This window comes from Triturus cristatus, chromosome 6 (assembly GCF_964204655.1).
Source record: "Triturus cristatus chromosome 6, aTriCri1.1, whole genome shotgun sequence".
Lineage (NCBI taxonomy): Eukaryota > Metazoa > Chordata > Amphibia > Caudata > Salamandridae > Triturus > Triturus cristatus.
This window is the reverse complement of record NC_140589.1, coordinates 524,464,858-524,609,036: the sequence shown is the minus strand read 5'-3', so window position 1 is coordinate 524,609,036 and position 144,179 is coordinate 524,464,858.

Below are 144,179 nucleotides of genomic sequence, written 5' to 3'. Positions count from 1 at the left end.
AGACAATGCATTTAATATGGTTGATCCAGAAATAATCATTTGATGAAATGAACAGAATCGTTTCTTCACGTTATAGTCCCTCATGATTAACACATGGTTTATGAAGTTTTTAAAACACGTGAAAAATTGTCTGTGTACCTTTTAGCATCATCATTTTTAGTTTTTATCCATTGTCACATGTGTAGCTTGTGATTTTAATAAAAACTAAATTAATTACTCAGTGTATGCATTTAAGTTACACGTAGGTACTTTAAAATGTAGTTCTTAGTTACATTTACAGTTGAGAAATGTATTATTCATTGTATGCCAATGCACTATGAATACAAATTTCTTTAGAAAATATAATTGTTTATGCTTAAATGTGTTGACATAATCTTCGATTAAATAGTTTAAATTGTCATAATTCTGTAGGCTTGTACTTTAATATTCTGTATTAAAAGTTAATTGTCTGCTGTTCTGCTCATTTGACAAATTCTTGCCAATGTTCTCATGCATTGCTAGCTTACAATAGATACCTTGATGGAAACCACAGGGGAACTGTAATTTCGATGAATACACAATGGAGCAACCTGGGATGGGAAGGAGACACTGTTCCCATGTCTAGTGTGGGACTTTCGGCAACTGTTGCGGCTTGCAACTTGTGACACTTTCAGACAATTGATTCCTTAGAATGTTGCAACTAAAGGGGTGTTGCTTACAGTTTTACGGACCATTTGCCTGGAATGAGGGGAGCAGACTTTACTTTCCCTGAATGAGAGCAGGTCTCTCGCCTTGGATTCTTGTGGACTTACTTGCTGAACCCCTTCTGCAGCCAGTTGCAGAGGTCCCCTTGAACCCTTTTACCGACCCCTTTTCACGATTCCTACCAGCCCCCTGCATGGAATTTGAGAGGTTTAGACCTCAATGACTCTTATGGACTTTACTTCAAGTATTGCTCAGGCTAACACTTACCTGATTCTGGGAAAGTGTTTCTTCAATGCAAATGCTTTTCCCTTCACACTTGCTGTGCCATGCTCTTCTTTCCCAAATGGAACTCTTTGAATACTGAGACTCTTTAAATAATTGAATCATCTTACCATTAAGGACTACACTTGGGATATTTCAATTTCTAATGTATAGTCCAAATAACTTTAGATTGCTTTCTGAGCATCAAGTATTAGTGCTGTTGTTCTGCATAGTGGCTGTTGAACTTACTGTTTGTTTAATCTGATTCCTCTAAATTTCCTCAGGAGACTTGGTCTGCCTGCTGCCATATTGTATCTCTACAGCATGGTGTTGAGAGTGATTTATCTGAACTTTATTAATACTTTGTAATAAAGCCTGTTAAACCTGGCTACTGAATCCTGGTCCTCATTGTGTAGGCAAATGGTTGCACTGTTCAATGCAAGTACACCATTAACTCTCTTCCCCCTCAGAAGGACTAAGAGTAAGTAGTGTAAAAAAGTGGGCCCAGAAAACGCTGGATTAAATCTGGTAGCATGTCGGATAGTTCGTCCATTGATGTGAAAGAGTTAGGCTGTCTACTCTAGAAATTGCTCAAGCCCAGTCCAAACCCCAAAACCCCATGGTTCGGTCGGAGGATTGATAAAGTATCGCCGGTGTGGAGACGACCTGTAGCAGCGAAGGAGTGTGATTATAAATAAGGTTGCTATCAGTTGCTATTGCTTAGGTTGCTGTGCTGTGCAGTGACTATGTTGTGTCATGTGAAGTCGATCTAAGTTGATGTGTGGATGTGGCGCTTAATGCAGAGAAGTTGAAGTGGTTATCAAGTCCTTCATGGTCTAAGACCCTGGGATATATACCTGTGTGGTAAGTCTCAGTGTAGAAGACACTGGATGTAGATGTCTGCTGTGTTGTGGTGCTTGTTGTGAGACATCAATAGCATCTTTGAGATAGGGACTAAAGGTATGTATGATTGTCAGATGTGTTGAGTACAGTTGATCTCAGTGCATAGGGAATAACTGTATCAATAGAGTGAGATCCTGCTGGTCAAGATTTCACTTGAAGTGAATGTTAGAAATAAGTTGGAAAGTATTTCATGAAATTTTCTTGTGTGCATTAATAATATTTACCTCTTTAGTGGAGCAGACAGACTTAGTGGTTGAAATTGCTTGCATCTGTTTTGCGTAAATTGCTTATAGAATGCGCATGAGAGAACATTTTAAAGGAGGGCGAGCTGCTGCAAGGAGCGAGGTTGACCTCAAAGTGTGTCGTGCTGGCATGGGTCAGTTGGTGTTGAGCCAAGCTGGGATTGATGGAATACGTCATAGAGAGCAGTGGCGGCTGGTGACATTTGAAAGTGGTGAGGCGTAAAAGTTGCGAATGAGTGATGCGTTGCGAGTGAGCGGAGCGAGTGTAAAAGTCATAAGGGGGTGGGGGAGATTCCCGCCTGAGAAACTTTGGGGGAAAAAGAGCGGAAATGTTGCATTTTAAATACAATTTGACAAAGCAACATGGTTTATAAAGCAATTGTAGACATACATACTATAGTTGACATCACCAACAGGGCACAGGCCAAATTCTAAAACCGTAGTTAAACACTGTTTATGGCATTCTGTCAGTCACCCTGGAACTCGTAATCTTTAGAGTTGAACTAAGGCTCCGATATTTATTAATTTTGTTATTCACCATCTCGGACTGCTACCTTTCGGCTGGGGTATGCAACATGAATGCACACATGCAGACAGAAAGACCACTTGTTAGTGGCACTGGTCGGGGCCATGTAAGGAAGATGCTAGCAAGCTCCAGTCTCTTAAAAATTAAAAGCTGGACAGACTAGAACAGACACATTGCCAGGTATTCATTCTTTGCAAGAAGCTGATATTTTTGGACAACAAGGAGACTCTGAGATAAAGGTTAACCTCTACGTTTGGCCTCAGTGTTTAACCTTTGATTACTTGTTTGTGCCGGCCGGGCTGTGCCATCATTTTGTAAGTTGTGTGACACAGTAAGCAATTTGTCAGGTGTACATTTGTTCTTTAACGGGTGTCCAAAAAACTTCAAGGATCATGTCACACAATCCACCGTAGCTCACATAAAAGCACAACATCATCACAATTAAATAAAATTCACTCAAACAAGCTACAATAGTAATTAGACAATGTTCATTTGCCACAACGTCACGCAGTCATCATCACTGTTGTGAGTCACAAAGCCTTGAAACCCATGATATTTATGCGTTCCTTGGCGTCAGCACGCAGACTGTTTGACTTGACTTAAGTTAAAGCTGTTTTCTGAAAATGTGCACAGACTCCAGGCAGTCATAAATAGTTTTACCTCTTTTATTTTTGTCTTACACAGTGGTGTCTGTCTCTGGCTCCGAGTGCAAACTGCTGCCTTTCGGCCAGCACGGTCAGCTCAGCAACTCCAAAATAGAAAGTTTTACAGATGATGGGGTGTCCAACAGGGGAGTCTCACATTCCCTGAACCGGTCCCCGAGAGAATTTGGTAAAACACCTGTTCTTTCACAAGCTTGCTAATTTGTAGTGTGCCCAGGAGCATCTTACTGCCATTGTAAAAATTTCATTGTGTTTGATCAAACGCGTGCAACAGTCACTACAGCACTAATGTAGTTATAGACACTGCAAAGTGCCAAAGTGTATGTTTGACAAGCAGATGGCTCGACTTCAGTTCCTAACTGTCCACTGTAAACACATATTTCTCACCTTGTATATTTGGATCAACTTCGCAAGGGAACAAGAACGAACCCTGCTCGTCATTTGGATCCATTTTGTAGTGGACCAAATGCTGCAACTCCACTTTTAACAGGGCCAGTGACGTGCAGTCAAGGCCTGGGGTGTCACAGTGGGGGAGGTTAGCATGATGAGGGGGTCTCAACACAATATTCATAACACAACTTTAGCTTGCAAACACTAACCACTACCGTGAACAAGGTACCAGATCAGCCGTGCTCATATCCACTCTCACGTATGACGAAAGGGTGAGATCTACACCTTTGAATGACAGACATCCGAAGTCATGAAGGGATGAAGTCTTGGATGCCCAAAACCATGACGCTAATTGCGTCACTGGCCCACAGAGTGCATGCAACCATAGACCCAATAGCAATAAAGTTTTTTTTTAAACAGATAGCCCTGCATACTGCATCACAGTTTCGAAATTTGATTTACTGCCTGGCTTCCGTCTCCTGCTTCAGAGCAAGTAGGGGCAGGCAGCATGAAACAGACAGCCCAACACAGACGTAAATACATCGATTTACTTAGAGATACAATTGTATCTCCAAATAAATCGATCTATTTAATAATAATGTTGTTTTGTAAAGGAGTAGGAATTTCAGAGGGGTGCAGCCCCACAGCCGTAATGGAGAAACCGCCCCTGATAGAGAGGTAGGCTAGTATTCGCTGTGAAACCGAACAAGAGAATTGTGGGTGAAATTCATTTCCTGGTTTCCACGGAAAGTCTTTTGCGAACATTGTGATAAATTGAGCGAACATTACATTCTTTAAAGCCATTTAAAATATAGTAAAGGGAGATTTTACCGTGCCTGTTAGAAAGGAATAAGGAACATCACCTGAAGGTATGCTAGGTCGCATCATGGTATCAGATATGCGGTTTTACACATGTCTTTGGCTCACACAGTGGCACAGGATCACTGAGAAGGATGGTGCCTTGTGATTTCCACATCATGGGACATTTAATTTGAAGAATTATTGAGAATTTAGGGAGGACATTGTATGAAATGAAACTGCCTCCTAGACCTGCACATTTGTAAGCACCTAAGGCTTAGGCATAGTATGCCTATTTTAGACATAGAGAGATATTTAAGGGAAGAATCAAGAATCCATACGCACTTGTGCAGATGTTAGATGGGATGCAGAACAGAAAACATGGAGGACTGACATTATTGAGGGAACCAGATTACATCCTTTATTGACAACTGAAGGAGAAGAAAAGGGCAAATGCAAAGAAAAGAAAAAGCATATAGAGACTGAAGCAACATAGAATAATCCTAAGAATAGTGACAGCGAATTAGATGAGGATTTTGTGACTGAATTATTGCTAAATCATCCACCTCCATATAATGAGACAGACTGGTGGACCAAGTACTGCACATATTGGTGGGACTTTTGTTGTGCCTTTAGCACCAATAGATATAAATCCAAGTTCAGTTGGAGATAATTCGGCAATGACAATTCCTTCCACTTCGCATGCTTTAAATTCCACAGATGCTTTGACAGTTCCTGTCAGTATTAGTCCAGTTATGTCTTTGGACAAGCCTGAAGCGGAAGGGAATACAACCCATACTTTGCTATTCCTACTGGGACTAATGTCCAAGCTGATAATTCAACGAGTTCAGTGGTGAGACAGGTTCCTCAGACTCCTATGGCTCAGACACAAGGAAATTCCACAAGTGTTTCGGGTGCAGCCTCTACTTCAAATTGGACTGGGATTGACTGGTCTAGTAGGTTTTCTTAGAGACTGTCACACATTTTCTCGGCCAACTCAAATGCCCCACTGATGATGAACAAGAATACCCTGAGAGCCAAAGTGTCTTTTTGAACGTCAACCTCTGACATCAACCTTTTGTATTTAACCTCTTCAGTGCCCATGACGAGCTGGACTCGTCATGGGCCGCGGTAGCCCTGTGCCCATGACGAGTCCAGCTCGTCATAGACCCCGCCCGCTAATGCAACGGCCGGCACAGGGCGGGGAAAGTGGCGGGCACTGAAGGGGTTATTGCCTTTTCCACAGAGTTGAACTTATAGTGGAGAGATAATTCTAAATACTCCAGCAGAAAAAACAAGGTTTTACTGCCCAAGATTTAAATGATTGGTTCAGAGACATAGATGATCCCACAAATAGTGAGAATCCGGGAATGAGTGGAGGAGCTATTGCTCAAACTCCTGTAATAGATAAAGTTATGGTTGGGACTAAGTTAAAAATAGCCATGGAATAGCTGATAGTTGGAACCCTTCGTCCATCCTGATTAGGGGTTAATGAGGATGATGAACTATTATTTCTATGTAAAGACATTACTAGACATTCAGGGCCGGCTTATGATAGACTTTCAGAACTAGCACAGGATGAAGGAATTGAAATTCAGAGATCTATAGACCTACAGTGAAGCTACAGGTTGTGCTTTAGCGAATAAGTCATTGCATACATTCACCCCCTGCAATGAAGTTACAGATTAGAGAATTAATACCCTATGTGCAGAAATTGAGTGAGCTGGAAAAGTGGGTAGGTAGATAGTTACTGAAAAAGGAGGCAAAGAAGGCCAGGATACAAATGCCTCATTCTGGAACAGAGCAGGATGATGAAAATGTACATCTGTTTTCAATGAGAGAGGTGTCTGGTGGAGGGTATGTACACGTACCATGGAGTAGGGCTGATCTTACATCCTTTACAAATGACTTCCCAGGTTGAGTGGTTTGTGAAGATCTCCAAGGTTCTATGTAAGGACTTGGATACCTTAAGTGAAATTGTGGACCCAAGTGACAGACTTATCGTTGGAATTCAAGGTTGCTTTGATTGGTCTGATGTGGAGCTGGTGAGATATCCTGAATCACATGCTCCATCCCCACTAGTAATGAAGAAATATTATCAGGTGAAATTGAAAATCTCTCATTAAGAGTTCAACTGGGTCAAAATTGACAGCACAACTCAAGAATCTAAAGACTCGATTAAAGCTATTATGAAAGATTGTTGCAGGCATGGGACAGAGAATATCTCAGCGACTAAGATGGGATTAGTTGTTTACAGATTTTCTCATGGATTGAGATTTGGGATTAGTTCAAAGATCTAACAGCCTCTAATTTGGTGGCAGAGTAAGCCCATTGATAAAATCCTGTAGTAGGCAAAGTACTCTAGCGACAAATTGAAAATGAAGCATAGAAGACTGAAAGAAAAGTTGATGATTGCACAAATAATGGCTGCACAGAGAGGTTAGAATCAGCTGTTTATTGATAATCTTTGTCACTTGAAGGGAGGATATCAACAGGTCCCTATGATGCAAGGTGTTAATGACTTCCAACAGCAATGTTTTCAGCTACAGGGTAGAAGACAAGGTGTTCCAATTGATCCTAGAACAGGTGTTGATGTGCAGTGGTTGAAGAAAACTAACCCCTGCCAATAAAGGAGGCAGGTTGGGGCATTGGAAATGCGAATGTCAATGTAATTCTAGTAACCTGGAAAATAAAAATCAGGTACAGGATGGTGGATTTGTGCAGTTCCAGGGAAATAATATGGTTCAGACACATTAGGTTCAGAGATAAAGAACTCAAAATCCCAATGTACAACAAGCTCAAGCAATGCAAGTTCCACAAGTCCCAATGCCACAACAAAATGCACAACACGAATTAATTTCCTCATGTATAAACTAATTCCTCGGTGAATCAGAATATGTCCCAACAATATCCCATGCTCCAAACAGATGGTTTTAGCTCAGACCTGTCACAATGATGGGACCTGAGAGTACTTTTCACAACCTTAGAAGTAGATCACAATGGTCCATTTGTGGATGTTGAGATAAATGGGAATCCTGCCACATTCCTCATTGATACTGGTGCTACCCGAAATACTGTGAGAACAGCAGTGGTTCCTAGCCTACCCCTCTTCAGAGAAAGAATCCAAATTGTAGGAGTTGCCATTAAATAAATGTCTAGTCCTGTTTCCGAAGTGATACCTGTCACAATAGAGTCTTTTGAGGATGATCACCGATTTGTGGTGTGTGATTCCATTCCTGTTAGTCTGCTTAGACAAGGCCTTTTATGTAAGCCAAATTGTTTCATTTACTGTACTCCAAATGGCATTGAGGTCCATGCTCATGATGAGGATATTGTTTTCAAACTTGCCAGACAAGGATCAGACATTTCAATGTATCACTTGTTAACTATAGCTTTCTTGCCCACGGAATTGAGAGAAGCAGTGTTACCCAAAGTCTGGGACTTCTCAGGCAAAGACATCGAACTTATCAAAGGTGTTGAACAGTCTGCATCACTGTGAATCCAAATTTTGAGGTCCCGAGAATACCACAATATCATCTGACACCCAAAACTATTCCTCAGATTACTCAAGGATTGAGCAAGTCATAGTGAAGAAGATTATGAGGAGTCCATGTAAGTCACCCATCATGGGTTTGTAGAAACTCAAAGGAATGTACAGCATTATGCAGGATCTGTGATGGGTAAATTCAATAGGGGTTCCTTGTTGTCCTGTGGTACTGAATCCAGATGTGATTTAATTCAGATTCCATGTGAGGCCAAGTGGTTCTCTGTCATTGATTTGTACCAAGACTTTTTTTCTATACCATTGCATGAGGATAGGCAGTTTCTTTTCCCTTTCCATTTTGGAAGCTGGATCTTGGCATGGTGCTCAGTTCCACAAGTGTATACAGAGAGTCCGTCTACCTTTAATCAGGTACTCAAGAAGAATCTAGAGTCCTTAGTGATGCCATATCACTCAGTCCTTGTCCAGTACATCAATGACCTGTTGGTGGAGTTGAATACACAGGAGGCTTGCAAGCGTGACACTAGCTTTGCTGAATCACTTAGTTGAGAATGGACATAAGGTGTCCCTTCCCAAATTACATTTCTGCAAGAAAGAAGTCCAATATCTAGGACATTACATTGAGAAAGGAGTAAGGAAGGGCCACAGGAGAGAATCTCAGCAATTCTAAAAATGAATCTGCCCATGACACAGAAATAAGTCTGAATGTTCTTTTGAATGGTGGGCTACTGTTGACAGTGGGTTCCCAACCTTTCCCCAATGGCCAAGCCTCTCCAGAGGTTGACACACAAAGACGTGTCAGATCCGGTAACATGGGATGACATCTGCATGTGTACCTTCTCACAGCTGTGAGATTGTCTCTGCCGTGCCCCAGCCCTGGGAATGTCTGATTACAGTAAATGTTTTGTTCTATTTTACACAGAAAGAGAAGGCTGCACTCTTTCAGTGCTTACTCAGATCCACAGCAATGCCTGCTGACCAGTGGCTTATTTTTCTGTCACACTTGACCCCATAGCTGCTGCCCTGCCTAGTTGCCTATAAGCAGTTGTGTCCACTAGTGTGTGTGGTTCAGTGACTTAATATCGAGAGACAAAATATCGACTACACAAAATATCGACGCCAAAATATAGAAAGACAGAATATCGACTCCCTATCTACAAACAGGTAAGTAATAAAATATCGATTCCAAAATATAGAATGTTAAAATATAGTTAGCTAAAATATCGAATTTTTTAAATGTATTAAAAATAATATAAAAGTAATTAAATATTAAAAACAATTGAATAAAACATACATAATATAATATAAAAAAGCTTAATATGTAAGCATAATAAAAGTAAAGTAAAAAAAAAATTAGAGATTTTGTTGGATAGTGAGAGCGTAAAAATTACTATTCCCACTCCAGTGAGTGCAAAATTAGGGAAAGCGTTGGATAGCGTAGGGGTAAAAATTACTATTCCCACTCCAGTGAGTGCAACAGTAGGGAAAACTGTGGATAGCGTAGGGGTAAAAATTACTATTCCCACTCCAAAGAGTGCAACAGTAGGGAAAGCGTTGGATAGCGGGAGGATAAAATGTACTATTCCCACTCCAGAGAGTGCAACAGTAGGGAAAGCGTTGGATAGCGTAGGGGTACAAATTACTATTCCCACTCCAGTGAGTGCAACAGTAGGGAAAGCGTTGGATAGCGTAGGGGTACAAATTACTATTCCCACTCCAGTGAATGCAACAGTAGGGAAAACGCTGGATAGTAGGGGTAAAACTTACTATTTCCACTCCAAAGAGTGTAACAGTAGGGAAAGCGTTGGATAGCAGGAGGGTAAAAATTACTATTCCCACTCCAGTGAGTGCAACAGTAGGGAAAGCGTTGGATAGCATAGGGGTAAAAATTACTATTCCCACTCCAGTGAGGGCAACAGTAAGGAAAACGTTGGATAGCGTAGGGGTAAAAATTACTATTCCCACTCCAAAGAGTGCAACAGTAGGGAAAGCGTTGGATAGCGGTAGGAAAAAATGTACTATTCCCGCTCCAGAGAGTGCAACAGTAGGGAAAGCGTTGGATAGCAAGAAGGGAAAAATTACTATTCCCACTCCAGTGAGTGCAACAGTAGGGAAAGCGTTGGATAGCGTAGGGGTACAAATTACTATTCCCATTCCAGTGAATGCAACAGTAAGGAAAACGCTGCATAGTGTAGGGGTAAAAATTACCATTCCCACTCCAAAGAGTGTAACAGTAGGGAAAGCGTTGGATAGCAGGAGGGTAAAATGTACTATTCCCACTCCAGTGAGTGCAACAGTAGAGAAAGCGTTGTATAGCGTAGGGGTAAAAATTACTATTCCCACTCCAGTGAGTGCAACAGTAGGGAAAGTAAAGATTTATTTTTAAAATAAGATTACATTAATTATCAATACCAATCAAAAGTTAATTAAAAATAATTACCAATTTATAACAATTAATTACCATTGAAAACAATTAATTAGCAATTAATAAAAATGAATTACCAATGAATACAAATTAATTACCAATTAATAATTAATCATCAATTATCAATACACATAAATAAAACAAATATTATTTACTTTATTACAATTAATGTACTTCCCACCCAATTCCCCTATAAACCCACAACCCACTCCCAATAATAAAAAATACAATTAACATTATTATCAATTAATCAATTAATAAAAATAATTTTGCAATTAATAAAAATTAATTAGCAATTCATACAAATTATTTACCCATTAATACAAATTAATTACCAATTAATAATTAATTATCAATTAATTATCAATACACATAAATAAAAAATAATTATTTACTTTATTACTATTAAATTACTTCCCACCCAATTCCCCTAGAAACCCACAACCCGCTCCTAATAATAAAAAATACAATTAACATAATTATCAATTAATCAATTAATATAAATTAATTACCAATTAATACAAATTAATTACCAATTAATAATTAATTATCAACCAATTAATTATCAAAACATATAAATATAATTAATATTTCCCACCCTATTCCCCTATAAACCCACAACCCGCTACGGAATTAAATTACGCAAAAATTAAATTACATAACATTCATTACTTTAAATAATTTAAACATATATTACAAAAATAATACATAATTTTAACACATATACTTCCATACATAACACTAAAAAAAAATTCGATATTATGGTAATCTATATTTTAAAATTCGATATTATGGAATTCTATATTTTTACATTCTATATTATGGAAATCGATATTTTGTACCCCAATTTCGATATTCTGACCTATCTATATTTTGATAATTCGATATTCTGTCCACTCTATATTTAAACTTCGATATTCTGGGCAGTCGATATTTTGGAATCGATATTTCGGGTGTTCACCGTGTGTGTCTGGAACAGTGTGAGAGCATTGTCATGGGTCACCCACTGACTGTGTTTTTTTCCCCATTCAGTTCAAGTGCTGTTGATTCATACTCATACACAACATCTTACCAATAGCAGGCTTACAAGGTATGAGTAAATCATCCTGGGTGCTGAGAACATCATCCTTTGGAGGTGTACTATAATGAACCCTGCCACCTTGTTGCCGCTTCCTGGAAATGAAACAGTGGGTGATTAAGCAGAGCATGACTGCCGAGATGTTACTGAAATATTCACAAAGCAGAGTCCTGACCTACAGGATGTGCCACTACCTGATTTACTTCACTTCACTTTGATAGCTTTATTTCGGTCGGTGACCATAAAAGCACAGATAAAATATATACATATACATAAAATGCTTAAATAATTCAATATTTTGGATAAAAAGTTATTAAACAGCAGTTATCAAAGTGGGAACAATAAAATTCCATTTATGTTAAAAGTTAGTAGTTGATTGATTTATCAGAGCTGACCTTCTTCTCCACATACCATATAAAAAACGGGAGACAGAAAACACAATTGGGGGGGAAGTGTCATAGCGTAAAATCCTACAAGCTTGCGCACAGTGCTTTAATCCCAAGTTTCTGCACAATGGCACGAGCCAGGCTTTTCGTATTTTGCTGTAAGCGGAGCAGAAAAATAAAACATGGGCAAGGTCTTCTTTGGTTTTGTTACAGACGGGACAAACCCCCACACCTCTTCCCATCCACTTGCAAGTCAATTCCCCAATCGGGAGACAGCCGTACCTTAATTGGGTATATAGCTTCTTTGCTCTGGGCGGCTGGATCAAATCTAGGTACTCCTCCTTACTGGGGGTCAGTTTTACTTGTAGGAATTCCGTTGTCAACCTACCCATAGATGACAGGCGGTATAGTTGGTCCAGATTATGCTGTCTAATTATAGCTAACAACTCCGTTCTTTTTACCGCCAGACAGCCTTGCTCTGGGGTCTCCCAAAGTTGGGGGAGGCCAATCTGGTATAATGTGGCCTTTATATGGGATAGCCAAGGTATGTTTCTACTCTTCAGCTGATCCCAAATTGCAAGAAACTCAGCTCTGTAATCGCCGAGCTCTGGCGCTGTCCACAGCCTTCTCCAGTACAAAAGGGGTCTGCTCGCCAGAAGTTCAAAGATAGGCTCTAGATCTAAATCTAGTCTCAGGGGTATCAACGGGGTGCTCTGAGGGAGCCCTATCAAATTTCTAATAAATGTATGTTCGACCTTGGAAAGGGATGATACACGGGTATGGCCCCAGAGTTCTGCACCGTACATTGCAGCAGGTCTAGCTTGGGCTTTATAAATTTCGAGACCAGGGGAGACTGGTTTAAATAGCGTTTTCCTTTGGAATTTGTTTATGCCCCCCGCTATCTGTGTGAGCCTCAGGGCAGATTTGACCACATGTGGGCCCCAGCCAAAATCTTCGGTCAGGGTGACACCCAGATAGACGAAGGTCCCAACCCTTTCCAGTGGGATGCCATTTAGGACTGGGCAGGGGCGAGTGCGCTTCGGGGGGCCGAAGATCATGAACTTTGTCTTTTCTAAGTTGATCTCAAGCCCCCTCGAAGCACAGAATATTACAAAGCCATCCAATACCCTCTGGATGCCTGTAGAGGTTCGAGACAGCAATAAGGTGTCGTCTGCGAACATCAATGCAGGCACCCGTCCAGATGCCAACCGGGGAACATCACCATTCTTAACCTTGTCCAACTCACCCACCAAACCATTGATGTAAAGGCTAAAGAGGGTGGGGGCCAGGGCGCAGCCCTGACGCACACCTCTGGTAACTGGAAAGCGTTCTGAGAGCTCTCCGTTTTTCCCGCAGCGTACCTGAGCATAGTTCTCTTTATGGAAATGCTTCAGAACTTCTAGGAGGTAAGACGGGAGGTTTAGATCTTTCAGGACCTTCCATAGGCTTTCTCTGGGCACGAGGTCAAAAGCAGCCCGTAAGTCTACGAAGACCAGGTAGAGACTACCCCCTCCCAGAATTACAATTTTCCAAAACAAGACCTGTAGTCTAAAGAGCTGATCCAGGGTCGAGATCCCTGCTCTGAACCCTGCCTGGTAGGTACTTAATATCTTGTTCTCCTCTGCCCACTCAAGTATTCTATCTAGTATGATCCGGCCCATAAGTTTCTGTGTAGTATCCAAGAGACTTATAGGCCTGTAATTCGAGGGAGCTAAAGGGCAACCTTTTTTGTAAATAGGAACAATTTCAGCACCTGCCCAGGTGTCTGGTAAATTGGCTCCTGTCAGGACTGCATTGAATAGTACAACTAGATAAGGTCCCCAGATTTTAGGTTGCGAACGAAAGAGATCGCCTGGCACTTTATCTAGCCCTGGGGCTTTATTAGAGGGTAGCCTGGTAATAGCAGATTCTACTTCTTTGATTGAGATAACCTCAGTACTTCCAGTAGTCATCTGCTTCCTAGGTCTTAGGTGGCCAGAGTAGTTTCCACGGTCTGACGGCTCCTGGGGACAATGCTCATGTGTAGGGTTTAAATCCAATGAAGCACCGAGTTGGTCTTTTGGTTGCATTATCCGAGCTCTATTCAGTGGCTCCGGGGTGACCGAGGGAGAAGAATACAATGCAGCAAAATGCGTTTCCCATACTGAGGGAGCAATGTTTGGCAGGAAAGATTCCCCACTGCCTCCTACAGAAGAACTCACTAGCTCCCAAAAGAGTTTGGCGTCCTTATTTACCAAGGCATCCCTCAGCGCTTCCCACCTCTCTTCTTCCCATTCCAACCTACTCCTAGACAGCTCCTTCTTATATGCTTGTCTAGCGTCTCGAGTGCTGGGTTTGTTTTTTGATTTAATTGCTGCGAGAAGGTTCTTTTTTAGTTCCCTGCACCTAGTATTAAACCAGGGAAACGCTTTGGGCACATACCTCTTTGCTCTAGCTATTGGGTAAAAAACATCCCTCAGTTCCAGTACTAGCTGTTTATGTATTTCCACTACCTGCGTAGGCCCAGTTTCAGCAGCCATCCGAGTTATCCAGGGTATCGCGGTTTGATAAATTTTCGCAAGTTGTAAAGGTGATGTTGCCAGACGAGGCCATTTCACCCTTCTACGGTTGTTAGATAGTACAAGAGGAGGAATTGCCACGTTTAGTGTAGTCTCAGGGTTTTTTAACCCGAAGGACCCTGGCTTCAGAATTAAAGTCAGAGCATTGTGGTCACTATCCTGCCTTTTTTCAACTTTAAAGTTCTTTATCTTGCTCCAATTTTTAGCTTCAATCATTATATAGTCAATGATGGAAACCCTGTCTGTCCGGTTAAACGTTCCTACTGCTGGGCGGTCAGAGTCCATTCTCCCATTACACGCCCGCAGAGACGTTGTAAGGCAGAAGGATTTTGCTTGTAATACCAAAGGTGTCCAAGCTCTGACTGGGGAAATATCCGGGTCTGGGATATGCCATAGCGCATCTACCTCATCCTGCTCACCCTGATCCACCCCACCCAATGGTTCAAACTGGCAGTTAAAGTCCCCGCCGAGGACTATAGAATTACAAGGATCTAGCCCTGAGATAAATGATGCCAGCTCATTCAGTGTGGTTGATTCTTTACCGTTTCTGATTGGCCTCGAATAAACATTGATTAGTGCTACTGGGGGGTTATTTGGCGGTTGTAATAAGACACATTGGAAATCCAGCGATTTTGTTGGTATTTGTACGGCCTGGGTTCCCAAATGTGTGGCTACCCATATCGATAATCCCCCAGACGGGCGGCCTTTACCTAGTGATGTTGCGAGGATATTATAGGTAGCAAAATTTGGGCTTCTACTATTCTCCAATGCCCAGGTCTCCTGCATTAGGCAAATGTCAAATTTATTCATAAACACAGTCCAATCTGGGGAGCCCAACTTGTTTTTTAGGCCAGCTATATTCCAAGAGACCAGTTTTATACAACCTTGTGTCGGATCATCAGGGCTCTCAGTGTCCGAGCTGTTTATGTTAGTTTCCCTGTTATGTGAGCTATTTATACAATCTGTTAACGGTGCTGCTCCCTCTATGGCCCTTATCCAGCTGGTAGTTTTACTGGTAAATTGTTGATTTAAACCATGTGCTATTTGTTGATGGCTCCTGTTTGAGAGACCAAAATGGAAATTTTGAAAGCTGCCTATGCTGTTTGTACATTTTCAAGTGTGGTTGAAGCCTCCTGGCTTCAACGAGTTGTTTCAGCACAAGTGGCTGAATTAATTACTCTTATTAGAACATGCTGAGTTTTAGACCGGCTGAGAGAGACAGTTTTCACTTATAGTCAGTATGGCTTTGGTGTTGTTCATGACTTTGGACAGTTGTGGTCCCAGAGTGGATTTATGATCTCTTCAGGGTCCCCATTCCGCAATGGGGAGTACATGAGCAATGTATACAGTCCCTACAGTTGCCTTCCCAAATTGCCATGGTAAAGTGTGCTGCTCATCGATAGGGCATAGACTACTTAACAGTAGGCAACAAATATGCTAATGAAACTGCATTCTATTGTGCTTCAAATTCTTGCACCTTTAATGGGAAATATGTCAATAACAGTTCATATGTCACTGACTGCAGTTTGTTGCTGTCTACAGTTGATTTTCGGAAGGAAGTTAAGAGATTATATGAAGAAGTGCCTGAAGCAGAACAGCAAGATTGGGGCAGAGCAGATTGTGTCATAAGAGATGAGGATGAGATTTGGGTTTCAACTGATGGAAGACCCGCGTAACCTGACAGCTTGTTATCTCCCATGAGAAGACATTTTCATGGTACTCCACATGTAGGGAGGGATGCCATGGTGTGCCTTTTTAGGCAAACCTGGTTTAACCCAAGATTCAGATTAATAGAAGAAAGGTTATGCCACAGTTGCATGGTGGGCTAACAGCAGAATGCAGGTATGAAAACACCAGTAACCATGAGTCTCATAGGGCGATTAGGAGGTCATTTTGACAGAGAGCAATTGGACTTCATAAAGATGCCTGTATGCAATGGACTGAGATATGTCCTAATGATAGTGTGCATCAGTTCACAGTGAGTGAAAACTTACCCGACTAGGGAAATGACAGTCTCACAGTAGTTGAGCTGTTGTAAAGGGAGTTAACGCAGAGTTTTGTTTTCTGACTTCTGTGGAGTCAGATCAAGGAACTAATTTTAACATTCTGAAAATAAACCCTAAAGATGTTATGTGCAGCACTACAAGTTGAGCAGAGACTTCATTGCAGTTACGGTCCAGAGGCTTCCAGAATTGTGGAGCAGGTGAATGACACATTCAAATCCAGACTGGCTAAAGAGTGTGCTTTTAAATCTCTGAATTGGCCTGATGCGTTGTCCCTTGTGTTGATGAGTTTGTGAAGCACTCTGAGCCGGAGGACAGGCTTATCGCCCCATGAAATCATCATAGGAAGAGCCAGGAGACAGCCAGCTCTATTTGCAAATTCACTTGTGAATATTACAGATGACATGATCCTTGATTACTGCAAGAGACTGGCTGACGTGGTACACTCTGTGTCTCACCGGGTTGGAGAGACTACAGCTTTGCCTCAACAGGAGCAGTGTCAAGACCTCAGTCCCGGTGAATGGGTTATGGTGAAGAAGCATGTGTGCAAATCGTGCTTGGAACCTCGGTAGTGTGGGCCAAACTAAGTCATACTGGTTACCACAACTGCTGTGAAGTGCGGAGGTCTTCATAATTGGGTACATGCTGCCCATACTCACTGAGTCCTGTGTCTCCTTGATGATATAAGAGCACCTGTTCCTGATGTGCCCTTGGTTAGAGTGAGACAGAGGGAGAAGTTTAGTCAAGCTATTGGGGATCAGCAAGCTGCTGGGACAGCACTCTTTTGGCCTGATGGAGGTCAGAGAGGGTCAACTGTTGTCAGTACAGAAGGGTCCAATTCAGTTGAGTTGACTGTTCGAAGTTCAGACCCTGGCGAAGGGCCTAGTGCAATAGCTATAAGAGTAGTACCCTGAAATTGTTGGCCCAGGAGACAGGAGAGAGAAAGGTGCCGTGTGACTGAAGTGCATGTACTATGTACCATACAAAAAGGTGCCTACAAATCTGGCCTGAGTGACAGTGAAGAAGAAGGGCCAGCAGTGAGGAGGGTGGAATAAGTAAGGGTACCCTGTCATAGGTATTCTTCACATTAATGGACTTATTTGGCAGCCATTGATTGGGAGATAGTGTTTCACACGTTTTGCTATAAAAATTCACCTCCACCTGAAACTTCTTGAAGTGAACTTTGTGGCAAAACTGAATTTTGAAATTGCATTGCCGCTAGACAGACTGACTGAACTTGATCTGGAAGTGATTATCATTGAGTGTGAACTATGCATTTATTAAAGACATGAAAAACAAAGATTCAAAAGAGACATTTGAACTGAGCTTTGCTGCTTGTGAAAACTAACTGAAACTGGACTATGCTGAAATCTTCAAAGGCTAAGTGGTCTGTCATTAGAGAACTCATGGAGTCTAGTGCAAGTGTTCTTAGCCGCAAACGCATATGTGCAGGAGTATTTGTGATTGTTACCTTAATGTTAGTTGTTTTGCTTATAATACTGAATTTACCACATCACTTACATGACACAGAACTTAACCATACACATTCCTCAAAATCGATTTTCTTTAGATGTCCTTCTCGTAAAGGAGGGTGGAGTCTGCCGGATGTTAAGGGTTCAGCAATGAAGTACTTATATTTCAGATAAGAATAAGAGCCTGAAGGAATACATTAGCAACATTACTCACCTGAAAAAAGATTTGAAATGGTTAACAGCAACATATGCTAAGGATGCAATAGGGAATGGATTTTCTGCTATAGGCAGATGGTTTGGATACTAAGGGAGTGGAATTTTTGGCAGCATCTTGAGAACTGTAGTGGTAATTGTTCTTTGTGCTATGTTACTCTTTGTGATTGTTAAGGTGTACAGACATGAACAGGTGAAGAAGGGAGTGAAGAAAAAGAGAGCAGATGTGAAACTGGAGGATAGAAAGAGTAGTTACTATGATGACATTAAAGTTCTTGAAGATTCCAGAAGGAAAATGATGAAGACAACAAAACTGTAATCTGAAACATCTGATAAGACATTGATGGACTGGCTTGATTCGCCATCACAGGTGGGAATTGGTGGAGGTCAACGTTTCCTGTTCTTTACACGTTAACAGATCATGAGAGAAAATTTAAACAGATACCTAATTTAAATGGGCACTTAGCACATGTGTCTCAAGTGACATAATTATGAATGAGACAATATAGCAGACATTGCTATGAAAGAGTGCCTTTATTTCAGAATGTGTGAATTTACTCATATAGTGTTTAACCATGTAAATTGAAACATTAATTTACTAACCGTCCTTAATTAATAGATGATGTATTTAATACGCTTGATTTGGAAATAATCATTTGATGCCATGACAAGAATCGTTTCTTCACATTATTGTGTGTCATGATTAACAAATGATTTATTAAGTCTAAAACATGTGCAAAACTGTCTTTGTAACGTTAAGTACCATAATTATTAGTTCTTAGCCATTGTCACAGTTGTAACTTGTGATTTTATTAAAAACTAAATTATTTATGTAACATGCAGGTACTTTCAAATGAACTTCTTAGTCACACTTACAATTGAGAAATGTGAACATTCATTGCATGCTAATGCACTATGAACTAACATCATTAAAGAAAGTATAATCATTTAGTGCTAAATGAGCACAGATATATTAAATGTGAAACCTTTAGTTTATTAGCTTAAATTTTCATGATTCTGTAGGCTTGTACTTTAATATGTTATATCTAAAACTTTCAGTCTGCTGTTTCTGCTGATCTGGAAATGTTTTGCTGATGTTCTTATACATTGCTAGTTCAGAATAATAGATACATTCTTGTATTAGCAATGGATACATGCACTGGAAAAAGAACTTTGCCACAGAGCACACTGGAACACAATGGGTCCCAAATCTGGGATGGGAAGTAGACGCTGTTTCCATGTCTAGTGTTAGACTTTCGACAGCTGTTGAGGCCTGCCCTGAGTAAACCTTACTGACAATTGAGACCTCAGAATGTTGCCACTAAAGGGGTGTTGCTTACAGTTTTATGGACTATACCCTACCATTTGCCTGGAATTAGGAGAGTAGACTTTCCATTCCCTGAACTAGAGCAGAAATCTCACCTTGGACTCTTGTGGACTTCCTTGCCAAACCCCATATGCATCCCACTGCAGAGGTCCCCTTGAACCCTTTTGCCGACCCCTTTTCATGATTCCTGACTGCCTCCTGAATGGACGTTGAGAGGTTTAGACCTCAATTACTCTTATGGACTTTACTTTAAGTGTGTCTTAGGCTGGCACTTTATCTATTGCATGAAAACTCTTGACAGTGCTTCTGGGATGCAAATGCTTGTCACTTCCCACTTGCTGTGCCATGCATTTCTTTCCCATATGGAACTCTTTGACTACTGAGACTCTTTAAACAAATGAATTATCTTACTTTTAAGGTCTGTGCTTGGGATATTTAGATTTCTAATGTATAGTTCAAATAGCTTTAGATAGATTTCTGAGCATCAGGTATTAGTGCTGTTCTTCTGCATAGTGTTGAAAATGATTCACGTGAACAGTATTACTAATTTATTATAAAGCCCATTATACTTGGCTACCTATTCCTGGTCCTCATTTTGCAGCCAAATGGCTGCACTGTTTAATGTAAGCAGACCACTAACTCTCTTTCCCATCAGTGCACAAATACAAGATCTATCAAAGGACCAAGCGTAAGTAGTGTAAAAGTGTGGGCCCAGAAAATGCGGGATCATTTTTTTGTCCTTATATTTTTAAAGAGAGCCTTAATAAAAGGCATCCAACCATCACAGACAACTTGGTTTGTAGTCCAGCTGTTTGGATTGTTAAAGACAGTTACGACTCCTCTATATGCTAGCAGACTGTGACTTTGATAGTGCTACATTTGTCTTTTTTCTTGCCCATAATGGCAATATTGTGGTAAGTAACAGCATTAAAGAGATTAGGCCAAGACCAGCCTTCTTTGGTCACTGATGGGTTGTGGTAGGGCCCACCCTTGGCAAACTATAATACAAACTATAATACATTTTATGTTTTCTCTTTTAACTTTGTTCCTTTGTTAACATAATACTAGTTTTAGGATGACTTTTTGAACATTTACAAACATGATCCTCAATTATGGTTTGATTTGTAGTAAGACTTTTTGTGTGTTTCTTTAAGACATGTTCTGCTGCAAAACATTGTCCGACCGACTGTTTCTAGGTCATTGGAAAAGGTGACTATCCAATGACTACTGCAGTTAGCATTATCTGGTGGCTTAGTGGACTAATGTGTCCACTGTCGGATTTGTGTTTGACCTTCTGGTCACAGCTTCAAATCCCGAAGGGTCCACTCAGCCTTTCATACTCCTGAGGTCGATAAAACGAGTACCATTGATTTTGGTAACAAGAAACGGGTGAACATGAGCTTTACAAATACTTATGTTATCACTGAATTTTAAGAACAGTGTGTTTTTTGCCGGGCTATGTTGCATGCTCTCGCTTTTTTCATTTGCCTAGTCATTGGCTAATTGACATCTGTTACATTTGAATAGTTTCTTTTTAGAAGGTTCTGGTTAGTTCATCTTTCCCTTGTTGGCCACACACATCAGATAGTTACTGGCAATTGAATGTCTGACGCACAGCTTCAATTAGTCTTGGGGTCACGGTGTCTTTGACAAAAGTCCTTTAAGGGCTGAAAAAGAAAAGAATAATTGAACAGAAACACTGCTCTTCTGATTTGGCTGATAGGAATATACTGGCCTATCCTAAATTGACATTCAAGCCATGTGCCAAGGTTTTTTTACCATGAGCTCTATTCCACAAGGGGCCAGATCTACAGACATTTTGCACGGGGTTAGTGTCACAAACATGGCACAAACCTGAGCAAAATGTCTTTGCTTTTTTCGATTTACTTTCCAGCGCAAACCTTGTTTTGCAATGGGATGTTGCCTAAATGGAATGCAAAGTAGTGTAAAGCACTACTTTGCATTACTCTGCATCAATGAAGTGTTTCATCAGTAGTACACGAGTGTTCCTGTGCAAAACCAATGGTGTCTCATGCAAAACCCCATCTACAAACAATAGTAAACAAGGTTTTGCTCCAAAAAATAGCACCACTTGCATACAGGCTTTAAAAAGTTAAAAAAACTTTTCTTTCTCAGAATTCTTTCCAATTTGTATAGGTGCGGCACTATACGTACAGAACACATCCAACAACCCAAAAATGTTAAAATTCGTCTAGGCATAGTATTTTGTATTGGAAAGGTATCCTTTCAGTTCAAAGCCTTTGCTAGACTAACACAGACACCTTTGCACTATGGCCCAAGGGTGAGTGTTTGGCGCTCGGCAGCCAAATTGTGCACAAGCACTAGGAAGACATCATATTAGTGATTATATCTTAGGAGCTAATCCTGCTCTCGCCCTGTCACACAATACAGCGCAGCAACATTGGGAGTCACCTTTATGATAATTCTTCTAATATGTATTTGTAACTGTGGAAATGTGCCATACAAATGCTTTTAACAATTTAAAAAAACATAACATACCATATGCTAAATGCAAATATTTCATTAGATGTCATAGTCCTCTAGTTTATAACAAATATCTTTCCTCCACTTTCTGCAGTATACTACTTGACCCCGTTAATGGTAAAAAGTAAAGGGTTTGAGGTTGCATTGTGCATCTTTCATTGAAGAATACATGCTTTCTCAGAAGCACATAGTCTTAACTTGTACATCCTAAACATCACCTTATTCCATTACCTCTGGCTCCTTATTAGAAATGTGCTTCCAACCAAGAGTAGCGCTAGAGTGTCAGAGTCCATTCTCATAACACCTTGAATTACTACATGTAAGGCATACAATCCCACATATAAGGGCATTGAAAACACAGAAATGGAAGGACCTAATTGTTATCTCAAAGGCAAGACTTTAGGGCAGTAAATCAGGCAAAGAGGAGATGGCAGGTTACATCCACTCTAGAGTCTATTAAGTCCTGAAGAAATGTGGCCTCCTCCAGATTGGGGTGTCATCTGAAGAAGAGGGGAACTTGATAATTTTATCTCAATGCTATCAGGATGACAATCAGAAATATGTTAAGCATCTACTCACTGCTGTCCTGAAGAAAATGAGAGTGCTATCTGTCAACATGATTCTTGACAATGGATATGTATTCTGCAGGGACAGATATCTAACTGTCCAGGCAGTACTGCCAAAAATCCTGTGACTGTGAGGTTCTTGGGAGAGTTAATTGCAAAGCAAGTCATATACCGATAGCTAAGTCCTTGTTCTCTGAAAGGGGATGCCGCTACCTACTAAAACTGAGGCGAGGCTCATGATGGTATCATAAAGCTCCAATGCATTGCTGTGTAGGGATCTCTCTTCAAAGATTAACCTTTCATCAATGGATAGGGGACAAAAAGTGGCCTTCTTCTCTGACATCTGCCTCAATAATGAGAAACTGAGAAGTGCCAAACATTTTACTACCATTCCAAGGTGATGCTTGGGCAGCCACCGGAATATTTTCTCACTGGCATTCTCTGGTCTATATGAGATCAACCACCATTTAGATAGACAGCTTTGACTGACTAAACAGCTGGATAGTGCATTTGATTGAATAGACTGGGTTGAGGATGACAAAGGTGTCGCAAAATAATTCAGATCCCGGAGGTAAAGAAGGGACATTGAGGAGCACCTTAAGTTTCTTGTTAAGCTTCAAAAGTTTACATATTTTTAGACTTAACTGACATATGGAAGTACGGCTTATGAAATCCACAAATTGCAGTGCCAGGGAAGTAACAGTAACCCACGTCTTGAATTTGACCACTAAACCCAACTATTGAAGGCTGAAGGGTGAGCGGACTAGCTTTAGTTGTCTGGCTCCCCTGGTGCCTATTTAATGGACACCGCACCGCTGACGCGCAGTGGACGCATGCAGCAGGCGTGCCAAAAGCATGTCTGGCTGCGCTCGTCCACGTCCCGATCACGGCCAGCGCCAGCCTTGCTGCTCGAATAGGTAGCTGTAAGTTCATTAACTGGCCTCATGATCCCCTCCTGGCCTTAATGGGGAACACGTGTTGCGGGGACCAGGGCACTAAACTAGTGAGTACTGATTTCCCATACCACTGCAAGGCTTACAATTTCACATTAGAGGCATTGGTAGGGACAACTCGGAGCAAGGGCACAACTCCCGGTGCTCAGAGGTTGTTGGCAGACAGAATTAGAGCCTGTCTGACCAATTGCAGATCACTCCCCAAACACACAGACGATATCTGGGTATCATTGTCGGACAATAACTGGGATGTGATGTTCCTGAGAGAAACATGGCTTGTGGAGGAATCCAAACCGACCCTGACCCAGGCTATCCCCCGGGCTTCCGAATCATCTGTGCCAACAGGGACTGCGACAAAAGAGGGGGTGGTGTTGCTATAATTTTGATGAAATCGTGGGAGTCTCTACAATGGAATTGAGAAATATGGGTATTATGGAGGGCCTACATTTCTGTATAAACATCAATCCAACTCACTCCTTCACTAGGTTATTGAGATACCGACCACCTGCTTTACCTCAGGACCTCACAGCTTTACCCCAGGACTATGCAATTTGAATATTGCTCAGAGATCATTGCAATACGCCAACTTTACCGCCTTAGGAGAGTTTAATCTTCACATAGATGATCTTAGCTGTCCCCAGGCCTCTCAGCTAGCTATGTCAGGTTCAGGTTTAATGTCTTTATTTCGATAATAAAATCATAAAAGACAGCAGAAATTACACAAACAGTTTGGGCCATGCTTTACAAACACCATATACTGTCCAGATTACAAATATTTTACACACGATAAAAACTATACATTAAAAATTATCCTTGTTAAACATCCCATTTATATTTAGACGATCCGTTTATGTATGTTTTTTTTAAAAACATAAAATCAATAGATAAAAACCATATTAAAATACTATACAATATCCATCTTTGGATAGGATGTTTTAAATACGAATCGAATAAGCAATCATTTCTAACTATTTATTGGCTCTAATGATCCAAACCCAGCCAAGGAATTTCGCTGTGCTCACCACAAACAACTCTGAGGTATTGGTCTTCAATGCCCGAATGGCCTCCGCGGACCTACTACAAGTAAGGCGTTGGAACAGAGGTTTTATCCATTTTCTACGTGGGTCTTGGTACATGGGGCAGGCAAATAAGAGGTGACCCTCAGTCTCCATATGACCAGGACACCATTGACAAAATTCAGTTACTCCAGTACCCCAATTTTTAGTGAATGTATTCAAGGGCAAAGATCCCACCCGAAACTGATGGTAGAGTTTCTTATCTAGCGGCTTGGTAATGATATCCCAGTAGTTCTCACGGGAAGGATCCAACTTGTTAGCCAGGAACCTTCCGGTTAGACTTGTGGAACTAGAAGCAGACACTAAGGTTTGTCGAACTGAGGCCCAGTACAATGCTTTAAATTCTTGTTTGGAGGGAAACACATTGGTTCCTGGAGACATCCACAGCTGTTCCAAACCCATTTCAACCAAGATGGTTCTAACCGTGCGTAGCCATGGAATTCTCCCGGATCCCTCAATGGACCTAACTTCGACAAGTTCATTAGCAAATATGGCAAGGTCAGGAGAAGACCAAATCCGTCTCCAAAAGGCAACCGATCTGAACCTCGCCATCTCATTTATTGGATTACATCCTAAGTCCAAACAAAGGGGTATAGATGGAGTTGATTGCGGTAGCCCCACTAGATTCCGCAAGAACTTACACTGTGCTTTAAACAGGCTAGAAAGATCCATATACGCCCAAAGATCCGCTCCATATAAAATAGCAGCGTTAATCTTTGCATCATAAATTTTTAGTGCTGGGTGCACCCGTTTAGTGATGGATCTCTTTTGTTCCTTAAGGAGACAGCCAGTTAAGCGGGCCAGTTTAAGCTGCTGTTCGACTACCTGCTCCTTCCATCGCAGGCGAAAGTCTAGGGTAACCCCTAGGTAGGACATATGATCTACTTGTTCCAATTTAGCCCCACCCATCCTTACCGAGCTCCGAACCGAAATGTTCTTAGTAAAAACCATAAACTTAGTTTTGCCCACGTTTACCTTCAAATCGTTGATGACACAAAACTCCTCAAAGCGGTTCAGAGCCCGCTGTAAACCGCTTCTGGTCTTAGAGAGGAGCAGAGTGTCGTCAGCGAAGATAAGCATGGGGAACTTCTTCCCAGCCAAGGAGGGAGCGTCAGTTGGGAAGGTCTTGAAAAAGTTTACTACCTGGTCAATAAATAACAGGAAGAGTGTGGGCGCCAGGACACAACCCTGACGAACCCCGCGTATTACTGGGAAGCTGTTCGTCACTTGTCCTTGGCCGCCCCACCGAACCCTAGCAAAATTGTCCTCATGCAGTTTAACAATTAAATCCAGTAGTTCCAAGGGTAAACCCAAGTCTCTCAAGACGCACCACAGTTTAGCCCTCGGAACCATGTCAAAAGCCGCTTTTAGATCAATAAAAGCGGCGAAAATTTTCCCCCCGCCTAACAGCACCACCTTCCAGTAAATGAGACAAAATCTAAACACCTGGTCGATGGTGCTGATACCAGATCTAAAGCCTGCTTGCATGGGAGACAAAATGCACTTGGAGACCATCCAACCCTGTACTCTACCTAAGATCATTCGTGCAATGACCTTTTGGAGAGAGTCAATAAGGCTGATCGGGCGATAATTGCCCGGATTGGACTGATCCCCTTTTTTATGGATTGGAAGGATCTCAGCCCCCTTCCAGCTCTTTGGGATTCTGGCTCCTTGGGCAATTGCATTAGCTAACCTGGTAATATACGGTACCCAAAGTTCTAGGTTGGATTTAAACAAATCAACAGGGATTAGGTCCATCCCTGGAGCCTTCCCCCGCTGAGTCAAACTCAGGGCTAATTCAGTTTCTTGTTCAGTGAAGATCAGGACCCCACCGTGATCAAACAGTGTATACTCATTACTTAGCATGGTGGAGGATTCCAAGATCTCAGACCTAAATTGGGCAGCATAGAAATCCACCCAAGTTCCGGGGGAGACGTGATTTGTAGGCGTTTGCGAATCTGGGTCCCTGCCCCACTTTACCAGTTCCCAGAATTTAGTCTGGTTATTGGATGTCGATGCATCCAGAAGATCGGACCAATGCCTGTCTTCCCACTCTCTTTTAGCATCCCACTGGGTTTTTTTATACAGTACCCTAGCTAACTTGACATCACTCATAACCCGAGACTTGACCGCCTTAACTAATTGGCTATGGGCCTCCCTACATTTCCCGTTGTACCATTTCTGACAGGAACCAAGTTTTTTTGATGGGCCCTCCAAGTATGGACTGGATAGAAGAGATTTAAGCTGTTCAAAACAACATTCGTGGGTCTTGGTTACATAATCGGGCCGACCCCCTCAAACACAGTGGGCATGAGTTCGTTCATCATGTTGGTGACCAAATTTTTAATGCTTTCAAGGAGGGTGGCATCACCCACTACCCTAGACCATTTCAGCCTTCTTCTGTCATTGGTCAAGGTGAGATCTCCTGTCCTAAGAGTATCTGGATTCCTCAATCTGTCAGAGCTCTGGAACCTTAAACTAAGCGACAAGGGATTGTGGTCGCTTTCTGGGCGGGATACCACTTCCATGTCGATCATATATTGCCAGAGTTCCAACTTTAGCAAAATATAATCTATGCGGCTTTTCCTGAAACCATTATCATAGGTATCGCAGGCACATTGATCTGATAAGGAGCGGCCATTAACTGCCCTTAGGCCCCTGTTCAGACATAGGGCCATCCAGTTCAAAGCTGCCTCAGTCCCTTTGGCGATTTTATCAATTTATAAGTCCGGAATATTCCAGACTGCATCCTCTGTGGACCCCCAACTGCCTGAAGCGGCTCAAAGGTGCAGTTCAAATCGCCCGCTAGGACAAGGAGATTATCACTTCCTAGACTATCAAGATACCTATCCACAACATCGACAATACCAGGGCAGCGGCCTCCAGGTAGGCCTCGTGCATAGATGTTAATAATAATCAGATCCCGATGGGCAGCTTTGCTCAACTTAATACCCAGGAGGTCTTGATGTTCTAGAGATATTTCGGATAGATGGACTCCCAAGGTTTGCTTCACCCAGATCAATAGGCCCCCTGAAGCACGCCCTTTGCTGCCACTGATTGCGGGTTTGGAAAAATTAATAAACCCAACCCTATGGATTGGGACCGTTGCCCATGTTTCCTGGAGTAGTATAATATCAAAAGTATCTATAAATTCCAGCCACTCCTCGGAGTGTAGCCGGCCCTTGATCCCAGCCACATTCCAGGAAGCTACCTTTAAAATATCGTGTGGAGTTGTTACATTACTTTTATATGATTGAATCGTTGGCACAGTAGGGGCTGAGATCTCCACTACCTTCACAGGTTCAGCCCGTATCTCGGGTCTAAAAGTCATACAAGCACCATCCACCCCCACAATTTCCTCTAAAATATCCTCAGTAGTTGCTTCAACCGTCCCCCCCATAAGATTTAACAATGGACCCCCCTCATCGACATACCCCATAGAAGATTCCACCCTTCCGGGCCTAGATATTACATTCCTGTAACTCTCCACAGTGCTGTACACCTTACTTGGTAAATGTAGTCAATCGACAGCCTCAAGGTCAGAAAGGGGGCCGTAACGATTGAAAAGTTGAGGATGTTGGGAGTGGTAAGGTGTTTTCACAATTGAACGCCTCCTGTCTAATAATCTCTTAGGATGGGGGCCTGGTGTAAGTTTAGAATGTCTTTCGGGATAAAAATAAGCAAGTTCCAGTGTTTGTACATCCCCCATTCTTGCAAACCTTGCTTCCCTTCGAATGGACTCTACCACCCAGGGATCCTTAAACGATACCAAAATGCAGTCACCCTCTAAATCTTTGGTCCCAAAACCCACCCAATCTACTCTCCTCACCAATAGGATTTCGGTTGAAGTAGATGGCGGGAGGGGGCGGTTTTTATTCAGCCAGAATACTACTTTATTGCGTAGGTCCCTGTCTGTCTCTTTAACACCCTCCTTAAAGGGTGCTGCCCCAGTTAACACAATGGTATATTGGTTTGCTTCTGGGGGTAGGTCAGTACGGAGGTGAGCACCCTTAACAATGTTTCCCCCGGTATGGATTGTGGAATTACAAATAGTAGTTGACTTTCCTAAAGGAGGCTGGGATGGGGTGCTATGTACAACATTTGCACTGTCAACCGCTCTACCAGTTTGAGCTCGTTGCGCTGTTATCATAGAGGTGGTTTTACTGGATTCCTGCACCAGGGTGCCTGCACCAACAGTGCTAACTATATCCCTGAAACCCACCTGTGCCGTGGACTTTGTTGCTACAACCCCCATTGCTTTACCAAGGCTCACATTAACTGTACTCTTAATTGGGTTTGCCTGAGAGGTAGAAGCCCCCACTACTATGGAGGGAGCGGTTAGCTTCTGAAGTAGGCGCATGTTCATATTCGCGACAGACTCCAAAGCATCAATTTTGATGGACATCAACCTAGTTTGCTCCAAGACGGGAAGCAGGAGGGTTTTAAACATGGCCTCCATTTTTACCAACAGGATTTCATCGCTGTTAAAACAAGTAGGGCAAGGATCTGATGAACCGATAGGAGTTAGAGTGGGGCACAATACGTTGGGAAGTACCGGGGGGGGGGTTGTGTAGCAGTGTGTAGCTGTAAAGCAGCTGCACCGGTACTATTAGAAACATTTGGTTTAGACGGCTTCTGTACTCTCCCCCCATGTTTGCTCTGAGTATTTTCCCTTTTACAGATTTTTTTCCTGAAGGGGTCAAACGCTTCCGGTTGATTCGACACCAAATTATTAATTGTGTCCACTCTGTCTATGCCACTAACATGGGCCCCACTATGCTGGGTGACATCTGAGCTCAAATCAAAATTGGCTGACGAGTGTAGAGAATCCACCCCTTCTCCCGCAACATGCATTAGTGCCTCTGTCGTTAGTAAATGTAGATGGTTAGACTGGACTTGAGCCGCAGGGCTAGAGATTGTAGCAAGGGCACCTATAGAGGAACGCTTACCACTGACTAAGTCTAGGGAGAGCCTTTTCTCGGTCATTGCTCTTTCTTTTTCTAGAATCCCAGTTGCTCGAGTTATAAAAGCATCAAGCGGACCAGAAACTATTCCCTTGGAAGTTTGCAGTGGGACTGTACGATCTTTGCCTGACCTTAGAGGCATGTTAGGGTGAGTAGAAACAAGCAATACCTATGACAAACCCCAATCTGTAGTAATAGGTGGATGCCTACAGTGATAAAAAACGAAATGAAATGTAGAAAAAGTCCAATAATTGTAGGCAAACTCTGCCTCGTCCAATCGCAGGCGGGCACAGACCAGACCCAGACTAGTCCCGGACTAATCCCAAGTACTCAAAGTTGACCTTATTAACAAGATAGACAGTAGACATTAGCTGCTCTGTCTTTATGTTCTTAAGATGGCATAACAAGAGTCAGGAAAAGCAAATTATCGTAGAGGGGCCGACTGCCACAGTACTCAACAGATAATCAGCAGGGGAAACTGGGTTAACAACCAGGAGTGGTACCAAAAATCCGTTAGGAAGCAAAGTCCACAATACCTTGAGGAGTCCGATGATGGTATGGCACAACTTAGAGGGGTAGCCCCGCCCCGTCCAACTCCGGTCAGTGACGGGCAAGGATGGGCCCGCCCTTGGCCCGGGCTTCGCCCAGGCACGGCCCGCGCGCGTCCCGCGCAGCGGCTCGTCATCCGAGCCTTTAACCCTCCCCGGCGCAGCCTGGTGACGCTGTAGGCGGGCGCCCGGGAGAGGGAATGCTGGGGGTGGTAGTTTTTGGAGTGAACCGCCGTTCCCCTCACGGCACTGTAGCAGGCTGGGCAGAGGTTCCGGTTTGGAGAGCCGTTCCCCTCACGGCTGGCAAGGTATGTAGTGCCTTTAGAGAAGTCCAAAAAAGCTAAGATTAGCGCGTCCCGCGCAGCGGCTCGTCCTCCGAGCCTTTAACCCTCCCCGGTGCAGCCTGGTGACGCTGTAGGCAGGCGCCCGGGAGAGGGAATGCTGGGGGTGGTAGTTTTTGGAGTGAACCGCCGTTCCCCTCACGGCACTGTAGCAGGCTGGGCAGAGGTTCCGGTTTGGAGAGCCATTCCCCTCACGGCTGGCAAGGTATGTAGTGCCTTTAGAGAAGTCCAAGAAAGCTAAGATTAGCGCTAGCTATGTCACTTAATGGTTCCAACCCTACATAGCATGTGAAGGCTCCCACTCACAGAGCAGGTCATATTTTAGATTACATTTTTTCGAACAGTCCATCCATGGCAGCAGAGGCCCCCCGGTGTTTGGTCTGGACTGACCACTGCCTGGTCCCCTTCTCTTTCAGCCTGGAGAATACAGAACCAAGTGGAGGTATACGCACTATGTTAAAAAGGAACTGGAAAACGTTAACAGCTGAGAACCTAGGTTCAGTGCTATCTGTGAGTTTGCCTCAGTTAACTAGTAATCCCAACGATGATTTGTATGCACTTAATACGTGGATTTCTACTGCCCTGGACACAGTGGCACCTGTGAAATCAGTTAGGACCCCAAGAGAATCCCCCTCTGCCCCATGGTTCTCGGCTGACCTCAGAGCGGAAAAGAGCAGGTATAAAAGGATGGAGCGCCTCTGGAGGAAAAAGATTAAAGTCCGGCGGCAAAACTGGCCTATAAGGAAGCCTTGAAAAAGCTCTGCAAACTGATGTGGGAAGCTAGAAGGGAATACTTTGTGAAGCGCATTCACAGCGCAGAAAGCTCTGGTAAAGAGATCTTTAGGATAGTCAGTTCCTTCACCAAGCCTCCTGCGATGGAGGGTAATATACAGTCTCCCCCCTCTCTGTCCATGAAGCTATCGAACTTCTTTGAGGACAAAATACAGAAGCTATATGCCACATTTTCGGCAGGGGATGAGATGGCAGAGCCACAGTCATAGGGAATCCTACATACTAAGAGCACCCTCTCAAATTTTCTCTCTATATCGCAGCAGGAAATACTGGCTGAAATCATGAAATGCAAGTCTGGTTCGCCTGAAGATCTATGTCCCCCGAAGTTGTTCAGGACAGTGGCTCATTTGAATAACCCTGTTTTGAATCACATTTGGAATACCTCACTTTCCACTTGCATTTTCCCTGGTATTTGGAAACATGCTTTGTTACTGCCCCTATTGAAAAAGCCGAACGCTCACCCAACAGAGCTTAGCAAATACCACCTGATCTCACTATCACCAGCAACCACGAAAATGCCGGAAAAACTGGTGCAACACCAATTTGCCAATTTTATAGAAGGTCATGACATCCTGCACAACACTCAGTATGGTTTCTGGTCAGGATTCAGCACCATGACTGCACCGATGGAGGTGGTGGATTCTGTAAGAATGACGGTAGACCTGGGGGCTTCAGCGATGCTTTTCCTTTTAGAACTGTTCGCTGCATTCGACACGGTTGCGCACCCAGTCCTACTGGAGAGACTCAAACGGCTGGGCTTACAGGGGGTAGTACTCTCCTGGATCCAGTCTTACCTTAAAGACCGCTCTCAAAGGGTCTTTCTCCACCCCCATCAATCGGAACCTAAGCCACTGTGGTGCGGAGTACCTCAGAGCTTGGCCCTGAGCCCATTGCTCTTCAACAACTATCTGGTGCCACTCTTCTATCTCATTGTTTCTTGGGAAGTGAAGGCAGTCTCCTATGCAGATGACACCCAGCTGGTGTTCTCTTTTAAGGATCACTCTGCTGATTCTTTTACTAGATTTAGGGGGTGTTTGAAGGACATTTCATGTTGGAGGAATAATAACAGCTTAAAACTTAACGCGGACAAGACAGAGGTCTTGTTCTTCGGCCAGATATCTCCTCCCCCTGCTGGACTTTGGTTGCCAGTAGAAATGGGATCGCCACCTTTACCGGCCAACACGGCGAACAACTTGGAAGTCAAATGGGAGATAGACCTCTCTTTCTCGGCCCAAGTCTGTCATATATCACCCTCATGCTTGGGAAATTGAGAAATTTGAGGACATTCTTGCATCTATTGCAGGAGGATTGTCACAGGATCATAGTCCACGCTACTGTGACATTTCAGCTGGACTACGCAAACTGTATTTACTGTGTGCTGCCTGCCTATCTGGTTAATAGATTACAGATGGTACAGAATGCGACAGCGAAATTAATTCATCGAGTCCCATTCTGTAACCACATCTCTCCACACATCAGACAACTTCACTGGCTACCTGTAGCTAAAAGGATAGCCTTTCGGGCTTTGCAGGATGGTGGCCCGGGCTATCTTAAGCATAGGCTCTGCCTATACCAACAAGAACGGATGCTGAGATCTAACTCCCAGCACCTGCTCTATGTACCTCGTTTTGCTAAGTCCCATATGGGAGGCAGGTCCTTCACTGTGGGGACATCCAGACTGTGGAACTCCCTGATTCGCATATGCGCCTGATCAAGTCCGAACGTAAGTTCGGAAAGACCTTGAAGACTTGGTTCGACAGCCAATGCCAGTACCTCAGTTGGACCTCCTTCACCTGCTGTTGACCGCGAAGCGCCGGGACACCTCTGCTTGTGGTAGCTGTTGTGCTCTACAAATGCTATTATTATTATTATTATTATTGAAGGACAGAGTCTCTCACATTGGTATGGTAGAGAGATTCCTGAAGGTCTTAAGCCATTATAAGATGTTGTCCATTCATACAAACCTGAGAGTTAGGATACATGGAATCAGGCAATGTAAAACAGCTAATGGTTAAAGAAAGGGCAGATGGGTCAACTATTACCATCTTGCACGGCAAAGGACCAGTATATGAAACTGTTCACGAGCCAAATGGAAATTATTAGGAAGATGCCTTTCAGGCCTTGCCTGGTAAGCTAATCCTTAAACAATAAGTTATTGGGAAAAATATGACTAGCTTCTGTTTCGAAGTAGAAATACTTGACCTATGGGGTCAGGGTTAACCCTGGGCATAGTTTGCGTAGTAGCGCTACACGTAGCTACGTGAAGTGCACTTCGCACTATGCGAGCAACGCGTAGCTACGCGAAATGCGTAGTGCACTGTGCAAAATGCTGTTCGCACTGATTGCACAGTGCCGGATGCATGTCCGCACTGTGCAATCATTGCAAACCGCATCTTCCACAATGGAAGCGGTCGTTTTCTGCCGCTCAAGTAGATTTGAACTCGAGCGGCAGATTTCTCAATGTGGACTGGTAGTTTCTCATCGCAAGCATACGCGACCACTCGCAATGAGAAACCTGACCTCCCCGCATTGAGAATCTCGCCGGAAGGTTTATTTTCCACGCTCGCGATCGGCAACTTGATGTTGCTGATCGCGAATGAGGAAAAAGTCTCGCCGGGATGTTATTTTGCTCGCTCGCGATCGCCAACTTGACGTTGAGGACAGCGAGCAAGCAAACAAAGCGTACTGTGCTACGTGAAATTTGTGTAGCGTATAGTTGCGCAAACTACGAGAGCATAGCGTAGTCCTACGCCTAGGGTTAGTCAGGGTTCTGGTGTATAATACAGGATAATACCTGGCATTAGTTATCTTTTCAAGGAGACAGACACTGTCGGGAATGGCCGTACATTGAACTACCAGTGTGCGGTTCCTTTAAATAGGTGGAGTATGTAGCCTTTAAAGCTGCATGCTGCACCACAGGAAGCTGCTCATTGTTGTCCTTTCTGCTGTGGATACTTACCCGACTTCCTGCTTCTCGGCGTCTGTCAAACTCTGGTAATCTCCTATCGCATTTGTCCTTTGTGGCATCAGGCAGTCTTGTTCTCCAGAGTATTGTTGCATTCTTTGTCAATTTCATCTCCTTGGTAACCTGCAAAACAAAAGTGTAAAGTTACTCATTAAGTCAGCAACTTATCACTCTGGGTTAAGATACTAGTCCCACTTAAAAGCTTACAATTATACTTATCTGATTATTACCTTTGAATTTTCTTCTAGGAAGGCTTGATATGACTGGAACTGAAAACCATTAATGTTATATTGAGAGTAATGCATTTATTTCTTGATTTATATAGTGACATATAACAATCAAGTCCAAGCATTTACACTATTATTTCAAAGCGGGGTATTTACTTTTGCTATAAGCCATGTTAAAGGGTCATGACTGATGAATACAGGCCCCAGCTAGGCCCGCAGGACACAAGGGTTCGCTCTCCTGTAATGGAATCTATAAGGAAGTTGGCACGGAAACTGCAAAGTACAAAGACAGCGTTTATTAACCCTTAAGGGTGGTCCTACAATCCATACAATACCCTTCAGTATTGCATAGAGTAGCACAAAGAACTTTCGTACACGGTCCCCTTTTATACACAACAGAGGGGCTCATAAGTGGGAGGATACAACATGAGGCGAAGAATGTTACCTTTTATGGACATTTTCAATACAAGATCAATATGTGGGCGGAGCTGACATACTCCTTAAGCCCGCGAAAACATGGTCAAGCAAGGACTAACTGATAACAGATGTGGTCAAGTCTGGGCATGCGCCAGACGGACAAAGGAACTATTTATAGACTGTTACTAGGCAGATTACAAGAGCAACTAACACAAAGATAGGACTCTCCTCGTGTTGCGCACGTGGAGACATGACAATACAAAATGGAGTCCAAACTTCAGTCAACATAACGAAAGAGACATGTGTAAGGCAGGAGAATTCATGTCTTTAGTAAATGCTTAATCACGTCGTAGTTGCAATTTACAACAGACGACCCTTTCAGCATTTACTGAAGACATCCGGTTTGTTAGGATAATCATCGTATATATCAATTATCATCATCTCTTCTACTTCCTTAGCTAAACGTTTCTGATAAGTGACATTGGCAATAGCTTTCTTATCGGGGATACAGAATGATACACATAAGGAACAGAGCAAGGGACCACATTGGACACAGATGCAACAAGAAAACAGAACTGCTATAATTATACAGAGACCAGTTAAAACCTTCCAACCCCAAGCAGTGATCAATGCCCAGAACCATCCAGAAAAGGACCAAGTGCCGTTTTCTGTATGGATTTCAGCTGCAATTTTATGCAACCTGTTGATTGCATTATAGACTGACGGTGTGTGGTCAGGAATAAACACACAGCAACTACTTCCGATAATTTTACAAGCTCCACCTCGATCAGCTAACATAACATCTAACACCATACGATTCTGCAATGCAACAATTCTGGTAATCTGTAATTCTTCCGTAAGATTCCCAAGAGCAGCAGCAGTTTGGTTTGTCACAGCCTCTACCACTCTTGTTAATCTTCGAACTTTCCTACTATTTAGGGCAGCTCCAACGAAGAAAAACAATCCTAAATTGAAATCAATATACTGCTGCAAACTGGTGTCAGTCTGGTCCACGTCATCAATTGATAGAGTACGTTTATACCTATTTACAGTCACATTATTTAACAACTTTAAATCCTTATGATAGGATGCAGGTGCCAGAAATACAGGAGGCAACAAAAATGCAACATAACATACTCCGGACCAACCGGCTGGCAAACGGTAATAACCTTTATTTCCGCATACAAAGTATGTATTATGGGATGCCAAGAAGGTACTGTTATTCAACCCATCGATGTTTAATATGGTAATACAATCGCTAACACCAACAGGAATATAACCCACACTTTGGACACACAGGTCCGCTTGAGCTTGTGCCACTTGAATCACAAATTTGTCTTTTCCCACAGTGTCTCTGGTGTTCGTGAAAACATAAGGAATCGATTCATTGTCTGGTCGATACTCTTCCCATTCCCAAATTGTCCCATTCGCTTGCGGATATCCATCTTTATCCTGATGACATTCTTTATTGAGTCTGAAGAGTAATCGTCCCACTGTGGGTTTCCGAGTGGCAAAAAGCAAAGTGTACCATGCTCTACAAGAGCCATTATGAGAGAAAGGAAGAGGTATGAATGGCGTTCCTCCTTTCTTCTGATGAGCTGGCATCATACCACATATCCAACAGTTCGTAACATTTGTAGCAACGTGGGTATGATGCAACATCTGGATGAAAGTGTTATTCAAATAAGACTGACGATGCTTCAATTCTTGATACGGAAGGGTATAGAAGTAGTGCTCCGCAGGCACTGGAGTGGTCAACACAAGCAACTCTCGAGCAGGAGTCACATCCTCCACAAACCATGTGGTTATCCCAACAATAGCTACTGTGAGCATAAAACCTGTTGCACAAAGGATCTTCTTTTTCTCCATGTCAGAATAGAGAATCAATATCTTCCTGAAACTAAAAGGTTTGTCAGAACTCTTCCCCTTGGGCAGCGGTCGATTTCTTCACCAACGGGCCAAGACGGGTGTCGCTACACTAATGCAGGGCTGATCCCCCCCCTTGCCTCATTGGCTCTCCGTTTCACTAACCCAAGGGCCGTTCTGACAACATGTCCCGATACTGAAGGATTCACTTTCTTGGCCTCAGATGATATCGCCTTCCTCCAGGAGCCGCGTGGTCCGGAAAGAGCTCCTCAGCGTCGTTCGATTCCACAGCACGGCCTTTCTCTGTGGTCAGAATCTCTCGTTGATCGGTCAATACAGCAGGCTCCACCAATCCGGGCGGTACTTTGCGGCAGTGCAGGGAATGGATCCAATTTTTTCTGTTGGAAACTCGCACAGCCGTCCTTGTTGCCAACAAGACTTGCTCAGGACCAACGCATCTCGGCTCCAGGCTGTTCGTCCTGTCAAAGATTTTCAGCATGACATAGTCTCCAGGCCGGAGACTATGTCCTTCGCCGGTGGACCGATCAGGGAGCGCCTCCCGGACCTGTTGATGAATAGAAACCAAGTTATCCGTTAACTGTGCCAGATAATCATTCATCATTACACAAGGTACATCATACACAGTCTTAGGTTTTGGTGGACCCCAAATATTCATTGGACGTCCAAAGACAATCTCGTACGGTGTAAGACCGATTCGAGAGTGCGGTACCGACCTAATTGACAACAACGCCAGCGGTAAAGCATCTGGCTAAGTCAAAGACGTCGAAGCTTGAATTTTAGCGATCTTGAGCTTCAGTGTACCATTATACTTCTCGACTAGTCCTGCAGATTGAGGGTGGAATACTGCGTGGAACTTCTGGGTGATGCCTAGACCCTTCAAAACATACTTTATAACATCCGCTATAAAGTGGGGTCCGTTATCACTCCACAGAAGTCTACAAACGCCATATCGAGGGAAGAACTCCTTCAACAGCATCTTAGCGGTAGTCATTGCAGTATTGTCCTTCGTAGGGTATGCCTCAACCCATTTGCTAAAGGCACACACCACTACTAGAACATACTTCAAATTGTTACAACGCTCAAGCTGGATGTAATCCATCTGCAAAACCTCAAAGGGTGCAGTAGGTGTTACAAACCCTCCTGCTGGGGTTCGAGTACCCTTTCCTGGGTTGTACCTCAGGCAGATCATACAGGTCTGCACCACCCTCTTTGCCGTGCTAGCAATCTCTGGATGCTCCCAGACTTGGGTAAGCAATTTTACAATTGCGGAAGCTCCAACATGTGCTAGCCCATGTGCCATCTGAACCATAGGTTGTACAAAAGCTGTGGGTAATTTCCATCTATCCATCTGCTTATTTCTCCAGCAGCCCTCATCATCCAATTCTCCCTCACTGGACCATTGCTCCCGTTCTTTGTCAGAAGCGGTCCTCTGTATTTCTCGCACTTCTTCCTTCGCATCATGCCATCTTTCTACTTGCGACTTCACTACATACATGGCAGTAGCACCGGGCTGCATCGCAGTCTCCCGCGCCACCCGGTCTGCTAACGCATTCCCTTCTCCAACTTTATCGACTACTTTCCTATGGGCGCTACATTTAACGATGGCAATTTTCTTCGGATATGTCAATGCAGTTAAAAGATTATGAACTAACTCCCCATGCATTATTTGTACTCCATGTGACGTTAAGAACCCTCTTTCCTTCCAGAGCAGGCCGAAATCGTGCGCTACTCCGAAGGCATAGCGGCTATCTGTATAAACATTCACACACAATCCTGTACTGAGCTCACATGCTTGTGTTAATGCTATCAGTTCCACTGCTTGAGCTGATTTCTGTGGTATGCGTGCTGTCTCCACTATTGTTTGTAATGTGGTAATCGCATACGCTGCTGAAGTCGTACCATCTGGTAGCTTCAGGCATGACCCGTCCACCCACAGTTCTCCATCTACATCTGAAAAGGGCGTATCCTGGAGATCAATACGACCCTTTGTTTGTTCCTCGGTCACAAGGATACAATCATGTGCTTTCCGTGCCTCAGACCGAGTCTCGGGGTATGGCAACAATGTGGCCGGATTTAACGTCACGCACCTCTTTAACGTAATGTGAGGAGCCAAAAGCGTCAGCTCATATCCCGTTAAACGGGCACTGGTCAAATGCTGCGTCTTTGTCTGATTAAGCAAGGCGTCAACAGCGTGGGGGACTAATACCAACAGCTTATGAGATAACACAATTCCCTCGCTTTGGCGTATTGACACAGCTGTTGCCGCAACCGAGCGAAAACAACCAGGCAATGCTCGGGCAACAGGATCAAGTACAGCCGAAAAATATGCACAAGGGCGCTGCTTGTCGCCGTGCATCTGCACTAAAACTGATAATGCACATCCATCTTTCTCATGCACATACAGCGAAAAAGGTTTGGTATAATCAGGAGTCCCTAACACTGGTGCTGAACAGAGGGCCTGTCGCAATTTCTGAAAGGCAGTGTCACACTCATTCGTCCAAGGAAGCGGGATAGGTGTGTCTTTTGTCAAAAGGGCTAACAATGGCTTGGCTATGTGTGAAAACCCTAGTATCCATTGCCTACAAAACGAAACAAGACCCAAAAATGCACGCACGTCCTTCTGCGTGGACGGCGTCGGCGTGTCCAGAATCACTTGGACACGATCTGGTGTAAGTGCACGCCCCTCCTTAGACAAAAGGTGACCCAGATAAGTCACCTTTGGTCTACAGAATTGCAACTTTTTCCGAGAGACTTTGTGATTGTGGGATGCCAAAAAGGAGAGCAAGGACAACGTACTCCTTTCGCACAACTCCGAAGTGTCGGCCGCCAACAAGATGTCATCGACATATTGAATGAGGGTGACACCCTCAGGCAGAACAAAGGAGTCCAATTGTCTTTTCAAAGCTTGACTGTAAATGCTAGGGCTTTCTGTGTAGCCCTGAGGGATTCTACAAAATCGGTAAGACCTAATATTTAGAGTGAAACCAAAAAGGTATCGACTATCGGGATGAATGGGAATTGAAAAGAAGGCATTTTTCAAATCAATAACTGAAAACGCGGTCGCCGTAGGCGGGACCAAAGTAAGCAACGTCGTGATATCAGAAACCACTGGGTACTGAGGTATCACGATCTTGTTTACTTCTCTGAAATCAATGATAAACCGATAGACTTTGGCATCCGTATCCTTTTTCAAAATGGGTAGAATTGGGCTATTACAAACGTTATAGGGAACTTCTTCCACTACTCCCACCTTAATCAAATCCTGCACAATCTGTATAAGAGCCTCTTCCCCCTCCTGCGAAATACGATACTGTGGAAGGCGTGGTAACACCGCCCCCTCCTGGACACTAATGTGAACAGGGGGAATCACCATCTGTCCCACATCAGTATCCGAGGTGGCCCACAGAGCACAAGGGAGGGTAGCTAACACAGCATCTTCTGTAACCACACACATCCGTTCAGACAGGGGGTAATTGTCATTTAATATCACCCGCACTCCAGCAGGGGAACAGCGGATCGTAGCTCTGAAGTGCTTCAGCATATCAAGGCCCATAATATTGTCCGGCGTGTTCGGGGCAAGCACAAACGGACAGGGTGCAGAAAAGGAATCAACCTGAAATGTGAGGGGCCGCGAAAGAGGGCTTCGGGAGAGTGTACCATCAAACCCTACCGATGTAACCATTAAGCCAGATGGGGGAGCCCTCGGAACCAATTGTTTAGACAGCGCACTACGAGTCGCTCCTGTATCCACTAGGAACTGATCAGTAGAACCCAAAACCTCAGCTGATACGTAAGGACCCTTCTGATCAACCGGCACCTCAACTGATTCTAACCCCCATCCAACGCATTCCTATGCATGCTGAGAATCATGGTACCCAGAACGGTCAATCCCCGACACATGATACTGGTTTTGTCGATCGAAAACATTAGACCTATCTCGTTGCTGCCCGGCAGGGTCAAAACGAGCGTGATCATTAGAATTCCCTCTAAAATTCGAGAAACCCCCTCTACCTCTCGGGCCACCCTGATTGTGTCCCTGACGCGAAGCATGCAACGCTGGGCAATCTCTGGCCCAGTGTCCCGATTGCTTACAATACGCACATTGATTCCTATTCAGATCAGATCGGCCCGAGGGAGGACCATAAAATCCTCCCCTACCTCTATTTACACCCCGTCGGGGCGGACCATATACTTGTGCTAACATCACCTTTGTTTTTAAATCCTTCGATTTCTTCTCCTCCTGCCCCTTCGCTTCTTGCTCCTGGCGCTCATAGTACTGAGCTATAGTCAGGAGGGCTGTCGGGGTCGCAGTGGACCAAGAACTTTCACTCGCTTTTAGGCGGGCTGCAATCGCCGGTAATAAATTCGCCACATATTTATCAGCAAAAAGGTGTCGACCCGTGTCATCCGTAAGAGACTGACCACTAAAATCATGAAACGTCTCCTCAAAGCGCGTAAAGAAATCTGCAACTGATTCATCGACTTTCTGCTTGCACGAGGCTAGCATATTCCAGTCAATCTTTTTAGGGGGAATGATTGTCTTCAACTTAGTCAGAATAGCAGCAGGGAGATCTAAGATAATCTGAGGTGGTTTCTGCGCGGGCTTTCTCTCCCTATCCTCATCCTCAAGCTCAGACCATCGAGCCTTAAAAGCGGCAGCATCATCCACCTTCCGCACAGATCGCCACATATCTGGTGGTAGAATAAGCCCAAAGAACAAATCTATATCTGCTAGGGTCATAATACAAGAATTCAAGGCCCCCTCAACTTCTTCGTAAAAGGCCGCTGGATTCTTGCGGGGATCAGGCAACGCATTCTTTAATGCCATGACGTCAGCCCTGTGCCAGGGAGTATAAACCCAATTATACACAAAATATCCCTTAGCATCGGCGGAGGTAATATCCGAGCTAGTCCCCGTTCCTTTAGGAGGAACATACAAAGGCGCCGCCTCTCGCATTGGTTTAGCATGCACTAGATCGCTCTTATCTGATTGAGAGGCGGATGAATGGCCGTCTCCGGTACGCGAATCCGACCGCTTCTCCTCCTCGAGTTGTTGGCGTGCTTTCTCTTTAAGGTCTTTCGCCGCATCCCGCAACGCAAACAGTCGCCGAACCGCCTCCGGCGCCTTAGAGGGAGAGAAAACACCATTACGCAATGCTTTAGCATCCAATACCACATCGTCAGGTTCAAAGACACTGGAATATTTCCGAAAGGCACCAATCACTTCATCAGAAAAGTGTCCCAAGAAATACAACCTTTCTCTATCCTGCCACGACTCCCAAGAATCCAACAACTCAGCAAGGGATAACTTGCCCTTACATGCACGATAGGAAACCTGCCGAAGCTCACCCATTCGCTCAGCCGATAACATGGACCGCGTGTCTACCTTACTCGAACCCGATCCAGAATCTTGTGGCCTCGGGGCAGACGCGCCGACATAAGGAGGCGGAGAACGATCTAATAAATAAAAATCATCGTCATGATTATTAAGGACAGGATAGAGTGGCTGACGAACAGCATATTGACCCGAGACTTGTAACCTGCATTCTTTCTCTTGCTTCTCCGTCTGTTCTCTTTCCTCCCGACGCTTTGCTTCCTGCGCTCTCACATGATCATTCTTTCGTTGCTCTTTATCAAACAGCGCTTTCTCACGTTTCTCTCGCTCACGCACTTCCTTCACCCATAATCGCACACATTCAAACATGTCTTGACGAGCACGCCGTTTACACATACACTGTTCCACATACTCAATCGTACGCATATCAAACGACCCATACAACGGCCACCGTAACTCAGGATCCTTTCTGGTATATTTCCTCCATACTGTGCTGTACATTATGGAGGAAAGACCATGCTTCACATACATATCCCTATTAGGAGTCCCCTCTGGGGGAGCTGGAGCAGATTCCTCGAGGTTTAACCGGTTTCCAAAGCAGCAGCACCACTTACGGAGTGCGCTAAAAGCAGGCATGCTCAAAAATAATGCAGAATATGCAGTATTATCAAAAAAAAATGGCACTTAAACATTGTGCCGTTCAAAGTTACACAGTTCCGGAGAAATATCTCCACATTACCTGCCTATATGTGTTGCAACGCATATATTCTCACAATAATCAATACAAGATATGACCGGTCATCACAAATCAAACTCAAATAGCCAACCCAGGCTTCAAAAACTCGGAGCAAGTACCGTACAACGGTTCTTACCAATCAAGAGTCCAGATTCCAACTGCCAAGCTCCAAAATTCGCCCAAACGGCTGTCACGGCAGGACCGACAGAAGAGGTCTCAGTCGAGGACCGGCGCCACCCAGATGGTCAGGTCGGAAGGGAAGGAAGAAAAACCTCGGGATGCCAGGACTAAAATGCCTCTGGCAGTGATCACATCCCCGGCCAAATTCCTCACCTTCGTCGCGACCAATCCTTCGAGCATCCGAGTCGCCGATGAGCCCCACGTGACGGGCGCCAGTTGATGAATACAGGCCCCAGCTAGGCCCGCAGGACACAAGGGTTCTCTCTCCTGTAATGGAATCTATAAGGAAGTTGGCACGGAAACTGCAAAGTACAAAGACAGCGTTTATTAACCCTTAAGGGTGGTCCTACAATCCATACAATACCCTTCAGTATTGCATAGAGTAGCACAAAGAACTTTCGTACACGGTCCCCTTTTATACACAACAGAGGGGCTCATAAGTGGGAGGATACAACATGAGGCGAAGAATGTTACCTTTTATGGACATTTTCAATACAAGATCAATATGTGGGCGGAGCTGACATACTCCTTAAGCCCGCGAAAACATGGTCAAGCAAGGACTAACTGATAACAGATGTGGTCAAGTCTGGGCATGCGCCAGACGGACAAAGGAACTATTTATAGACTGTTACTAGGCAGATTACAAGAGCAACTAACACAAAGATAGGACTCTCCTCGTGTTGCGCACGTGGAGACATGACAATACAAAATGGAGTCCAAACTTCAGTCAACATAACGAAAGAGACATGTGTAAGGCAGGAGAATTCATGTCTTTAGTAAATGCTTAATCACGTCGTAGTTGCAATTTACAACATGACGTGATTTAGGTTGAATATTTAGGAATTTTAGGTTAATGAAATTGCCTTCAGGCATGGGACTTGGATATATTTTCTTTTAGTTACTGTGGATATCTGTAAATTTACTAGAGCTCATTTTCCTATGCACAGAACAGAAACAGCAAAGGTCAGTTACAGATCATTTAATGGAATTTGCGCAATAAGGGGCACATGTATCAAAGTATTTTGCAAAATTCGCCCATTTATGAATGCAAAATGGCCTTACATAATCGATGAAAAGCATTCGCAGGAAACACACAGAAATTCAAAACTGCGAATCATTATTTCGCGATGACCTATTTGCGAAACTCAAATCGCAAATTCACAAATAGATAATCGCAGACATATGTATGGCCCATTTGCAATTTGTGAATGTGCCTGAAATCACTATTTTGGACGTGCAAATTTCCACCAAATCTATTCAGGTAGTGTTAGACCTGGCACCATTGGCATGGGTCTCCCTTCCATTTTTTGCTGTTGCCTCTTATGTTTTTGCTGGTTTTAGATGCTTTGGCCACTGTGCCACTGCTATTCAGTGCCACAGTGCAAGTGCTCCCTATGGTAAATTGATGTATGGGTTAGTGACTCCATGATTGGCTTATTTGGTTTACTTGTCAGACCCTAGTACAGTGCACTGCGTGTGCCCAGGGCTTGTAAATCATATGCTGCTGGTGGGCTCGCAGCACTGATTGCGCCACCCACCAGAGCAGCTTGTAAAGTGTGCCTCAGGCATGCCATTGCAGAGCCTGTGTGCAGTTTGGTACTGCCATGTCGACTTGGCAAGTGCACCCACTTACCAGTCCCCAAACCTTCCCTTTTCCACATATCAGACACCCCTAAAGAAGGCTCAAGGGCAGGGTGCATTGCAGGTAAAAGGTAGGACATGCCTTGATGTGTGGGGCATGTCCTAATAGTGAATTACAGCCATTTTCGTTTTTCACTATTGCAAGGCTACCTGCTCCCATAGGTCAGAATAGGCAGTTTGATTATAACACCCTACAATCATAACTGACCTAGGGAACATTGTAGAAAAATGAATTTAGTATGCCTGAACTCAGAATGATAAAATACATCTTTTACTGAAGTCGGTTTAAACATTCTGTGTTTGAAAATACAATTTTTTAGAATATAGGTATTTTCTTGCCTAACTACCCAAGCCTGGCTCTGCTAGGTTGTATATTCCATGTCTGGTTTCAGAGTGACAGGGGCTGGGGGGCTCCAGGAGACAGGGTGAGTCAGCACAAGGCGGAATAGACCTATCTGCATGAGGAGTGGTGGGAGGAGTAGCACCTGGGCCTGAATAGGGCTGTGCCTGCCTTCCACAATGCTGGTTCCACCTCCGGTGGTGTGTCTGAAGACCCTGGCCCACACTGACAAAGGAAGAGGGTGTATACTGGCAGGATGCACCCAGAACTAGTTTGGACTAGCTACAGACACTCTCTGCCTTCAGAGACAAAGGATTTTGGTGTATAAAAAGGGGGACCCAGGCCCCAGAATTTGAGATCACTTCTGGGAATCAAGACGAACCTTTGTTGAGGAGAAGAACCAGGAAGCTGAAGGAGGAGAGTAACCCTGTGCTGTATGCTTGGGGGTTGGCCTACAGTGATTGCTTCATTACCAAAGAAAGAAGAAGAGGACTGAGTGTGCTTTTCATCAACTTGAAGAAGAATCTCCAAGGGCTTGAACTTTGAGCTTGCCTCCTGCCTGAAGTCTCAGGGATACAAGACTTCACCAACCAGCTCCCCCCTAAATTCCCTTGCTGGGAATTGTAGTGCCTGCTGCTGTGCTGGGCCTTCTGAGAGACTGCGTGTCGCTGGGAGCTGGAAGCGTGACTCAATGATGAGAAGCGTGTCGCCACAACAGCAGTTGCCATCGCATTGCCAAGGAAGCGTGCAGCAGGAGCCGCTGTCGCTGTCGCCGAAGCTCGTCGCATCACCGGAGAAGCGTGCTGCCGCCGCAGAGGTCGCCGTCGCATCACTGGAGAAGCGTCTCACAGGGCCTGTTGCGGCTCCAAAGATCATCGAGCTGCCACACAGCCGTCAGGCGTGCACGCATCGCATCAACGTTGTCGCATCGTAACCAAGATGCCATTATGTTGCATCGCACCGGAGAGAAGTATCGCATCGAGGCGCCATCTTGCCACGTCGTACCGGAGAGCAGTAAGTCTTGACTGCCCCCACCATGCCGCTATTGGGGGACCGTTAGATGCTCGCCAGTCAGTGTGATGCTTCGCTTTGCAAGGAGTATGAATAGGATCGCAAATCAGGTCTCCTCCTTTCTCTGTTTGTGTCGCTTAAATATGCCTAGGGCGCTTGCCTTCCATGTATTGAGTCCCACCAGGCCCATGACCATCAGTAGTGTGGCATGTACTCTTGTCCAAACCGTTTGCAGTGTGGTGCAAGACCATAACATATGAAAGAATGAGGTATCGTGTGTGTGGCAGCGAGGGCAATCAAACTGCGAAGCGGGGAAGAAATGCTTAAGCCGTTCCGGTGTGAGATATGCGTGATGTAGTATGTTAAATTGGATATTTTTAAATTGCTGGTTTCGTGACACTGTTTTGTGATGTTCCAGTGCTGTGAGCCATTCTTTGTCGTGTAGTGCGCGACAAAATTCCTCCTCCCACTTGAGTCGAAGCCGCGCTAGTGGAGCATTTGTAAGTTCCATGACCGACTTGGTGTCTCCCTGTTCCCATGTTTAAAATCATCTGTAGTACCGTGTGTGTTTTGGGATCCCCAGTCGTAAGGTCCCATGTCTTTCTACAGTCAGCGATGAGTTGCCTGTGTAATAAGAACTGTCTGGTGGGGAGCTCGCTCTCTTCCGTCAATCCCTCAAACGATGTCAGTTGGCCATCAGTGAACAGAGCCGCTGTCTCAGTGAGCGCGTGATCTGTCCACACTCGTAATTCGCCAGCCGCGTATTACCCACTTCCCCTAGGGAGACCCGCCAGTGGTAGCAGTGGGGAGTACATGGGTGCTGCTTCAGAGAGGCGATGGATGCGCATCACACAGGATCTTGCCACTTTCACCAGCAACGGGTGGGTCGGGTTGGGCTTGGTCCCCAGAAGGAGCATCTGGGTTATCTCCGGAATTGTCAAAGTCCCTGCATGTGCTGTCGTTTCTTCCAGGTGTTGGCCAGCCGTCCACCGCGAAAGCCACTGTAGCTGCACTGCTAGGAAGTAGGCTTCAAATGACGGGGCCCCCAGCCCTCCCCCATCTCGTGGCAGCTGTAGTGTCATCAAGGCCACTCCACGGCGACCCTTCCCCCAGATCAGCGAGATCAGGAGGGAGTCAAGCTCGCGAAAGGAGGGTCACGGGGGAATCACAGGGACATTTGCAAAATAATAGAGGAGCCGGGGCACCATTATCATTTTAGATAGAGCTACCATTCCTGTTGGGGCCAGGGGCAACATTCTCCAGAAGTTGCTTTGGGTTTTCAGCCCACGGAAGGCCCTGTAATGATTCCCCTCCAGCAGGTCACCGGGTGTGCGATAGAGTCTAATTTCCAAGTATCTTGGGGCGTCCCCCATCCAGGACAGTGTGGCGTCTCCTACATTGATCTCCCAGTGGGGTGCATCGGGGTGAAGGGGGTAGATAGTGGATTTGGTACAGTTCACCTTCAAACCCAATGCCGCCCCTATCTCATTAAGAGTGGTCCAAAGAGGAGTGATGTCTGCTGTAATGTCCCAAACGTAAATGAGAAGGTCATCCGCGTACAGGGACATACTATGTTGAGCGCAGGGCCGGTCTGGCCGTAGTGGGCACCGGGCAATTCCCTGGTGCGCTGCATGGGTGGGGGCCGGTTTTGGGCCCCTGGGGGCTGTTTTTGTTACAGGGCGATTTTTGCAGCATAGCTGCAAAATCGGCCCTGTAACAAAATCGGACGAAAACCGACCCAGGCAAAGAGCTCGGCTGCACCCCCCAGGGAGGTGGCGGGGGGGGCAGCCGAGCACTTTGTGAGGGCCGGTTTTGGTTCCAAGACCGGCCCTGCTCGAGCAGTATCCCCATGCTTAGCCTTCCTCCCTCAGTCTGATCGCCAGTGGCTCCATTGCAAGAGCGAATAATAGTGGGGACCAAGGATATCCCTGGCACGTTCCACGCGTTATCGGGATGGGGGGTTGAAATATGCCTGCCTATTAGAATTTGAGTGGACAACCCGGTGTACAGCAATTTGATGTATGCTTTAAGTTGGGGCCCCATTCCCACCCGCTTCAGAACCGCAAATAAGTACTACCATGCTAGGGTATCAAAAGCCTTTGCAAGGTCCAATACAAGGCATGCTGTGCGTGGGAATCTCCCCCGTACACGTCTTGGACCTGGAACAGCCGACAAATATTTTAGGAGGTGCTCCTCCCGGGTACGAAACCACAGTGGTCGGGGTGTACAAGATGGGGGAGCACCTCTGTGATTCTGTCTGCTGTCAATAGGGTGATGGGCCGGTAGGAGAACCTGAGCAAGGGCTCTTTAGTATAGGTAAAACAGTACTCCTATTGTACTACTTCCCGTATGAATCTGTCCGAATATGTTTTATTTAAAAATCTAAATATGCATTGACGTTTTAATGTTTGATTCCACATGCACATACATTAAGAGTTTTGTGAATTAACCTTTTTTTGCATCAATTCTGCATTATAATATATTTATGATTGCGAATAATGCTATAAAAGATTCACTTAAGAAGCAGAATTATTATGAAATCCAAAAAGCAGATAAAGCTTAGATTGTTAAAAAGCACATGCATCATAAACCATGAATATTTTGCAATGCCATATTCCTTTGACTGGCATAACTGTCTTTATAAATAGCTTTTGCTCTAATGCAAAACAGATGCACAGCTATAACAGCTACTACTGAAACTGATCACTTATACTTTATTCCAGACAGGAGAAAAATGTCAGTAAATCCCAGTTTTTCTACGTGGCTTCTCCTCCTTGATGTGAAATAAAAATGTGGAATGTTAACATGTTTTTCCTTCAGATTGACCTGGTGAAATGTTTTGGGTCTTACTAAATAAGCACTTCAGTTTAGCAGTTTTCATCAACACATGATGATGAAATGGATGGATTAAAAATAAATTACACAATATGTATTGTAATCAGCACATACTGATACTTACCGCTACTGTTATTCATCGCCAATTGTCCTTGTTCAAGCCTGACTCTGAAAACTATTCATGCTCAATGCTTCCTAGTGTCAAAGATTTCAAATATTTCGTGGGACAAACAAAAGAGAACAACATGTAGAGGTTCAGACCATAAATGAATAGTAGAATCCTCTGACATCTTTGTTTATACAATAAAGCATCTCATATTCAGCAAACACCTTTGGTAATCAAACATATGTCTGTAACCCTCAACACATACAAAGTATATTTTGGCTCAACCTTTGAGTAGTTATCGATTCCATCTTTGCTCTAGGCATGATCTGGGAAGTTACTTTGGGATTTGCTTTTCTGCTAAACAAATGCTGTGAATACATTTTCACCTATTGGTGAGTTTGAGCTGGACATCCATGAAGTAGGGCAAAATACCATGCATTGAAAGACTGCTGTAACCTACACTGATGGATAGGCAGAAATGGAAGCGGATGAATTAAAAACTTACTAGGAGATGAGAGGAGATAGATTTTTAAATGCAAATTGAAAGTATGTCCGTTCTCATAAACTTGATGGTGTATTTTAGTCAATGAATAGCATTGTTCAAGCTTAGGGCTATTAAAACTGGTGAGAGTGCTTTTTTACTAACCAAATCCCATACACTCAAGGCACTTCTTTTCATAAGTCTAGCTAGTGCTATTTTTCATGCAAATTTGGGGTCCATAAATCGCTATCTGATAAATCAGGTCGCCAGCTGAGACAATCCATCAAATCAATACATTTAACCAATGTGAAGCACGTAAGGGTTCACAAAGAAGACAGAGTGGTCATATTGCAAACCATACAGATTTATTAAAAGATTAAAAAGGTTTCCAGATTTAAAACCATCAATTAGTGTCAATTAGTAATCCAAACATAAATGCATTTAGTAAATCCGAAGTTCAAATAAATTAAAGTCATATAAGCAAGAGGCTGAATTATCAAAAAATGATCTCAAAGGAAAAGGATAAGTAAATCAGTTCTCCCTTTAAGGGAGCACCATACCCGGCTTTCAGCTGTTTCGATTAGGGTTCTGCAAACATTCCCTGCAAAGTTCTGCTCTCTCATCTAGAGTGCACTAGCTTAAATTACACAATTCTAACATTTTCTACACCTACACATAGTCCCCACAAAATGCTCCACACAGGGTAAACCATAAAGTTACAATCTAGAACTCATTCATTTTTTCGGGATCCTTAGCAATACAGCTTTGTTATGTCCTTCGAACTTTTAGTTATCTGCAACAAAACAAGATATATTCGACCAGCCTGTACACTGTAGTTCTACTGTTGCAATTAATTAGGACATTCTACAGTTATCACCTAAGAGAAAACATTTACATGGGAAAGAAAGCAAAAACACATCACATTTGTAAATTTGGATTTCAGATTCTCCTAGAAATAAAAATACTGAGGTGACATGAAACAAGAAGTCTCCCAAATGTTACCCATATTAAATACAGACCTATATTAGCTATAGCCAATTTAAACATGATTAATACACAGTTATTAGCTTTTGCACCTTTACATATTAATATCGATAAACTGCAAAAACATTTAATATGAAAAAATCTTTTCAGTCTCAAGTTGTGTCTGTTGTGGAACGAAAGTATAAAACATACCCCTAAACATGCTTAAGAGCAGATTAATTATGAGATTTGTAATTTTCTGCCTAGTTTAATTAATGTGGTCGCTGTACCTAGCGAGGGGTCCCATTTTTTAAAATAAACTGTACAATTTTTTGCAAGTCTTAATATGTTTTGTTTATGCTGTTTGCACTTAGCACTCAATTGCATTTCTGGCTTTCACAGTTATGAGGTTCTTGCCATTAACGCATTGCTGGAATTCTTTTCTCTTTAATACACTAATATACGAGAAGCACAATGTGCACATTTAATCTACATAAATAAAGAGTGCAAATTAAGAATTCATTTTTCAAAACTTACATTAGATGATAAATATGAATTGTTCATGAACAACTCATTTGGTATCAAGCAAGCAGGCAATAATATCTTGGTGTAGTGCAAAATTGTCCAACTGTCCACATCACGAATACATTGCAGACAATTAACAGACACACAGTATCAATGTGCACTTAGCACATGTTTCTTGTGTGGTTTAATGAACCAATGTACATATTGCACTCAACATCATTAATAAAGTGTGCATTCACTGTAGGATTAGAAAACTTACTCAGATTACGTGTTTATCATAATTGATTGATTAATTAGTTGAAGACTTAATGAAGTAAACAATCCTCATTAAGTAGAAAATGTACTCACAATAACAATTACATTTGACTTTTATAATTGGTCCTTTGATGCCTTAAACAACACTTACTATTTAGATAACTGGATACAAATCATCCTCACCTATGTAGAATGTGATTTGCTGAAAACGATAAAGGAGTTTGTAATGTGTGCATTAATACTTCATATATTTGATTAAATTGTACTTCTTAGTCATACTAACAATGTGATTATTTCAAAGCCTTACTGAATGTTACATGTAATGTGAAATCAAATGCACTAGAAACTTATATTCACCTGTGTTTAAATGTGCACACGCGTATTAAATGTTAACCATTGAGTTAATGCTTTAACCTGTGCTAAATTGGCCTGTATTTCACCATGCTGCAGGAAGGTGTTTTTCACTTTCTGCTAATGTGACATCTTTTGCAGGCATTCACATGCATTGTAAGCTGTATAATAGATACACTACAGTACTAGAGAATAGAGGAGAGACCCTGAGAAGAAGACCTTGACGAAAGAACCTGGGGAACCGGTATGTCAACCGAAAAGCCTATTGAGAAAATGTAGCATACTGATGTGCACGTTTGAAGGAGATGTTGTTCCTATGTCCAGTGTGGGATAGCTTACTGATGTTGCAGTCTGCAGCCTGAGAAATGGACATGAACAAAGGACCCCTGATAATGCATACAAAGGGGTGGTTACCTAGTGGACTTTGAGTGTTATAATTTAGCGTTCACCCTGTTAGAGATTGAAATGCCCTTTTTGATTTGATCAAAGGTTCCCTTACTGCAGATACCCTGGACTTTGAAAGGATAAGACCCCTATGCCTACTTTGGTTTCTTCCTAAGTGTGGCTTAGGCTAACACTTAGTCCCTGATACATAGAAGATTCTTGACTTAGCTTTTGAGATGCTGAAACATTCCTCACTACATTTTCCCTAGCTATGTTCAATTACCTTCATGGAGATTTGTGATTGAGACTCCCTAAATCTTTGAGCCACCTGTTAGTAGGAACCCTGTCCTAGGTAGTCTAGATTCATTCATGCATACAAAACAGAACTTGTGAGTCTTTTACGAGTATCAAGTGTTGCTGTTGATCGTTTGTATTGGTGTGACTGAATTGCTTTTCTGCCTTATACTGGTCCGCTTTAATTTCTTTTGCAGGAACGGATTGCCTGTGGCTATTTTGTATTTCTATAGCATCTTTTAAGAGTTGTGTATTTGACGTTGATTTTGAATTTGTAATAGACCTTCTTAATCCCAGCTACCAATTCCTGGTCCTCATTGTGTAGCCACTGTTAGTTGAATTTGACTGATGGTAATGCTATCTCCTGTCACCTCTTAGTCAGATACAAAGGTCTGTCAGAGGACCAATGGTAAGCAAGAGTGCCCAGAAAAAGCTGTATCAAATCTGGCAGCATGTCGTGTGGTTCTCCACTGACGTAAGGGAGTTACGGTGTCCTATCCAGAAATTGCCCAAGCCCAGTTCAAACCCCAAAAGCCCATTGTTTGGTCGAAGGATTGATGAAGTTGTACCAGTTTGCAAACAACTTGTAGCAATGGAGGAGTGTGTGTATTAATAGGGCTGTGCAATGCAATTGCTTATGCTTAGATAGCAGTATTTTGAAATGGTTGTGTGCTGTTATGCAGAAACTATTTAAATTGATGTGAGTGTGGTGCTTAATGCAGAGAAGTTGAAGTTTTTATCGGGTCCGTCATAGCCTAAGATCCCGGAACAAGAGACGAAAAGTAAATTTTCAGTGTAGAAAACACTAGGTGTAGTTGCCTGCTGTGTTGTGATGCTGATCATGATACATTGTTGACAGCTTAATTAAGGAGATATGGACTTTATCTTTGTGTGATCGTGAGATGTTGTTGGTATAGTTGATCTCAGTGTATAGGGAATAACTGCATCAATCTGAGTGAGTTCCACTGGTTGAGGTTTCACTTGAAGTGGATGTTAGAATAGGTTCCAAAGTGTTGTTCGGAATTGCCTCTTGTGTGTATGGAAATTTGTAATTTCTTCATAGGAGCAGACAAAAGTGAATTGCTGAAACCGCTTGCATTGTTTTCCTTAAATTGATTAGAAGACGCACTTGTGAGAAATTGTAAAGGAAGGTGAGCTGCTGCAAGGAGTGAGATTGACATCAGTGTGCTGTGGTGGTATAGGTCAGTTGGTGTAGAGCCATGCTGGTATTGGTTGAATATGCCATAGAGAGCCACGCTGAGATTGGTTGCATTCACTGAACAAAGAATTGAGTGTGAAAAATCATTTCAGGTTTCAGCGAAAGTCGTTTGTGAATATCGCATACTGATTGAATATGAAATTCTTTAAAGCATTACAAAGCCTAGTGAAGGGAGATGTGACTGTGCCTTTTAATCAATCATGGTATTTGTAAAGCGCGCTACTTACCTGTGAGGGTCTCAAGGCGCAGAGAGGGGGGGAGGGGAGTTGCGCTACTGCTCGAAGAGCCAGGTCTTGAGGAGTCTTCTGCAGGCGAGTAAGTCTTTGGTCTGCCGTAGCTGGGTGGTTAGGGTGTTCCAGGTCTTGGCGGCGAGGTAGGAGAAGGATCTGCCGCCGCAGGTTGTTTGTTGGATGCGGGGGACGGTGGTGAGTGCGAGGCTGGCAGAGCGGAGCTGGCGGGTGGGGGTGTGGAAGCTGAGTCTGCTGTTCAGGTAGGCTGGTCCGGTGTCGTGGAGAGCTTTGTGTGCGTGGGTGAGGAGTTTGAAGGTGATCCTCTTGTCAATGGGGAGCCAGTGTAGGTTAGTTAGGTGGGGGATGATGTGGCTGCGGCGGGGGATGTTGACGATCAGTCGGGCATAGGCTTTTTGGATGTGCTGTAGTCGTCGTAGGTGTTTGGCTGGGATTACGGCGTAGAGTGCGTTGCCGTAGTCCAGCCTGCTGCTGATGAGGGCCTGTGTCACCATTCTTCTTGTTTCGGTCAGGATCCACTTGTAGATCCTGCGAAGCGTGCGGAGGGTGTTGAAGCAGGAGGAAGAGACGGCGTTGACCTGTTTGGACATGGAGAGGGAGGAGTCGAAGATAAATCCTAGATTGCGTGCGTGGTCGGTGGGTGTCGGTGCTGTCCCGAGGGTGGTAGGCCACCAGGAGTCGTCCCAGGCCGAGGGGTTGGGTCAGAGGATGTGGACCTCCGTCTTGTCCGAGTGCAGTTTCAGCTGGCTGCTCCTCATCCAGTCGGCGATGGCCTTCATTCCGTCGTGGATGTTGGTTTTGGTGGTGCGCGGGTCCTTGGTGAGGGAGAGGATTAGTTGAGTGTCGTTGCAGTAGGAGATGATGTTGAGGTTGTGGTGGCGGGCCATTTGTGCTAGGGCGGCCATGTAGATGTTGAACAGCATGGGGCTGAGGGAGGAGCCCTGGGGGACACCGCAGATGATGTTGGTGGCTGTGGATCGGAAGGGTGGGAGACGGATGCTCTGGGATCTGCCGGAGAGGAAGGATGTGGTCCAGTCGAGTGCCCTCTCTTGGATGCCGACTTCTTGGAGGCGTGTTTTTAGAGTGCGATGGCAGACCGTGTCGAAGGCGGCAGAGAGGTCCAGGAGGATGAGGGCTGATGTTTCGCCGTTGTCTAATTAGCGCCTGATGTCGTCTGTGGCGGTGATGAGGGCAGTCTCGGTGCTGTGGTTTCGTCTGAATCCGGATTGGGACGGGTCCAGGATGTTGTTGTCTTCGAGGTGGCGGGCCAGTTGCATGTTGACGATTTTCTCGATGACCTTCGCCGGGAAAGGGAGGAGGGAGATGGGCCGGAAGTTCTTGAGGTCTTTGGAGTCCGCCTTGGGCTTCTTGAGGAGGGCGTTGATTTCGGCATGCTTCCAGCTTTCCAGGAATGTCGCTGTTTCGAAGGAGATGTTGATGACCTTCTGTAGTTGGGGGGCGATGGCTGCGTCTTTCTTGTTGAATATGTGGTGTGGGCTAGGCCTAGGCTAAATTTCCGTTCTGCTCGTGGAAATTGCGATAATTTGACATTTTTGCGTTCCGCGGAGAGCGCGAAAATGTCAAAATTTCCGCTTTCCACAGCTTAGCAATAATTTGTTTCTTGCTCGCACTGTAAAATAATACACTCTCGCGCGCGCGCGATCGCCTTACCTGAATCCCCGCGTTAGCCGACGAGTTTTCCCGATCCGGTCGCGTTCTCCACGAGATGTTGGATTGTTGGTAGCCATTTGCGCTGTCTCGCGACAGTTCGCGCCCGCAGTAATGTCATTGGTCGCGCGATCACGTCTTTCTTCTCGCGATCATGCACCGCGAGAATTGTGAAAACAAGATGGCCGCAACCGCATGGGTAAGTTGGCGAGCCGCGACCACGCAGAAAATACCGCGAATGGGCGGAAAAAAAACTTCCGCATCTTTGCGATATTTCCGCGTTTTTGCGGAGATTTTTAACATTTTTGCGATAATTTGCGAAACTCACTTTCGCAAATTCCGCCCACCCTAGTGTGGGCACGGCTCTGTCGGCGATCCTGAGTGGATGAAGTTCATGACCTTGTGTGTCTCGTCGTCGCTAACGTTGGACCAGGAGGTGAGGCGGTTGGCGTTCTTGGTGTTCGGAGGAGGGGTGGAGTCTGGCGTCGTCGGGTCGGTCGTGGTGTTGAAACTGTTGTGGATGTCGGCGATCTTGCGGTGGAAGAAGATGGCCAGTGAGTCGCACAGTTCCTGTGAGGGCGGGATGTTGTTGGTGTTGGCGCTGTGGTTGGAAAGTTCTTTAACAATCTGGAAGAGCTCTTTGCTGTCGTGTGCGTTGTTATCCATGCGGTCTTTGAAGGAGGACCTCTTGGCTGATCTGATGAGGTGGTGGTGTCTGTGGGTGGTGTCCTTGTGGGCTGCAGGGTTGTCTGGTGTACGTTTGTGAAGCCATTTCTTCTCCAGTTTCCGGCATGCGCGCTTGGAGGCCAGGAGCTCGTCGGTGAACCAGGTGGCTCTCTTGCTGGCATTGCTGTTGGGGGGTTTCTTCAGTGGGACGAGGGTGTTGGCACAGTCGTCGATCCACTGTCTGAGGTTGCGGGCTGCGGTGTCTGGGTTGGTGGGGTCAGTGGGAGGGTTCTGGGAGAGGGTGGTGAGCAGCTGGTCTTCGGTGACTTTGCTCCAGCCGCGGCGAGGCAGCTGTTGGGTGCGGTGGTACGTGGTTGGTTTTTTGAAGGTGAAGTGAATGCAGCGGTGGTCGGTCCAGTGGGGTTCAGTGGTGTGGTTGAAGGTGATGTGGATGCTTGTGGAGAAGACGGCATCCAGCGTGTGGCTGGCGGCGTGGGTGGGTGCTGTGATGAGTTGTCTGAGGCCGAGGTTGGCGAGGTTGCCGATCAGTGTGGTGGAGTTGGCGTCGTTTTTGTTCTCGAGGTGGAAGTTCAGGTCCCCGAGGAGGATGTAGTCCATGGAGGTGATAGCATGGGTGCTGGCGAGGTCGGCGATGGAGTCGTTGAACTGGGCCCGGGGTCCAGGGGGTCTGTAGACGAGCGTTCCTCTGAGGGTGGTGTTGGGGTCAGTGTGAGGGTGGACTTGTGGATGATGGCAATTCCTCCTCCGATGCCGTTGGCGTGGTCCCTGCGGGAGATCTTGTAGCTGTCTGGGATGGCAGTGGCGATGTCTGGTGCTGAGGAGTCGTTCCACCACGTCTCAATCAGGAAGGCTACGTCCGGGGCAGTGGCGTCGAGCAGGTCCCAGAGCTCGATGGCCTGTCTGCGTGTGGAGCTGGTGTTGAGTAATATGCAGCGGAGGTGGTTGGGTCTGGTCATTGATGGTTTGGTGGTTCTGTCGCAGGTGAAACTGCAGCTGCGGCAGGAGAAGGGCCCGTGGGTGCGTTTCGGGGCAGCCTGGTTGCAGCGTTGGTCTCGGCCAGTGTTGAGAGCGCGGAGGGAGTCGGCGTCGTAGCTGAGGCGGGGTATGGTGCGGTGGGGTGCGCGGGGTCCAGGGGTTCTGGCACGGGGCGCGGTCCAGGCACGGACAGGCACAGACGGGCTTGCCTGCATTAAGAAGGGGTGGAGGGAGGGAGGAGCAGCTGGGGGGCGGGTGGCGGTGAGTGAATGGGAGAGGAGGGGGTGGAGCCGCAGGGGACGCAGCTTCGGGAAACTGGCAACAGGCAACAATTACAATGAAATTACGAAAAATAGTCAGTAGAGCAGCGCAAACAGAAAGCAGGCAATAAATGTAATACAGATAAGAAAACAGTCACTAAGGCAGTGCACAGAGAGAACAGGCAACAATTATGACGAAAATACGAAAAACAGTCAGTAGAGCAGTGCACAGAGAAAACAGGCAACAGATGCAATACAGATACGATATACAGACACTAAGGCAGCGCACAGATAAAGCAGGCAACAGATGCAATAGAGATACGATAGACAGACACTAAGGCAGCGCACAGAGAAAATGGGCAACAGATGTAATACAGATAAGGGAGGCAGGCAGCAGATCAGAGCGAATACTTACCGCCCACCACTGGGCCACCAGGAATGAGGCGCAGGCGGGACCCTGCGGGTGGAGGAGGGCCTCGAACTCCCAGCAGCAGCGAGGGGCAGCAGCCAGAGGACACAGCACCAACAGGGAGCGCTGGGGCAGTGGGGGAGCGTCCTGGCCTGAGAACAGGTCAAGGTTCACACCCTCGCCGCTCAGCATCCTGCATTAAGAAGGGGTGGAGGGAGGGAGGAGCAGCTGGGAGGCGGGGAGCGAATGGGAGAGGAGGGGGGCGGGGCCGCAGGGGACGCAGCGGTGGGAAACCGGCAACAGGCAACAATTACGATGAAATTACGAAAAATAGTCAGTAGAGCAGCGCAAAGAGAAAGCAGGCAATAAATGTAATACAGATAAGAAAACAGTCACAAAGGAAGCGCACAGAGAGAACAGGCAACAATTATGACGAAAATACGAAAAACAGTCAGTAGAGCAGCGCACAGAGAAAACAGGCAACAGATGCAATAGAGATACGATAGACAGACAATAAGGCAGCGCACAGAGAAAAGGGGCAACAGATGTAATACAGATACAGGAGACAGGCAGCAGATCAGAGCGAATACTTACCGCCCACCACTGGGCCAAAAGGGATGAGGCGCAGGCGGGAGCCTGCGGGTGTAGGAGGGCCTCGAACTCCCAGTAGCAGCGAGGGGCAGCAGCCAGAGGACACAGCACCAGCAGGGAGCACTGGGGCGGTGGGGGGAGCGTCCTGGCCTGAGAACAGGTCAAGGTTCGCACCCTCGCCGCGCAGCGATCTGCATTAAAAAGGGGTGGAGGGAGGGAGGAGCAGCTGGAAGGCGGGTGGCGGGGAGCGAATGGGAGAGGAGGGGGTGGGGCCGCAGGGGACGCAGAGGCGGGAAACCGGCAACAGGCAACAATTACGATGAAATTACGAAAAATTGTCAGTAGAGCAGCGCAAAGAGAAAGCAGGCAATAAATATAATACAGATAAGAAAACAGTCACTAAGGCAGCGCACAGAGAGAACAGGCAACAATTATGACGAAAATACAAAAAACAGTCAGTAGAGCAGCGCACAGAGAAAACAGGCAAGAGATGCAATAGAGATACGATAGACAGACACTAAGGCAGCGCACAGAGAAAGCACTCAACAGATGCAATAGAGATACGATAGACAGACACTAAGGCAGCGCACAGAGAAAACAGGCAACAGATGCAGTAGAGATACGATAGACAGATACTAAGGCAGCGCACAGAGAAAACGGGCAACAGATGTAATACAGATACGGGAGACAGGCAGCAGATCAGAGCGAATACTTACCGCCCACCACTGGGCCACCAGGGATGAGGTGCAGGCGGGAGCCTGCGGGTGGAGGAGGGCCTCGAACTCCCAGCAGCAGCGAGGGGCAGCAGCCAGAGGGCACAGCACCAGCAGGGAGCGCTGGGGCGGTGGGGGGAGCGTCCTGGCCTGAGAAAGGGAGAAGAGGCACCACCCGACGGTGCCTCTTCCCTGTTACTCAGTCCTAGTCCAGTACATTGACAACCTGTTGGTGGCATCAAATACGGAGGAGGCATGCAAATGAGACACAATTGTTCTCTTGAACCACTTAGCTGAATATAGACATAAAGTGTCCCCGACCAAGTTGCAGTACTGTAAGAAAGAGGTCCTGGCTCTAGGACATCACATTGAGAAAGGAGCACAGAAGGTGTCACAAGAGAGAACAACAGCAATTCTCAAAATGAATCCACCAACAACACAGAAAGAATTTAGGATGCTCTTGTGAGTGATGAGCTACTGTCAACAGTGGATTTCTAACTTTTCCCCTTCTGCTGAAGGGATTTTTGTGCCCTACTCCTTCAAAATCTGAATTGATGGAAAAAAGTTTCCTTCCCTTCCCTTAGAGGTATTGCTCATGAGGTGGCACATCAAACTACAAAGCAGAGGACAAAAACCTTTAGATGTACCTTGTATAATCCTTGTGAATTACATACAAATGGTAGTTGACATTGATTAAAGCGATCAAGTTAAACAATTCAGGAGCGACATCAATAGATTACTACTAGTTTGTATAGTAAAATAAATGAAACCATGGGTGACTTCTCTTTTCCAACCTAAAAACAGAGGTCATATGGGTACCTCTGGTGAAGGCCCTTCTAATGAGTATTACTCATCAGGACAAAGTGTACACCCTGCATTGGCCATATTTCTTTAGACAAAATTATTGGCAAAATCTTTTCGAAGCCAATCAGACAACACAACCGTTTCTCCTAAATCCTGTGTTTCAGCCTGCAATATTCCTATTTCCTGTCGTAAACATTGATTCATTGGGAAAAGCTATGCCCGATGCTATAGGTCCGTCCTGTTTGTTATGAAAGGTTACAACAAATGTAGTAGGCTCAATTCATGCCTTGTGGAATGTTATTATGCTGAGTTAAAGCCTGCAGGCAGGTATTTGATTACACAGAATCCCACAGATTACCACAACAGGCAAGGGTTGTGATGTTGGTTATCCCCTCTGATAATCCCTGAGCATAGAATATTGCATTGTGACAATCTCTCGTAGGCCCTATTAGAAAAACTTGCATATTGTTTCACCAGCTGTAATTGTGTACATGTTTGTAATTTATGACTATTGCTTTGTTGGAAAGACAATGTTCAATCCAGACACCCTGAGCTGGTTATTTTGACAAGCAAACCACAAAGTCTATAGGCCTGGCTGGCTAATTGGGGAGAAGTAAATCTGATTTCATGGGTTTGATCTGTTTACAATGAAACGTTATGACAAGGGCAGAAGGCGTGACTTATTTTTTGTCAAAGGCAATGTTAAATTCCATGGGGAACAGCCATTACAACGCGGTTTTTACCACGCGCAGCTTTTACATCGCATGCGTTACAACGCATGCGATGTTACAACGCAATGCCATTACAACGCAAGTCTTCACATCGACTTGCGCTAGATAGCGTGCTAACATTACAAATAGTGTAGTTTACTATCCCAACACCTTCCCTACTGTTACGTGGACTGGAGTTGGAATAGTAAATTACACTTTTCTAATGTTAGCACGCCATCTAGTGCAAGTCGATGTAAAGACTTGCGTTGTAACATCCCATGCGTTGTAACGCATGCGATGTAACTACACGCGTTGTAATAACACGCGTTGTAATGTCATACATCCAATTCCATAGGACTTAAAGAGATGATTTATTGCGTGAGTTAACATCTGCAGTTGTGTATTTTTTCACATGGCTGCTTAGATATTAGATGTATATAAGAGATAGGAAATAGGATAAAATGTGATTTATATTTAGGCACACGGGATATGGGTCACCATTGTGACATAGTAACCCGTCAGTCTAAATCAAGCCCTAAGTGTTGCTTTCCCTCTATGGCAATGCTGGGGATAGTATATTTTCACTGTTGCAATTCTTGTTAGGTTCTTTTAGAAGGGATTGTATGTTTTTTTGCAAATTATCATTTTGTACATATTTGTATTTTAGGATTGTATGCCCGATGGTTGCTTTGCAGGAAAGCTTAGACTCCATATAGTATACAACATGCTTTCATCGTGAGAGGCAAATGATAAAGGGTATAGGCCTGTTTAGTGCATTGGGAAATGTTAAGTCAAATACCATAGATCTGATCTGTATATTATGTACAGCTATGACTTAGGTTGTAGAGCTGACATATTTGTTGTGAGTTGCATGTCTCAAAGCTAATAGGTCATTAAGGATGGATTATTACTAGACTGTATTGAAGCCTGTAGACAGGTATTTTGTTACAGGGAATCTCACTGATCACTGTAGTAGGTAAGGGTTTTGGTATTAGTAACTCTCATTGACAAACCCCAGGGGCAAAAGATGTGGCTTTGAGTATTTATTGTTAGGCCTATTAGGAGGGGGCTGTATATATTTTTTGACAATTGTTTTTTTTTAGATTTGTAATTTTATGACTGTGTCCCTGATCACTGCCTTGTGGGAATATAGTAGAGTAGGCCTTAGTTCTTAATGATGACAAGTCAAGAATCGAGAATAAACACTAGATTGGGTCATTGGGAAAAATGTTGTCATATGCTATAGGTATGATCTGTCTTTAATAACATATTAACAATTATGACAAAGGAAGTAGCGTGATCATTTTTTTGAAAAGCATATAATAGGGTAAAGTAATATTTTACTTTAATGAAGCCTGTACAGGAATATTTTGTTACATGCAACCTCACATTTTACCTAAGGAGAGAAGGATCTTGGGGGTGGGCACCCCCTAACAAATCATCACAGTAGATTAGCACTGTGAGAATTCTTTCTAGGACAATTGTTTTGCCAATTGTTGCTTTGTACATGTTAATAATTGGATTTCTGGTTGGCAGAGTATGCACCCTGTCCAAGTTGGAACCACAATGCTAGACATGGTAGGTGTAATATATACTAGAAGTTTACTTGTGCTCACCTCTGGTGGCACAGAGCATCAGGCTAAACTAAAGAGGCAATTTGTAAGGTATTTGTGCACACACATAGTAACACAGTGACAAGAACACAAAAGAAATCCACACTAATTTAGTACAATTGCCAATATGTATCTGTGTAAAACAAGACCAGTAAATCAAAAACCCAACATACACAAGTCAAGCTATGAATTTTTAAAGTGTAAATCAAAATGCAGTACTTAAAAAACAATAGCTCCAACTGGGACTATCTAGTCGCACTTGACCGGGGCAAATCCACAGGTTTAGTTTGATCGAGATAGAGTGTGGGCCAAATACAGGAGTCATGCAGGTAACAGTACCTTGGATGCGTTGAAATGAAATATGATGCACGGTGCATAGGAGTTGAAGTGAGGCATCGTGGATATAGGTGAGACGTCAGTTCCTTAAGGCAGTGCAGGGTCATTGAGGCTTTAACGCACAGGGATAATGAGGTGCACAGAGGTGGTGATGCTTCGGTTGCTGACGCGAGACCCTGTTCTAGAAGGCGAAACGGTGTTGATGATGCGTCGATGTCGAGAGTGCGAGGCATCGATTCTTTGGTGTCAATGGCGAACCGCTGGGTTGCAGGCGCTGCAGTAGTTGGAAGCCACGCATGGCCAGGACTGCGTCGAGTCAGAACGTGCATTATAGACTTCAGTGAGGTGGTGTTCAAACTCACGCAGTGACGGCAAAATTGGGCTGTGTTGTAAGTCACGGTCAATGCGTCATGTACATAGCAAGTGGGGACCACAGCTTTAGTGCAGGCAGCAGCAATGCGGCATTTTCACAGGGATAGGCCAGTTCCAAACTGCCGCTTGGAGTTGATGTGTTGGTTTCTTGATTGCAGCACAAAACTTACTTCCAAGGGCCCAGGACAGGATTTGTCACTACTTGGCAGTGCATTACTCAGCGTAGGAGCCCAAGTCCGGGTAGTAAGATGCAGATTAAGTCTTTGTTGTCCCTGAAACGTCTGAGAACAGGTAAAAATGATGTGTGGGAAAAGATCCAACTGATTTTTTGTAGGAAAAATAATAAATTAGTCCACAATTGATTAAGCACTCACAAATATACCCCAAGTTGACTTTCAAAACAAAACTTTATATTTTCTTGATGATGGACAGAATGCAGAGCAAATCAAACATTCAACCCCAGTCATTAGATCTGGGTTAAATCCATTGTTCTTTTGATCACGATGACATCCCAGTTTAGACCCAGCCATGTGCAAATCAGTCTTGACCCTGTGACTCCTGGGAACACTCCAGACCGAACTGCCAAGCCAGGTCCTCCCTGGACCGGAAACAAGCATCCTGGGACTGGTTTCGGGGCATTACCCCTCATAAGCCAGGCTCGCTTGACTCCAGTCTGCTATGAACACAAAGGTCCCTCACAAGGACAATGAGAGAGAAGGAATAAATACAGAAATACAATTAGATCTATATCGTGCTGTCCTGCCAGACAGGAATCTCTTAAATGTAACAACATTTTAAGACAAACAATGAAATGGGAACAAAGTCTTGCGTCAAGTAAGACATGAACAAAACAGAAACAAAAAAGGCTCAGGCAAAACTTAGTGCTCGCAATAATTTCAACAATTCAGAAAGCACAAATGGAGTAAGACACCATTACACATAGAAAGAGTATCACTAATTTGATTATCAGAAAGACTTGTTCTCAGCACAAAAAAAAAGCAAATATAGTGGAGCACTACATGAAAAAAATCGAATTATATTTTTATGAAAGAAAATAATGTTTGTTTTGGAGATATAGTTAAAATCCGTATTACCAATAAAAAGCCAACATGTTGGTTAATGTGCTTTAAAAATGCATTCTAGAACTATTCAAATATCTTAACTATTCCTGAGTAATGCAGAGTATCATGTCACAGATTACTGGTGAGGATTCAGAATAAGGTAAGGAGTTTCTACATCGCTTTTCAAAAACACTCTAACCAACAAACTTCTCTGTGGGTGAGATATATTTTGTAATTGCTGTTGTCTACGCTTATTGTACCATGAATGCTGGCTGACAACCTTGGGCCCAATTCATGGAGAAAAAAAACTGCACCACATCCATATGTTTATGTCTACATGTGGATGCAGTTTTTCTACTTTTTGGAATTCACAATTATTTGTAGGACCACACTTAGAAGGTGCACCAAGTGCAGGTTTTCAGGTGAACTTCGGGGAATGTTGTCTTTCTATTCCCAGGGGAGTCCTATTCCTACTGTATTTACCGCTACATAGTGCACACGGGAGGGATGGAGACCCCTGTCCAAATGCAGAATTTCCCTTACTTTTCTCTGCAGTGAAAATATGTTTCCCTCATGAAGGAAGCCCTTTCCTAATACCCTCAGCAAATGTGGGAGTGATCATTTTCCCTTCCCATTCTGGAAGGGGAGTTACTCCCGCCTATTGCTTTAGTACATCTTTGACAATTTGCAATATAGAAAGCAGAAGGTCACAGCTTGAGAATGCTCAAAACATGCTAGAATAATTTCGAATGAATTTACATCTAATTAGTGAATTATAGAGATCACACGTTCGATTAGGATTAGTTCTGTGAGTTACAGATAACTCACATAGGCGCTTGTTAAGAGTGACGTGAAAAAACCCATGTTATTTCCATCGGTTTTCCATTTATTTACCAAGTCATCATTTCCAATGGGATCCCATAAAATTTCAGAAGCAGGGGAATGATATGGATTAAGCGTCTTTGGGTAATAGCTTTGAAAATGAATTTACAGTGCAAATGTCTGCATATCTTTTCCAAATACTCCACCCAGAAATTTCACCTATTTGCAACTGGTAAAATCTGTAGGTTGAATTACATTGATTAACAGTGTTCCCACTAAACTCCTAATTCTGAGGGGCATGTTAACTTCTGTTACCAGGCCCACTGGAAATAATGGGCCATTTGTAATGAGGAGCATTGTTAACTTTGTTCTAGCTTCTTTAAAGCATAGCCCTTTCACTATGACCAGATGGTATCCTACCGCGCAGAACTTTAATTGGTGCAGCGCTGCAGCATAATGTGCTTTCAAATTCTGGTTGAATATGGATGTGTTTTTTTCTGTGCATACCTACACTGTAGACATGGTTTTATCACATTTATAGTGTTTTGTTTATATGTTGGAAGCTGTTTTCACTATGTATTAACGTGTATTTGGGGCCTGTAGATTATATGTGGATGGCAGATTTTGTGAAATTTGATGTAAATAGTTTTGAAAAGTTTTCAAAAATGTATACAACAAAGATTTTGAATTCTTCATGGAAAGTGTAACTTCCCTTAACTATAGCTGCACTATTGTGCTGATGTGTGTCTGTGTGTGTTCGAAGATTAGAGTTTGAATTTTCTATTTATTTCTTTGAATTGTGAAGGGCTAAACTGGCAAAACTGTTTCTAAAACATTAAACTGCAGCAAGAAAGAGGCTCTACAAAGCAGCAGAACGATCCCATGTTCCCCACTACTATACGTGTGTGAGCACCCTGTCTCTTACAGTCTCCAACAAGTCATGTACACCTGCCTTCCCTTTTTCCACAAGTCCCAGGGCAGGGCATATTGCAGCAGGAAAGGGAGAGTATTTGGATTGTTGGCTGACGGCTTTTGAATTCCCTCTGTCGTTCATGGCTGGCAGGCATTAGTAACCACTAAGAACATAGCTCCTTGCAGCTGGATGCCTGCGGGACTTACGACTGAAAGAAATAGAATTGGGACATTACGTACCTCTGCAGAAAAAATTTATAATGCACAGATCCTGTTTTTTTTTATGCCAGTAGTGATGGAGCAAGGATTCAAGAAAACAAAACTTGCTCTGAGCAATCCCTCATTAACAGTACTAATCATTTGAATTATAGATAAAACGAAAACTAATACACATGCAATATCGACATTTGGGGAGAAAAGCTTTATGCATGCTTAAGTAACGAATAAAAAAATGCAACGTGACTAAAACTCGTTTTAAACTGGAAAACGCTTTTGCACATGTGCGAACTAGGGTTGCGTAGATAGTAACGTGACTAACCCTTTTGAGAGGGAAAACTCTTGTGCAAGAACTATTAACATGAAGTCTTGAGGCACCGCATGCCTGGCATATGCTTGCCTGAATTTAAAGAGAGGTATTGCTGCTAATGTTTTTGCTTAAAGAAAGAGATCATAACATGGGATAGAGTAGAAGTGGGTGGTGAACAGTGAAAATCATGTATTTGAGAAATTAATATTTGTTTATGATTCCTTTATTAATAGTGTACATTTGGGCCCACTGTAACACATATTGAAAGAAAGATGGCCGCGAGATGGAAGCATGCCATGCATGCACAGTGAAGTCATGATATGACCTGATGACCGTGTGTCTGAACAGCTGCCAAGATTCAAGGACAAGTGTTGTGTGAAAGTTATTCTCGACTGTGGAACTGCATTTAAAAATGTTATTTGATTTGCAACATTAGATATATGGGAATGAAGTAGAATTAAGTTATGAATGAGCTAAATGGGAAGGGTTTGTCAAACAAAATAGGATTATTAGAAAGGAATATGTCAGCATGAGGTGACGACAACTCCCTTGCCCCTGCCCAATCAAAGTCTGTATCCCATTGAGATTTGCAACTTTTGAGGGTGGGACATGCAGAAAAGAAGACTATAACTAGAGTGACTTAAAGATTAGTAATGAGCATGTGAGCGAGCAAATTATTCGATATTGACATCGATGCTGAGAGAGAAACATTCGGGAGTGGCGAGAGTTGCTGCTGCTAAGAAAAGGAGAGTACAGACTGGGAAGATTCACACCTTAAAGACAACCTGATTAGACTGAAGACCCCCGAAGAATATTGAGGAGGGAGAGAGTGTAAGAGAGGGTTGCACCCTGGTACATCCAGTTTGGAGAGAAGTTTAGTAAGTATAGCCCTGTCCTGATCCTGTCCTATAGTCTTTGTCTCCTGATTCTTGATCAGGGGACCTCCACCAGTCTTTTGGCCAGAGGGTTGGTTTTTCGTTATCACCATTGGGTAACTATTATTCTGTCTTAAATTTGTATATCTTTTGCAAATGTATGATTTATTATGCCTTTTGTCACTACATCTATCTACTCTTAATGCTTTGATTTGTTGAATGAGTCTGTGAATTTGAATGTATTTGCTAAATTAATTTTCTCTCCCATGAAAGTTGATCGAGTTTGCACTGTGAATTTGTACTAATGAGCGTTCATTTATGACTGAGATTAGATAAAATTCATTGAATCTTACCTGGAGTCTGTGATTATTTCACGTAAGGTTTGTAAATTAGTTAGTTAACTGTTAATATCACCATCAACTACTCAACTAATGTTCCATCGACCAGAGGATAGAGCGTGGATCTGTGAAGATTAGTTATGTATTGAAATAATTTTCTTAAATGATTTGAGGTTACAGTGAATTAACTAATCAGAGCTGAAGTGGAATTATAAAACTTGACCCCCAGCGAAAACAGCCAGGAAATTTGAATGTGTATATGGGCCCATTTAAATTTTTCTTGACTGTGAAAGGTTCATCCCTGGCCTCTTGCTGGATCAAGTGTGCGGTTCTCATGGCATGATAATCAACAATGCTGTTGAGTGGTTTTCAAATATAACTTGCGCTCAATAGTGATTGGTTATAATATGTAGTTTTTGCATTTTATGTTTTTTTTTATACAAGAAAATGTGCATTGATAACAATATCACCTAACACTTTCCGGTGTTTCATTAATACAGTGGCAGTTTATTATTGACTGATTATGGAAAATAAATGGTTCATGTTTATGACATAATTGCTATGACACATGTTTTGAAACTAAGGCTACACGGAGATTTTAATTTTGATCCTGAACATTCTTTTTTTAAAATTATTTATGGTTTGCTATGATATGATGCTACGCCTACCTTCATAGCTCATGCACTTCAGATATGACCTGTAGTCAACATACCTCTTCCTATGGTTTTATCTGGGCATGGCTATGTCTAGCAGGCACAGGTACCCTGCATCCTGGACCTACTGGGCACTGCCTGTAGTTATGCACTGGGCAGGGAGCCTGGTCCACAAACGGCCTCCCCCTACACATCTGGAGCTCTACCACCTTGTCAGAATTTTGAAAGCAGTTGAAGACCTGACTTTTCAAATAAAGCCCGACTCCCTTCTAGTGCATGGATACCTTCACGGGTTTATTAGCCACGTCTTACAAGTCACCGCATTGATTAATTTCGCTATAAACAATCATCTTTCTGTCTACCTCATGACAGATATCTATCTATCTATCTATCTATCTATCTATCTATCTATCTATCTATCTATCTATCTATCTATCTATCTATCTATCTATCTATCTATCTATCTATCTATCTATCTATCTATCTATCTATCTATCTATCTATCTATCTATCTATCTATCTATCTATCTATCTATCTATCTATCTATCTATCTATCTATCTATCTGTCTGTGTGTATATATATATATATATATATATTCACTGAAAAACCATAGCTTTTACAGACATTATAGTTAGAAATTAGCATTTAAAAACTTTAGAAATTCGCAAAAAAAAAAAAAACATAGGTTTCAGGGACGTTATAGTAAGCTGGACATTTCACTCTTAAAAAACCATAGAAATTCCACCGTTATAGTTAGTTCAGCTAACTATAACTCACGCACCCGCAATGCACTGCTCATGACGTCACATATTACATCACTCATGACATGGTCAGTGACATCACTGATGACCTCTCAAATAACTCCAACTTATGTACATATATTAAGGACCTTATACGTGTTAGGATCGAAATGGAAACGTTTACCGCTTCACATTTTGTAACTTTTCCCAACATTTGCGCAAGTTAAACAGGTAAAACGTGAGCATGTGTCAACTGTAAAATGTGACATCTAAATGGGCGGAGCCGCATCTTCCTTCCATAGACTACTCAATAACCAAAAACTATAAAAACCACACCCATTGATAGATTAGTTTCGTTTTTGAGAGTTATTCACGCGTGTTCATTCAGTGATGCAGGTGCTCTTTTCTAGAATCGGATTCTTCTTTTGCGGCCAAAAAACATAATCCAGAGTTGTAAGTTGTTTGATTATGGCATAGTAGATATTTATAATACGTAGCTATTTGTCAATATTTAAACACTTGTATTTAGAACATAGTGCTATTAATTGTTTTTGCCATTTATATGTAACGTCAGCTGCTTGTTTTTAGAAACAGACAGAATACAGCAAACATTGTACCTTTTCTGGCTCCTTTGAGCTCATATAGTGTGACTTTGTATATTATAATATTGACACTGAACTTGACGTCGGAGGTGTTGGTGACCCATCAGCCTGAAGACTACAGATTTATATGTAATGTCATAAGCCTCTTGGTCTTAGTCCGTTTCCCCCATGGGATTATATAGTGTGAGTATGTATATTATAATAACCACACATTATGATCTCATAGGAGTTTATGACCCATCGGCACGAAGATGAAAGATTTCAAAGTCCAGGAGAAAAGAAGCTCTAAACATATTCATCGCTGAAAAGTATTTTGTTATTGATCTTCTTTTGTATCCATGAGTTTATGCTCCTTTTCCTTTTTGTGTAACATCAGTGACACTCTGTATATTGTAATAGAGTGTCAGATTTCAACACAACAGGAAGTGGAGATTTGTCGTGGCCAGAATTAACCCATCTGAAATATAGCTTACTGACCTTTATAACCTACTTGATCCGATTGCGGTTCCTATTCTCCTTCTCCTTATAGAATATAACCCTGGGCGTAGTTCGCGAAGTAGCACTACCCGAAGATACGAACAGGGCACTTCGCACTACGCAAGCTACGCGTAGCACTTCGCGAACTGCGTAGTACCCTGTTCGCACTGTGTAAGATGACGTTTTCAATGATTGCACAGTGCGGACAAGCATCCGGCACTGTGCAATCATTGAAAACGGCATCTTGCACAGTACGAGCTGTAGTTTTCTGCTGCTCGAGTCGATTTTTACTCGAGCGGCAGATTTCTCAACGCGGACTGGTAGTTTCTCATCGCGAGCAATCACGAGCATATGCGACCACTCGCAATGAGAAACCTGGCCTCCTCGCGTTGAAGAATCTCGCCAGGATGTTTATTTTCCACGCTCGCGATCGGCAACTTGATGTTGCTGATCGCAAACAAGGAAAAAGTCTTACCGGGATGTCATTTTGCTTGCTTACGGTCGCTAACTTGATGTTGAGGACCGCGAGCAAGCAAAAAATGACTGCTGCACTACGCAATGCTATGCTACGCATGTTTGCACTGTGCTACGTGTTATTCGCGTAGTGCGAAGTAGCGCAAACTTCGCAAACTACGCGAGCGTAGCGTAGTGCTTTGTCCAGGCTTAATAGAATATATTGGAATAGTAGTGTATATTATACTACTATCCTATATATTCTTAAAGGAGTACGTGATCTATCAGCGGAGCACTGAGCGAACTCTAAGCACAACGACAGAACTTTCCTGAGTTCCACAGAATATATATTGTAAAAAGTTTTTTTTTGTTGTGATCCTTATTCTTCTTCTCCTGTGAAATACTATAATCTCACTCTGTACAATTCAATACTGTGAGTTTATAGTTTTTCAAAGGGGTTGGAGATCTATCTGCAATAAATTTACAATACATACTACAGTTATTTCCGTTGATAACTTAGTACGTCACAGTTTGTAACACGGCTAATGTTTCATGAAATAGTAGTTGCTAAAAAAAAAAAAAATTATACATAGTGCCTCATGTAATGTTTTGAAGAAGTATACATTTCTATGTAATATCATGTCATTTGTGTTTAACTGTTATTTACTGATTATTGTTTTTCTGACCTGAGATGATGTAGTGCGGGAGTGTAGCGCTTCTTTTCTACTTTATCTAATAGTGACTGATGCCTTTTATATTAACACGAATATGGGGCAACACTTTTACAAACTATAGGCGACAAAACAAAGTGAGGGTGTGGCCACGATTAAGGGATATTTTATGAATTGTGTTTTTATTTGTCACCCCTTTGATATATACAGCTTCAGTTTCCAAAGGAAGTATATTTGTAATTGCCTAATAAAAACTGTTTCAAACCTAGACTGAAATGTTTGCTGCACAACCACAGCTCCCCATCAGAAAAGTAAACACCACATTATAAGTAAATAGTGCTCCTGAGAAGTATCCCAACTGCTAACTCAATAAAAAGAAGACCGCAAGACACGCTGTTATATTGAGTTAATAGTGTTCCTACCCTCCCAGCTACTACTTTCTTTACCCGTACTCCATTGAAGTGCGTCACAAAATGGTTCACAACAGTGAACCGTTCCCACCCAATAATGAGCAAACTTGTACTCAGACTTCTACTTTCAATGGTTTACAGCCAATGAACATTAAGCTTGGGAAGGTCCTGCTTGGAACATGTTACCCAATCAGATGTCCCTGATGCTCCGCGGAGGGGGAGGGAATGGCTGGCAACACTTCTACTTTCAATAGTTTACAGCAAATGAACATTAAGCTTGGGAAGGTCCTGCTTGGAACACGTCAGCCAATCAGATGTTCCTGCTACTCCGCGGAAGGGGAGGAAATGGCTGGCAACACTTCTACTTTCAATGGTTCGCAGCCAATGAACATGAAGCTTGGGAAGGTCCTGCTTGGAACACGTCAGCCAATCAGATGTCCCTGCAACTCCGCGGACGGGGAGGAAATGGCTGGCAACACTTCTACTTTCAATGGTTCACAGCCAATGTACATTGAGCTCGTTGTTGGAGCACCTAAGCAAAATAAACGTTAATTTTGTTCCGGGCACAGGAACAGAACACACCATTCCACATAATATTACATTTTGTCTAAGAAAGTGACACTGTCTGTAATAGAAGTGAACACCGCATTATAAGTAAACATTACTGCGCATTATATTAAAGAAAAGCTGCAATACGGCACACTGTTATTTTCCCAATATAATTTACACAGCCGCAATACCGCACATTCACACTACCTGTGTGTGCACCCCACACACTGCTTGCCGCAATAAGGCGCATTATTTTCCAGACGGGATTTCCAGAGCCTACGCAACCTTGCCGCAATAGCGCGCACCGTTGTTCTGCGGACGTAATTTCCATGGCCTATGCAACATTCAAACTCCCTGCCTCTGCTTAAACTAAGACCACAGTGTTCCTACTATACACTCTTATACAATTATTTTCTTTTTTCCGCCCTACGCCTTTCAACTCAGTCATAAAATGGCTGCCAACACTTCCTAGTTTCAACAGTTCGCAGCCAATGAGCTGCACGCTCATGCACGTAACGCCTCAGCCAATCAGATGTCAGAATTATCAAATATCAATATCTGTAAATTTTGGTATTTCTCTAAGAATTTAAACAAAAGCGTGCTTTCTGGAGCAGGACCTTTCTCCCTGACAATTGTGGCATAATTCCGTTCAGCAGTTTGACCTGTAGCCTTGTCTAAAGTTTCGTATGGAAATTGCACGGAGAAAACACGTTTTGGGACCCCCTTTTTTCTCAGCCCCCCCTTCACGAATCACCAACAAACTTTCAGGAGCTGACCTAAAAAGAGGAACGTTTTGGAAAATTTCTTAAAGATTCGTCAAACGACGCCAAAGTTATAAGCAAATCAAAAAATGCTTTCCTATGGAAACTAGGTTCTAACAATAACTATCTACTGGTGACCGCCAGTAGATAAAATATATATATATATATATATATATATATATATATATATTACCTACTGGCAGTCGCCAGTAGGTAGTTATAGTTAAGACCCATTTTCCATAGCAAACTCGATTTTTGTTTTCCCAATAACTTTGGCGCCGGTTGACAAATCTTCGCAAAGTTTTCAAAACTTATGGTCCACTCTGGTCAGCTCCTATCCTGAATGTTTCAGGCTGATTCGCCAAGCGGGGGCCGAGAAAAAAGGGGGGTCCCAAAACACATTTTCTCCATGTTATTTCCCATAGGAAACTTTAGACACGACTACAGCCCGAACTGCTGAACGGAATTACACCAAATTTGGCAAAAAGGTAGCTCTTGGTTCAGGAAGAGACCTTTTTTTAAATGGTGTAACTCCGTTCAGTAGTTCCAGAGAAATTAAAAAAATAGAGGTCAAAAAAATCAATTTCCCATAGGAAACTTAGACATGGTTACAGTCAAAACTGCTGAACGGAATTCCCCCACATTTGGCAAAAAGGTAGCCCGTGGTTCAAAAAGAGACCTTTTTTTAAATGGTGTAAATCCGTTTAGTAGTTGCTGAGAAAATCAAAAAATAAAAGTTTCGATATATAGGGGCGCAGTGGATCCGCGCACCCTCCCGACCACGAGCTTTATGCTAATTGGCTCTCAACGCTCCAAACCAGGAAGTGTTGGCAGCCATCTTGTGCCTCAGTAACCGAGGCACAAGAAAACAGAAAAACTAACGCGCAAAACAAGAAAAGGGGGCAGGGTAGAAACACCCTGACCCACTAGGCCTGCTTAGGGCATCCCACAAGGAACCCCAGGGCCAATAAAAGCTTTTTTTTTTTTAAATCGCGAGATGTGCGGAGGATCTGCGGTTCTGGCCGTGAAAATAAAAAAACAAAGCACGAGAGCCAAGTCACGGGGCATGGCAAAAAATAATTGCAGCCCCAGGGACTGCCACCCCTCTGGGGCTTTCTATAATATTTGCGGGGAGCATGTCACCTCAGACCCCCCCTCCCTTCACCACTGTGCAAACGCACCCCGTGGTGGGTTTTAAGAGGTCGTTTTAATCCCCCTGCCCTATTATGTACTAGGACGTTACAGAGGAGGTCATGCTAATCACAGGGGTACCGCAACACTAAGGGGCCGATTCCGATCCTGGAAAAACCGGGTACGAACCGTCGGTCGGAGCGTTTTCTCCGTCCGACTCGTACCCGGGAACAAAAACCTACAAAAATGGAATGAGGATTCGTACGGAAACACCATTTCCATACGAGTCGGACAAAACACCGACAGACAGTAAAATACATACAAATGTGATCGGGGACACCGCGGACGTGACATCCGGACGGAGTTAGGCATGTGTTTACGTACCAGCAAGTACGATTCGTACCGACAGCAGTCCGGACGGCAATATTTTTAAGGCACCAAAAAAGTGCCGGAAAAGGTAAGTACGCCGCGATGCGAGCGGTATAGGGGGCCCGGTACACACCGCCCCCCAGCCCCCGTATGTATGCGCCGTCCCCCCCCAGCCCCCATGTATGTACGAGACGTACCCCCACCCGTGAATGTACACCCATGTATGTACATCCGTGAATGTACACCCGTGTATGTACACCTGTGTATGTACACCCGTGTATGTACGAGACGTACCCCCACCCGTGAATGTACACCCGTGTATGTACACCCGTGTATGTAAGAGACGTACCCCCACCCGTGAATGTACACCCGTGTATGTACACCCGTGTATGTACGAGACGTACCCCCACCCGTGAATATACACCCGTGTATGTACACCCATGAATGTACACCCGTGTATGTACGAGACGTACCCCCACCCGTGTATGTACAGTGCGGACCCCCAGCGCGTAACGCTGGGGCTCCGCACCGTACATACACGGGTGGGGGTACGTCTCGTACATACACGGGTATACATACACAGGTGTGCATACACGGGTGTACATTCACGGGTATACATTCACGGGTGGGGGTACGTCTCGTACATACACGGGTGTACATCCACGGGTGTACATACACGGGTGGGGGTACGTCTCGTACATACACGGGTGTACATACACGGGTGTACATACACGGGTGTACATACACGGGTGGGGGTACGTCTCGTACATACACGGGTGTACATACACGGGTGTACATACACGGGTGGGGGACGGCGCATACATACGGGGGCTGGGGGGGACGGCGCGTATGCGGGCACATGTCTCCATGGTTGCTATAGAAGTTCGCTCCGTACGGTGTTTTTTCCATACGGTTGTACAATCGGACGCACGGGACGGATCGTACTTGCGCGCTCGGACTTCAGTTTTACGATTCGTATGGAAAATCGTCCGGGGACGTGTCGGACACTTTCCCGACCCGAGGACGTGTCGGGGAATTTTCCCAATGCGATTCGTATGTATTTTTTCCCATACGAATCGTACTTGCCAGTTTGTAAGATACTTGTATGATTCGTACGGAAAAAAATCCGGATACGATTCGTATGGGGAAAATTTCTCCAGGATCGGAATCGGCACCATAGTGTTCCCTAGTGTATGTAGGTGTTTTCACTGTATTCTAAGTGTCTTTTAGCATAGCACTAGCTCTAGGCCTGGTTAGTCAGAGTCAGTTACCACCAGTACTCGTCTGAAAAAGTTGTGGGCACAGGATGATTATTTCAACAAGGCCTCTTTCTGCTCCTCTGTTGGTTCTTTGTGCATGTCTTGCTTCTTCCGGCAATTTTCTTCATCTTTGTGGACTTCTGTTGCCTCTTTCTGCATTTCTTTTGCTTCTTTCTGTGCATTTTTTCTTCTTTCTTCACATGTCCTACCTCTGTAGGCATAGTTAGAAATTAGCATTTAAAAAACCTTTGAAATTCACTTAAAAAACCATAGGTTTCAGACACGTTATAGTTAGAAATTAGCATTTAAAAAACCTTAGAAATTCACTGAAAAAAACATAGGTTTTAGGGAATGTTATAGTTAGTTGCTGAATCATTCCTAGATTTACAAACACTGGTAGACCTGGGAATGTATCAGACTTGTATACCTTTCCACCAGGATTGTAACGAGGATGAAAATGCCTCTACAGATTGCTTTTGTGCAGGAAGGTGTCCCTTTGTGCACAAAAATAATCCTGGCTATAAAATAGACACCCTTGCTCCATGGCGCATGGGTGCCTCCATTGGCGCTAGGCTGCAGATTGAGCACCAATTCAGGTAGAGGACAGGAATGCACCGTATCTTGATATATATGGCACATTCCTGCCTCTCCCTTTCACTCAGTGCAGTGTAGCAATTTATCTTGCTGCATTGCCTAGCATGAAAAAATATAAATATGGCCCTATATTTATTCATATTTGAGGCCATTGGTAACCACTTGAATGTATCTCTTTACATGTCAGCCTTTTCCTTTTTTTCTTTACTTTGTTGATAGACTCCCATGTTCTGAGATTCTTAAATTTGAGGCATCAAAGTGTGATGATGCCCTGGTAATGCTAATGTTGGATTTTAATGCTTATAATAGACCACCAACTTATATATGGAATATTAATGAAGTGGCGTTCAGAGATCTGGCACTAGGAGAATCCATGCAAATTTCTCTAGAGCACTACTTTAGAGGAAATTATAATGGTTATTATGATTTCCAATTTGTTTTTATTTGAGTTTATAATCTGTCTGTTGGCCTTGTCTCCTTTTTCATTGTGTTTTTGGTTGACATAAAGCTATTTATTTGCTACATCTTTCTCATAGTCGTTCTCATTCCCCACCTAACGTTTCAGAGCTCTTTGTATGCTTTTTGTGACCCTATGGTTTTGTGTTGAGCCTCTAGCTGTAACAAACAGGCTTCTAGAAGTGATTGTTTTCTTTACACAGTCTAAAAAACATGGCATTATGTGATATAAGTTCACCCAGCAGTGTGACTTTCACCGTATCCCAAATGATGTCCCACATAACCTCACCATTATCATTGTCTTCAAAGTAGTGCTTTAGGGGCATTTCTATTGATTCAGTTAGTGCAAGATCTCTGAATGCCTCTTTGTTAATATTCCACATATAAGTTGATAGTCTATTATAAGCATTAAAATCCAACATAAACATAATCAGGGCATGATCAAATAGAACCTAGTGGTCTATAATAATAATAATTCTTTATTGTTTGGTTTAAAAAAAACATTTACAACTGAACATGCTAAAAATTGAATAATCAAGTTAACTATTATAAAAGTTTTAAAACAATTAATCAATAAGATAAAATTCAGTAATCATAAAAGTCTGGTAATTTCCAATACAATACATCACCCTGGATTTCGTGTAGTTTCTGATTTAGATAAGTCGACTTTTAGATCAGAATCACTACTCTGGCTAGATTGAAAGTTTGGCTTCAAGGAGTCTTGACGCTTTATGAACAAATTTCGCAAGCCCAATATTTAGCTTGATGTTAGCAGGGTTGAGGGTAGCCATTATTGCTTGGCGGCAGGAGCGTACACCCAACATAATACATTGGCCTCTCAGTAACTGCCATCTGGCTTGAAGTAATGCTGGGCATGCACAAACAATATGTTCCATTGATTCAATATGATAACCGCACAGCCTGCATGCGATGCTACTGCCCGACCGGCGCCATACCGGGAGATTCTTCAAAAAGGGCCATTCTACCATCCTCAAGGCTAAAAACTTACGTTTCCAATAAAGTGCATATGTGCTAGACAGGTAGGGCAACTGGACACCCACTTCGTAGTTGGCAATTACCGCCCAGGCATGTCCCCTCTTTGATAGTGTTGCCCTGTCTGAATGGAAGGACCACAACCTAACAGATTTCTTTATAACAGATTTTAACACCGATGGAGAGGGATTTGAGTCCCATAGATCCTTTAACCCTAACAGCTGTAAACTGTAATCCAAGAGTTGTCGGTGCTTTTGGCTTGTAGGCTTTTTCTGTATTTCCTGCCAGAGTCGGGCCTCCAATGAACCCACCCTGGCCTGGCGCAGTCTATGGCACAATTTAACAAAAGCACCTGCCTCCACGCCGAGATGATCTTGGAGTCCCAGTTCTAGTCTCACCTGGGCTGGCGATGCAGATTTTGGCAGCCGGAAGGCTCGTTTAAAGATTTTTGTCATTAATTTATTTATCAATGTACTGGTTGTGCCCTTGGTGATCTCGTGACCATATGTCAGTGAGTTAATTACTTTGGCTTTCATTACTTTCAGCATAGGTGTAAGGCTGGGACCTAATAGCTGGTTTGTCAGTTTTGCGGCGGCCATCTCTAATGAAAGTGCTTTTATTTGTAATGCTTCCTTATGCTTACCAAAGGAGCCACTTGCCTCCAAAAAGATATCCAGATATTTATAACTGGGAGTTGAGTCCAGCTTTGTTTTATTAAAATACCACCTTTCTGTTGTCCTTTTTTGCTTCCCAAAGGAAATTGTTTTGGTTTTTGACAAGTTAAGTTCTAGATGGTTTTTTGTCGAGTATGACAACAGTTCGTCCAATAACCTCTGTAGACCCACTTTTGTGTGGCTTAGTAGCACCAGGTCGTCGGCATAAAATAAGTTGGTAATGCGGGTCCCATCAAGTTTAGGAGGATGACAGTTTACACTATCAAGTGCTGGGGAAAGGTCCGATATGAATAGGTTAAATAGGAGTGGAGCCAATACACATCCCTGTTTAACACCGGTTACAGTTTTGATCTTCCTGGAAACATGACGGCCTTCGCCCAGCTTGATTTTGATCCATGTTTCAGTATGGAGCTGAATTATTGCCTGTAGAAGAGACTGTGGTATTCCCCATGATTTTAATTTCTGCCATAACAGGCTTCTGGGCACACGGTCAAATGCTGCTTTGAAGTCTACGAAGCAGCAGTGCAGCTGTATGTGTTGGCATGCTGCTTTATCCATCAAAACTGTTAATGTTAGCAGATTGGTTATTGTCCCGGAGTTAGCTACGAAGCCCGTCTGATTGAAGGGGAGACGCGCAGTTGTTTTAGCCCAGGCCTGTAGCTCCTCTAGTAAGATGTTTGCAAAATACTTGGACTCCACGTCAAGAAGTGCAATCATTCGATAATTTTTTGGCACGTTTCTCTTTCCGCCTTTGTAGATCGGGTGAATGATTGCTCCTCGCCAAGATTCTGGGACCGTGTTGTTTAGTCTGCAATAATAGAACAGCGGGGTCAAATAATCTGACCATAAATTAATGTCAGATTTAAACATTGCTTGGGGGAGGCCGTTCGGACCCGGGGCTCCATCAGCTCTTGCTTTCCTTATGTGATTTGAGATCTTATTTTTTAATGCTGCTGGCAACACCGTAGGCTCTGGTAGGATGTCATTCCGTTCCATAGGGTCCTTTTTTGTCGGGTCTTCTAATGAGGTGTTTTCGGGCCAAGCCCTCCTCTGGCTCTCTGGACCCGAGTAAAGGGACTTGAAGCTTACTGGGCTGGCGGAATCGAGACCAACTTTGTTGTCATGAGAGTCTCCAAAATGAAGAGATAAAAACTTGCTCCAGTCTGCTTCACTGATGTTTGCACTGCCATGCCCAGTTACACTTTGATTACTCCTATTCACAAGGGACCAGAATTGCTTCGGATTAGGATTTTTACTTTCATGGATGAGCTTCAGCCAGAATTGATCTGAGGCCTTTCATTTTTCTTTTTGAATGGCGCTTCTGAAAGAAACTTGCGTTTGCTTGTAATTATTAAAGTAGGTTTTGTTACTAGGGAACTTTCTTGAAAGACGGAGTGCTCGGTTCCTCTCAGTTCTTAATTTCCTTGTGGATTTTGAGATGAAAAATTGAGAGGTTTGGTTTCTCGGGCCCCTCTTTATAGGAAATTCATTGAGAAGAAGATTTATGAGAGAGGCCCAACCACTGACCACATGGGTATCTGAATCTCGAGATTGATGTAACAAGGCTCTACTTTTTTCCATCAAAGATGGAGCCATGGAATCTGACCACTTTAACCGCTTAAGGTCCTCTGAATGGCTACCTAAATGCGTGTGAGCCAATTCCTGATGATATGAGTCGCCAGTGGATAATGTTATTATTTGAGCCCGATGATCACTATCTCCCTGTTGGGCAATTTGATAGCTCTTAATCCAAGGCAGTAATTCTCTGCTCCCTAATGTAAAGTCCAAAAACAAATGGGATCTGCCATTTGACCAGGTCCAAGCAGGCGGGATATCACAAGAAAAACGCCCATTCAATAAAGTATATCCCAAGTTGTTGAACTGTGTTCCCACGTATTCCCCCAATGTTGATGATTTATTTCCAACGGAGATTACCTGAGGTAGAAAATGTGAGGGGGTTCTTGGAGGATCCGGACATGTGTCATCTACATGGTTGGAAAATAGATTAGTGTTGAAATCACCCGAGATGATGCTTAGTGTACTTCCGTACTTGCTGATTAGGTCGCAAATGGAATTGATCAGACTATCCATTTTAGATTTTTTCTTAGTAGTGCCGGGGGGAATATAGACATTAAGAATCAACAACTGAGGATCGATGGTCGAGCTTCCCAGAGTTATTCCAGAAAGCCATTCCTCCACGAATTCGATCTGTTTAACACTAAATCGAGAGACCGCCCTTGAGATGACCGAACATGGACTGCCTGGAGGCGGGTGTCATAAACTCCAAAAAACCCACTATTGGGATACTTTCTCCTGCCCATGTTTCCTATAAAAGGAGAACGTCATATACTTTTAGAAAGTCCATTGTAGCTGGTGATTGTTTTTCCGGGCCAAATCCATTAATATTCCAAGAACATATTGTCAAGTTGTGATTAATAATGGGTCAATCGGTCTGATTTCGAGATAAAACCCCCGGTAGCCATGACCAGTCTGCGATGCCACTATTTCGCTGGTTATGTGCCGGCTCAGGGTTGCCTGTTGGCGAGCTACCTCTGGCTGATCTCAATAGTGGTCTATAACAGTGTCCAATGTTGCCATCATCAGGGGTCAGGATGTAAAAAAAAATCGGTTCTATTAGGTGATTGATGAGCATTAGAAAAGAACATACAGTTCCTCTCATCTATATGGTGCTCTCTCCAAAACTCAACTAGGTCTAGGTTAGCTAGTGTATTAAATTAATCAAATGATATTTAATACAAGGATGTTAAAGTAAAGAATATTACATGCAACAAAAAATATTTTTGATTTTATATTTATTTCATTCACCTCTGTTAGTGCATTATGATATAAAACTCTTTAAAGAGGTGCATCTTCAACTCTTTCCTAAATTGGCGTATCTTTGGACCAGAACTGATGGATACAGGGATGTTGTGGTATTTCCTTTTTACATTTCAATATCACTTGTATGATCGAGTCCTGGCTGGAGGTGTGCTAGAAACCACTAGAGATGATGAGCTTGTGAGCTAGATAGGCGCACATGCAGAATATGAGGACTTTGCAAATGATGCATCTTGGTTTAAAATGGTGCAGGCCAGAAAGGGCAGTTGGTGCAGTTCCATCAGCTTTGGGGGTCATGCTATGATATTACTTCAAGCCCTGGATGAGACATTTTGAGGTGATTAGGATGTCCTTCTGTAGCATTTCATACTAAGTTTCGAAGTGTCTTGCTTAGTTTCAAGTTCATGGGTGTTCTTTGGTGTGCAGGAATTTTCATTCATGCACTCCAAAGAACATCATGGAAGGGTTGGGGCTGCATTTGGGCAAGTCTAGAATTTCGATAGAAGATACACAAACACCCTCTGCTTCAGAAGCTATCCATGCTCTGCTATCATCTTGCTGGAGTGTTCTGGGCCTTACAACCTGTGATCTCTAAGTCAAGCAACCTACGATTTTACTCAAGACTTTCTGGACCTTTGTAGTGGACATGAAGCATTGAAAGAGAGAAAACATCAACAATACAATTTATCTTGTGAAACATATCTGACTCCACAATGAGGACTAGGAATCAAAGAATATGATTAAAGGCTTTTATTTGGATTACCAATCAATCCAGTCAAGACTCAATCCATATGCAGATTCAATAAGTACATTAGTACAATAGGCAAATCTCCCTTCTCTACACTAACATAGGTCAAATGTAGAATGATCTATTGGGGGTTTCTAATTCATGAGTCAATAAGATAGGTAGGTGTCAGTGCTATTAGACTTCAATAGAATTCCAAAAGAAAAGGAAATAAGTGTTTAGCATAAAGCTTTACACTTGCAAAGAATAAGAAAAGCAGACATGTCTGTACCTCTAAAAGGGATCACTTATAATGCCTTACTCCATCACAAACAACATGAGCACTAATATAACACCACCAATATCCAATCAGAGCTCAATTCACATGTTTCTGAAAAATTGATCTGAATTCCCAACACATCGGACTAAGGCTGCTGTTCTCAATATTGAACATCTTACCATTCTGGTACACAGTGAAGAGAAAGCTTCTTTCGACAATATTTCCACGGCAATCTAATACAGATAATCAACCTTTCACTAGCTAACGTAAATCCTGATAACTAACCTGCAAGGGAAAAGCATTCTGGCTAAGCAAAATACATTTCAACTGAAGCCTGCACTCAGTCTAGCTTAAATGAGTATTTAATGTGCAATTCAAATACATGATTATACATGTGCAGATGTAACTTTGAATGAACTGCAAAACGTGAGCAAAAGAATGCATGTTACATATGCAATATAACTTGAAGGGTAAGTGTAAAATGTAAAAAAGAATACATGAGTCATGTTTAAACTACATTTAGTGCACACAGGTATATACATCTCTAGTTTCCACAGATAATAATTTCAGTAATGTGTTTAAATGCTTCACTCCTGTTAATAGAATTATGGAACACAGTAAATATAAGATCAGGTGCATGTATATAAATGCATCTCTGTGATATGTAAAGGTGCAGTCTAAATTGTGCTGCTCTATAGGACTCTGGGGCATGGTCCCCATCGAAATGCATTGTAGGGGATGACAGGTTTCAAGGGTCACAAAAATGAGCATGTCTAAAGTGTGACACAGATTTTATTTACAACATAAATCATTTGCTGATGGCACCATACTACTTTTAAGAATTGCGGTGTGTTTTTAGGTGATTTTACCCTGTGAAAAATGCTGACCCTCTGCTGGGATTTCATGAATCATGTTTGAGAAAAAACTTTTTTTCTCATGATTTTCTCATATATGTTGTGGAAGGTGCTCAAGAAGCTAAAAAGAGAGAATATTTTCTGTAAATTCACAGTATCTTTTTCAGCCAAGTGAAAATAAAATCTGACATTCTCAGTAAATCGTGTACTTCCAACAGCAGCAGCCTGTCAGTTGATTACCCTGTCTACTACTGTAGCCCCCCCCCCGAGTGCTCTTAAGAACAACTAGAGCACTAATAGTCTTAATTATGACAAAAATGTGACAGTCCGGAAGACATCTTAAATGTCTCAAACTGGTTAAATTTAAAACATTTCATTTAGAATGGAACAAAAAGGGTGTTCCTTTTGTCATAGAAATTACGCTTAGAGCTGTTGAAAGCACAATTAGGATACAATTTAAATGAGTCCTCAAATATCTTCCACAGCTATTTAATTAAAACACTCCAACATGCAGACTGAAACATGCACTTTCAACACCAGCAGCACTCTGACGGTTAACTCCCTGGTGATCAACAGCAGCTTTATCACAGTGCTCTTATGAGAAACTAGAGTGCTTACATTCTTTTTTTCATTTCTACAGTGTGGCGTATCTGAACGCCATCTTGATGAAATTGAAGTGGAACACTGAATGCATTTCCTCATACGTATACTACAGTAAATTAGGAAATAAGAGAGTGTCATTAAAAAAAGTCCCCCAAGATGGCCAACAAAGAAAAAAGAGCCCAAATGTAGCACAAATATCACCCAAATGAAGCCCAATGACAGAAGTGTGCAGAACATGATGACAGAAGTGTGCAAAACGAATAGTGCTGCACATGAGCATCAGTAACTATACACAAGGACAAACTCATTCTGCGGACACCCCCGCGACGCACGGCCACCAGCTGCTGCGTGTGCCCCTTGCCTGCCCTCTGCCTCACTGCTGCCTCGTTCGCCGGTTGCCGGCTGCCGCCGCTGCGGCTGTTTTTGCCCTTGTTTTGTCACGAATTTGTGCCTGTTTTGTATAACTTTCTTTTTTCCCTTGTTTTGTCACGAATTTGTGCCTGTTTTGTATAACTTTCTTTTTTCCCTTGCTTTGTTGTGAATTTGTGCCTGTTCTGTTTAATTATTATGTTCCCCGTGTTGTGGTCTCCTTCCTTGCTGCCCGCCTACCCCTCCGCCCTCCCTTCCCGCCACCGCCGCTCTTCCCCGCCCCTTTTTCGTTTCTGTACCCTCCCCGCCTCCCAGCTGCTCCGCCCACCCGCGCACTTGGCCTTAAAAGGCGACCGTGCGACGCAGGTGAGTGTGACCCACTTGTGGGACACCCCCGCGACGCACGGCCACCAGCTGCTGCGTGTGCCCCTTGCCTGCCCTCTGCCTCACTGCTGCCTCGTTCGCCGGTTGCCAGCTGCCGCCGCTGCGGCTGTTTTTGCCCTTGTTTTGTCACGAATTTGTGCCTGTTTTGTATAACTTTCTTTTTTCCCTTGTTTTGTCACGAATTTGTGCCTGTTTTGTATAACTTTCTTTTTTCCCTTGCTTTGTTGTGAATTTGTGCCTGTTCTGTTTAATTATTATTTTCCCCGTGTTGTGGTCTCCTTCCTTGCTGCCCGCCTACCCCTCCGCCCTCCCTTCCCACCACCACCGCTCTTCCCCGCCCCTTTTTCGATTCTGTACCCTCCCCGCTCCCGCCTCCCAGCTGCTCCGCCCACCTGCGCACTTGGCCTTAAAAGGCGACCGTGCGACGCAGGTGAGTGTGACCCACTTGTGGGACACCCCCGCGACGCACGGCCACCAGCTGCTGCGTGTGCCCCTTGCCTGCCCTCTGCCTCACTGCTGCCTCGTTCGCCGGTTGCCGGCTGCCGCCGCTGCGGCTGTTTTTGCCCTTGTTTTGTCACAAATTTGTGCCTGTTTTGTATAACTTTCTTTTTTCCCTTGTTTTGTCACGAATTTGTGCCTGTTTTGTATAACTTTCTTTTTTCCCTTGCTTTGTTGTGAATTTGTGCCTGTTCTGTTTAATTATTATTTTCCCCGTGTTGTGGTCTCCTTCCTTGCTGCCCGCCTACCCCTCCGCCCTCCCTTCCCGCCACTGCCGCTCTTCCCCGCCCCTTTTTCGATTCTGTACCCTCCCCGCCTCCCAGCTGCTCCGCCCACCCGCGCACTTGGCCTTAAAAGGCGACCGTGCGACGCAGGTGAGTGTGACCCACTTGTGGGACACCCCCGCGACGCACGGCCACCAGCTGCTGCGTGTGCCCCTTGCCTGCCCTCTGCCTCACTGCTGCCTCGTTCGCCGGTTGCCGGCTGCCGCCGCTGCGGCTGTTTTTGCCCTTGTTTTGTCACGAATTTGTGCCTGTTTTGTATAACTTTCTTTTTTCCCTTGTTTTGTCACGAATTTGTGCCTGTTTTGTATAACTTTCTTTTTTCCCTTGCTTTGTTGTGAATTTGTGCCTGTTCTGTTTAATTATTATTTTCCCCGTGTTGTGGTCTCCTTCCTTGCTGCCCGCCTACCCCTCCGCCCTCCCTTCCCGCCACCGCCGCTCTTCCCCGCCCCTTTTTCGATTCTGTACCCTCCCCGATCCCGCCTCCCAGCTGCTCCGCCCACCCGCGCACTTCGCCTTAAATGGCGACCGTGCGAACGCGCAGCGGCCACGCGCAGCGGGCGCGCCGACGGCGCGCCGGAGGTGCGCCAAAGGTAAGCCCGTCTGCGCCCGTCCACGCCTGGACCGCGCCCAGTGCCAGGACCCCTGGCCCTCGAGGACCCCGACCGACCCGCCTGACGTACTCCGCCGCCACCCTCACCGCTCTCAACACCGGCCGACTCCCAGATTGCCATCAAGCCACTCCACGACGTACCCACGGACCCTTCAGCTGCCACGCCTGCAAGTTCACTTGCATCCGGACCTGCCTCGCACCAGCACCCACCAAGCCGAACACCAGCAGCACCCACCTCAAGTGCATCCTGCTCAACACCCGCTCCGTCCACAGACACGCCATCGAACTTTGGAACCTCCTCGACACCACAGCTCCAGACGTTGCCTTCCTCACGGAGACCTGGATGAACGCCTCTTCAGCTCCCGACATCGCCACCGCCATCCCAGAGGGCTACAAGATCGTCCGGAGGGACCGCAACGCCAACCAGATGGGAGGAGGCATCGCCATCATCCACAGGAGCACCATCCGTCTCACGACCAGCACCGACAACACCCTGACCAGCGCCGAACACCTGCATTTCCAGATCCACACCAACCCGAACACCACCCTCAGAGGCACCCTGATCTACCGACCCCCTGGACCACGCACACAATTCAGCGAGGACATCGCCGACTTCGTCAGCCCGCATGCCCTCCCCTCCGCTGACTACATCCTCCTGGGAGACCTCAACTTCCATCTGGAAAATAACAACGATCGCAACACCAGCACCCTGCTCGACAACCTCGCCAACCTGGGACTCAAGCAGCTGGTGTCCACCCCCACCCACCTCGCCGGACACACACTCGACGCTGTCTTCTCATCCAGCAAGGACATCGACTTCAGCCACGCCACAGAGCTTCAATGGACGGACCACAGCTGCGTCCACTTCACCTTCAAGAAAACGACGACCCACCAACACCAGCAACAAGCCGCCCGCAGAAGCTGGAACAAGATCACAGCGGACCAGCTCGCCACCTCCCTGAGCCAGCACGCCCCTGCCAGCTCAGCGAACCCCAGCCAGGCAGCCGACAACCTCACGAAGTGGATCAGCAACTGCGCGGACGAACTCGCCCCACTGAGGACCCCACCCAGCAGACCCGGCAGCAAGAAAGCCCCATGGTTCACCGACGAACTCAAGAGCTCCAAGAAGAACTGCCGAGCCCTCGAGAAAGTCTGGAGAAGGGAACCGACACTGGACAACAGGACCTCCTTCAAACTTGCCATCCGGAAACACCACCAGCTGATCCGCGCCGCCAAGAAAACAGCATTCAAGGACCGGTTGGACAACAACGCACACAACTGCAAGGAACTCTTCAACATCGTGAAAGAGCTCTCCAACCCCAGCGCAGGAAACAACGACATCACCCCATCGCAAGACCTCTGCAACTCCCTCGCTTCATACTTCCACAACAAGATCGCGGACATACACAACAGCTTCAACAACCAACCGACGCACACCATGACCGAGCAACCACCCCCCACCACCACCCTCCACGCCTGGACCCCGATCAGCACCGAAGACACCATCCGCACGATGAACTCCATCCACTCCGGATCACCGACCGACCCCTGCCCTCACCACGTCTTCAACATGGCCGACGCTGTCATCGCACCCCACCTGCGAGACATCATCAACACATCCTTCGACACCACCATCTTCCCTGAGAGCTGGAAACACGCCGAACTCAGCGCTCTACTCAAGAAACCAACAGCGGACCCCACCGACCTCAAGAATTACCGCCCCATCTCGCTCCTCCCGTTTCCAGCCAAAGTCATCGAGAAGACCGTCAACAAGCAGATGGCCGCTTTCCTCGAGACAAACGGATCCCTCGACCCCTCACAGTCCGGCTTCCGAGCCAACCACAGCACCGAGACCGCCCTCATCGCCGCCACCGATGACATCCGAGCCCTGATGGACAATGGAGAAACAGCGGCCCTCATCCTCCTAGACCTCTCCGCGGCATTCTACACGGTCTGCCACCGAACCCTAGTACGGCGCCTCAGCAACATCGGAATCCAGGACAAGGCGCTGGAATGGATCATCTCCTTCCTCGACGGAAGAACACAGAGAGTCCGCCTACCACCGTACAAGTCAGAGGCCTCCGGAGTCATCTGCGGCGTCCCCCAAGGATCATCTCTGAGCCCCACCCTCTTCAACGTCTACATGAGCCCCCTCGCGGCCATCGTACGCAAACACAACCTCAGCATTATCTCCTACGCCGACGACACCCAGCTGATCCTCTCCCTGACCAACGACCCCGCCGCCGCCAGAGCCAACCTGCACGAAGGGATGAAAGAGGTAGCCGAGTGGATGACGACCAGCCGCCTGAAACTGAACTCGGACAAGACGGAGGTCCTCATCCTGGGCTCCTCTCCCTCCACCTGGGACGACTCCTGGTGGCCCCCCGCCCTGGGCACCGCACCCAAACCGACAGACCATGCACGCAACCTGGGCTTCATCCTGGACTCCTCCCTCTCCATGACCAGGCAAGTCAACAACGTCTCCTCGGCATGCTTCAACATCCTACGCATGCTACGGAAGATCTTCTGGTGGATCCCCAACGAGACCAGGAAGACAGTCACCCAGGCCCTCGTCACCAGCCGACTGGACTACGGCAACGCCCTCTATGCCGGTACCACCGCCAAGCTCCAGAAAAGACTCCAGCGAATCCAGAACGCCTCAGCCAGACTCATCCTCGACATCCCACGAACCAGCCACATCTCCGGACATCTGAGAGACCTTCACTGGCTCCCCGTCAACAAAAGAATCACCTTCCGACTCCTCACCCACGCACACAAAGCCCTACACGACCAAGGCCCGAGCTACCTCAACAGCCGAGTCAACTTCTACGCTCCCAAACGCCACCTCCGATCAGCCAACCACGCCCTCGCCGCCGTCCCCCGCATCCGAAAAGCGACTACAGGAGGAAGGTCCTTCTCCTACCTGGCCGCCAAGACCTGGAACTCCCTCCCTCCCGACCTGCGCCTGACCCAAGACCACCTCTCCTTCAGGAAGAAGCTGAAGACCTGGCTGTTCGAGCAGTAGCGGCTCCCCCCCCCCCCCCAGCGCCTTGAGACCCAACGGGTATGTAGCGCGCTTTACAAGTGTCACTGATTGATTGATTGATTGATTGATTGCTTTTAGGAAGGGGGAGATTAAGTGATTTGCCAAGAATCACAAGATGTTGAGCCAACACCGAAACTCGAACCTCATTCCACATTTGCAAAGTCCGCAGCTCTGGCCATAAAGCCACATCTTCTCCCCAAATAATCAAATGATAAACTGGATAAAAAAAAAATGAATAGCAAATAGTTTAAGAGTTTTTAGAAAATGGGTCCTCATTTTAGCTTCTTGAGAGTACTAACCATAATTTCTATGGGAAAAAGTTTATAATATCTAAAGGAAATGCTTTAGGTTTTACAGCTTTCCTTACATCAAGATGACCTCAGGCATGCCATAATTGTGTAATAAATATAGTAGTTAGCAATTTAGTTGATCATTAGAACACAATGGGTTAGGGGCACAGACTCGGACAATAGAGGGCGGGGAATTTGAGGCAGGGGTAGCAAGTTGACCACGCTGGGCAGGCGGAAGGGACAGGGCAGGGAAAGGGGGTCATGGGCAGGAAAGCAATCTATACAGGACAGGAAAGAGAGGTAGTGGCAGTACAACCATACATGTCGGCAGACCGAATTCTACCAGAAGATTCCCAATTTTTTAAAGTCCAAAATGGCTTTATTTTAGCTATATCCTTCCTAAAATCTCCTCTTTTTCAATGCACATCAACGGGGAAACTCAATTCTCCCAGTTTACTTTTCAAAATCTCCCTTCTACCAAGTTTGAAATGTTGTTGTTTATGTAACAGGGTCAAGACTGATTTGCATATGGCCATGTCTGAACTGGGGTGGCGTGGTGAGCAAAATAACCATGGATTAAACGCAGATCTGTGATTGGGGTGAATGTTTTGCCAATGTGCAACATTCCGTCCATCATCTTGTGTGTTTTGCTGTCGCCCTATGTGGGAAGGGTATGCCCAGACGTGGGTCCCGTGCTCACTACGCCACTGGAGTCAAGCCATTTTGGCTGAAGAGGGGTGAAACCCCTAAACCGGGATTGGATGCTTGATTCCGGTCCAGGGAAGATATGGCTTGGCAGTTCGGGCTGGACTGTTCCCATGAGGCACAGGGTCAAGACTGATTTGCATATGGCCATGTCTGAACTGGGGTGGCGTGGTGAGCAAAATAACGATGGATTAAACACAGATCTGTGACTGGGGGTGAATGTTTTGCCAATGTGCAACATTCCGTCCATCATCTTGTGTGTTTTGCTTACTGGGCAAGCGCCATGAGTTGTGACAGCACAATATACCACACAGAACAAGCCAGGGGGGCAGTGCAGCACAATGGACCATGGGAAGCAATATGAAGGGGACAGGGCAATGCACATGGACAACAGAGGTCAGGGTGGAAGAAGGCTAGGGCAGCAAGCTGACCATACAAAGTAGGCAGAAGGGGCAGTTCCATCACAATGGACAGTGACAGACCAGAGGAAAGGGGCAGAGGCATGCCAAGGGACAATGGAAGACTGCATGGAGGGGATAGGGGTTCACACATGGGCAATGGAGGGCAGGGGGCAAAAGGGCAGTGCTGAGGAAGCAAACTGACCATGCAGGGCAGACAGGATGGGCACTGGAAGAACAAAACATCATGGACAACAGGGGGAGGATGGGAGGGGTCAAGGGCAGCAAGCTGACCACACAGGGCAGGTGGGAGGGGCAGTGTCAGCACAAAAAACCTTGCATGACAGGTGGGAGGATTAATGGCGGCACAAAGGATATGGTGGCCAAGAGGGAGTGGACATGCACAAAAGACCATGGATGGAAGAAAATAGGGCTAGGGCCTGGACACAAACAACAGAGGTGGTAGACGCTTCATAATAGACCATGCAAGTGGGTAGGAGGAGCAGTTTCAACACAACAGAGCAAAGAAGTTAGAATGGAGTGGCAACAAAATGGACTGTGGAGGGCAGGAGGGAGGGCATAGGGGCATGAAACTCAGACAATGGAAGGCAGGGTGGAGGGAACAGGGACAGGCGGTAACCATCTGACCATGCTGGCCAGGCAGGAGGGGCAGTGGCAGCTCAACTGAATACTTAGAATAGACAGGAAAGGCAGTTGCAGCTCCATGGAACATGTTGAGTAAAAGGGAGGGAGTAGGGGCATGCACACAGACATCGGAGGGCAGGCAGGAGCAGGGTAGGGGCAGCAAGCTAAGCACAGAAGCTATGCAGAAGGTCAGTGACAGGGGAATAGAGAGCCAGTAGGAGTGGGCAAGGGCAGCAACCTAACTGGAGGGCAGAGTCAGCACATTGGACCTTGCAGGGCAGAAGGGAGGGGGCAGATGCATGGACTTGGACAAAAGATGGCAGGGAGGAAGTGGGTACGGGCAGTAAGCTAACCGTGCAGGGCAGGCGGGAAAGGCAGTGGCAAAATAATGGCCAACCAGGGCTGGAATGAGAGGGCAGTGGCATGTTCTTTGACAATGGAGAGCAAGGAGGAGGGGGCAGGGGTACCAAACTTTGACAGGGATAGCACAATGGGCAATGCCAGTTCAGGCCCTGCATCTGAATCTCCTTGCAATGGACATCTTACTTTACGTTAAAAACTTCCTAGGAATTCAATGAAAACAAGAAAGCCTGAAATGATGTTATAGTTAGGTGAAAAAGTTATGCAAATCATACCATTTGAAACAAACAAAACCCATGAAATTCATCAGTTATTGTTCTCTCAAGTAACTATAACTTGTGGCCTAGAGTAATTATAACTTGCACCCATGCAATGCACATTTTTGTCAACAATAATGGCATTTCAAATGTGACTGAAGGTGGTAAAAGTAGGCGGTTGGAGTCCCTGTTGCCAATTAAGGGTTGAGAAGAAGACTGTATGCTCCCCTCCTCTTAATATACAGGTGATGGGGTCCTCAGGGCCTGAATGCCAATCCTGAGCTGTGCACGCCAAAGGCTGTGTGCGGTGTGGGGATGGCAGCCTGCTAGGGGTTTGGTCACAGGGGTTGGCAGCAAGCCAAGCCTTATGGACAACCCTGCTGTGCATGACCAAAGGCTGTGGAGAGTTGAAAGCAGCTAATGGCTGCAAGACAGGCCTTGTAGCTAACCCCATTCCATGCATGACCAAAGGCCCTGTGCAACGTGGGGTTGGCTGCCTCTATGTGTCTGGCAGCAGCGAATCCCATGTGATGCGTGACCTTGCGCAGCTTGGGATTGGCTACCGGTGGGCAGGGAGGTTGACTCCCTCCACGTGGGTTAGCCATAGAGCCTGGTCACAGGCAGGCCCCTTTTGCTAACTCCCTGCTGTGCACAGCCAGGGGCTGGGCACAGTGTGGGGTTGGCTACCTGTGGGGTGTTTGCCTGTCACAGCCCACCGCGAACTCCGTAGACGAACACTGACAACGCGCGCAGCCCCCGTGCGAAGATAGCGATTACGAAAGAACTACATTACCCAGAATCCCAGGGAACAACGCCAGCGCCTACGTCATGACGCCCATCGGGGAATCCTGAAATACTTCCGGGTTCCCGAGGAGCAGCGCTGCTAATTCCGGAGTGAGAGCCAGGAAGGGAGAAGACGCCAAGAGACGGTAGGGGTGCGGTTGCACCGGTACAGGTCTTGGGGACTCCCTGCTTTTCACTTTTCTTGCCTCAGCAGGCGCCTATAGATTGGGTGCCATTTTCAGCCGCTCTACAAGAGAGCTGCTTGTCATATCGATTACGAGGAGGATCCCAGCCTCCCTCCACAGGCCTGTTGGACGAGCCGCATTCGACTCTTGCGGGGTTGTTACGCACTCCCCCCCATCGGACCGGGAAGGTCCAAACACTCCTTTGTTCTTTCCTATGGTAGTGTCTCTGGAGTTCGGGGCTGTATGAATTTCAATGCCGCCAGAACACCGAAGACACGTACATTCTAAGTGAAGGGTTTCCACTGAAGCCCGCACCAGGGGATACACGCCCTGACCAGTGTACTTAACTGTGTTGGGGGTGAGGAACTTTGAATGTCCCTGGAAGGCCTGGCAAATGCCGAATAGTTCTTTGGTTGGTTTGTGGCGCCAGGTTGCTTCCCTTACTCAACGGGGGAAAATCTAATTTCATTTCTAATTCTCGCCTTATGTGGCAGGGGCTGGTTGAGCTCCGTGGAAGTTAGCTCCATACCCCAGTAACCTGCTGCTGTGTGTTTCTAGGTACGTGTCCTGTATGTGAATGTTTGTCTATCCATATGTACTTTGTCCACACAATTGTAGAACACTCTTTGTATGACCATAGTAACTGTGCTCTCCCAGCTATAGAACAAGATAGAGACCGTGGCTTCTCAGAGGCTACTCCCAGGCATAAGGAACCGTTCTTTTCCTTTACAGGTACTGAAGTAAAAAGGGGCAAGGCACATGCTGTTGTAAGGGACAGTGGCTGGAGTGCGTTAGAAACATGTTAGTTATAGGGTATTGATCTTTGTGTGTTTTTTCCTTTCCAGATCTCCCTCCCTGCTGACCCCATCCTTTCCTTCCCTCACCTGATCACTCGATAGAGTCTGTGTTTTCAATCGGGCCTTTTAAGCTATCAGGAGGTGGACCCCATAGAGCATCGTACGTCTCCGAGGATCTGAGGACCTGACATTGCCACAGGGCCTGGTCTCAGGCCAGACTGCCCTGCATGAGGGGGATGGCTTTATCTATTGTAATAACAAATACTTTACACTAAAAAAACTAGAAATTCACTCAAAGAACTCAAAGATGAAAATAACGTTATAGTTAGGCTTGATTGAGAACATTAACATCTTGAACTCAAAAACCACAGATTTTCACCAGTTATAGTTAGCAGAGCAATGCACTGCTTATGACCTCACATATTACATAACTCATGCCATGCTCTATGACATCACTTATTATTACATCACTGATGAAATCTTAATGACATCTCTGATGATGTCATCCAAGAGTCTTTTGTACATATTATTTTAGAAACTAGTATGGCATTAGATCCTGAAAGTGAGTATAAAATAGTAAAAAATGGCTCAGAAAATGCATCATTAATTACATCAAAATGAGCACTCCAATATCTTCAGGTCAAGTCTGCACAAAATAAAACTGCAAAAAAGAAAAGTACACATTATGCACACATTCTCGCAGGTCAATATTTCACTTGAGGGTGTGTCTGAGTTGGTCGGAAAGAGTTGCTCCGAACCATTTCTTATGTGATTGAATTCTTTGGTTTCTTTAGTGGAGCAGACTAAAGTTATTTGTTGAAATTACTTTGCATTTTGTTGTGCGTGAATCAGTGCTGATAAAAGAGTGCTTGTGAAAATTGTAAAGGAGTGTGAACCGCTGTGAGAACTTGTCATAGTGTGCCGCTCTGAGATTGTTTGTCGGTTATTGTGCCACGCTGTTATTGGTTGACAGGTCACTGAGTGTCACATTGCGATTGGTTGTTAGCACCAAACAAGAACTGTGAATAAAGAACATATTTCCTGGTTTGAGGCAAAATGTCTATTGTGATTGTTGATAATCTTGCTGGACAATGAGGTTTTTTAAGGATATACAAGATCTGTTTAGGGAAGATGAGAGTGTTCATGTTAGAAAAGGAGAAGAGGCGCCTCCAGAAGACACAGCAGGTCATTATATGGCCAGAAATGTGGTGCTCCAGATGTGCATTTGTTTGAGTCAATGGCATTAAATCACAGAGAAAGAGGATGAATTATTGAAAATATGACACGGGCGTGGGCGGCGCTGCCGAGGAGCAGACAGAGAGTTAAGAGTATCCTGAGGGTCTGGGAGAGTCGAAGGAAAAGGACCCGTCGGACTTCGACTCAAAAATTGGCGCAGTGGTGGAAGCACTATTTACCATGGGACATAGTGGCAACATGAGCCAACACCCTGAGACTACAGAGATCCCTACATCTCAGAGACATGGTGAGTTGGGGGATCGTCACAATATAAGACAGGAAGTAAGTGGTGCATTTGGGGTCTCTACAAACCAACAGTGTTTAGATGGGGGTACCCCTGTTGACCTACTAAGTAGGGGGCCAGTTGGGGGGCTGTCTCACCGGATTACTTTTTCTCTGTTAATGAGGACTCGGAGCCAATAAGCCCAAGTGATGACGGTCTGGACGAATCCACTGTCTCAGGAAGTAGTTCGGCGCCGCAAAAGTGTACATTAAAGAAACGCAGATCAAGAAGGAAGCCGAATTCCTTAGAAAGCCCACCTGACCCCACAAAAAAATTGTCATGGGATTATTCAGCTACTTCACAGACATACCAAGATACTGGCAACACGTCGGCACCATCCGGGGGGCAGGGCTCATCTCATTCAAACCCCCAAGCAACATCATTGGACTTACTATTTAGCACTCTTAAAACTATGCAAAATGAGGCAAGGGCCGAAGGTCGGAGGTCGAGACAGGGGCTAAATAGGATTCATAACTCACTAAGGAAGATGAACAAACTGTATGAGGAGGTTGCTGAGAGGGTCATGCAGGTGGAAGAAAGAACGGGGAGGTTGGAAGACGATCTGAGCAATCTACGGAACTTTAAGCAAGAGCAAAGTAAAGTTTACTAGGATATGCAATTGAAGATGAAAGATTTTGAAAATCGGCAGCGCTGCAATAATATAAGACTTTTGGGAGTGGCGGAGGGGATTGAAGGGCAAGATGTTAGGATGTTTGTGGTGAACTTGTTAAAAGGGGCTTTCCCAGAGCTATCTGCATGGCACTGGGAAACCGAAATCCACAGAGCTCATCGATTCCCCTTAGTGGCTAGGAGAGAGCAGAATCTACAACAAGACACCAGACCCAGAGCTATTCTTCTGTCTGTAGGTAATTTTCTGCTGAGACAACAGATATTGGAGAAAGCAAAGCCAGAAGCCAAGCGTACATTCAACGATGTTTCTTTTTTCGCCAGGCCTGACTTTTGTCACGTTACTGTAGAGCGAAGGTGGAGGCTGAGGCAGTTGATTGCACCAATAGTAATACAAGCTTTAGGTTCAGAAGCTTATCTACTCCACCCCGCCAAATTAAAGATAGTCACAAATGGCCAGGTGAAAATGCTATTTTCTGAAATAAAGGTGAAAGAGTACATGGTCGATGTACTGGGCTACAAAGATAGAGGGGGTCATTAAAAAAACCCAGACATACTGGGAGGACAAGGTTTACTGATTCTGGGAGGAGGAGGCGACAACTGCATTCTCAAGTGATCACACATAGGTCATGGCAGACCTATTTGCCTGTAGGGGGGAGGGGGGGACAGGGGGGGTAGGGAGGAGGGGGAGGTTTTAAGGAAAATACAGCATACATGGTACTTACAGCACAGCACATTTTGGTTTTTATTGGTTTTGATTATTATATTAGTGGTCAAGATGAGATTTACCTATGGGGTTTTTTAATGACATGTAAAATAGCCACAATTAATATTTGTGGGCTTAACGATGGTAATAAAAGACTACGAGTATAGGCTCTATTGAAAACAATGAACTTGGACTTAGTCTGTCTCCAGGAGACACATATAGAGGGTGGTAGGGGGTTTCTGTTGGAGCAGCTTGGATTTTCTTTATTGGCTAATACAAAACAGGGGTCTAAAACTAGGGTGTTGCGGTGATGGGCAAAACTAGGGATACGGTAGTAAGTAGGAAGAGAGAAGATCAATGGGGCAGATGGGTGATATTGGAATTAATATACAGGGGGGGAGAAGTTTACGTTGGTTTCAGTCTATGGCTCCACTGAGGATGACCCTGAAATGCTTCAGTTTTTAGACGTGGAATTAGCTTTGTGGGCTGAGCCGATCATTTGTTGCGGTGATTTTAATATCCATTGCCCAGCCGGGGTATTTCCACAAGCAAGGAGGGGATAAACTGGCAGGAAAAAAAAACCTATAGGGCATTAATGGATTTGGCACACCACAACTCGCTGACAGACCTTTGGGCCACCCTTTACCCCCTTAAAGATGGAAGTACATTCTTCTCTGCACCCCATAAAGTCTTGGTCAGATTAGATTACTTTTGGATATCCAACTCCCTGGTTAGAAGATCTCAAATAGAGAAGCACCCACGTATTGTATCTGATCATAACCCCCTGACTTTAACTGTAAGAATGGGTCAGCGGCGGGCACAGGATAATTTTTGGACGTATGAGAGAGCCTTGTTAAAGGAGGAGGCATACATTAAGCATATGAAAACCTGGATTAGGAATTTTTGGGAAATAAACAGGGGGACTGCAGATTCTGGAATGGAGTGGGATGCATTTAATGCAGGTATCAGAGGAGAAACGTTGAGTTATTCGTTGTATAAACAGAAGAGGGAGAAAGCGAGATTTAACGAAGTGGTGATAGAGCTAGCTAAAGTGGAGGAAGAGTTACACCTAGCAGTACAGCTTCAACAGCTGGTGGAACAACAGGTACTAAAGATAGTCATTCTTAAAGCAAGGGCAGTAGAGAGTATTGCCAGCAAGGCTGCAGCCAGATATTTAATAAAGAGGGAGGATGCCTATGAGTTAAGCGAGAGAGTGGGTCTTATACTGGCCATTCGCTCCAGACAAAAAGCTTCATCGGCAGAGATTAAGAAGATCATGGATGCTCAGAGTAATATCGTCACAGAGCCTGATGGGGTGAGGGAAGTGTTTAGGCAGTTTTATGCGGGCCTGTATAGCTTAGATAAGGACGTAGAATCAGGGGACATCCTAGACTATCTTAATAATATTAGGCCAACGGTTCTTCCTGAGGAAGACATGGATGTCTTAGATGCACCAATTAAGCTGGAAGAGGTGATGGTAGCACTGGAAAGTCTTCCTTCTGGTAAAGCCGCGGGTCCAGATATGATCCCTGTAGAATTCTACAAAGTATTTCAAGAGGCAATAGGCACTGAATTCTTTTTCTCCATGCTCCAGGCACAAAGAGGGTAATCCATCCCTAACTCATGGGGAGGGGCGGATATTGTCGTCATCTTGAAAAAAGGTAAAACTCCATTGGCACCCGCTTCGTATAGGCCCATCACTCTAATGAATGCAGATGTTAAGGTCTACTCTAAAATACTTGCAAAGAGATTGGCTGATGTAATCGAGGCTCTGGTTAGCCCTATACAACATGGATTTATACCTGGCAAAGGCACGACACAACACATAAGGCAGGTATTTACACTCTTCGATGCTGCAGAGGTCCCAGGAGATCCTATGGTGGTATTGTTACTGGACGCAGAAAAAGCGTTCAATAGGGTCTCCTGGGAATACTTATGGATAGTATTGAGATGGTATGGATTTGGCGAGCCATTCAGACTCTATATAATAAGCCATCAGCTAGGATTAGGGTCAACAGAGGATACTCAGCCACAGTGCAAATAGAAAGAGGGACTAGACAGGGGCGCCCATCTTCCCCCTTCTTGTTCGCGCTTTATATGGATCCATTTTTGCGCAAATTAGAGGCTAACGCTAACATCCTCCCAATAACAATTAATAATATGGAAATTAAGACACAGGCATACGCGGACGATGTGGCAATTATTACATCTAACCCCACTCTTGCCATTAGCGCAATAGAATTAGAAGCACAACACTTTGGTCAGGTGGCGGGCTACAGTCTTAATAAGACAAAAACACAGATTGTCAGGAACTCCCATGTGATATGCAACAATGGTAGGGTAGTTAGTTGGGCAGTATACCTGGGAATTGAAATATCAGCAGATTTAGAGAGAGTGGTCCAGCAGAACATGACTCCCTTAATGGCGAAAGTAAAACTAGATTTAGACAGAATGAATAACCTTCATCTCTCTTTAGTGGGCTGTACAATGTCATCAAAATGGTAATTCTGCCCAAATTTCTCTATCTATTTAGAGCAATACCATTATATTTTGGGGTAAAATTGTTCCAGGCACTAGAGCTGTTGCTAAATAGATTTATTTGGGCCCATGGAAAGACCAGGAGGGCGTATAGATTCATCACCCTTCCAAGGGAAAGAGGGGGGTGGGGGGCTCCTGACTTCAGGTTATATTACTGGGCCACAGCACTACAATATATGCAGGGTTTTATTGGCGGGGGGGGGGCACATTCTAGAATTACCAGAATGTCTATGGCGGTGTATGCAATAGTTTTGGTGGCGGATGCCGAGAATTGTTTTTTAAACTGTACGGACTTCTCCTACTTTAAAAGAACAAGGTTTAAGACAGTCGTTGCCGCTGTTAATATTTGGACGGCCTTCCTGAAAAAATTTGGACTGAGTACCTACCCGAATGTTTAAGAATAAGTCCTTACCAGGTGAAATATTCGCAGACTCGGTTTTTGCAAATTGGGAGCATAAGGGATTAGGAGGATAGGGGATATTATTGGACCGGAAGGGATTGTGCAGTTTGCTGATTTAGTCACTAAATACCAAATAGACAGCAGGAGCTTTTTCAAATATTTACAGGTTAGAAGTTTTTTAAATATTAAGGAGGAGGGACCATAGGGTTTAATAATAATGACATTTTGGATAAAATTCAGAAGGGGGGAGACTGTACGATCCGCAGTTTTTATGCATGTTTAGTAGTAGGCAAAACAGATGATCTCGTTAAATATGGCGATAAATGGGCTATGAAATTGGGTATTGCGAGCGCCTGTTTTCAGGAATCGCTGGATTTGGGACGTACAGTGCTCTGCTCGGCACCATTACAATCCCAGCATTACAAAACCCTACATTGCCTGTATCATACACCAGCTAGAATAGCACAATGGGGTGGTACCTCAGGGACTCAATGCCCATGCTGTAATCAAGCACAGGTGGATTTAGTCCACATTTTTGCTACCTGCCCCCAACTCTTTACGGTAATCAGGGAGGTGGAGGGATTCATGGGGAAGCACCTAGGAATTCAAATTACACTCACACCAACTGTGATTCTACTGGGGATAATTTTAGATAGTGATGTTATTAATCGAGAGTTTATTTTTGTAGCCATGGCAGTATTTAGACTTGTTATAGCGAAAGCATGGCTGGATAAATCAGAAAAACGGATTTATGAGCGTAAAGGTAGAAAGGGGAGGCAGGTGGGGCTGAGAATCTGGGATCCAGTACGGAGATGGAAAGAGCAAATGGAGTAAATATCAGTCATGTCTCTTACATTACCCTATTTGAAAGACTTATGAGTTATTATACAAGCTGTTTTCTATTAGCCCACAAAGGATAACCGATAGACAGGGTTTTTTTTCGTTGGTTATTAATATTTCTTTTTTGTATAGTTATTAACGGATGTACATTATGCTGTGCTGTACTATAATATATGAAGTTTCTAATAAAAAGATTTAAAAAAAAGAAAATCTGACACGGGTATTGTAGAAGATGAACCCACCGCCCAGACCCGCACAGTTCAAGGCACTTAAAGCTTGGTAGCATGTTGCATATGTCAGAGAGAAAGAGAAATATGAGGGTAGAGTTAAGAAGGCAGTATGTACTTCTGCTGAAGCTAGATGGGATGCATAACATCAATGGTTGAAAACTAACATGATTGAGGGAGCTAGGTTATACTCTGCATTGGCAAGCGAGGAACCTCTGAAAGAGAAAAGGAAAAAGGAAGATAAGGTAGAGAGTGCAGAGGGTACAGACGAAGGTAGTGATGGCGATCCTAGTGATAACTTTTTGGAGGTGTTGTTGTCAACCCATCCACCACCTTATAATGAGATTCAAACTGCACCCATTAACAAATTAACATTAACCAATTAACAAAATAGCAACATGGGGAATTCTCCAGGCTCCGGAGAGGTTGATGGGCCTTTTCCACCGGGCTCAGAATTAGAACCACCTACAATATAAAGTCATCAAATAGCATGGGCATTTAGAATTACATTGAGTCAATGATGAGAGGTTAAGTGTAGTTTTTAAAGGCTTTATTTAACTATATGGTTAGAATCTCAAACATCTTTATTCCGTTTAGTATTTTACAGAAATATAAAAAGATTAGAAGTTAGCAATTAATAGATGTGTTCCATAAAGAAGCACAATAAGCTAACTAAATGACCTATTCTAAATGAGAACCCATAAAGAGTTCTGCTGGAAAGAGCGGTAAATAAAAGGACAATAGTTGTTCCGGAAACTCAGCAGCATTCCCATCAGCTGCAGTAACAACTGTTCAAAGTAGTGATCTGTGCAGTAGCATAGTTCACAAAATTATTCAAGAAATCACCTCAAAGATCTAAGGAATCAAGTCTCCATGAAGAAGAATCTCGGGCAAAGGTGAAAATCCAGCAGCAAGACTACCAGACAGGTAGGAGGGAAAGTAAAGGTGTGTGAGTGTGTAAGTAGCTAGAAACACTCGTTAGTATATCTTTTTAATATATGTATCAATTTGTAATGACGCCTTCCCTCGATGTTCAATCTGAACAGTTGTTACTCTTACAATGCACCTTCTTCTGATTCCGACAGTCTACACTGTCGTCGTCTGGATTGATACAGTCCTTTGGTACAATTGTTACATGAGGAAAGGTTCCCATGAGAAGCCTCTTGCCTAAGCTAAAGACTCATTGTTAGTTTCAGCGCAGAAACAAATACTAGTCAGAAAATGTGAAAATACATATCGAGTTAACATTAAAGCAACATTATAAGTCTACATCACCATTTATTCTATGCAGTTCAACCCTTTTATTACTCTAAATGGAAATGATCTAACATGGGGTGAGAGGAACTAAATTAACATAATACAAAAGTCAGCACATTTCTAAGATGACATCAGTGTTAGGCTGTTGCAAGAACCGGAGATCAACCACAGCAAAACTCCTAGCAGCGATAGAGGGATCTCAGGTTGAATCAATAGGGAAGATGGCTACAACAGCTAGCAAGATCAACCACCTGCTCCTGGACATCCTCAAAGTTGCAGACCACACCACGGCAGTGGAGGACAATGTAGATGCTTTGAAACCTGAGGTTTAATCATTGAAAGCCACAGCCGTGGGTGTAGAATGTAGTGCTATGCATCCGGAGGAATGTCTGGAGGGTGTTGAGTGGCACTCCCAATGCAATTTTATCAGTGATGTCATGAGTGATGTCACTGACCATGTCATGAGTGATGTAATATGTGACGTCATCACCAGTGCATTGCGGGCGCGCGAGTTATAGTTAGCTCAACTAACTATAACGGGCAAATTTCTCTGGTTTTATATAAGTCAAATTCAAATTCAAATTCAAATAATCTTTATTCGGGTATTAAAAATATCCATAAAAGATACACATCCTAAAACAGTCTTACTTTTGTTAAAATTTTAAATCATTATACACAATACACGTAAAATCAATAATGATAAAACCCCGATATACATAGTAGTTAAAAACGGGACAATCCAATACTATAATCCATTATATACAACTTTCTCACAGTGATTAATACAGACTGAGTCTGGGTAAAGACTTTTGGATCCTGTAAACTTGGGATCGACCCTCACAATTAGTCCTCTCCTCTAGTATTTCTTAGTTTAACAGCCAGTCGCAGAAAGTGTACAGTGCTGAATAAAACAAAGGGGTCAGCGGAGAGTTTAAGAAATAAAAGGGCCACTTTGGCCTGTCTGATTTTGGAGCGTCTTAGAATGGTTTTTAGGAACCAGGACCTTGGGTATGCATAAAAGGGGCAGATTAGGACGAAATGAAGGGTATCTTGCGGAGATCTTAGATCGCAGCCGCAACACCCTTTTGTACTTACATCGCTTTCAAAACCAGCTGGAACTGACAGAATATGGTGCAAGAGATTTAGCCTGGATCTAGTCATCAAAAATCTGTCCTGTCTATTGTGTATATTGGACAAGTAAAATTCCATGCCCAGGCAAGATTTTGTGAGCTGGTATTGTCTTACAGTGCTTTTCTGCCCTTCCCTTTCCTCTCTGACCCTGGCTGAATACCGTAGGAAATCTGCCTTTATGACACCCTTGTCTCCAATGGCTAGTGTGGAGGGATCATTGAAAAAGTTGGCGTGACCCAATCTGTTTAGTGCGTCCCTTACATGTTTGAGCCAGGGTATTTGCAACCCCTTGTCCCCCCTCATACAGTCCTCCAAGATTTGTCTACTTAGACTAGCCTCTGGATTTGTCCAGATTTTAATCCAACAAATAATAGGTTTGAGACAAGCCCTCTCGCTAAGATAGGAAATACCCAACTCCTCATGGACTATAAAAGAAGGGGTACTTTGAGGCACTTGCAGGAGTCTCCTTAAAAACTTGTTTTCCTCCAATTGGATTTTTCCCCTGTCTGTAAAGCCCCACACCTCACTTCCATACAGGGTTTTGGCACAGCAGACAGAGCTATATAAATGCACTATTTCATTGGGTGACCAACGACCAAGTCTGCGTGCATAGTTCATAATTGACCCCACCGCGCTAGGGTGTTGGCTACATTTGTGTCTTACGAGGGATTTAAAATTGAGGTCTTTATCGAATAGGATCCCCAGGTAGTTGAAAAATGTTACCTTATATAAGTCAGATGTCCAACTAACTATAACGTCTCTGAAACCTATGGTTTTCTCAGTGAATTTCTAAGGTGTTTTAAAGGCTAATTCCTAACTATAACGTCCCTGAAACCTATGTTTTTTTCAGTGAATTTCTAAGGTTTTTTAAATGCTAATTCCTAACTATAATATCTGTCAAACCTACATTTTTTTTCAGTGAATTTCCAAGGTGTTTTAAATATCGAATTTGTCATTAGTACTGTTTTTTCTAACTTTTCAACCACAAAAAATAAACTGCAACACTGCTATGTAATGTAATATATTTCACAAATTACAGTGAGTTTTTAAATAATACAAAATATTTTAACATTCAGAAAACAATTTTTCTCCCTTTTTTTGCTGTCATCAGCTTTTACTTAACTTAACTATTCACAGTGATGTCAGTGTAGATTCATCATAAACAGCAGGGAAAAAAAACAATCCCTAATTCTCGCAAATATAATACAAAATCAACACAAATAACACATCCAATACTATTTCCAATCTTCAAATCTTACCTTTACTTTGTAGTTTCTGTTCACATTTTGCAATAATCCAAATAATGTATTAAACATTTTGCTTTGATTTCATCCAGTATGAATTCCTTAAAGCATCTTTACACCTTCCCACTAGGCAGAATGATGTATCTAAAATCTTTGTTTCAGAAATATCAAGTATGAGTTGGGTAATTCATAAGGCAATCTCGGTTTCATTTCCAAGTGTTTATCGTTGCAGTGACTCCAACCATTATTACACTTTAAATAAACTATATAATGTCCACTTCTGTTAGTACTTCCAGCATGGCAAACAATAGCGAATGTTGCAAAAGTTATTCCAGAAATAGGTACTTGACTAGCAACAATTTTCTTTATTTTGGTTTCCACTTTTCTTCCATTTGGTCTACAGCGTTACAGCATTATAATCAAATAATTTCCATATCTTTGTAGGCATATAGTAGATAGCTTTGTTGATTTGCAACAAGAACAGATCATCTTGTGATCAGCTTCTTTTACTAATTTGGAAAATGGTACAGATTTGCAGTCAGGTATTGTCAAATATAGAAATCGTTCTCTCTCAACTATTGTGCTTGAAGTTAATGAACACTGTTCACATTTATGTTCCCATTTGTAACTGAGTCCAAATAAACTCTTAATCTAAATTTGCTCATCTTCTAGTACTCCAAGCATAACCATCAGAAATTCTTGTGCATCTATATTAGCACTGAACGCTAAAGATCCAGTACATGTATCCAACAGTTGGCGAATACCTTAAGCAGAATGGAGATTACTTCTATCAGTTCTCAATTCTTGAAATAAAGTATAAAGTGCAGAACATAATCTTTCTTCCTGACTTTCCATAATTTCACCATAAACATCTTCAAGATAAAATATAACGTTTAGAATAACATTACCATAGCATTTGACACCAGAAGCATTTTCTAATTGGTATCCGACAACATCATCACTTGTTTGTATTTTCTGTTTCTTTACATCTTTTTTTTCTCTTGATTTTGTTTCTGCTTTCCAACCTTAGTTGATTCTTCAACATCTTTGCGTTTTGAACACACAACACGTTTCTCATAAATAGGACATTCACCTAAACTTGAAGCATAAAGCCTTCTCAAACGATTATATTCTCTTACACAATTAACATCAGCACTAACCTTGTTCTCATCAAAATCAATCAAATGCAAACCAGACAATGTTCTAACTTGAGAATCGGCATCATCCTCAGCTGAGTAAACGTCTACAAAGAAGGAATCGGCACTCCATCACGCCGCAGACCAGGACATTTGTCCCTAATATCAGACGCCCGTCATCCATACGGCTCCACTCTTATTATTATCATCTGCGGCAATCCTTCACCAGGTTCACACGGGAATAAAAAGTTTTGCTACATAAAGAACATATCTTGAACCCATGAATGAAATCTCCGCTCATTCAAGTCCTTTTGATCGACATATGTGAATTTCCATTCTAGCAGATAGAACAGGCTTTATGACCACCACCTGTAACACCCGGCAACGCTCTTTTCTTTTTCTGTGAAATCCCATGGTTATAGGCTTTACATCAATTATCAGACCGTCAAACACCACCTCCAGATAAATCCTTCACCTGCCATCTACTCGCTAGACTACACCTTGAAGAATTGTGGCATTTCCTGACGAAGGCGTGCTTTTCGCCGAAACGCGCGTAGAAGATGATCATATGGCCACAGATTTGTCTTTACTTTTAATTGTTGTTGAATACATTGAATGTCTATACTATGTATAAATGCATTGTTGAATTGTTTTTTTATTGATTTTGTTCGTGATTCTGTGAGAATCATATTAACAATAAACATTTATGTGATATTTTTTTAAAAATACTGTTTTTGGCTATACTACTTGGACACGTTTTAAATAACAATATACAAAACATGTTAATTGCCTAGGAAGTCATATTCGCACTGTCTAACTTGAGGTAATGCAACATATACCATTCCTTCTTTAAACACAGTTCTTCCTACATTTACCAAAGCATTATCTACACTTAAACCTTGAGATTTATGAATACTTATTGCATATGCTAAACAGAAGGGAAACTGTTTTCTATGAACATACAAGTCTTTTACAAGCAAAAAACGTACAGCACAATGTGCAATCTGTCTTACCTCTGTAATCTGATCAAATTTAACTTTCAAGAATTCAATTCCATTTCTATTTTGATATTTCACAAAATCAATAACTTTCTCCATTGCTCCATTCACTGAACCTTCTTCTACATTTAGATGATGCCTCAAAATTACCCGACACTTTAAACATACATCTCCATTTTTTTCTAAGCCAGCAGTTTTTGATACAGACTTTTCCAGAGAATCCAATTTAGTCTGCAGTTTTTCTGAAAGAAGAATTGTTATTCCTTGATGCTCGATTTTATCAATAGCTTCAATGTGAACTATTTCTTGATTTTCTAATTTCATAAGCTCTCTATTAAATGTATAACACTTTTCCACTGTAGGCATTAAGCAAACTACAGACTTTCTTTCTTTCATTTTCTTGTACATTACTTCTGCTGGTGTGTTTTCATTTGTAAACAAGTTCTTTAGTAGACGACTTTGAAAAGCTTCTTTACCATGTTTGCTTAGAACACCAATTCTTACATCTTTTAGAATATTTGCATAATCTTCATCTCTTGCTTGTCGCATATTCTGAGTGAATTCTTTATATTTATAATTTAACCACAGATTCACATTTCCAATACTTCTCATAGATTTCTTTGTGTCTTCATGTAGAAGAGTTTTAAACACTGATTCGCCTTTTCAAGGGGTTAGTTGTAGAATACTCCAAATACAATTAAATGTTTTCCTCCAAAGAGAACGTCGTAATTTGTTTTTAATACCTGTTGCAAACTTAAGTGTACAAAAGCAAGCATCACGTTTGAGACCATGGTCACCTCATTAATTATTAATAGTTTCATTTTCTTCAGCACTCTTGACACTTCATGAGAAGCTTCTCCAGACAGCTTCTGATATTGTAATTCATTATCATGGTCAACTGGTAATATCAGTAATCTATGCAAAGTAACTCCTTTAACATTGTGTGTAGCTAATCCAGTTGGAAATGTTACCACAGAACATAAATGTGAACCAGTAGTTTTTTTAAGATAATTGGTCAAAACTTTAATTAAAACAAATTTACCTGTCCCAGCTTGACCACTAATGTACATCAGAAGAGGTTTAAAAGATGAACACACACATTCTTTTTTTTATACAACAAACCATGTTCTATCTGTTCTCTCACTTGTACATATATTTCTTTCTGTTCAACATTTAGTTGTTCTTCTAACTTTTCCAATGTAATATTCTCCTTGTGTGCTTGTTGCATTGCAATTTTGACTTCATGCATAGCAATCGCTGCTTCATTTTCCATTATTGGTTGTCCAAGAGAATCTTGACTACATTGACCACTACTTTGACTATCTTGAGAACTTTCATTAGCTATTTCAGCTGTAATAGTCTTTTCCTGTTCAACTTCATCATTCAACATGTCTAAATATGTAGGGAAAAATGTACATGCAATGCTATCTTTACATGCATTAAAAGAATCTTCGTAGCAGTCAAAGTCTCCAAGTAATTCACTTTCGCTATGCCATGGTTTAAAGAGTTGGAGAAGTGCTAAATAGTAAAATTCTCGCTTATCTGGAGTTTCACAACTGAGTTTCTTGTGGTTTATAAGATTACCCTTTGCATGTTTTACTAAACAACCATGACATCCAACTACTGCATATTTTCCTTCTTTTAAATTCTGTTTAACATTTCTTTTGAAGCTGTAATGTTGAAGTACTTCATACAGACATAGCTGTTCCAGATGTCGACTCCTTTTCAGATAGTATGTGTCCAACATATTAGGTTTAAGAATGTCTGTACTGTCTGGTTCATTTGCTGCTAAGTATTCAATTTCTTCGAAGGATTTCAACACTCTATTCTGTGAGCAGGCAAGACTTAAACTTACCCAAATGATTCCTTGTGACTTTGAATATAAACTTGAAGAGTACAAGCGATCTGAACATTCATAGGATCCAATTTCTCGGCGAGAAAGCTTTTTCAAAGTAAAGCTGTACAATTTTTTGCTAAGGCTTTTCTCTTGTGCAATTTCTTCCCACATTTGTTTCATCTCTGTTTTTTCAGATTTTGTTATGTACGATGTCACATAACGTGCAACAGCAATTGAGTTATCTGCAACATACTGGATGTCCATGTTCGCATTCCACTTTTTCAAAATGACTGGATTGTAGTCATTGATATACTTTAACACTTCTGTTCTTTTTAAGTTGTAGGTATTCTTTGGAGATTTCTGAGTTATTGTGTGCCTTACAGAAGAAAAAAAAGAATTTACTCTTCCTTTACAAATGACTGGACGTGGAAAACCAAACCGACATTTGGTGTAAATTTTTCTTTTAGACCTGTATTTTCTTCTGCAGTACTTTCCACAACGGTGACTTTGGAAACGTAAAACTTGCTGTGTCAAGTTTCTATCTCCTGCTTCTCTCGGAATCTCACATGTCACATACTGTTCGATGAAAGACAATACTGTTTCATCAGAATCAGTTCCAAATCTAGGTGCATCCTTGACCCATAGTAGCATATGTATATGAGGTGCACCTCTTGCTTGGTACTCCTTTCTCCAAAAGAAATCGGTAACTTCTCCAGAGGTGGATTCTTTTTATTGCAGATAAAAGACATCATAGCTTGAAGCCTATGATTAAAATATCTGCACACATTTACAGGATCCATTGAACACAGTTAACCAGGAGTCTTTAGTTCAACATTTTTTTATTGGAATTCACTTCTCTTAGAAACTCAAGCAAATCTTCCCATGCATAGTCTGCACAGCTAAGTGTGACAAACCATGTTGGTGTACCTAAGTTGCGTAACATACACTTGAGTTCTCCATGACGATGATACCAATACTCATTTGTTCCACGGTGACATGCCATCAAATTAATTAACTGTGCTTCAAAATTTTCATTAGTGTCTTGAACTTTCTCCACAAATTTTTTCGCCGAAAGAAGTGATTGATAAACTCCAGTTTTAAGTATGTGGTTCACTGCATACGACAGAGACGATAGATCACTTTCAAACAAAAGGTGAAATATGTATGGAATGCACTGTCAAAATCTAGGATCTTCAGAATATAATCTTGTTGACTGATATTCTGAAGCTGGAATCCGTACAGGTCGGTCATCCTATCGTCCACCTTCCCCAGTAGGAAATAGCTGTGGAAAACAACGAGCTTCCAAGCTCTTCTCCCATACACTCATTGCAGTTCCCTGTGCTTTTTTCATTTGAAATAACTCAATTCTGCTTCCTTTTACTTCTTTTGAATGCAAAGGACATATTGTGTAATGTTCATAAATCTCTTCAGTCCTTGGCTTGTCCACTTTCTCTATGTGACCACTTGAAATTTCACATTCATCTTCTAAACTTATCACCTGTTCATCCACATTTACAGTTTCGTAATAAATATTGTTCTCTATAAGATATAAAGTAGCCTTTTCAACTTTATTAACATCCACAAATTCTTGACATATTTTCCGACTCTTTGTTGATACACCCTTTACTAGAATGCCTACTGCCTCATTTTCCTCTTTCTCTCCAGCAATAGTTTCAATATTTTTCTTAAAATCCTAAGGTAAGTACACCACTCTTCCTTTCAGCCCTCTTTGCAAGACTGTTGGTGGCAGTTTACCTGTTTTAGGCTCCATCCGAATTATAATTTGAAAAGGATGAACAGATTGAATTAGAACCGACTAATATGTATTCAATTCTGCCAGTTCCTCCGGAATAGCTACTAATTCTAAGTTATTATGTACTGCTCTAGCAGGCATTTTGTTCTCTTCTAATTTGTTGTAACAATATTTACAAATACGTTGATCACTACCTAACTCAAATCGACCTTCCACCATCAAGTAAGTTGCAAATTCTTCCCACTTACTATTGTTCTCCTTTTCACTTTGCAAACACAAATCAACATTCCTAGTTTGACTTTTATAATGAGTACGTCGACATCAAACACAAACATAGTTTGGTATTTCAGAGTACACTACATTAAACTTTCCAAATTCTTCTTCAAACTGATCAGTGCTAATCACTTTCCCATTCCCTTCAACATCTGTAATTGTCAAACTTTCACTTTCTATGGACTGCTCTTCTGAACCAAAATATCGAATTTCGAAATCATCACACTTTTTTTTGAACATCTGATAAAGAACCATGTAAAAGACCTGTATTCAGTTCACTTAAACATAATGCAGGACTTTTCACATAGAACAGTTTCCTTACAAACTTCCGCATTTCTGAATGGTGTACTGCTAACATCCTCAAGTGATGAAAAACACTTTTACACAGTTTTCTTGAAAGACAAGCCAGAGAATGCCCATGCTTCTCAGTATATTTTCTTACATTACATGGATCTAGTCCTTGCAACAACTTAATCTTCTGTTTAATGCTTTTCTGTGTATATTCTCGTAGCAAATTTCGCATTATATCAATAGATTCCTGTTGAATACTACAAATACTGCCACAACCCCACTTATACACAGGAGCTTGTGTATGTTTCCCTTGCACTTCTTCAGCTATTAACTCTTCTGCACTTTTACCAACCAATTCCTCTTTTGGAAGGGGACAACCATCCTGAACTTCGTAGCAACGACCTCCAGTATCAACTGCAAATGGTAAACTATATTCCTGGAAGTAACTTTCCTCATTAAGAAAAGGCTCACTAGTAGAAGTATGTTTCCAATGTCAACTAAAGATTTTGCAAAAGTTGGTTCTGTTCACAAGTTTTTTTCTTCTACTTTTCTCTTTCAACACTTTGATGACTTTATCCAACACTTTGATCCTCTTCAAAATCACAATGAATAACTTCTGTTTTAAAGTGAAAGCAGTATCCACTATACTTTCAATACGCTGCTTCTGTTTGAATTGCAACACTTTCTTTTTATATTTGCAGCATGTTTTCATTAAATTCTGAATCACTCAAGTTCGAAAAAGTCTCTGATGAATTTCTTGAAATTGTTTTTGTCTCCGGGTAACAGATACTGTTTCTTTATCATGTTTTCTTTTCCTGGTGTTTGAAATCGAAGTCTCCTTCTCCTTACTTGAAAAATTCTTCTTTTTCCTTTGTGTGATGTTATTGTCATTAAATCTAGTGTTTTTACCAGAAGAAACTGTTTGTGTAGTACTCTCATTTTTTTCTAATTGAACATCTTCCCTTTTCTTCAAATATATATTTTTTTCTCTAGTCTTTTTTTTCAGTTCTTCTAGGCATTTTCAAATTTTAATCCAAACGAAATAATTTTCTGGAAAAATAAAATAGATTCAATTATTTTTTACATCAGTTCAATATATTAAAATAATAACATACAATTACATAAGTGGGAGCATGCGCATTGCTCACTACTGAGAAGTGGAGACATCATGCCAGGTGAGTCGCATTGTAGGAGAAAAGAAATTTTTTAAAGAGAGCCATTTTCTCTCACGATTTCCCTTCTCTTTTAGCAGCGCAGGAGCAACATCATTGTAGCGTGATTATCAGAGAGACCACCAGGCACGCAACGCCTATTGCCCCGGACTCCCTGACACAGCTTTCCAATCGCACACACAGAGCCGCACCCAAGTACTTCACAGGTCTTCAAAAGTCCATTTGCTTGTAAATGATGCTCTGTTCTTTTTCACCCCTTTTTAGAGGCCCTACATTCCCACTCTGCCTATTGCTGAAAGAATTAGCCTCCCCCGAATTTTCGCTCTGGTTGCGCCTTTGGAGAAGACCACACGCAGCAAACTCCAGCACAACCCTGCTCTCACCTTTCACAGTGTCTTGTTGTAGTGCTACAAAAACACACGCTTTGCCTTGGCTCACTTAGGGGCATATTATTAAGAACGGCGTTAAAATTGTCACCGCTTTAGCGGCAGGAAACTGCCGCTAAAGCGGCGATAATGAGCTTGATAATATGCCCTTGTGAATTCCCATAGAAGCCCAGCTTCACACCAGAACCTGGGCTGCTATGGGAATTCACAAGGGCATATTATCAAGCCCATCATCGCCGCTTTAGCGGCAGTTTCCTGCTGCCAAAGCGGCAATAATTTTAACGCCATTCTTGATAATATGCCCCGTTATGTTTATAAATTAACGTCTTAAACTGAAAAGCTGCTTTACATTTCTTTCGCTGGATCAACCTTTGTTTAAAACACCACCAGAGAAGGGTGGTGAACTATGGTACACAAAGAGCAACTCAAAGCTTTCTTGTTCTTTATCAGAAACATCTGCCTGTCAATGATTATCGCCAGCCTTTTCGGCCCCTTAAGAGGCTGGGTGGATGAGTATAATACGCGGTATTTAGGATCGGGGCTGAGGGTGCACGGAAATAAGGACGGATAGTTGAATAAAGTGCGAGTGGATGGATGAATGTATAGCTGGATGTATGGATGTATGGATGTATGAATGGATGGAAGGATGAATGGATGCATGGACCAGTACTTAGGATAGACGGGTGGGCTGATAGATGCGTAGGATTGGTTCTGGAACAGATGTATGTATGTATGTAGGTAGGAATGTCTGAATGAATCGAAAGATGGTTGGATGGTGCAGTTTTTAGGATGGATGGATGCAGGGCTTTAAGTGGGCCAGCTCTGAACACCGGCAGTTAGTTTCAGAAGGCCTCGAAACGCATCTCTATCGGGCTCTATTTTCGCCCCTCGCAAAGCTAGTTAGTTTTTTTTTTGTTATTGGACTTCAGTGAGAGAATGCACATCAATGTGTGCATGCTCATTTTGCTCACTACTGAGAAGTGGAGACATCATGCTAGGTGAGCCATGTTGTAGGAGGAAGGGAAATCCTTTAAAGAGCGTGTTTTCCGAACGTAGGATAATTGGAGGGGATTTTCTTAAGCACACAATGCTAGTTATCTTGATGTAGACCACGCCCTTACTTGGATAGCCCACACCACTTTAACAGGTTTGCCCCCCCCCTTTAGAGCACCCCAGTTTCTTTCCCCACTTAAAGCCCTGACTGCACCATAGTAACAAATAAATGGTTCAAACTTCCATTTAAATGTACAATGGCACCAACTTTCATAATTTGCCATCAACGCTGGCAGCCTTCTATCACAGTGCAAGAGTGTCTATCAGCACAAAGATTTGTTATCCACTGAAATGTTGTGTGATTTACGTAGCTGTCTGCTGGAACACTCATCACCAAAAGGTATTAAAACATGCAAATTTGCGAGTAAAACATATACCATACCATAATGCGGTTCATAAATGGGCCCAGTGCCACTACACCACCCTCATCCCCATTGTTGCTTAACCTTACGAAATCAAAGAAAGAGCCCCAGCAAACCTGGTAGAGCCACTATAGCAATACAGGGACTTAATTTCAACAAGTGTCTGCCGGAACGCTCAGCAACAAAAGGTATTAAAACATGCAAATTTCCAGATAAAACATATTCCATGCCATAGAGCTCTTTATAAATGGACCCAGTAGCACTACATCGCCTTTACTATCTACACATGTGCATGTTACAAATGTCCGTGTTATAATCAGCAACATACCCACCTCTCCCACCCCCACCCTGGCCCTTTCTTAACCTTACAAAATCAAACAACGAGCCCCAGCACTCCCGTTAGCGCCACTATAGCCATACATAGACTTAATTTCAACAGGTGTCTGCCGGAACGCTCATCAGCAAAAGGTATTGAAACCTGCAATTTTGCAAGTAAAACATACACCATACCATAAGGTGGTTTATAAATAATTCCAGTACCACTACACCACCTCCACACCCGCCCTTGCTTAACTTTACGCAATATAACAAAGAGCCCCAGCAAACCTGGAAGCGCCACTATAGCCATACAGAGGATTAATTTCAACAGATGTCTCCCGAAACAGTCATCAGCAAAACGTATTAAAACATGCAAATTTGCGGGTAAGACATATACCATGCCATAGGGCGCTTTATAAATGGTCCCAGTGGTACTACATCACCTTTAGTAGCTAGACATCTGCACGTTACTAAAGTCTGTGTTTTAATCACCAACATACCCACCTCCCCACCCCCACCCTTGCTTAACCATACAAAATCAAACAGAGACCCCCACCATTCCTAGTAGCGCCACTATACCCATACACAGGCTTAATTTTAACAGGTGTCTTCCGGAACGCTTATCAGCAAAAAGTATTCAAACATGCAAATTGGCGGGTAAAACAGAAACCATCCCATAGCACGGTTTATAAATGGGCCCAGTGGCACTACACCACCTTTACTAGCTAGACATCTGTATGTTAATAAAGTCGTTTAAACACTCTGTACAGTGTATAGCAGAGGATGGGGAGAGTAAACAAAGTTCTAATTCCCAAACTTTTGATATACCATCCCTATACTGTATGTATATTAATTATATTAAGTGGAATGAAAAAATTGATGAGTGTCTCAAAAGGGATAGTGAAGCTGAGCACCGGTAAAACCCGGACCACTTAAACACCTATGTATATTCAGCACAGGGACACAGCCTGACAATTAGTATCACTTATAATCACATGTAGTTTACTAATGTCAAGAAAGTCATACAGAAAATATACCGAACATTTTCATTTCTTTTTTATCTCTCACACATTTATGAAAAATCTCTTCTAAAGAAACCCTCCCCAACCACTTCTATTTCATAAGAAAAGACAATCATTAATACGTTTACTACCATATATTTTAGTATATCTACCTTTTTATTATTCACTAGTCACAAACTACTAAAACTATTAACTATACCCAAATGTAAACCAGAAACCATCTTCATATTAACTTATGATCAAATGATTCAAACTATTTGTACATATAAAAGGAACGGATCACTTTTTCTATATCCATCTCCTCTCCATGTAATCTCCAAACACTTTAGACGGCCTCACAGTACAACAACCTACCTAGACTTATATTCAAATCTACCTCTCACTGTCAAAACTTAGACCACAACCTGTCCACATAACATTTCTGGGTTTGGTTTTATCACTTTTAACTTAATAACACATACATCTCCTACCCCCCCTTCCCCACTACTTCCACAAAAAGTATCATTTGCAAACGTGGGACATTTTGTTTATCTCGCCTGAATACATTAGCATACCCAAATTAACGCAGTACCTCATTTTCAAAACCATACAGTCCTTTAAAGATGACAAACTACATTTCTTCCTTGTGAAAAATTCCTAAACATATATAAAGTACTTATTTAACAACAGGTAAAACTTAATGCATATTTTATAACCAATATGAAACACCACACTTTATTAACAGTATATTATTTTTAAATAAAAAATACTTTCAAACTTAAAAATATCACCTCAAATACTTATTCACTACTACAGAACACATAACACACCTTGTTCATTTCTACCTCACCTTTGTAGTTGGTATGCAGATTTCAAATGTCACAGACGCATGCAATTCTTTCTTTGTCACACAGTACATGTAATGCACCACTTTCATCAAGAATGGAACGAGTAATGGCACAATTTCTATGTCGCTCCACATATAAATACATGTAAAGAACAAATCAGAATACTTCATTCCTTCATCGACATTCCAAAACTTATCTCCATTGGTTATTTTTTAATTTTCCATCTGAAAAGCTACTTAATATTCCGCGCCACATACAGGTCAGAAGTTCAACCTGTTTTATCACGACACTTTCTGGAACATTCTACGAAACCTGCAGGTTAAAAGTTCATGATTTTTTTAAACGTAACGTTTTTTTTTCAGCATATTCTCAAACATTTAACAGTACCTGCAGGTTAATAGTTCACCATTGTTTTAAGTTCCAAATGTACCTTCCAAATGAAAGTAGCACATCTGGTTGAGCTGAGCAAATTTCATCCTATCGTATGGACTCAATGTTTAGACTGCTCTTTATTAACCTATGACAAACATGCTTTTTCACGCAACTAATATGCACCCTAGTTTTTAGTACCCAATGCTTGTTATCTTCCAATCAATTATCATTTTCTGTGTAGAAAAAAAAAGATTTTTCCCCATCTTTAAACATATCCCTTACTCTACGAAGGAACTGCATGAGCTACAAACATCTTTCCATACCTTCCAGCCATACCTTCAAAATGCTAGTGTGGACAGTAGGACATAGCTATGTTTTCTGGTGCAAGAGGTATGCAGAACAGAGAACTAGGTTTACAAAATGTGGACATTAAATGGTTTGTACAAAGAGGAATGAAGTGGCACCAATTGTTGCCTTTGGTTAAAACCTGTTTGCATCTCCAACACCCTGACCTCATGATTGTGCATTGTGGTGAAAACGACCTAGGCACATTGACGGGGTAGGTTTGGAAATGCTAATGAACGACACCTTTCGACAATTGATGTTGCTTTTGCCTCAAACTGTCTTTGTATATTCCAATATATGCCAAAGACAGAAGTGGAAATGGTCAAACCAATTTTGTCCTCAGATTGAAAAATCTAGGAAGAATGGCAACAACGCTGTGTCTGCATACCTCAGAGACCATAGAATGAGGTCGATCTACAAACACAACATACGTTTTGATATGGCTGATATCTACAGAAGTGATGCAGTACACTTCACAGATCAGGGAAATCGAGTTTTTCTGAATAACCTGAAGCTGTGCATCCGCACTTATATGTAGCTCCAACTAATAAACACAAGGGCTCTTTTTAGAGCCGCCTTATAACTGACAACTTAGGCCCGCTATTTTAGGGCAAGGTAACGGCAACTCCCACACCCTCGCCAAAATGTATTCTCCACACAGCTGTGGCACAGCGGCCACACCATCTGACTTTGGAGCACAGAGCTCTTGCTTTGATCACCGACTCTAGCGACAACTCAGGATAGCACCATGTGACACTGAGCAATAGCTCACTTAATTTCCACGCCAGCCCCCAGCGCCTGCAGACCTGTACAAGTGAGTAGTTTGCACTTTACAAATAACGCATTGATTGCAAACGGCAGAATTGAACTTCACACTCCCTCTGTAGCACCCCCCAATCATCCTACAGACATCACACTGTTTAAAACAAAACAATACTTAGACAGGTGTGCCGCAGCGGCCAGAAAACATGAGTTCAGAGCACAGGGATCACGGTTTAATCCCCGACTCCACCAGCAGATCAGCTCAGAACCATGTGACTCTGGGCAATAACTCACATAATTTCCACGCCGTCCTCCAGGGCCTTCAGACCCATAGCGGTGAGTAGTTTGCGCTTTACAAATACCGTATTGATTTACCTTCGCACTCCCTGTATAACACCACCTAAGCACCATATACAAATTACCATGTTCCAAACAAAACTTCCTCCTACTACATATAAAATATTACTGACACTACTTGGACAGGTGAGGCACAGCACCCAGAGCACATGACTTCATAGCACACACAATTTGGGCTCACGGTTTCATCCCAGAGTCCAGCAGCAGCTCAATTTAGCAGCATAACACTAGGTAATACCTCACTTAATTTCCGTACCCCGCACTTTCAGACCGGTAGGGGTCAGTAGTTGTGCGCCTTTATCCCCGAGTCCGGCAGCAGCTCAGCTTACACCCCCAGCACCATCAGACTGATACAAGTGAGTAGTTTGCACTTTCCAAATACCAAATTGATTTGATACGCGCAAGTTTACCTTCGCACTCACTGTATAGCACCCCCTAAACACCATACACAACTTACAATATTCAAAACAAAAGTTCCTCTGAGTAGCTATAACTACATGCTGACACTACTTGCATAGATGTGGCACAGCGGCCAGAGCACATGACTTCACAGCAGAGGACGCACAGTTTGGACTCACACTTTCATCCCGAGTCCGGCAGCAGCTCAGCTTAGCAGCATGAGACTCTAGACAATACCTCACATATTTTCCGTACCCCAGCACTTTCAGACCAGTAGGGGTCAGTATTCGTCCTAGTAGGTATAAGCACATGCTGACACTACTTCCACAGGTGTGGTGCACGGAGAGGGCACCTGCCTTCACAACATAAGACACACAGTTTGGACTCACGCTTTAATACCCGAGTCCCGCAGCAGCTCACCTTAGCAGCATCAGACTCTACACAATACCTCACTTAATTTCCGTACCCAGCACTTTCAGACTGGTAGGTATGAGTAGTTTACTTCGTACCCCCTCTATAGCACACCCTAAACACCCCACAGAGGTTACAGTGCTCCTACCCTCCTCTTTCCTACTTTTTTTGCCCTTTTTTCCCCTTACTCGCTTCGACAGAATCACAAAATGGCAGCCAACACTTCCTAGTTGCAACCGCTCGCAGCGCTCCCAACCAATAAGCAGCAAGCTCGTGCTCATAACGTGAGAGTGGCTGTATGGATAAGTGTGTGCTTGTATCAGTAATTGTATAAGAGCGTAAGAATATGGTACTATTTTTATGAGTAAGTGAACTTGTGTGTGTATAACTGTAGAGGTGAGTAAATTGGAGTGTGATTATTTATTTGCATGACTGACTAGGTGTGTGAGTATGTGTATGGATGATTGGCGATGTGTGAGTGTCTATATAGGTGTATAAATGCATATGATAGTCCTGTATTGAGTGACTGTAAGTATGAGTGACTGTACAGGTGAGTGAGTGGATGTGTGTGTAGACCTAAGAGTCAATGAGTGGGTATGTAGTTATTGGTATTGGAGTATCTATGGTTTTGAGAATGGCCGTCTGAAATTTTGAGTGGGTGTATCAAAGGTTATATTTGAGTGTGAGAAGATGCACTAATTTATCACATGGATGACATCATCAGTGATGTCATCAGTGATGTCATTTGAGATGTCATCAGTGATGTCATCAGTGATGTCACTGACCATGTCATGAGTGATGTAATATGTGACATCATCAGCAGTGCATTGCGGGGCACGAGTTACGGGGGAATTTCTAGGGTTTTGTATGAGGGAAATGTCCAGCTAACTATAACGCCCCTGAAACCTATTGTTTTTTCAGTGAATTTCAAGGTTTTTCAAATGCCAATTCCTAACTATAACGTGTATGAAACCTGTGGTTTTTTCAGTGAATATCAAAGGTTTTTAAATGCTAATTCCTATCTATAATTTATCTCTAAAGCTAAGATGTTTAATGATTTTCATTGAATTTCTAAATTTTCTATTTCAGTATGTCAATTCCTTTAATTATGTTTTTTAAATACTTTTTTGCACCATTTTGTAACTTATTTTTTCAATTAATTCTTTTAAAAAATTTTACAAAAATATATATATTGGTTTTGGTATTGGTTTTTTTGGTAAAATTGTTAATTTTTTAAAAAAAATTTTTAAAATATTTTTTAAACTATATTTTCAAAACTGTATGATGAGGTTGTATTTACATGGAGTAGAAAAAATACACAGAGTGCCTTTTCCTCTCTTTGTAAATATGAAAGAGTGTCTTGTGCAATAACTTTGTTACAAAAAGTGACATATTTCTGTTTTAAAATTGCTTCCGAATGATAGAAGGTAAGCACAGAGTTTTGTCTGCAAAGATGCTCAAATGATTGAAATGATTGCAGTCCTTCAATAGGTACAATGGGAAATATTATGAACCACTCAAATCTGTTTTTTTGGAGGTCACATGATATCCGATAACAGAGAGATTTCAAAACTACTTAGGTATAAACAGAGTTTTTTAAAAAACTTGTTCAATCTTTGTAGGTTCTTGCAGATCTGCCTATTCTGCATATTAATACTTAGTTAAACTTACCTTCACAGTAATAGAAATTAAAAATGGTATACATTTTTTTCAGATTTTTCTTGCAATGTAAATTGCTTATTTTAGAATTAGGATCTGTGAAAGAAAAGAAAAAATAGTTATAACATGTAATAATACATTTTTTACAACACAGCATATTTTCAACAAAGTAATTTTTTTGCCTTTTTTGCTGTTCTCAGAATATATTGAATTTCACTAGAAATAGTGATTTCAATCGTACTCATCACTTAACAGTGGGCAAAAAAAACAATCAAAAAGATTGTTTAAGAAGAACCCAACATACTATTCTCAGTAAAATACCACAAAATACAAATCACACATATATGAAATGCTTATGGCTAACAAAATTGTATAACTTTAACTTATAAAAACTGTAAATGTTGTCGCTTAAAAATATTCACCGAGTCAATGAGCACAAAAAAGGCCATAATTCAAACATATACCTTTCCTTGAGGCCAAATGGTATTTTTGCACTCCTTTTTATGTAAATTGTCCAATGGTAGTTCTATTAAATTATAATAATAAATTCCTCAGAGAGTGAATTATCATCTTAAAACTTTGACTTTAAAAATATTAGGGTAGGAATTTGGTAATTCCCTTGGCAAACGTTGTTTGAAAACCAACTGGGAATCATTCCAAAGTGTCCAGCATTTGTCACATTTCAGATAGGCAGTGTAATGTTCAGATGTGGTGGAAGGACCATCATGGAAAATTATTGCAATTGCTACAAAAGTCCTTCCTGATATTGATAGTTGTGTTGCTACAAATTGCTTTATTAAAGTATCCAATTTTCTTCCATCAGCTGTACAACGTTGCATCATTAAAATTATGTATTGTCCATATTTTGTTAAAATTAATGTGGATAACATTTCTGATTTACATTGGCTACACTCCATGTTTTGATTTGCACCTTTAACTAATTTATTGAAAGACACTGATTTACAGTCTGGTAATGTCAAATACAGAAATCTTTCAGTGTCTACATTAGTGGTACAAGTATACATGCAATTTTCACAATGATGTTCCCATTTGCAAGAAAGGCCAAAAATATTTTCTATTTCTACACCTTCATTTGCAAAAATGGTAAGCATATACATTAAAAATTCCTGAGCATCTTGTTGGATATTTTGTGTAAATTGGGTAGAACCAGAACACACATCCAAAAGATTACGAACATCTGAAACAGGTTGTATTTTACTTGTATCTGTTGTCATTTTTTCATAAACAGAATGCAATAGAGAACAAAATCATTGACCACTACATTAGCATAGCAGTTGACACCTGAACTATTTTCAAACTGAAAACCAACAATCTCTTCAACAGTGTCCAATTTCTTTTTACTTGCAATCAACATTATCTTGTTCTTTTCCCTTCGCGACACCTTCAGAACAGATATTCTCAAACCTTCTTTTTCGACCAACCACACGCTTTTCAAATACAGGATATTGACCTTAATTTGGAGCATACACCCTTCTTAACCTATTATACTTTTTTACACAGTTTGCATCTGCAGTAACCTTTGTCTCATCAAAATCAATCAAAAACAAACCAGATAATGTTCTGACTCACGACAAAGCAACATATGCCATACCCTCTTTAAATACAGTAGATCGAATGTTCACCAATGCACTGTCTACACTTAATCCTTGAGATTTATGAATAGTCACTGCATATGCCAGAGAAAATGGAAATTGTTTCCTACGGACATATAAATCTTTAACAAGCAAAAAATGAACTGAACAACGACCAATTTCTTTAACTTCTTCAATCTGATCAAATTTAATTTTTAAAAATTCAATTCCTTCTTTTTTCTGATAATTAACAAAATCCACCACTTTACCCATTGCGCCATTAACTAAACCTTTTTCTACATCCAAATTACGCCTTAAAATTACCCGACAGTTTACACACTCATATATAGTGTCTTTTCTAAACCAGCTGTTTTAGATATTTTTTTTCTAAAGAATCCAGTTTTGTTTTCAACTTTCCCGTCAAAATATTAGTGATTCCTTCATGCTCTATTTTATCGATGGCTTCCATTTTTATAATTTCTACATTTTCCAGTTTCAATAGTTCTTCGTTGAATATGGAACACTCGCGCAGTGTTGGCATTAAGCAGATCACTGATTTTTCAGCAATTTTCATGTATACTTTTGCAGGAACTACATGTTCATTTGGAAACACATTGCAAAGTAATCGACTCTCCAAAGCTTGTTTGCCATGTTTTGTAAGAATTCCAATTCTTATATCTTGAAGAATACTTCCATATTCAGCATCATTTGCCTTTCGCATATTTGTTGTCAATTCTTTGTATTCAAAATATGTCCAAATGTTCACATTACCAACATTACCAAGAGACTTTCTGGTATCTTAATGTACAAGTGTTTTAAATACCAGTTGTCCTTTTACCGGAGTCAGTTGCAGTAGATCTCCAAAAACTATGATGTGTTTTCCTCCAAATAACACGTCATACTCTGTTTTAAGAATTTGCTGCAGTCTTAAATGCACAAAGGCAAGCATCAAGTTTGAGACCATGCTCACCTCATCAATAATGAGAAGTTTCATTTTCTTCAGGACTCTTGAAACTTCACAACAAGCTTCTCCAGATAGCGTGTGGTATTCCAATTTGTTTTCATGCTCTACTGGTAGCATTAGTAAACGATGTAAAGTAATTCCTTTAATGTTATGTGCTGCCAACCCAGTTGGAGCAGTGACAACACAAGACAAATGCGACTCAGTTGTTTTCTGCAGATAACTTGTAATTACTTTAATTAAGAAACTTTTTCCTGTTCCAGCTTGACCAATCACATACATTCGGATAGGTTGAAATGATGTACATGAGCACCCTATCTTTTCATGAAGTAATCCATGGTCAATCTGCTCTTTCACTTGTTGATATGTTTGTTTCTGTTCAACATTTAGTTGTTCTTCCAAGTTTCCTAACTGTATTACATCTTCTTGAGCTTGATACATTGCTGTTTCCACCTCATTCATGGCAGTTGCTGCTTCATTTTCAACAATTGGTTGTCCAAGTGGATCTTGACTCAGTGCAGCAGAACTTTGACTGTCTTGAGAACTGTCTCTAGCAATCTCAGCTGCAATTGTAGCTTCTTGATCAATTTCATCATTCAACATTTTCACATAATTTGCAAAAGCACTGCATTGTATGCTATCTTTACAAGCATTAAATGAATCTTCATAGCTCTGAAAATCTCCAAGTAATTCCAGTTCTGAACGCCATGGTTTGAACATTTGCAAAAGGGCTAAATAGTAAAATTCCCTCTTATCAGCAGTGTCGCAACTCAGTTTCCTATGATTAATTAAATGTCCTTTCCTTTGTTTCACCAGACATCCTTCGGAACCAATCACTGCATATTTTCCATCATTGATGTTCTCTGTAGTATTCCGTTTAAAAGTGTAGTTTTGCAGCACTTCATAGAGACACATGTTCTCAAGATGATGACTTCTGTTTGGGTAATATGTGTCCAACATATTAGTTTTCAAAATATCTGTATTTTCTGGTTCTTTTTCTGCTATTCAATTTCTTGAACAGATTTCAGTACCCGATTTCGCATTCCTGCAAGACCTAGACTCACCCAAATGATTCTTCTACTTTTGGAATATAGACTTGCAGATGATAACCGATCTGAACATTCATATGCTCCAATTTCACGATGCGATAACATCTTCAAACTGAAATTGTATAATTTCTTACTTAGAGTCTTCTCATGAGAAATCTCTTCCCACATTTCTTTCAATTCCGTCTTGTCTGATTTAGTAATGTAGGACGTTACATATCGAGCAACAGCAATTGAATTGTCCGCAACATACTGAATATACTGAATATCCATGTTAGCGTTCCACATGGATAAAATAACTGGATTGTAGTCATTTATGTATTTTGATTTTTCGCTTCTTCTTAAGTTGTAGATATTTTTCGGAGACTTTCTTGTGATGGTATGTTGCATAGCTGATATAAAACTGTTCACTCTTCCTTTGCATAATACAGGACGTGGAAATCCAAAAAAACATTTGGTATAAAACTTATCCTTTGACTTTTCCACACCTATGGCTTTGGAATCGTAAGACTTGTTGTTTTAAGTTTCTATCGTCTCTGCTATTGGGTACAGCACATGTGGCATAATCTTCAATGAAAGACAAAACAATTTCATCTGAATCTGTTCCAAGTTTGGGGTCGTCCTTGATCCATAACAACATATGTATATGAGGAGCACCTCCTGCTTGAAACTCCTTTCTCCAAAAGAAATTCACAACTTTTCCAAGAGGAGGATTATTTTTATTGCAGATGAAAGACATCATAGCTTCAAATCTATGATTGAAATATCTGCATACATTAACAGGATCCAAAGAGCACAATTTTCCAGGTGTCTTGTATTCAATATTTTTTATATTGGAATTTGCCTCTCGAAGAAATTCAAGTAAATCATCCCAAGCATACTCAGCACAGCTTAGTGTAACAAACCATGTAGGAGTTCCCAAGTTCCGTAGCATACATTTCAGTTCTCCATGACGACGGTACCAATATTCATTAGTCCCAATCTGACATGCCATCAGATTAATCAACTGAGATTCTAAATGATCATCTCTCTGATGCACTTTATCCATAAAATCCTTTGCAGTTACATTTTGCAGATGCATTCCAGTTTTTAAAATGTGATTTACAGCATATGAAAGTCCAGACAAGTCACTTTCAAACAGAAGATGAAACATATAAGGGATACATTGTCGAAATCTTGGATCTTCTGCATATAATCTTGTTGTCCGATATTCAGATGCAGGAATCTGCACAGGACGTTCATCATATCGTCCACCTTTTCCTGTTGGAAACAACTGCGGGGAAAAACGAGCTTCCAAGCTCTCTTCCCATACACTCATGGGACTTCCTGTTGCTTTTTTCATTTGAAACAACTCAATTGTATTCCCCATCACCTCTTTGGAATGAAGTGGATGTACACTGTAATGTTCATAGATCTCTTCACATCTGGACATGTCCACTTTTTCTATTTGTCCACTTAATGTTTCAGTACATACTGAGAGCTAAACTTATGAATATTTAATCAGAAACGCTATTTGACCTTTCTCGCTTCAAAGATTGCTATTTTGCACATATCCTAACTGTACTGCCTTTATGAGATCCTTTTTGAATCGTCTATTAACTATTTTTTAATCTATATGTTTTGTATTGTATTAATGTCGAAATGTAATATTGTATACGCTTTTATGGTTTGAAATTAACTTACCGAATAAAGCTTATTTGATTTGATTTGATTTAATGTTTCAGTATCTTCTGCTAAATCTATTTCTTCTTCTCCTACAAACACATTTCTATAGTACTCATTATTTTTTAACAGATACAATGATGCCTTTTGCACTTTTCGAACATCCACTAACTCTTGCCAGATTTTCTTATTCGTAGTAGGAACACCATTAACTAGAATGACTACTGGCTCATTTTCTGCATGGTCTACACCAATAGTTTCAATATTTTTCCTTAAAGCTAACGGTAAATACACAACTCTTCCTTTCAATCCTCTTTGCAACTCTGACGGAGGTAATTTACCTGTTTTAGGCTTCATACGAACAATAGCCTGAAACGGGTGAACACATTGAATGAGAATAGACTAATATGTATTTAAATCTATCAGCTCTGGAGGAATAGCAACAAACTCTAGATTATTATTTCACCTGTACATTCGGTTTGCTCCTACAAACATTTTTAATAAATTGCTTTGTTATCTTACCAGAATATTTTTACTTTTTAGCCACATTATCTTATACATTCAATACTTGTGGTTGATGTTTCTTCAAGTAATTCTCCTGTCTCTGTTCTTTACTTTTTCTTTTTTTTTCTGGCATGTTTTCTCTATTTTAACGTTGAAAAACAGTATCTGTAAAAAAGACTAGCTGACTGAATGATTACAGTACTATAAGGAGACACACTGGGTGAGTGACAGGGTGTTTGCTAGAAGTGTATGAATACTGACATGGATATTGTTGGTGTGAAAGACAAGTGTTTAGGTGATTTGAGACCTACATGCAGAGTGGACATGTGTTTGAATCCATCCATATGTTAAGGCCTGTCTCAGTCCAGTAGTACTTGGTTACTGACTGAATGTTTTGAGTATTGCAAGGAGAGTGCCAGGATGAATTTAGAAGTATTTGTATTTTGGTGCAGTAAATACATTAGTACATGGTGCTGAATAAGTCACTGGAGAAGTATAAGGGGAGTGGCAGAGTGTTTGTGGGAACTGTATGAATACTGTTTGGGATATTGAAGGTGTGAAAGACAAGTGTGTAGGTGGCTAGAAACCTACATGCATACTGAATAGACATTTGAAACAGTCCATAGAGTAACACTTGGATCACTGCGAAACTACCTGTAAGTGTATGAATACTGACTGGGGAATTGAAGGTGTGAAAGACAAGTGTGTAGGTGGTTAGAGGACTGCATACATAGTGAATAGGCATTTGAAGCAGTCCATGTGCTAAGGCCTGGCTCACTTCATGAGTACTTGGGTACTGACTGAATGATTAGAGTACTGCAAGGAGAGTGCCTGGGTGAATTTATAAGTGGTTGGCTTTTGGCGCAGTTAATGGATTACTTTATGATGCTGAATGGGTCACTGGAGGAGTGCAAGGGGAATGATAGGGTGTTTGCTGGAGTATATGTATACTGACTGGGGAATTGAAGGTGTGAAAGACAAGTGTGTAGGTGGTTAGAGGACTGCATGCATAGTGCATAGGCGTTTGAAGCAGTCCATGTGCTAAGGCCTGGCTCACTGCATGAGTACTTGTGTACAAACTGAATGATTAGAGTACTGCAAGGAGAGTGCATGGGTGAATTTATAAGTATTTGGGTTTTGGCACAGTGAATAGATTAGTCCATGGTGATGAATGGGTCACAAGAGGACTGCAAGGGGAGTGACAGGGTGTCTCTTGGAAGTGTATGAATACTGACTGGGGAATTGAAGGTGTGAAAGACAAGTGTGTAGGTGGTTAGAGGACTGTATGCATACTGGATAGGCGTTTGAAGCAATTCATGTGCTAAGGCCTGGCGCACTGCATGAGTACTTGGGTACTGACTGAATGATTAGAGTACTGCAAGGAGAGTGCCTGGGTGAATTTATAAGTGGTTGGCTTTTGGCGCAGTGAATGGATTAGTACATGGTGCTGAATGGGTCACTGGAGAAGTATAAGGAGAGCGACAGAGTGTTTGCGGGAACTGTATGAATACTGTCTGGGATATTGAAGGTGTGAAAGACAAGTATGTAGGTGGCTAGAGACCTACATGCATAGTGGATAGACGTTTGAAACAGTCCATAGAGTAACAATTGGATCACTGAAAAACTACCTGAGTACTGACTGAATCATTAGAGTGCTACAAAAAGAATGACAGGGTGAATCTTTTTAAGATTTTGGATTCTAGTGCAGTGAATAGATTAGTACTTACTGCCAAATGAGTCATTGGAGGTGTGCAATTAAAGTGACAGAGTGTTTATTGTAGATACTGACAGAGAAATTAAAGCTCTGAAAGGCAATTGTGTTGGTAGTTAGAGGCCTCCATGCATAGTGGAAACACATTTGAATCAATCCATGTGCTAAGGCCTGCCTCACTCCATTAGTACTTAGGTACTGACTGAATGATTACACTATTGCAAGAAGCGTACCTGGGTGAATTTATAAGTGTTTCAGTTGTGGCACAGTGAATGTATTACTACATGGTGCTGAATAAGTCACTGGAACAGTGCAAGGGGAGTGACAGGATGTTTGCTGGAAGTACATGGATACTGACTGGGGAATTGAAGCTGTTAAAGACAAGTGTTTAGTATGTTAGAAGACTGCATGCATACTGCATAGACATTTGAAGCAGTCTATGTGGTAATGCATGGTTCACTACATGAGTACCTGCAAACTGACTGAATCATTAGACTACTGCAAGGAGAGTGCCTGGGTAAAACTTTTAAGTTTTTCAGTTTTGGCACAGTGAAGAGATTAGTACATGGTACTGGATCAGTCACTGGATGAGTGCAAGATGAGTGACAGGATGTTTATTGAAGTATATAGATACTGACTAGTTAATTAAAGAAGTGAAATACAAGTGTGTAGGTGACTAGAGGCCTGTATGCATACTGGATAGGGGTTTGAAGCAGGCCATGTTGTAAGGCCTGGCTCGCTGCATGAGTACTTGGATACTAACTGAATGAGATTGCCTGGGTGAATTTATAAGTGTTTGGGTTTTGACGCAGTGAATGGATTAGTACATGGTGCTGAATGGGTCACTAGAGGAGTACATGGGGAGTGACAGGGTGTTTGCTGGAAGTGTATGGATACTGACTGTGGAATTAAAGGTGTGAAAGAGAACTGTGCAGATGGTTAAAGAACTGCATGCATAGTGGATAAGCATTTGAATCAATGCATGTGCTAAGGCCTGCCTCACTCCATTAGTACTTGAATATTAACTGAATGCTTACAGTATTGCAAGGACAGTTCCTGGGTGAATACATAAGCAATGGCTGCCTTCTAATTCTACCAAAACTTGAGAACAGGAAGGTTTTTAAGCAGTTATGTGTATTCAAAGATATGAAATACCCAAATGCTTCTCTCACAGTGGTTCCCAAATGCACACAGACTCACAGTGTGATTCTAGACAAGCAACACTATCCCTAGGAGTTTACCAAAACTCATTCACTAGTCTGGAAGGGGTAAGGGGACTGCACACAATCTACATATTTCAGGACTGCACTTTAGTGTCAAAGCCTGACTCATTTAATCAAAGCATAAGCCAAGACTGGCTTCTAATGCTACTAAAACTTGACAACAAGACAGGTTTTAAAACAGTTATCTGTCAGCAAATACACGATTTTACCAAATGCTTCTCTCACAATCCTTACCCAAATGCACACAGACTCACAGTGTGATTTTAGACAAGCAACACTATCCTATGAGTTTACCAAAACTCATTCACTAGTCTGGAAGGGGTAAGGGTACTGCACACAATCTACATATTTAAGTACTGCATTTTAGTGTCAAAGCCTGACTCATTTTATCAATGCATAAGAAAAGACTGGCTTCTAATGCTACTAAAACTTGACAACATGACAGGTTTTAAAACAGTTATCTGTCAGCAAATACATGATGTTACCAAATGCTTCTCTCACAATAGTTACCCAAATGCACACAGACTCACAGTGTGATTCTAGACAAGCAACACTATCCCTAGGAGTTTACCAAAACTCATTCACTACTGTGGAAGGGGTAAGGGGACTGCACACAATCTATATATTTCAGTACTGCACTTTAGTGTCAAAGCCTGACTCATTTTATCAATGCACAAGCAAACACTGTCTGTTAAAGCTACTAAAACTTGACACAATGACAGGTTTTAAAACAATTATCTGCAAGCAATTACATAATTTCACCAAATGCTTCTCTCACAATGCTTACCCAAATACACACAGACTCACAGTGTGATTGTAGACAGACAACTATCCCTTGTACAAAATACATTTACTAGTCTACAAGATCTAAGGTGACTGCACACATTGCAGAAAATCTACTACTACAGATTAGTACCAAAATGTTTCTTGCAAAATGATTCCTAAATGCACACAGACTCACTGTGTGATTCTAGACAAACAACACTATCCCTTGCACTTTACCAAAACACATTTCTTATTCTACGAATACTACATTTTAGTGTAGAAACATGACTCATTTTGCAAATTCATAAACAATGACTAATTTCTAATTGTACCAACATATAAACACAGCACAGTTATCTGTCTGCAAACACATGAAAAACACAAATGTTTATCACAGAATGATTTCTACATGCACACACACTGTCAATAAGATTGTAGACAAAAAAAGTACTCCCTGCACTGTAGCAGGAGAAATACCTTAGTCTCATTAAAATCAAAATAGACCACATACATCCCCTCACAATTAAATAACTCACCTTTCAAGTTGTTTTGTAAGTTAAGAAGTATATCAGTCATACACCAGATTTTCTTATACAGAATCTCTGCACTGTGCACCTGTCAGCAAAACCAAAGAATGGCAACGTTTCCCTCTCATTTTCCACACATATACATGTAAACATCAAATCACATTCCTTCCCACATAAATTCAAAAGCTAGCACACATTTCTATTGGTTAAACATTTCAATCCTTTCCAAATGACATATATTTGAACCCTACCCCCAATCTGCCTTCTGCCTGTTACCATAGAAACAGGTCATGGAACACTGAACTGAGCACACAGGTCACAGGTTCAGCACACAATGTTCTAATCAAAACAGCAAGTGTGCTTGACATTTCAACATTTCAGCTTATCATATATAATGTTCCTTTCAATCAGTTTTTGTTAACCAATAAGAATCATGCGTTTAAAAAACAGAAACATGCACCCTACCTTTCAGTGTAGAAGGTTGTCAAACAACCAATGATTTCTTGTCTTTTTTCAAAACTGCATCTTAGCCACCATTTAAGAAAACTCTTACTTTTCAAACTGCCATTTCATTTACCGAGACCATCTGAGTGCATCCAGACCTCCCTTCAAGATGCTTAGAGAGTGGATTGTGGGACACAGCTATACTTTCTGGAGCCAAAGGTATGCAAGAAACAAAGGCATTCACAAATACCTAGGTTTGCCAAATGTAGACATTAAATGGATTGGACAGAGAGGGTTAAAGTGGCACCAATTGATGCCATTGGCAAAATCCTTTATGCATATCCAACACCCTGACCTCATAATAGTGCACTGTGGTGGCAATGACCTCGGCACTTTGACTGGGGTAGATCTGGAAATGCTTATGAAGGACACCTTTGCAGAATTGATTTCACTTTTTCCCCAAAACTGCCTTTGTGTATTCTAACATATGCCAAAGGCAGAAATGGAACTCGTCCAATCATTTTTGTCCACAAATTAAGAAAGCTAGGAAACATGTGAATAAATCTGTTTCTGCTTTTCTCAGAGACTATAGAATGGGGTCCATTTACAATAACAATCTGCGCTTTCATATGCAAGAGATGTATAGGAGAAATGGAGTACACTTTACTGATGAAGGAAACAGAGTCTTCCTCAACAACTTTAGACTCTGTATCGGTACTTACTTATAAGTACCAAAAACTCTCAATGAACACAACGGCTCTTTTTAGAGCTACTCAAGAACAAAACACTTAAGCTTGATGTTTATCTCCCAAAAATTTCTGTTTTTTTTCCTTGGATCTGCGCACCCAACGCGCTAGGGACCGCGCACCCAAAGCGAGAGAAACCGTGCACCCAACGGGATAGGATGCGCGTTAGGATGCGCGACTCCTAATTTTACCTTAAAAAAAAAATAGCCCCATCACTAATTTTTATTATCCCCGGGGACCCCATCCTCAGGGATATATAAAAAAACGTTGGGGACCGTGGGGGGAGCCCCAACGACCCACTGTCCCAGCCGGCTCCCCGCGTCCTTCGGGAGCCGGCATTGCTTTTCCACATGGGGAGCTGCTGACATGCAGCTCCCCGTGTGGAAAAGCAATATTGTTTAGATTTTGAAAGAGAGAGCAAGTTTCCCTGCTCTCTCTTTCAAAATCCTAATGAAGTTTGCTATGGGAGGGCGGGAGACTCCCACCTTCTTATAGCAAACAACAGTGTCCTGGGGGTGGGCACCCCAGGACACTGTAGGAGCGGGCCCTGGGGGGTGGCGGTCCCCAGGGCCCTCGAGAGCTCCAGGAGGGGGGCCACGCAGCCCCCATCCCCCTATTAATGTAAAAACATTTTGCCCCCGGGATTTGGCCCACCTGGGGGCTAATTATTAACGAAGCACGGAAGCCCGCGCTTCGGGTTTTTTTTTTCCTGCCGAATCTGCGCACCCTGGGCGCATTTCGCCGTTTAAAAAACAAAAAGGGGGGCCCCAGGGGGTCCTTCTGGGACCCCCTAAGCAACACTAGAGGGTCACAGTATTTCCACCCTGCCCCCTTTACATCTTTCACACACTTATTTCCCTTACTTAATCAGCCTCGCTTCTACCGAGGCACAAAATGGCTCCCAACAGTTCCTGGTTTCGAATGTAGACAGACACTTGACAGCCAATTAACATTCAGCGCGTGATCGGGAGGGTGCGCGCTCGGTTCGCAGAGGGTGCGCTTAGGGTGTGCATAGGGTGCACGGATCCTCCGAAGCCATAGATATATCTTTCTCTTTTCCTCTAATTTTCTCAGGAACTACTGAACAGATTTACACCATTTATGCAAAAGGCACAAGTCTGAACTGAGGACTACCTCTTTGCCAAATTTGGTGTAATTCCGTTCAGCAGTTCGGGCTGTAGCTGCTTCAACAGGTCCTATGGGAAATTGCATGGGGAAAATGTGTTTTGGGGCCCCCCTTTTTCCTCGGCCCCCGCTTGACGAATCACCACAAAACTTTCAGGATAGGAGCGGACTGGAGCTGGCCAAAAGTTTGGAAAATTTCGCGAAGATTCGTCAACCGGCGCAAGACTTATTGGGAACAGAATGTTGCGGATTTCCTATGGAAAATAGGTCCTAACTATACCTACCTACTGGCGACCGCCAGTAGGTAATATATATATATATATATATATATATATATATATATATACACACACACACACACTCCATTTGGGAAAAGACGATGCAAACCCAGGATTTGGTGCAATTCTTTTTATTTAGTGCTTTGCACCGCCGCCATAACGCATTTCAGCCCTCATGGGGCCTTGATCACATAACACGTTGGAGGAGTGATTTCAACCTTTTAAAGTGACAGTGCTAATTAACGTGACTAATAATGTTCATAGACATGGAAAAGTTTAAATGATTGTCAACGCTCACAATTTTGTTTCAACATTGGGAAAACAAACAGATTGAGACTTGGTAAAGTGCAATTCAAACAGTGCTAAATACAGATATCAATAAATATGAAGTTAAATAAATAAATATTTAAATAAATACATATAACACTTGTTAAAAATTGCCAGAATGAGAGAGTATTAACACCTACTAAATTCAATAAAATGCATGTTAAAAAGTAAAATACATGTAAACTTTTCATGTATAAAACAACATGATCCAATCATAAATAGGCTTTATCAAACATATCTCATTACCAATGATGTCTCCTATAGGAATGTAGACTGATTAAGCCCAAGTGGGCTTGAACTGTTACTCCATGCCTAATATTAAAGTGCCAGTGCAAATTTAAAGTGTCACCTAAAGAACCAAAGAAAAGAGGTTCTAATGTGCAAATGTGCACAAATGGTACATAAAATTGAAGTTTAAAAACAATATTGAGGCAGCGGCAAGTTTAAACAATTACATAAGTGCTTAAAACCAGAGTATTAAAGATACGTATAAAAGTCCCTGAAGTGTTTTGCGATCCATCTCTAATATGTATTTGGTCTCAAGCCTCCTTAAAAGAGCTTCACGGTCACCTCCTCTTCTCAGAGGGGGGACCGAATCCACAACAAAATACTTAAGCTCTTGTGATTTCTTTACATGAAGCTCCTCAAAGTGTCTTGCAACAGGGTACGACACATCACCATTATTGATTGCCCTTACGTCCTGGAGTATCCTCTTGTGGACCGGCAGCTTAGTACTGCCCACATATCGCAGGCCACATGGACACTCCAGCACATAAACTGCATATTCGGTTTTGCAGGTCAGTTTGTTGTCAATGCGAGTCGGTTTGGTCTTAAATGGTGTAACATACTCGGTTTTACTGACTCCGTGTTTACAGGCTTTGCATGTGGCACATTTAATGAACCCTTTGCTGGTATTTAACCATGATTCATTTGTTCTCACTTCAGGACTGCTTTTGACTAAAGAATTACTCATAGAGCAGGCTTTTCTAAACATAATATTGGACGATTTAGTCAGATTGGCACCCAAGACTGGATCATTTTTAACCAACGCCCAATTTTTATTGACAATCCTGCGTATTGTTTTGTGTTGATTGCTGTAAGTGAGAATCAATCTAGATGGTTGTGTTGTCTCAGATATCAATGTCTGGTCAATGTTAGATTTACAGGTCAAAGCCTGTAATCTACCCTTTTGATTTGCTTTGAAAATGGCTTTGTTAATCTCTCCTAGCGAATAGCCCCTACTCAGAAACCTGTCTCGGCATTCATTTTGTGCTTGTTGACAATCAAGGTCTGAGCTGCAAATTCTCTTAATCCGCAGCATTTCCCCATACGGGGTGCTTCAGAACCAATGCGCATGATGGTGACTGGCAGCATGTAGCAAAGTATTTCCATCCCTGGGTTTTCTATACAACCATGTATGTAACTGGTTGTGTTTGGCTGTGACTTCAACATCAAGAAAGCAGATGGACTCACTTTTGACCTGGCCTGTAAAGTTTACATTTAAATTGTTTTCATTGGTTTGCTGAATAAAATGTAGAGCACCTTCCTCCGTGCCTTTCCAAATTATCAGCAAGTCATCAATGTACCTGTACCACCTTATTACATGGGTAGACATTATTTTACCATAGGTGGGCATGAGGACTTGTTCCTCCCACAGTCCCATGTGCAGACAGGCATAACTGGGGGAGAAACAAGCCCCCATCGCCACTCCCCTGACCTGCTGGAACACCTGGTTCTGGAAAAGGAAGAAGTTATTTTCAAGGCACATTGTGATCATAGCCAGTAACAGTTTGTTGTGCTGGAAAAAACAAATCGTCTTGTATTTAAAAAATGATCTATTGCCTTCAAACCGTCCCTGTGATAAATACTTGTGTATAAGGATGAGACATCCAATGAGATGAGCAAATAAACTGGATTCCAATCATTGTCAGCTAGTTTTCACAATAGGTCACCCGTGTCCTTAATGAAGGAAGGTAGTCCCTTCACGTGTTCCTGTAGGTAGAAGTCCACATATTTACATGCATTCTCCATTAGGCTATAACAGGCTGATATAATTGGCCTTCCAGGTGGTTTGACCATGTGTTAATGTATTTTTAGGATAAAATACACCACTGGCATGACAGGGTGGTCATTATTGAGAAACTTGAATTCTTCAGCTGTTAACAACCCTGCGCTTTTCCATGCCAGGAGACTAGTATAGAAGGTATTCCACGATGCCTTGGCAGCTAACATTGTGCTGCGTCTGTAGCAATCCCTATCGTTAAGTTGTTTCATAGCCTCATCCATGTACAAGTCACGTGGCGAGAACACCACTTTGCCGCCTTTATCCGATTGGCGGATAATTATATTGTCATTTGCTTGCAACTTCATCAACTGATAGTATACATTATCTTGGCTTGTATACTGCTTTTTTATGACTGCTTGTTTTTTGTATAGTGATTTCAATTCCTGTGATACTTTGTCATTGAAAACATCTATGTTGTCCCTTAACATGATCGGACAAAATGTTGATATGGGCTTGAAATGAGTCACTGTGGCACCCCCATTTAATGATAGATCTTGGCTGTCAGATGGCTCAGCACTGAAATTTTGATGCTGCAATTGCTGGAGATATTGCAGTAATCCCACATCGCCAGCCATTAGTATTGAGGGGGTAGTGTTATCATTGGTTGGTGCTTCAAATTTGTTTGGCCTTTGGTGGCCCTTGCCGCAAATTAAATTCGCGCAGTTTGAGTTTGCGCACAAATTTGTACTTGTCGATGCAGGTTTATGCATAGTTAAAATCACTTTTGGGACTGAAGGATAATCCAAGTGACAGTATGTGTAGTTCACTTTCAGCTAAAGACACATTCGTCAAATTGATGACAGTTTGTGAGTCACTGTTGTAACCTGGCAATCCTATTTGCGCTTCCATTGTTTTTTTGGTTATCTGTTGGTTTGCTTTGTGTTTATTGCTGCATTGTCGTCCCAACCATCACTTCTTGTTGCGTTGTTGCTGGTGTTTTCACTGGGAGCATGGGAATGCAGTTTCTGCCTTCTGTCCTGGCACAGGCAATCGACTCCCTGGGCCCGAGAGAATTTTTGAAACCCCAAATGCTGAGCCCTCATTTGTTCGTTGTCGGATTTGCTGCCAATTGCCGAACTGAGGTCTGAGGCTGACGTGGCTTCTGGTGCATTATTACTTGCATCAGGTGATACTGGAGGAAGAGGATTAACTTTTCTCAATGCTTTGACATTATCGTATTTCTTCGAAGAGGTGAAGAATTGACCGAGTTCGTAGTCCAATTTATTGCATTGGAACTTGAATGCCTTTCTTTTTTTGATAACCTCCTCCTTACGATGCAAACGTGCCATCATGTCCTCTCGATATTTAGTAGTCACAGCCGTGACTTCTAGTTTCTCAATGTCAGCATTCAAGGCATCGATTTTGATTTGCAGTGCTTCGCAATCACTCTCTGCCTATTTCACGAGAATTTCCACTAATCTACGCGAGGACTCAAGATTGTAATCTGTCCATTCCGCTAACATCTGAGGGTCAGGGTTCTCATAGCTCAGGGCAAGCATAATTCGTATTCTCCTTGGTATCCTTCCCACTTCCAAATATCTTGTGAGGGACTGGTGCTCCCACCACTTGGACTGCCCTGCTTTCATGAGCTTCTCCTGGTTTTTGAATAATTATCTGGTGTCAGAATTTCAATTGAATGGGCTGCTGGTTGGTATACTGGTTGCACTTCCCCACTCGGCGAATTATCAAAGATACCACTTGCAGCAGCCTCGCGGCTCCTTAACGTGTCAGCGGACCTGGTGCTGAGTATTCAGGGCTAATGAATATACTGAACACAGGCGCCCGGTTGAGTGCCAGCGTCTCGTTCATGCACACTCCTTCACCGGACTATTGGCGAGTCCCTACCTCCGTAAGACGTCAGGCGCTGATCGGGCTGTTCCGCTGTCCGGGGGCTACCACGGCTGCTCCTTGCAGGAGGAACTGGATTCTCCGATAACTTCCGGAATAACTGCTTCCTGCTGCATGGCCCTTGGACTGAAGGAGGGGTTACGCTGGTACAGAGGAAGCCGACTCGGTAAAATATAACTGCATATCGTCTCATGTTCACTCCATTCGGGAAAAGATGATACGAACCCAGGATTTGGTGCGATTCTTTTTATTAATTATATATATATATATATTAATACACAAGGTTGCTTCTTCTGGAACTATTGTATTATTGCTTTAATCACTTTATTAGCTACATTCACAAGTTTTGTAATAGCAGGACAACATCCTCTGAGCAATTGCCCTCTTCGGGAGCGTTGTCCACGTCTATTTATTTATTTACTATCTTGGTACTATGGAATGCCTGATTTGAATGGACTTATGAGTATGTATGGTTATGAATTTGAATGCTTGAGGTGGTGAGCGAGTGCGGTCTGGGATGTAACTTGTGTATCATTTTATTATGCTCATATAAAAATCAGAATTGCTGAATAAACAAATGATAACATAATATTAAAAAACTTTTTTGATGTCAACTTTATGCGTTTGGGTCACATGTTCTGGCATGGGTTGTTAGTTGACTCCTAATTAATGACTTGCATTAATTGATTCGCTCAGGTAGAGAGTTGGGGGCATATCAACAACAACCGGCGATAATTATCGCTGAGCGCACTTAGCGCTCGGATAATTATCGCCGGCTAGCGCCGATTTTTATCGCTGAGATAGCGTGCTATTAGCAACGCTTATCTCAATAGCGATAAAAATCCTGGCGCTAAGTGGCTAACGTGAGATTATCGCTGGAAACCCAGCGATAATCTCACGTTAGCTTGTTGATAGGGACAGACAAACTTAGCCATGATAACCTCCCTCCATAGGATATCATGGCTAAGTCAGAAAAATACCAGACGTAAAAAAGCAGCGTTAACCACGATTAGCGCTGCTTTTTTTGTCTCTAACAGGGTTAGCGATATTCTTGATAATAGGAGAAATGTCGCTTAGCGACATTTCTCCTATTATTTTACTCTGGAACGCCCCCTTTGCATCTCATTAGAGATGCAAGGGGAAGCGTAGAGCAAAAGGGTGCTAACATGCGAATTTGCATTAAAGCCAAAAAAGCAGAGATAAAGCCCTTGTTGATATGCCCCTTTGGGGCATATTAACAAGCCAGGCGATAAAATTATCGCCGCTTTAGCGGCAGAAAACTGCCGCTAAAACGGCGATAATGGGCTTGATAATATGCTCTATGGAATTCCTATTGAAGCCCATGTTAAATGTCCTTCACACTTAACATGGGCTTCAATAGGAATTCCATAGAGCATATTATCAAGCCCATTATCGCCGTTTTAGCGGCAGTTTTCTGCCGCTAAAGCGGCGATAATTTTATCGCCTGGCTTGTTAATATGCCCCCTAGTTCTTTTGAGTATAATGTGTCTGTTCCAGACTGATCTAATTAATAAATATTGATATGAAAATCCTCGCCATGGTCCTGACTAATAGGCCGAAGAAGTTTATAACGATCCTGGCTCATCACTTCCACCTACAATTTGTCCAGGTTTTTTTTCTGGTACACATCTGAGAATGCTACTACATATTATATGGCAAGGTAAGGGTGGTTTTGATGAAAATGTGCCCATATCCTTAATTGTCAAAAGTGCGGTTGCTTGTATGGAAGGGGGCTATTGTTTATTGTCCTGGATAAGCGAGATCTAGTTCGAATTGTAATCATGATTTCAATGGCTTTAGCGGGAGCAGGCAACTATGCTGACCTGTGGAGATATTTTACCTCGCCCCTTTGCTGTGTTGACTGGCACAAGTGCAGTTGTTGGTTAATACGGGGTTCTCTTTGATCATCTTTTTTCATGGCACACCGCTAGTGACCTTAGAATCGGGTGTGACACTCACGTGTTGCTATTGCTCTCTGATAAAGAACTGGGGTAAGCTTCTCTAGTGTCATTACAAGGGACTAAGACAGGCTTGTCTTAAATTTGAATATTTTAAAGTTTCAAATATTGGCATACGTCCCCGGCCAGATTACAGACAACAACGTCATGTCCCAATTCTATGTACTGGAGATGTTCCTGCGACACATCCTATTGGAATGCACCAATGTAACACGGAAGTTGTCAACAGGTTTGGACAAAATAAAGGATTGCCTGCATGGATGGCTCCGCGATACCTCCATGACCCCTGACATCCCTCACCTAAATAGCAGATGGTTCTCTGCGTCTTTGGCAGTGGTCCAGTCAGGCTTTCCGAGACTGTGTTGACTGAGAGCAGTCCCGAATCGATTTACGAGCTGTGGCTGAAAGATGGTTTACCACGGACTGCAGTGAGGAGATTAAATACAAATCACCGAATTTTATACCCAAGATGGAAGAGACCTGCGATTAGTTTCTGAGAAATTCTAAAGGTCTTGTCAGTTACTGACTAGAAAGTGAGGCGGGGGCGGGCCTTAATCAGATACTTCTTCATACATTTTACCTCAGAGAGTGGAGAGAATTACTGGAGCTGTACCTTTCTTAGGAAATTGTATTCCGACCGGTAGCATAATATTCCTATATTTCCTAAATCTCTAAACATTACACAATAATTCTTCAAATATGACCCTCAATATGTTTATTGTACAGTCGTCATCTCGTTTAATAGTGGGTAGTAGAACGTCCAATGACAGAACCTTTGTTTTGAGATTGTGGTGGGAACACTGTATGAAATGGTGATGGCTGATGGCATAGGATGTCACCCTCCATGGCTGGGTGTACTATGCGAGATTTAAAAGGGTGCAGGCAAACTGGGAACTGCAGGAATACTGCTGGGCCATGAAGACACCAGTGTTTGGAAAGTTTTTAGTTTTTTTTTAATTGAGAGAGTATTCTATTGCTTTAAATGTGGTATGGTGGGGGCGGGGGGAGTTGTTGCTACCACGATTGCTTGATATGTCACCTAATGCACTTTCGAATTACATACTTGAACATGACCTTGTACCATGTTGTATTTCTTTATTTTAGTAAAATACTATTTCCAAAACAGACATGCTGGGCCTGGCAGCCCGCCATGTGCGTGATGGGGGAAAAGCAATCACTGCGCAACACATTTATTCAGGGTGGTTGGGTAGGCCAAGTGAGCCACAACACTTGTGTCCCACGAGCACTCCGTGGCAAACCATGCGATAGCGGGTTGCCCTCGTAAATATAGACTGTGCATGCTACGTTAGCCTGAAGCAAGTCTGCCATTTGCAAACTGCCCTTGTCAATCTTGAAACAGGCCTTTTCCATTCGTGCTCACTCCGTTTCTATCGAAAATTTAATACTTAGGAGAATTAGGGGGCATATTTAAAAGGGCCATATCTCCGCTTTTTTGGCTTTTAAAGCCAAAAAAGCGGAGATAAAAATATCGCCCTATTTACAAGAGGGTGATAACATGCATTAATGCATGTTAGCACCCTTTTACCTGACGCCTCCCTTTGCATTTCTAATGAGATGCAAAGTGGGCGTCACTGGGCAGTACAACCTTGTAAATATCGCTGATGTACACATCGCGATTTTACAAGGCTGCCCACGGATTTTAGCAGATGTTCGTTTTTGTAGAAAACAGCTGTTTTCTCCAAAAACTAACATCTGCTAAAATGCAGACTTAGCTATACTTACCATTGGGGGTGGATTATGCTGATACGACCACAGTGTCGTATCAGCAAGGTTATTGCCGTTTTCCATGGAACATCGCTGGAAAACCAGCGATGTTCCATGGAAAACATTGCTATCGCTGGGAAATTATCGCCATTACGCTATGAGTTGTTAATACAATGCTAGCATGGCAATAATTTCCTGCGATAACATTTTTCTCACTAAGAGCGGCCAGCAATAATTATCGCTGCCGCTTGTTCATATGCCCCTCTATTTTTTAAGCTTTCCGGAATCTTTACACTTATTAGTTGCTATAATACCGCCTCCTCTGAACACTTGAAGAAAAGGGGGGCATATTATCAAGCACAGCGTTAAAATTATCGCCGCGTTAGCGGCAGAATACTGCCACTAAAGCGGCGATAATGGGATTGATAATATGCCACAGAGAATTCCAATAGAAGCCCATGTTGACACCAGAAAATTGCATTCTATTGGAATTCTCAAGGGCATATTATCAAGCCCATTATCGTCGCTTTAGCAGCAGTTTTCTGCCGCTAAAGCGGCGATAATTTTAACGCCGTTTCTTGATAATCTGCCCCTTAGTTACATGTTGTTTTGACAAGGATCGAATGGAAAACAAAACAGCATTGAGAGCAACAAAGTGCTTTGCTATGTGTCCTGCATCTGAACTGAGTGCCACACAGACAGCCCCAATTAGGGGCATATTATCAAGCAGGGCGTTAAAATTATCGCCGCTTTAGCGGTGGAAAATTGCCGCAAAAGCGGCGTTAATTGGCTTGATAATATGCCGCAGAGAATTCCAATAGAAGCCCATGTTGACACCAGAACATGGGCTTCTATGGGAATTTTCAAGGGCATATTATCAAGCCCATAATCGCCGCTTTAGCGGCAGTTTTCTGCCGCTAAAGTGGAGATAATTTTAACGCCGTTTCTTGATAATATGCCCCTGAGTGCGTTATGCTTGCTTTAGCAGACACGATTTTACTTGCCTGTCAGACACAAGTGGAAGATTCTATTTCGGTCTTGGAAAGGAAAAGCATTTCCAAAGAATTCACTTTTGTCGTTTCTGAAAGAACAAACGAGCCACATATTCGAATGCGGTGATACACTTCGAGCTCATGCGGACTTCACAGTGAGGACGAATAGCAGCGTCACGTGGGGGCAAAACGTACTTCACTAGTTGCCGATGTTTTCAATGTTATGCTTTACGACTACAATGTTCTATCAGGCATTGAACATTCACCCACATTGTGTTGAATGAAACCAGTGTGCCAAGTACCCGATTTATTATATATTGTAAACATTTGACACACTTCTGTTATATATCATAATCAATTATTAAATCCACGATGGGTCCGCACATACAGCTTCTTCCATAAACAGTATTTGCCGGAGGTAGACTTTAAATCTTTGGGTAGTACTTAGGTGCAGTGTCTGTCGAACCTTGCTCAGTAAGGGGCATATTATCAAGCGCGGTGTTAAAATTATCACCGCTTTAGCGGCAGAAAACTGACGCTAAAGCGGCGATAATGAGCTTGATAATATGCCGCAGAGAATTCCAATAGAAGCCCATGTTGACACCAGAACATGGGCTTCTATGGGAATTCTCAACGCCATATTTTCAAGCCCATTATCGCCACTTTAGCAGCAGTTTTCTGCCGCTAAATCGGCGATAATTTTAGCGCAGTTTCTTGATAATATGCCCCTAAATGTTTTTGAAAATAACAATGGGACATATCAGTAAGGCAGCGCTATAAAATTATCGCCGCTTTTGAGGCCGTTTTCGGCCGAAAAGCGGCAATAATTTTATCGCTTTATCAGCAAGGTCACGCTATCGTGGGAATCCTTGCCTTTGTGCCCTTTCCCTTAACGTCCAGCTTTGCATCTCTAATGAGATGCAAAGTGGGCGTTCCTTCCCAAAATAACTGGAGAAATGTCGCTAACCAACATTTCTCCAATTATCAATGGGCGCGCTAAGAAGCATAGCGATAAGAAAAGTAGCGCTAACCGCAGTTATCGCTACTTTCCTTACGCCTGCTTTCAGGTTGACTTAGCCATTATATCCAATGGAAGGTGGATATCATGGCTAAGTCCGCCCTGCCCTATCAACAAGCTATCGCCAAATGTAGTGCGATTATCGCTGGATTTCCAGTGATAATCACACATTTGGCAGTTTGCGCCTGGAATTTTACCGCTGTTGAGATAAGCGGTGCTGATAGCACGCTATCTCAGCTGTAAAATTCGGTGTTAGCCGGCGATAATTATCCTAGCGTTAAGTGCGCTTAGTGATAATTATCGCCGGTTGTTGATGATATGCCCCAATATTTGGTAAACTTGTTAAAGCGCCTACCACAGCGTAGAAACTACATCTGAAATAGAACTAGCATCAACAAGATTGGTTCTTCTGGTGACAAAAATAACAAACATTGGGTAAAAGCGTTTGACAGTAACACGACGGCAGGTGCCAAGAAGAGCTTTGGCAGCAGCTCCATAAAGAGAAGTGACAATACCTTTTGGCAGAAGCAGTGGCATTCCAGTGTCAATCTTTTGCTGCAATAAATCACAGGTAAGGACTGAAGACTATAACATAGGGTCCCAAAAGGCCAAGGGAAGAGGGCGAGATGCTTGCAGGGATAATCTTGTCTCAAAATATTTCCACTGGGGATTGAAACTTGGCAAAAAATACCCTATTGAAAATTCTCGCAGAGTACATTATCTAGCTGCTAAATTTTCTTTTTTTGCTGCGTATGACAGTGGTGGCCATGACGGTCTCCCTGCAGGAGGCACAGTGACATCAACGTAGAGCCTGCCGAGTAATGATCCAAATAACCCACTATTTTGGGGTGCTTAGAGAGTGTGACAGGCAGTTGCAGTGAGGGAGGAGCTACTCTGTTTGATTCTTCTGTTCTTGCCCTTGTGAACTGCCCATTTCTTGCACATTGAGAGCACATTGAGATAGGGCCGATTTAGGGCAGTGGAAGCAGTGCCATCGCACTGGGCCCGAGCTAACTGTGTTTTGCCATTTTTTAAGGTTTTAAAACCACCTACTGGAGAGTTCCTTGATTGTCCAGCAATTTCAGGCAACAATAAAAATGTCAAGATAACTCTGTTAATTATTTTACTTACTGGAGAGAGATCGGGGTTTTGTATAGTGGCAAGTTTGACTCATCATAAAGTAGCACATTGGTTTAATGTGCCAGCTGCAAAGAACATAATAACATGTACCATGTAAATCACAGAATTGTATTTAATGTTGAAAGCTCAGTGGGTATTTGTCATGGAGCTCCTTTTGTTACTTGCAGTTCATAAGTCACAATCCTAGCTGAGCACAGTGAGCTATGAACTGTCATCAAAGAGCTGCTTGCAAACTGCAAGTTATAGGTTAGAACGTTAGCTTTTTCCCTAGTTTTTCATTATCCTGAATTTGCTAAAAAGGGATAGTTTGGAAAGAAATGCAGTCTTATTTGTAAAGCAACCTCTAACCACTGTGCTACATTTCAAAACCTGAGTTTGTGCTTCTTCAAATCAAGCACCCTTTAAATACTACTAGTATGGATGACATGTGACTCCTTCACCTTGTAGTCATCATTGTCTTATGTAGTATTTATTATACATTGATTTGCACACATATGATTCATTGTCTGTGTAATGTCTCTGATACTTTACACTGGTGTGAGTAGTGCTATAAAACAAATGAAAATACATGTGAGATGGGGGCTATGGAGAGATGACTGGTACGGTTTGAATGTGGTTGTGGTGGAATCCGGGAAGAAGCAGGTGACCGGGGAGAGGGCGCCAACAAAGTCGGTCGCACTGGGCACCACCAGCGCTAAATCCCGCCCTCCATGGAGGCACCGAGTTTACCTCTCCATTCACACTGTAATTACACCCCAACACCAGCCAGTAGTGTAAGGCAAAGCTAAGGCCACTCTTAACAGTTGTGCACTTTTAATTTCTATGCATTAAAAAAATGCTTCGTGCAAAAGAGTCTCACACTCACTATGAGAAAGCACTAGTGCTTGTACTAACTCTGCACGTATTTACTTTAGACATCTGGGCAATCTCAAAATGTTCTATAAACACTTTCATGAAATTATGTAACCAAATGCACCTCAGGTTAGATCCCATTGCAAATAAGTGCATATATCGAAAATAAGCCTTCCTTTTCAGAGGGCAGCCCATGTTACTCGTGCTTTGTGAATGGACCGTAATTGTAATAACTACTTGGTTTAAAAACTGTCACGCCAGTTCAGAAACGTACTGAAGACTGATAGAAGATTAGGTTACTCATATTTTGCAAATGGTACTTTATAATCTGCAGCATCATGAGTTCAAAATGCAGATTATGTTACAAAACTATGCATATAATCGTGGCTGAAACCCAGTGGTGAAACATGGGTACTATAAGCAGTAATGACAGCAAATAAAACAGGCCATTCTGTGGCGCATTGGGGCACTTACAA